Source organism: Onychostoma macrolepis, chromosome 07, assembly GCF_012432095.1.
Source record: "Onychostoma macrolepis isolate SWU-2019 chromosome 07, ASM1243209v1, whole genome shotgun sequence".
In the NCBI taxonomy this organism is placed as follows: domain Eukaryota; kingdom Metazoa; phylum Chordata; class Actinopteri; order Cypriniformes; family Cyprinidae; genus Onychostoma; species Onychostoma macrolepis.
Window position 1 is genome coordinate 4,962,023 of NC_081161.1, and position 144,179 is coordinate 5,106,201.

At 37.0% G+C, this 144,179-nt stretch overlaps 1 protein-coding gene across 11 annotated transcripts; it reads left to right on the forward strand.

The window, feature by feature from the left end:
• Positions 1-59,579: 59,579 nt before the first annotated feature.
• Positions 59,580-101,781, forward strand: ppargc1a (peroxisome proliferator-activated receptor gamma, coactivator 1 alpha). 11 transcript variants are annotated; one of them, XM_058781087.1, is made up of 13 exons: positions 59,580-59,766; positions 62,558-62,737; positions 81,242-81,436; positions 82,364-82,522; positions 83,172-84,336; positions 85,143-85,188; positions 85,369-85,442; positions 88,351-89,389; positions 90,500-90,592; positions 91,739-91,859; positions 94,996-95,117; positions 96,590-96,741; positions 100,083-101,781. In XM_058781087.1, the coding sequence occupies exons 1-13, from the start codon at positions 59,719-59,721 to the stop codon at positions 100,184-100,186; spliced, it is 3,498 nt and encodes a 1,165-aa protein (XP_058637070.1). In that variant the 5' UTR covers positions 59,580-59,718; the 3' UTR covers positions 100,187-101,781. The 11 variants fall into 11 exon arrangements, with proteins under 11 accessions (XP_058637070.1, XP_058637074.1, XP_058637073.1 ...); XM_058781091.1 differs by having other exon boundaries at positions 81,245-81,436; positions 82,364-82,486; XM_058781090.1 differs by having other exon boundaries at positions 59,581-59,766; positions 82,364-82,486; positions 100,083-101,780.
• Positions 101,782-144,179: the final 42,398 nt, after the last annotated feature.

Sequence of the window (144,179 nt, forward strand, 5' to 3'; positions counted from 1 at the left end):
TTTTTTTTTTGGTAAATGATTTGGTAACACTTCATAATACATTATTCGCCATTAACTATTAAATGTGTTTTTTCCCTCAATAAACTCTATAAAAGTTGTTGTAGTAGTAATATTTAGGTATTGGTAGGGTTATGGGATCTAGAATATGGTCATGCAGTATAAGGCATTGAAATGTGCTTTATAAGTACTAATAAACATACAATATGCTAGTAATATGTATGCTAATAAGTAACTAGTTAATAGTGAATGTTTCCTTAATCTAAAGTGTTGCCATTCATTTTAATTCTACTTCCTTGCATTCAAATTTGAACTGTTATTCTGCATCCTTTTTGCTCAGTAAACCGAAATTTTAAATGCATTCTCAATTCTATGATGAATGGCACATGACTCTGGAATTCAGAGACCAGAATATCATAGAGATGTAGGTGAGGGCTCTGCTGACAAAAGTCAACAAACTCCTAGCAATCATTCAAAACACTCTAGCAACTACATAGCAGCATGCTAAAAACATCTTGAAAAACCTCAGAGACATGCTGGCAAACACTCAAGACATTTTAGCATGTTAAAAATCTAGTTGCACTGTACTATAATACGCAGATATTTCATCAGTGCATACAATACAGTACATCATGTTCTTCCTCTGTGTATTGTGCACATGCTTTGATTCAACTTGACTCATCTAAACTCTCAGAAATAAAGGTACAAAAGCTGTCACTGGGGTGGTACCTTTTCAAAAGGTACACTTTTGTACCTATTAGGTTCAAATATGTACACTTTAAGTAGCAATATGTACATTTAAGGTACCAAAATGGACCCTTTAGGTACAAACATGTACCTTTTGAAAAGGTACCGCCCCAGTGACTGCTTTTGTACCTTTATTTCTGAGAGTGTAGTAGGACAGAGTCAGTTCGGGTAAGATAAAAGCATAGAATTACAAAGTCACAGTTATTGCTTCAAATGTTTATCTTTTTCTGTCTCTTTCACTCTGTCCTGCATTCTGTCTGACGTGCACGCTCACGTAATTGTACAGTTTGTACGCTTTTACTTTGAAAACTGCTAATAATCATTAAGCAAACATTCAGAATTGTGGGCCACAAGAGTTGAGGTCAAGTCAGGTGACTGTATCGATTCACTCATTTATGCCAAAGGCATAACTACATACTCTCTTTTACACGCACATGCATTTCCATACGCACGCTTACTCAAATAATCACAAAGTTAATCAGTAAGCAAATATTTAGGATCCTTTGAACTTGTCCGAATGGAACCGGGGACCTTCTTACTCTCTCTCTGTCTGTCCATCTCAGTTTCTCCTGTATTTATCCTTTCTATACACGTGCTGACATGCTGTGAAGTCTGAGCTAAAGTTATATGCCAAGTACTCGTCTTGTCAATGAAGGTTATCGGGATCCCTCACACTGGCTCTTTAAGTGAGCCAAAGTTCAGCTGAAGGACAAAAACTTTGACTTGCAGTGGCAGTCATGTGGCAAGGCAGCCTCCTCGCGCAGCTCCGCTTTGGGCCCCTTATCTGATTCCACTCTGCCAAAGCTGCTGTTGACAGCACAGTGCCGGTTTGAAGAACAGCACGTCCATTCTTTGTGACGCCCCCTAATCAGAGAGCCAGAGAGAGAGACACTGCGGAGCTTTATTTTATAATATCCTTCATGTATTTGCAAAGTAAAGACCTTCCTCTGCTGCTTTCCGATGAGAATATCAAGCGCTGCTTGAGAAGGCCTGTGGGCCGCCTTCACAACCTCAGAGTAAAACAAAAACCCAATCAAAATAGCTAGCTGGAGGGCAACAGAGGAAAAAACAAGCCCACCACAACATCACAAACAATTCACACTAGAGACAAATGGAGAGAGTGCAAGAAAGGGACAGGGATACACAAACCAAATCAAACACAGCACACATCAAAAGGATGGAGAAAGATTCACATTCATACTAATCATGAATAATAATCTGACTGTGCATTGACAAAGGTTTTGATTTCGTCAGTGATAGCACAAGATTTTATAAAAATAGAATTGTAACGATAATAATAAAACATACTCTTGATATATATATGGTGAAAATAAATGTTTTAACAATGCACTAAGAAGAAAAAAATATATATAGTGAAAAGGGCAGCCGATTACATTTATACAAATCACAATTCAACTGTACATAGATGAAGGTTTTGATTTCATCAATTACAGTGAAGATATTTTATAAAACAATATATTGTTGATATATATATATATATATTATGAAATAATTTAAATAATGCGCTAACAATGTCTTTATAAGACAAAAATTATAAAAACATTATTCATTTTAAATTAAGTTGAAGTTTTGCAATTCTGTTGTATGTTTTTGTTATTTGTATTATTTTTAATGTCTAATTTAAATGTCTTTTTATCTATATGTTTTTAAATGTCTATATAGTTTTTTTTTTTTTAATCAAGATTTTAGATTTTATTTATTTTAAATGTGGCCTTATCAACTAGTTGAAATAAAATGTTTAATATTTAATATTTATTATGTATACTTTTATTTCAGTTATTTTTTTATTTTTTTTATTTCAAGTAATGTAAATGTTTTTTATGGTTTTAGTTTAGTTAATGATAATAGGTTGATTATCAACAAAAAAATATATTTCTGATTACTAAAATTATATGCCACTTCAGTCAGAGTAAAACTGACTAAAATGAAAGAATATTTCAGATGAAATATTGTCTAATTTTAAAGTTGTGATGTAATGGAAGTAATAACTCCTCCATATTGTGACATTCCTTAGAGTGAAATGGATTATCGTGAACACTTGGTTTAATTCACTGGATAGAGCAAAGTCTGAATGCAATTGTAATAAAGGGGTGGGATTTATGCAGATGAAATTACATCACCAGACAGAAGTTTGCAATTTCACTGGAAGACCAAGTTATGACATTTTGATTCAAAATTGCAACATCAATCAATCAAAAAGTAAAAATGAAACATAATATATGCATGGATGAATCATTCACAATAACATCAATAACATTTCCGTTCCATGCCAACTTCAAATGACAAAAACTCACTAAAACAAAACAAATTAACGCTGACACAAATGTAATAAGACAAATACTCCAAATCACCCTCGCAAAGACTCAAAAATACACACCCTCAAACTCAATTACTCAGATACTTAACTAATCACACAAACACACTCGCTTCAGTACACACTCCGACGGCTGATGGTCCTGAAACAGACATAATGTTCCTCGAAACATTTACCCCCCTCGGCTTCCTTTTCGCTATTTAAAACAAAAATGCCCGGCTCCGTGCTGGTGCCACGGCAGGCAGATTACGCACACAAAGGTTTGAATTGTTAATCTGGCAACCCGTGTTAGCGAGTGGTGGGGGAAATATCGCACGAGCTCCGCAATAGAGCTTATGTTCTCTCAATGGGGAGTCAGCAGTCTCCAACTGCGTCCTCTGACTCACCAATGCCAGTGCAGGGCCAATAACGCTGCAGTCTTTATTGTACCTAGAGCACATTACGCCACGACATGCTCCCTCTGCGCATCTTCTGAGAGTCGCAGTGGAAAAATGTATGTGGGGGACGGGGATTTGCGTAGTTGTTGCTGAGGGGAGAGAGGTTATGCGTTATGTAATTATCTACAGGGCCACACGTTTAGCTGTGTGCAGGTAAGAAAAAAGGAAATGCAGGATAAGAACGTGAAGATCTCATCTTAGGCTGATAAAAATGATCGGAAAGGAAAGAATCTGACTCGCTGCCATGTTTTTTCCTTCTGGCTCAATGTGTTAATGATCCACAAGCTTCACTCATTGCTACAAGCAATCCACCCCATAATTTTTTCATCCAAGTACGCTGACAGTTTTGTGTTTATTTTGCTTTTTTTGTTTCAATAACTCAGTGTGATTGCCTTGTGGGGCCACTAAACACACATTTGGGCTCACCGCAGGGGGAGACTGCAACAGTGAGGCCTCTTAGCGGGGCTTTGGCATCTTAAATCATGCCAATCATAATGCAATAAAACCACAGTCAGTCATGGCAATAGCCAAAGGGTGGCATAACATACTGGCCAGGTACCAGTCTTGTTTAAGCACTGAGCAAAAGGGTTTTTAAGGCCCCGTGAAATCAGGTGACAAGCACAGTGTTGATGTGTTTTAGGCTGCTGCTACTACTGCTGCTAAATTTTGGTTACACTTTAGTTTAGGGTCCAATTCTCACTATTAACTAACTATTGTTAACTATGAGTTTTGTCTCAGTAAACTCCTAATTACTGCTTGTTAATAGTTAGTAAGGTAGTTGTGAAGTTTAGGTATATGGGAAAGTATCTAAAATCTAAGATCTAAAATCTAAAATACAGTCATGCAGAATAAGACATTAATATGTGCTTTATAAGTACTAATAAACAGTGTCAAGAATTAAAAGGCATTTACCAGTAATACAAATGTCCATTAAACATGCATGTGAATTACAATTAATTGAATATGTATTAAAATGTAAATTTCTATTAAAATACAATTAGATTAACTTCAGAGTGCATCTTTATATGTAATGTCATAAATCTGTTGTATTCTTATTTACTTCTAATTATTTAAGGTTAACTAAAACATACTTTAATGTAATTTCTAATTAAACTTAAATATGTATTTAAATATAATTACACATTTGTACTAAGGACATTTAGTACATTTAAAATAAATGAATTTTAAATGTAATATTGAATAACATACAGCAAATTTATAATCAAGAAGTATGTTTATCAACAAATTGAAATAAGTGCACTTGTTTAAAACATTCTATGGTTATTAAAACATAATGATTAAATATACTTTAAGAAAATGTTTAATTAGACATTACAAAGTGCACTTAAGCGTGTTAAAGCTGCAGTCCGTAAGTTTTGCCTCTTTGTCTCCATCTCTGTTTGAAAACCTGGAATTGCAGCTGCTTGCGGAATTATCTTTCGTGCGTGGGGTTGTGAGTTGGCACGGCTTCAGTGTGGATGAATTTAATGGTTTGAGGTGAATGTGTGGCAGTCAGTCACTGCACTGGTGTGGATGTTTACTGTACTTCGCAATCACAGATTCTAGCCTACGTCTTGGAAATATGACCCAAATGATAATTTTCACCGTATATTGCCATCTGAACAAGCAAATAACAAGTCTGCCATGTTTGTTCTGACCAACCGAGGAAAAAAACATTACCATAAATCTCGCTACCAATGGTGATTAAAGGAACACTCCACTTTTTTTGGAAATAGGCTCATTCTCCAACTCCCCCAGAGTTAATAAATTGAGTTTTACCGTTTTTGAATCCATTCAGCCGATCTCCGGGTCTGGCGATAGCACTTTTAGCATAGCTTAGCATAGATCATTGAATCCGATTAGACCAGTAGCATCACGTTCAAAAATGACCAAAGAGTTTCGATATTTGTCCTATTTAAAACTTGACTCTTCTGTAGTTATATCGTGTAGTAAGACCGGCGGAAAATGAAAAGTTGCGATTTTCTAGGCTGATATGATTAGGAACTATACTCTCATTCCGGCGTAATAATCAAGGAACTTTGCTGCCGTGCCGTGGCGCAGCAGAGCAGTGATATTACGCAGCGCCTGAAAGCAGTCCCCAGCCAGGTAACCAGTTATAATATAGCTGGGGACTACTTTCAGGCGCCGCGCAATATCACCGCGCCTGCCGCGGCTATGGCACGGCAGCAAAGTTCCTTGATTATTACGCCGAATGAGAGTATAGTTCCCAGCCAAATTGGCCTAGAATATCGCAACTTTTCATTTTCCGCCGGTCTTACTACACGATATAACTACAGAAGAGTCAAGTTTTAAATAGGACAAATATCGAAACTCTTTGGTCATTTTTGAACGCGATGCTACTGGTCTAATCGGATTCAATGATCTATGCTAAGCTATGCTAAAAGTGCTATCGCCAGACCCAGAGATCGGCTGAATGGATTCCAAAACGGTAAAACTCAACTTATTAACTCTGGGGGAGTTGGAGAATGAGCCTATTTCCAAAAAAAGTGGAGTGTTCCTTTAAACAACATGATCTCACAGAATTCCATGTAATGACCACGGACTTAATTAACCCCCAAATCTGTGGTGGCATCACAGAATCGCCAAAAATTCCATGATGGGCTCACAGAAGTGATACCAATGTAAGTCAGTGACAGGCATCAGCCGTGCTCCACGCACGGATCCACTGGTACAACACTTTAAATAGGAAACCCTTAGCATCAATATGCCGACGCGATACTGGTAAATTTATTGTCATCATTATTGTTCAGAACTGGGTAGGTTTAGGGTAGGGGTGGGGTCAGGTACTCCAGTGAAAGTATAAATTTATATACAAAATATAACTCCATCGGAGTCAGTGAACCAGTGAATTCGTGCATGGACCATGGCTGATGCCTTCTGTGAGCCCATCACGGAATTTTTGGCGATTCCGTGATGCCACCACAGATTCGGGGTTAATTAAGTCCGTGGTCATTACACGGAATTCTGTGAGATCAGGTTGTGATTAAATCACCACTAACTGTGTAAATTATTATTATTGTTATACTTTATTCTCAAATTATTATTGTTAACAACATCAGCATTGCGTATAGTTTGTATTAGCGTGTAGATTTCAATTTCTGTACAGTCTAATATCTAATTGTCATGCCATTCGAATTTCATATTAATAAATTATTTTAACCCAAAAATACGAATACCTACCCGTACCACTCAAATTAGAAAACATTATTATAAGCTATCCGTTGTGAATCGGGCTAAAGTAAGGTGATAGTTTTGAACACTGGCTGGTTATGTAATTGCTCAAATATTGATTTTGGATAATTTTTAACCAAAAAAAGTTACGGACTGCAGCTTTAAGAAACAGTCATGAAAAAGTCTCTTTAAGTACGCTTAAGTAGCCTCTTATTTCATTATATGATCTACAAGTACAGTTTGTTTGTTTGTTTTTCCCCAAATAATTTGAATTACACTACAAGAGCACATTCAATGCAAGTAAGCATACTTCTTTTTCACCAAGAGGTTCTGAAACATTGCAGTTAAACAGATAAAATTGGTCATTTAATTAAGTGGTTTGTTTTCTACAATACGTGGTGTGAATATGCATGCAGAAACCAGGGTATGTAAAGTTGTGTAAAACTGCATCACTCAATAATGTGGAATTGATTCAAGTCCGTAAGGAGAAATTGATGCTGACATGACGTTCAGACATTTAACAAACCTAAATGAATTCAGCTCTATGTTGGCTACATAACTTAATTTGCCTAAACATTGATGTAATCCATTGGGATTTCCCTCCTTCTTGTGTCTCTTTACATAATTTGAGTATTTGCATGAAGTCCCGCTAGCTGCTGCGCCGTGGGCCGCATTCGGTGACGGACTCGTGTCAGTCACATCAGCATGCACAGCTGCACCAAGATGCAAATCACAGCAATCTCATTTAAATAAAGACCCAACCATCTGGGGGCACACACAGGACGGGGTGTACAGACAAAGTTGGGGGTTTTCTCATGAATCGCATGAATCACATGCAGATTTACACATAATGGTGTGATGGGATTAGTCAATCAGTCTAATGATCTATATTGATCCTCAGCTCTCTCTTGAGTTGTTTTGGTCACCTTCATATGTCTGTGTTAGTGAAGGTAGGTCATATAAATGTCAAAAATCCTGTTGCACTTGTCATTAACATGGCTTTTCATGTTAATTTGTGATGATGCACTGCAAGTTTGGCTCACATTGTCCAGTTCCATAAAGGACTGAAAGTGAACATACATTTTGTCCTCTGTATGAACATCCTTCATTGAACCTTGGTCCACAGGAAAATATAATTTATATTGACTGTAATTGTCCCAGCGGTGGTGTCCACTTCATCGGGACGGGGGTGGGCAGAAAGCCTGATGAAGTCGTTCGTGTCTGTTAATCAATAAGCCAGCAGGGCTCCCCGGGGTCAAACGCTGACCATAAATGCATAACCTCCAATGATGGAGGCTGAAGATGGGGGATAGACTACTGTCCCCATGTTTCTGTCTTATTAGATCGTGTAGAATATGTAAACCCAGCTGGCATATAACCAACCTTCAACGTTGAAATATGGTTGAAATAAGGTCAGTTCTTGTTTCAACTTTGAAACAATGTTGATAACATGTTTAATGTTGAACGGTTAAAGCTATGATGAACAAACTGAGCTGACAAACTGAGTAGAGACCCAGTTACAGTAACTCAGGCTTAACTAAGGCAATAAAAAAATAATAATACCGTAATAACAATATATATATATATATATATATATATATGAGCAATGTAAACTTACTCCAAGTAAACTAAAATAGCAACTGATTATTATTGCCTTGAAAATAAAGCTACATGCAGCTTATATAGTCTTAATGCGTCTTGGCCAAAATGGCAACATAATAGAAACCCCTATACATTTAAACTAAAAAAAATAGAATATTGATCACTAAAAGATCTCCTCCCATATTCATTTTTGTGCAAAAACACACATACACACACAAAAAACTTTTAGCTAGTACATATAAAAACATGCTGGGAAAATCAGATTTCCCTTTCTTTGTGTGTGTTAATTGTGTCCAGCTTACTCAAATGAGTAAAGATTGTATTTCTTGAAAATGATCACAATAATGAATTATTGTAACTATATCGGTAACACTTTATTTTAAGGTCTCTTAACTAGTTGCTAATTAGCATGCATATTACTAGAATATTAGCCATTTATTAGTAGTAATTAAGCACATATTAATACCTTATTCTACATCCCTAATCCTACCCAATACCTAAACTTAACAACTACCTTACTAACTATTAATAAGCAGCAAATTAGGAATTTATTGAGGGAAAAGTCGTAGTTAATAGTTAATAAGTGTTCCCTATTCTAAAGTGTTATCACTATATCTTAATATAATTTGTATGTCTTGTATAATTTATTAGACAAATATTAAATTATTTTTGTGTAAAAGAACTTAATAGATGTACATTTTTTACAAAGTTAATTGTTGGATTTTTATGCATTTATGTGTATACAAAAAAAAAAAACAACACTTAAATGATATTCAGAGATTTTATTAAGGGAGTATAGTAATTTAGGGTAACACTTTATTTTGATGGTCCCTTTTGAACATTCTGTTGACAGTAAGTAATGTTGCAACTACATGTCAACAAATTCTCATAAGAGTATTAGTAGACTGTCTGCTTCATATCTACTAACTCCTTATTGTGTTGGTCTCCAAACAGATATTCTACTGACTATAAGTAACTTTGCAAGAATGTGTCAACTTAATCTAACCCTAACCCTACCAGTCAACTAATACACTACTAACACTCTAATGAGAGTCAGTAGAAATGTAGGTGCAACTTTACTTATAGTCAATAGAATGTGTTAAAGGGACCATCAAAATAAAGTGAAACCTAATTTAGTATTGTGATATTTGTATACAGGATTCATTTTATTCATTTTATGGAGTCACGAATCAGTCTAAACAGTCATACCAAAATATCTGCTTTTTTAGTTGATATGTTGATATGTTGGTTAGTTGATAAGTTGATATGGTGATAAATCATTGTATTTTGTCAGTGAAATCCCCTTTTTTCTTGTAGCAAAAACATCGGTTTCACTTTATTTTGATGGTCCCTTTAACACATTCTATTGACTATAAGTAATGTTGCACCTGCATTTCTACTGACTCTCATTAGATTGTTAGTAGTGTATTAGTTGACTGGTAGGGTTAGGGTTAGATTAAGTTGACACGTTCTTGCAAAGTTACTTATAGTCAGTAGAATATCTGTTTGGAGACCAACACAATAAGGAGTTAGTAGATATGAAGCAGACAGTTTACTAATACTCTTATGAGAATTTGTTGACATGTAGTTGCAACAATACTTAGTGTCAACAGAATGTTCAAAAGGGACCATCAAAATAAAGTGTTACCAAAACATCACTGTATCTTTAAGACTGTGTGAGGTTTGCTGTCAGCTCCAATACAGTTAGCGCTGCCCAATCCTTCAATGACAGCTTCTTTCCAAAGACTGAATTACATTGTGAAAGTTTCACCAAACGATCTGAAATCTGCTACCCGTACCACTAAAGTCCTTGAAGAAAATAAACATCAGTGACTCGTGAACAGCACAGTGTTTGGCAGACTTCCCCAACATCTTATTGTTAGCTATATATCTACTGGGATAAAACTATTTTCTTTTTCTGTTGTTAAGAATTCTAGTATAATACTGTTTCCGGTCACACTTTATATTAGGTGGCCTTAACTACTATGTACTTACATCAACAAATAAGTACAATGTACTTATTGTGTTCATATTGTATTGCAAAACACAATTGCTGCTATTGAGGTGGTATACGGGTAAGGTTAGGGACAGGTTTGGTGGTATGGGTAAGTTTAAGGGTGGGTTAAGGTGTAAGGGATGGATCAACAGTGTAATTATAAATGTAATTACATATATGTATTTTTAAAAATATAAGTACAATGTAAAAACATGTATGTACACAATAAGTGCATTGTACCAAATGCTTAATTTAAATGTAAGTACATAGTAGTTAAGGCCACCTAATATAAAGTGGCACCCTGTTTCCTCTTGATCAAGATGTGGCCATGATGCTGGATAGCCAGCCTTGTCTAATTGCTTATCCATATGTAACATATGTTTTCCATATGTAATGTTTGCATGTATAAAACATACTTTTTTTGCAATCTTGTTGCTGAAAAGGATATACTGGCAGCATTTAAATAGTATTTTGTTTTCAGAGTGATCATCTTCTTGTGAACAATGTTGCATATGATGATTGAAAATAACAGTAATGTAATCTAGATTACTTGTTTTAGGTCAAGTATTCTGACTACTTTTGGATTACTTTTAGATTCCTTTTGCTGCAACTTTAAATGGGATTATTGAGAGAGAGAGAGAGAGAGAGAGAGATTGATTTACATATTCAATTAGTTGTTGTCAACATCATCAAATGCAATAAAGATTACATTACTCCAGGGTTTAAAAAAAATGGGTGAATTAAAGAACTGCAGGGGTTTATGAGTTGATAAAAAGATAATAATTAATTAAATCATAAAATGTAAAGTTAAAATGAATAAATTATTTTAAAATAAAGGGATAATAAAACACTTGAATACCCAAATTTTAAATATTTGATTTGTTTACCTGCATGCCAATATGACCATTAACTAACATCAGAGAAAATGTAAATGTGTTGTAAAATTATTGAAATATTAACTTTAAATCTCAGGGGGACTTGTAATCCATAAAACATAACTTCAGTCTGATTATGAACATTTTAAAATGTAATATAATCTAATTGCAAATACCATTTTTGGAATCTGATTATGTAATCCAGATTACATGCAATCAGTTACTACACAAGACTGAAATATAAGTGATTTTTAAGTAGGCCTATCATGGTTGTGCTAAAATAGTGGCTGCTTTGCGAAAAAAAGTGCAGTGTCTCAAATACCTCAACTACATTAAAACATAACACTCCCTAAGAAGGCAAAACTAAAAGAGGTTTGATATTAATAACTTTGCCTTTAGTCCACAAAGAAAGCCAGGACAGTCATTAGATGTGGAAAGAGACAAAGGGTGAAGTAACATTTTCCAAAAGTTGCTAATGTTAGCAAGAACCTAGTACATCCAGACACTATTGACTCACACACCTTAATGGTAACACGTCTAGACGTTTCCAGGCGCAGAAATGCCTCAGAGTCTCATTAATTAATTAAACACACTGTGGCATCTGTTAAGATTACATCAGCATATTTCTACAGTCCTGGGATGGTTCGATGTGAAAAGTCATGTATGCTTTATATATTCAGCTTCTGCCAAACTGATATGTCCTGATTCTCTGCCTGCAAACTCTTGTCCCAGATATCAAACCTTTCTACAAATTCCTCACTCTTCCAAGCATAAAAAAGACCTAGAACAAATTGTCTTTATATGGTTATTTTTTAGAGACCAGCATTCAAAACTTCAAAGTTAAACCCCTGTGAAAAAGAAGTACACTTTAGCATACTTTTAAAAGAAGTAATTTTTACGGAAATAATACACTTTAAAAAACTATAGTTAAGTGTGACCTGAATGTAATGCTTTCTGACACTTAACTGCATGTTATTTACAACTGAATGAAAATGTATTATAGTTAAATGTTTTTTGACCTACTTAAGTAGGACTTAAGTGCATCTGTATATGTATATGTGCAAACTGCACTTCATAAAACATTCATACTGTCTTTAAGTACACTTAAGTGGCCTTTTATCAGCTTTTTTTTTCATCTGCAAGTTTAGATGTTTTGTAAATATTCACTGTAAAAAAAAAAATGTGATCAGTAAATCATGGCAGCTTCTCTTATTAACTCACCAAAATAAGATAAGCAATTTCAACTTTTTTGTAAGTTAAATGAGATTCATCTCAGTTTTTTAAGTCATTTTTAAATTGATTATTCTTCAAAATTTAACGAAGTAAGTGAAGTTTTTAAGCTGAAAAAGGTATAATTTTTTTTAGAATGTACATTAAAGATTTAAAGTACATTCAATGCAATTAATCGCACTTTGTTTTCACAAGAAGTCCAACTTTTCCCATAAAGTTCATTTCTAACATAATGAAAATGGTGTTCTTCTTCAGTTGCCCTGTATGTTGTTTGTACCCCCCAAAATTTCCTTTGGTTCGTCACATCTTGGTGCTCAATCAAAGATTATCTCCTCAGCCCATAAAGAGCTTTGTCACTTCTAGATGTCTAATTCTGATTGAGAACCCTCCCTCCTCCTTTCCTGCCACCCTTTTCTCCAAACTAATCCATAGCCTATAGTTTAGCCTTTCATAGGAAAGATTACAGAGAAATAGCTATTAAGGCTTTGGTGCTATCAATTCTGATATCGCAAAGCCACTTAAGGGCCCAGCAGACTCGGTTAGGATTCTGGACCTGACTCTGCTGTGCAAGGAGTGAGGAAGGAGAGGAGGGAGGGAGGCAGTCAAGAGAAAGAGAGAGTTATCTTGTTTAGATAGATTTGGTCAATGTGCCCCTCTGTGGACCACTTTCTGGTCTCCTTTATTGAGACCTCCCAAGAATACGTTCATCAGAATAGCTGTAGATTTGATACAGGCGTCTGCCCCAAATGTTCTGAACAGTGTAAATTGTTTGTCTTAATCCTTTTTTACGAGATTACAGTAAATGAGCTATTGACAGGCTTTCTGAGAACTCGTGCAGGTGATTTTGTAAAAATTCTAAAGTTCTAAAGCTATGTTTATAATGATAACAATATGAGCTCCCACTTCATTTTAACTGTGAATTTACAGTTGAAGACTTCAAAACACATTTCATTAAATTAACTGCTACAGGAATACTGTATTTTTGTAGGCCAAAACCCAGAAACGAGTCAACATTTTAGCACTTCTGGTTTCATCCTGAAGTCAGTGGGGTTTTGAATAGTATTCTCAATGTCAGAAATAAGGCTTTGGTGAACACACACTGTAAAAAATAAGTGTATTTTTAACTGTAAAATTTTGTAAAAACGCTACTGAAAAAAACTGTTAATATGTTAACAGTGAGTTCCTGTACTATATACAGGGGAAAACTGTAAAAGATCTAACCAGACATTTCATGTAATTTTACAGTAAAATGCTGTTAATTGTACAGTTTTTAGAAGTAAAAATAACAAATCAATGTATAATTTACAGTCAAAAACTGTAAACTGATATTCCCAGAATTCCCTGCGTGACACTCCACATTTGAAAAGTATTTTGTTTAAATAATCATGTTTTTTAATAGTTTTTGTTATCAGTTATGTACATTTGGGCTTTATGTTACATCTTCTGTTGTTTAATGAAAGTTTATTGTATTATTTAAGTATCATGTGTGTTACCATGATGGTGTTTTGTGTTTGCATGAATGACCCTGTGCACCTTCTATATATTAGTATATACTTCTGCTTGTGGCAAAGCTACCTGATTCTTCATGTGGCTTTCTCTTTTACCACCTCTTTTTATTATGGTGGTTGTCAGTATGTTAAAGGTACAAAACAAATTTTAATAGCAGTGTGTGTTGTTTAATTTAGTGGTTTACATTCAAATTTCCCTGTTTGTAAATTACAGTTTTATACAGTAAATCTTACAGTTTTGTTCTGTAAATGTGTTTACAGTTTTTTTTTCTGTATTTTTTACAAATTATGTAAAATTATTTTGTAAAATCTACGGATTTTTTTTTACAGTGCAAGCTCAATATGTTTTCACATTTTATTCTATGATATAAAATCCATCAGTAATAACTCCTTGTAATTTTTATTTGTGTTGTGTTTATAATCAACTCTTCTAACTCACACTTTCAGGGAAAATGAAAGACTGAAATAGTATTCTGTTGTTCAATGGTGAAAATTGCAGTCATGTGATCATGGTGTAATTTGTTTGCAGCCTGTGTTTAGCTTTTTATTTATGCGATTGTATTTAAGCTTCAAAATTAGCAAAAGTTGTGTTCATTTATGAAGATTATCAGGAACAAATCATGTAAGAATAATCAACTTGTTGGTCACAGAGCTTAATTAATGCAATAATCCAAAATTAATGGAAAATTGGTTTTCATTGAGTGTGATTAATTTTAGGGTTGGATTACAAAAATACATCACCACTGTAGCATTAACACAAATGTTCATAACATTAAAAACATTAAAATAAAATGCAATTCCACTTAGAACGTTCAAGTGCTTTTACTATGCATGTGAAGTTTGTCTTAGATGAAGCACTAATTTGTGTTGCTAGATTTTGTTGGTCATTATGGAAATTATCAGGTTGCGTCTGTGTTCTTTAATTTTGTCCATTGTCAGTAGATCATCTGCAGAACTTTGCATGTGCAACACTGTTCAGCACATTCTGCCAACACTTACACATAAAACAAGAACGACAAATGGACCAAACACTTTGAAACAACGCTATTATTGTTTCCATTCGCTTGATTTGCCCCATTCTCCAGGCTCCCTTTATTGACGACACTTTAGTTATCACCCTTAAACTGAGCAAGTCCTGGAGGACACGGCGGGAAGCCTGAATCCAAACAGCCAGAATAATCAGCGAAATAGAAGGCTATCTATGGCCACTTTACTTTTGTTAAGATTCCAGATGAGAGCGGAAAGTAGTACATGAGCACATGAGCCGAAGTGCTTCGTTGCTTACACTAACGTAATGGAAGCAAGGCTTAGGTTGTCAGGTCGCGCAGTGGGCAGCCACAGCAGAGCTATGCGCCGCTCGGCCTCGTGACCGCTTGCAGTTCTTCCTTGGATGTGTTCCCAATGACACCCTATACCCTCCATTGGGCGCCACATGTGACATCACCAATTGAGTGGGTTAAATGTGTGCTAGAGGTCAGGCTAAGAGGGAACACGCTGTTTGGATGCATTGAAAGCCAAAGGCCAGAGAAAGTAGTTCAAATAGTGTGACTTGTGGAATCAACCTTTGCTTTATTGTCTGAAAGAGTCAATGGAACATCCATTGGCGCTGTGCACTGACATTGGCACGACTTACCCAATTAAAGATGGTCATTAAGCTTACACTGCAATGACAGCAACTGTGGGTAACATACATTTATGAGTCTTGGCATAACCTCATTCGGTCTTTATGCTCGCTTTACGAGGCTGCCTTTCAAAGAGTTGGAAACGTGTGGCATATTAATTTATTTTTAAAACTCGTTTGATTAGGATTGCCAAGACTTTGACACTGTGTCCTAAACAGACATGATAAAAAGTTATAAAAGCAATCTCTTCAATATTAAACCTTTTTGTTGATACCAGTCACGTCCACAATGAACGACAGGATATTTTGATTGTTGCTTGGTTACAATTTGCATTATGCTGGGTAGCCCCGACCACAGATAAATCTCATTGGTCCATAATTGCACTTATACGAAAATGTACTGTATTTTAAATTTATATTAAATGCAATTAGCTGAACATTAGTGTACATTTTTGAACCACGTATGTAGGACATAAGTATATTCCTGTGTAATTTTATGATTACATTTATTGTCTTTGAAATGTGGTTAAAGTACTGCTGAATGTACTGACAATAATTTATAGTAAACTAAAATATACTGTAATGTCATATCTATTGAAATAGATATGTCAAATATTTAAATACATTTATAATTGCACATATACATTTATAATGATGAAGTTACAATTTAGGTTACACTTTATTTTAAGATGTCCTTGTTACAGTGTAATTATCCTGTGCATAAGTACTGAGTAATATTAATTTACTATATGTACTTACTATAGGCTACGGTTAGGGTTAGGACTGAGGTTTGGCTAAGGGTTACTTGCATGTTATTATGCATTGTTCATTGTTATTCTAATAGCAAGTACATGTAACATGTGTGCAACATGGACACCTTAAAATAATGTGTTACCGCAATTTACTACATTTAAAAATACACTACAGATAAAATCATAATCAAGTACTTTAAATGTGCTTTAGCATGTTAGTCAACACATCAAAAGTGCATTTTTAAAACATTTTTGTCATGAAAATGTACTCTCTTTAAGTACACTTAAGTGGCCTTTTATAATTTGAAGTATACAACAGGACCACATTGAGTACAATAAAGCACAAGGGTCTCCATTGCAGTATATTAAATGTCAAATGTTTTCTGTCTTTGTGTAGCATCATGCAGCATATTCACAGACAAATTTGCTCTGACATCTTTATGTGTTGTGCCTGGTTAGGATGTGCGTAAAATCTTTTAATCCATAAAGGAACAAACATGTTCTTTCACTCACTCTTCTAACACTGACACTCTTTTGCTCATTTTGGTCATGTCAGTTCAGTCGTACAGTCTTTTCCTCACTGGAGGAAACTCAATACAAAACCAGTGAATGGAAAATAGCAGTGCTCAGATGAAAAGTACACCATACTCTCATTATAGTGTGTGAGTTTGATAGCATTGAAGGAGGAAACAGCAACAATGTGATATAAAAACATTGCAGTACTTGCATATGAAAACTAAATGCGATTAAATGGTTAAGATTTTGAGATTTCTACAGTATGTACTTGTTGAGTGTGTTTATTTCCCATTTACTATCTATAAGATATTTGTGGAACACAGTTTTCAGATGTTGAAGTTAATGTACACGTGACTGTACACCTTCCAGTCATTTGGTTAATGGTCCCTCCTCCTCTCCCCCTCCCGTCCTTTATAGCCACCGGTCTGTTGCTGTGTGCCACCTTTAAACCCCTGCTCACTTTGGAGGCAAAAAGCATTTTTAGGCAAGCCTCCAGCTGGCCTGCAATCTCCCTCTCTCTCTCTCTCTCTCTCTCTCTCTCTGGCTAGAGATGGACAGAAGGTATGGTGCCATGATAAGGACAGCTGGCCCCAGCATCTCTATGAGCCTGTGTGTGAAAGCACAGATACCTTTCAAAGCGTGTTATCCTCTCTTAAGGAAAGTGATAATGACAAAGACAAAACCAGAGAGGGGGATGGAATTGTTTACTGCTTCGGCTGTCAGATATTGTCAGGTTTTCCCGAACTGAACTCATATTGTAGTGCACATGTGGAATTTTCTGAGTATTCTGTAAAACTTAAAAGGAACATAAAGGGATAGTTCACCAAAAAAAAAAAAGAATATTCTGTCATCATTTACTCACCCTTATGATGTCCAAAACTTGCATGAATTTCTTTCAGCTGTAGAACACAAAAGAAGATATTTTAAAGAATGTTGGTAACCAAATAGTTGATGGTAGCCGTTGGCTTCTGTAGTATGGAGAAAATAAAAATAAATATTCTATGGAAGTCAGTGGCTACCGTCAACTGTTTGGTATCAAAATATCTTCTTTTGTACTCAAAAGAAGAAATAAACTTGTACAGGTTTGGAACAAATGGAATTGTCTTTGTCATAATTGTCAATTTTGAATGAACTATCCCTTTAAACAAATACCAGTGTTACTAAATTGTATTTAAATATTGCTGACGTCCACGACATTTGCATATAATGGATGGTTTTAAATAGTCATGAGTCTAAGTACAGATACTTAAAACTGGTGCTGTCTGCATTCTCCATACGTGGTTTTATTGTGTACAACAGTGCATTTGAAACGACTTTCCTTTCTGATGATGTCATCGAGGCCCTTTATTGTTTAGCTCCTCCCCCTCAACCAGCTGGCTCCATTTCATTCTGAGAACCAATCAGTTCAGGTCTTGGCTTACATTCCTCTTTCATTCTTATGGACACATCACATAGTTGAAGTAAAATGGGTTGCAAATTACATTTTATTTTGACTTCTTCATGCTTTGTTGGCACAGGTCAGATTTAGATATCTTAACAATACTTTGCCCAACCTATGAGTGAACAGTTGTCCTCAATGGCCACTGGACAACCTCCCACTCCCTAAACGTATTTGTCATTCTGACACAACAATTATAGCAGAAGGACACGTCCACTTCGGCAACCTTCTTGACTAGAATAGATCGGTATAATTAATTTGCTCAGGATTGTTATAAGGTGGCACAAATCCACGGATTGAACTGATAAGAAGAGGTGGCGTCGCTGATGCTGTTATCAGTGAAACCATTATCCTCTTCAATTAAGATGAAGATGTAAATCCCTAAAGAGGAACTGCTTGTCAAAAAGAGACAGGGGATTTGTCTGAAACTCAGTACAAATTATGTTATACTTGTAGAATGCTTATAGTAAAAGTGTGGCTACCATTGTAAAGACTGTGTATCAGATTAAATATATAGAGACAGCATGTTTAAGAAGCAAACTTAAAGGGATAGCTTAGCCAAAATTAAAATCCAGTCGCACTTTATTTTACAATATGTGCACTTACCTGTACTTACAGTGGACTTACTTAAGAAAGTACCAGACAATGAAGGGTAACTACATGGGCCCCACTGACTTTCATTTTATGGACAAAACACATTAAAACAAAACAGCCCTGAAAAAGGAAGTGTGCTTAATTGTATTACATGTACACTTAGTGTACTTCAAATCTTATCTTCAAATCTTATCATTTTGAACATACCAAATTGCAACTTCATCATTACAATTGTTTGATAATAAATACATTTAAATGCACAGTTTACCGCTTTCAATAGAAATGCCATTAAATATCTATTTTTGCTCTTAACTATATTCTGTTTCCATAATAAGTAATCTTTTTAAAAGTATGCTAACGTGTACTAATTTCTCACAAGGGAAAACAAAAACACTGAAATTTTTCAAAACATCTCCTTTTGTATTTCACAGAAGAAAGTAAGTCACGCAGGTTTGGAACGATATGAATATGAGTAAATGATGACAGAATTTAAACATATCATCTACATCAAAATATTGACTTGAGAATGTTATGAAACATATATTGAGAAGGATGTGACTGATTGGCTGGGTTGAGATCAGCCCCTGTTATCATGTTAAATGACGCTGTCCCTCCACAGCATTTAACTGTTACTTTACATAAAGTTGTCGATATCATCGAGACTCATTCGATTACATGGACAGTGATGGGGGTGTTACTAGACTTTGATGCGTGCCGATTTAAACAGAGCCCTCATCTCTCTGGACCTTGCTGTCAGCATGTCAACAACACACCAAATTAGTGTTTATTGAATCATTGTTCTATATTGGAAATGATAATTGCGAGAGCTGGTGGCTTCGACACATTACGCAAGTGCTGGTTCATGACTTTTCGAGAAAAACGGGCTGCCTTATTAAAGCTGGCTGCCCCAGCTCCTAATCTATTTCTAGGATTTCCGAAGTTTCAGCAAACTGGGGATTAGAGTTTTTTTTTTTCCTTCACAGATTTAGCCTCTGTCCAGCGCTCTCCTCACTCCCAGATGGAGCCGAGTTGTTTGCGTCTGCGCTTTTGGCGGTAGCGCCTGTGTTTTGTCTGTATGTCTGAGGTGCTTTTGAGGTTTGTGAGGTCTTGCTTGTAAACTGTTTGAAGCACAATACTCCCCTGTGATAGATGTATACATAAACGCAGTCAAAACATATTAGCACATTTACCAAACAAAAGTGTCGTTGCACAGAATTTGTGTGCCTGATGCAGTAAAAACAAGAATCAACTTTGAAGCATCAGCATTTGTCTTCCAGTAATGGAGAGCAATGCAGTCGTGCACCCATACGTGAGGTGCTGGTGTGATATCTGTGCTCTCTCTGTAATGGCACCTGTCCTGTCTTGCACGTCATACAGGCTTTTTGCCTATTGCGGCCATCCAAATTCCCAAGGCAGCCGCATCTCCTAAAAGCTTTATTCTGTCCAGTTCAAATTTCCTTTGTCTTCAGATTTAAGAGTTAGATGTTGCACTCAGAAGTGAATTTTGAGTGCAACCTCCAAATTGAATAGGTAATAATGACAATATGCATATATTTTGTCATTTATTTATGCGATCATTGAAATAAATAAGAGTATGTCTAAAACTATATATTATAAAACATGTGATAAAGTGTCTATATTCTCATCCAGAATTGCAGATCATTTTGTTCCCCTCCATCTGGTTAATCACAGAGTATATATAGATAGATTATATAATATATAATATAATATTAACTATGTAGATAGAATATAGTCAAGATTTCGATGCTGAATAATAATTGGAAATGTATAAAAAAGTAAATATATTGTTTAACCTTAATTATTAACTTTTATTAATTATTAATTAGCTATTTATTTATTTTTTTTGTATTAGTTAGTACAAAAATAATATAATTTGAAATAAGATGTGTGCGGAACTAAATGTGATGTTTTCATACACTTGACTGTATATATATATATATATATATATATATATATACACACTTGACTGACTTTTTTTTTTTTTTCGATTTTTTTTTTCAGCCGCATTCAGTACAATTAAACACACTTCTTTTTCACAAGGCGCATAATGTTACCAAAGGCAATGTGAAATCCTTGCAATTATTAGTTGAGTATGAGTGGATTTGGGGGCGGCTTATATTCAAAGTGGCCTTGAAACACTATCCCGCACTGCTAAATGTTAGTGAGGAAAAATCAACATGGCAGCGAACACATGAACCGTGTCTTTATGACACAACAGCTGAAGAGATCAGAGCAAAACACAGGGGTCATGGAATCTGCCAGAGGTCAAGAGCCCCTGACCCTTCAACATCTCAGTAGTGTGTGTGTGTGTGTGTGTGTGTGTGTGTGCGCACGCACGTGTGTGTGTGTGTAAGAGAGAGAGAGAGTGGGGCTTCCTTCAAAATATTTTACACTGAGAGTAATTAGTAATTCACACTGCCTCGTTTAGAACCAAGGCAATTGGAATATCAAGCCAAAGAAGATTTACTATGTTAATGTCAATACTTGTGTTGTAAACATCTAAAAATATCCCATGAATGCCTACTCTCCATACTTCAGTTTTGAACTTGAACCTGTAAAGCCTAACATATGAAGTAATAAGCCTGTAAAATCTATTCATTTTAAATGCTACAGACAGTTTATTGAACCTTTTATGCAAATTATTTAAAAAGTGTGTTTTGTTTGTTGAGTATCATATTTGATACATCAGGCATTTATGGCAAATATAGTACAATATAGTGGGAATATAAAGCTAAAAAATAACAAAACAGCTCAACTTTTTTCAGAGCCGCAAAGAAAAAATACACAATTTGGTGCAGATGCTGATATTTATATGAACAAAACACTGATATTCTGATAGATTGTAATGCAATCCATACCCCCCAATCATTTTATGTAAATATATTTTGAAATGTATATTAGCAAATGATATATATATATATATATATATATATATATATATAGGCCTACATATTATGCCGTTCAGGAAATTATGGTATTTATAACATGATGATTGAATATATGGAATGAACGTTGAATATATGGAATGGAATTTGAATATATGGAATGAAATTTGAATATATGGAATGAAATTTTAATATATGGAATGAAACTTGAATATATGGAATGAAACTTGAATATATTGAATGAAAGTTTGAATATATGGAATGAAAGTCTGAATATATAGAATTACATTTACAATGTATGGAATTTAAATGCAAATTTGACAGTATTTAATGAATAATAATATACTATAGCTAGTTATATCATTGTTATCAGAACAATAGTTTTCTGAATTGAATGACTTTAAAAAATATAATTTCCTCAAATTTTCCAATACTTTGTTGAACTAAAAAAATTGGCAACAGCTGATCATATTCCAAACAAACAATACAAACAGTTTGGAGTGTACATCCCATCATCTTGATATCCCATCATCTCAGACATTTCACACAGTGTTAATTATGACAGCATTTTGATTTAGTTTTAGTCTTTTGTCTAAAATGTCATATAGTTTTAGTCATATTTTAATCATTTGAATTGTTTTAGTTTTAGTCTAGTTTTAGTCGACTAAAAATACAGTAGATTTATTAGACTAAAATCGACTGAGTTTGGTTAAACTGTAATGCATTAATTAAACATTTACTGTAAGTATCACACAACTGTTACTTGAATACATGACTAAACTGACAGTTTGACAATTGTGTGTGTTTTTTGACAATTCAAGTGCAAAAAGACAAAATAGAGCTCAATTCTGTGCTCATCAGGGCCTAACGCATACTTTTATGACTCTAGTTAACTATAATAATCCTGATAGTAAAATCTATTTATTGAATAATATGTCAGATAATGTCCTTAGTCTTTCATTCCTGTGACTGGAATCCCCGAAACAAGACCGAAATACACCGAAATTCTTATTTGCAGGCTGTTCTTTCAAGTTCATGAGGGAGATAAAATATGCATTCTTACAACAGTCTAAAACACATTACCATATAAACATTGTAAAGTAAACATTGTTTAATCAGCATTAGTTCATAAGCAGTTGCCTGTCATAAATGTGTGCTATTCATTTATTGCAAAACCGCTCTGAATCAGTTTGAAGCTCTGTTGTTCGAGCTTGTAGAACATGCAACAGCGCAGAGTTTTCCTGCGGTTAGATCAGAACGTTACAATTCATATGTGCACATCTATCACACAGGACGACAGTTCTGACTGGGAATTTTCGTCTCATTTTTATTTGTCGACAAAAATAGCATCGATGTAGATTACTACAGAACTACACAAGTGCAAGTGTTCCTTTTTTTTTTTTTTTTTTTACCTGTAAGATACCATTCACTTGTTTCAAAATACATACTCTTTAATGTCAATCATCCACCTAATTAAAGTTTCGTCCTATATATTCAAACTTTCATTCCATATATTCAAACGTTTAATCTATATATTCAGACTTTCATTCCATATATTCAGACTTTCATTCCATATATTCAAACTTTCATTCAATATATTCAAGTTTAATTCCATACATTCAAACTTTCATTCAATATATTCAAGTTTCATTCAATTCCATATACTCAAATTTTCCTGAATGGCATGCCATAATATTTTATATATATATATAGTGCACATATATAATATTCAGTATATATATATATATATATATATATATATAATATACAGTATATATATATATATATATATATATATATATATAGCATATATCATAGCACTTCCATCTTGTTGCTCTTTTGTTGGTTTTGATTGCTATCAGGGATTCCACGCAGTCACCTCAGTCACCACAGTCACTACAACACTCACCAGATCACAATCACCTGATTACTGATCACTCGCACCTGCAGTCATCAATCAGCACTCCTTCAAATACACGCTCTACTCAGTATCTCATCGTCCGGTCTACTGTTCACCTACCTGAACTATACTTACCTGCCTGTACTTAACTTCAGATCCTCCAGCGCTCCTGCGATCCCGTTCTCCTCTGTTCCAGTACGATCCTGATCAACCTGCAAAAGACCCAGCATCAGTCATCACAGATAAGAACCCAAGAACTGTCATTTGGGTTTCTGCTCACCTCCTCTCAGTATCGGCTCACTCCTCCAACAAACCTGTCATTCAACAAACCTGTCAATAAACAAACATGTTCACTTACCTTTTGTCTCAGGCCTATGTTGTGACGGAAGACCAGACCAACAACATTAACCTCCATGGATCCCTGACACCAAACACCCGCTGACGTCCTGGAGGAACTGGTCAATACCCTCCGGACTTCACTCACACCAGTCACCGCTCCTCCTGCTGCCTCTGTATGTCCCATGGCCTTGCCTGCTTCCTACGTGGGTGATGCAGCTGAGTGTGGCGACGTCCTGTTACAAGCGGCTCTATTCATTGAAATGCAACCCCAGAAGTTCACCACTGAATGCTCCAAGGTAGCCTTTCTCATTTCTTTATTAACCGGCAAAGCTCTGTTGTGGGCCCGAGCCATATGGAACGCCAGTAGTACCATAATCAACTTGTATGATGCTTTCACTAATCACTTGCGACAGGTTGCCTCCACTACCGATCACTCGCTGGAGCGAGTTTTGTCAACAGAACTGTCTAGCCATGGTGCCCAAGCCGTGCACCTCCTCCATTCCAGCCCAAATTGCACCCACCCTTGTTGAGAGCCCCGAGCCGGCGAAGAAACTCACCATCCCATCTGACTATGCGGCGTTCCAGGATGTCTTTAAGCAGGCAGCCACTCGTTTTCCCCCTCACAGGCCATGAGATTGTGCCATCAATCTGCTGCCTGGGACCAAGCTACCTAAGGGTAGAGTATACCCTCTGTCCATCCCGGAACGCAAGGCTATGGAGGATTACATCCAGGAGGCTCTGCGTCAAGAATTCATCCAACCTTCAACCTCACCTGCAGCTTCTTCGTAGGCAAAAAGGATGGGGGCTTGAGGCCTTGCATCGACTACCGTGCACTAAACTCCCAAATAGTGAAGCTGCCGTACCCACTTTCCCTGGTTCCAGCCACCCTTGAGGTACTCCGTGGAGCTTGCATTTTCTCAAAGTTGGACCTGCGGAGCGCATATAACCTCATTAGTATCCTGGAGGGTGACGAGTGGAAGATGGCCTTCATCACACCATCAGGCCACTATGAGTACAAGGTTATGCTCTATGGGCTGTCTAACTCACTGTCAATATTCCAGAGCCTCATGAATGAGGTGTTCCGGGAGCTCCTCCATTGTTTCGTTATTGTGTACATCACGTGAAGCAGGTCCTCCAACGGCTCATACAACATCACCTTTACCTCAAACTGGAGAAATGTGAATTCCATCGCTCCACAGTGTAGTTCCTTGGGTAGGTCATCAGCAAAGATGGAATCTAGATGGACCAGGGGAAAGTAAAGGCCATACGGGAATGGCCACTTCCACAAACGGTAAAGGATCTGCAACGATTCCTCGGATTTGCCAACTTCTATCGTCATTTCATCAAGAACTACAGCATGCTCAATGCTCCGCTCACCTCCTTCCTGCAAGGTAAGCCCAAGTCCCTGTCCTGGAACTCCATCGCCCACGAAGCCATCGAAAAGCTCAAGGAAGCATTCAGCACGGCCCCCATCCTGTGTCATCCTGACCTGCATATGCCTTTCATAGTGAAAGTAGACACTTCAACCACCGGACTCAGGACCATGGTGTCCGAGCAGTTTGGCGAGCCTTTTAGCCTCCACCCCTTGCACATTTTTTTCCAAAACCTGTCCCCAGCGGAGGTAAACTATGACATTGGCAACCGAGAGCTGTTAGCCATCAAATTGACCTATCAGTAAGCCCCTCCCCTCGAACGCAGACTAGCCAATGGCAGTCGAGTATCAGTTGCACGGGGAATGGAACTCGGACATCTTTAGGTTTCAGCGTCATAGAGAAACATTGAAAGATCCGAAGCTCGTGTCGGGTTTATGGGATTTATGCTTCAAAAATGGAAAAACGATTGTCATTTATTAAGTTACAATTTTCATCTGCTTAAGTAGAACGCTAATGTTATATTGTGCTTTAGCAAGGTGTCTCTTGCTAAAACTAGCTAACGTTAAAGTTAGTGAGTCCATGCTAACGTACAACCTAAATAGCGGACTGTTCTCGCGTCTTGTACAGTGTAGGTCAAAAACACATAAACGAAGATCTACATTTCAGTGCCTCTCCATGTTAAATGTACATTAATTTAATTGTACCCTGCGATACATAAACAGTGTTGATCCTGCATGATGTCATCAGTGATCGTGATGAGCGACCGTAATATGAGACTTCTCCCGCTTTCATTGTTATCTGTAAACCCTCCTTCGAGTTACCCACCGTATTTATTTTTAAATATTTGATAAATCCTTCCATGTAATGTTTAGTTCCCATTTGGTGGCCTTCTGTGTGCAAAATTGTGAAAACATTGTGGGACAACAGTAACTAAGGGGGGCGGGGCTTACCGATAGGTCTATTAGCTCTCGAGGAGTGGCGGCACAGGCTGGAGGGAGCACAGCATCCTTTCGTTGTCGTCACAGACCATAATAACCTTCAGTATCTAAGGGATGTGAAGAGACTTAACCCCCATCAAGCCCACTGGGCTTTGTTTTTCACACGGTTCAATTTCACCATCACCTACCGTCCCGGAAACCGCAATTGTATGGCGGACACCTTACCACGCTTATACTTTCCGGAGTCACCCTCAGAACCGGAACCCATTCTCCCTCCAGCCCTTATTGTTAGTCCCATCCAGTGGGACCTTTCCGAGAACATCTGTGTCGCCACTCTCACCGAACCGGCTCCGCTAAGAGGCCCAGAAGGGAAAACCTATGTCCCCACATCACAACGTGAACCCCTTCCGGGCTCAGTGTATGATATTCCGGGCTCTGGACACCCAGGCAGCAGACGGACCCTCTCGCTTCAAGTTCGGTACTGGTGGCACAGTATGACCCAGGATGTCATCCGGTATGTCCGCAGCTGCTCAGTCTGTGCCACGTCGAAGACGCCCCGTCACCTCCCTGTAGGCAAACTCTTGCTGCTGGCCGTCCCACGTTGGCCCTGGTCCCATATAGGAATTGCTTTTGTGACGGATCTCCCTAACTCCGACGGCAACACCTGTGTCTTGGTGGCAGTGGATCGCTTCTCAAAGGCGTGCAAGTTCAGTCCCCTCAAGGGACTCCCCACGGCCTTAGAAACATCCGAATGCCTATTTCACCATATTTTCAGGAACTTTGGTCTTCCAGAGGAGATCGTCTCGGACCGGGGCCCCCATTTTATCTCCCACATGTGGAAGGCCTTGTTCAGGCTTATGGAAGTCACGTTGAGCTTGTCCTCCGGCTACCATCCTCAGACAAATGGCCAGACTGAGCATAAGATCCAGGAGCTTGGATATTACCTCCGGTCACACTGCCATAACGACCAGCACAGCTGGAGCCGCTTCCTCCCCTGGGCCGAGTACGCCCAGAACTCTCTCCGCCAAGACACCACCGGCCTGACTCCCTTCCAAAGCGTACTCAGTTTCCAAACCCTGCTCTTCCTGTGGATGGGAGAGCCCTCAGAGGTTCCAGCTGTGGACTACTGGTTCCGAGCAAGTGAGAGAATGTGGGACTCCACTCACATCCATCTCCAGTGCGCTGTGCAGAGGCACAAGACCTTCGCAGATGTCCGTTGCTCCAACACCCCAACATACCAGCCAGGGGATAAAGTGTGGCTGTCCATCCAGGATCTGCGCCTCCGCCAGCCTTGCAGAAAGCTGAGTCCCCGCTACATTGGTCCGTTCCCCATACAGAGGCAGATCAACAAGGTCACCTATCAGCTACAACTTCCACCAAGGTACCACATTCACCCTTTCTTCCATGTTTCCCTCCGTAAACCATTCTCTCCCTCTGCACCAGGACCCGCCGAGCCAGAGACACCACCTCCTCCTCCAGAAATCCTAGACCAACCATCTGTCTACCAGGTCCAGGACATTCTGGATTTGAGGTGAATCAGAGGCCAGCTCAAATATCTCGTAGATTGGGAGGGATACGGACTTGAAGAGAGATCCTGGGTGGCCTGGGATGACGTACTCGATTCCACACTGTTGACTGAATTCCATCGTCTCCATCCTGATCGTTCCGCACCCAGAAGCCGTGGTCGCCCCCGTCGCCGCTTGAGGGTGTCAGGAGCTGCCCCTGGAGGAGGGGGTGATGTCAGGGATTCCACACAGTCACCGGCCACAACACTCACCAGATCACAGTCACCTGATTACTGATCACCCGCACCTGCAGTCATCAATCTGCACTCCTTCAAATACACGCTCCACTCAGTATCTCATTGTCCGGTCTACCGTTCACCTACCTGAACTAGCCTGACTCTCTCTATACTTGCCTGCCTGTACTTGCCTTCAGATCCTCTAGTGCTCCTGCGATCCCGTTCTCCTCTGTTTCTAGCACGATCCCGATCAACCTGCAAAAGACCCAGCATCAGTCATCACAGATAAGAACCCAAGAACTGTCATTTGTGTTTCTGCTCACCTCCTCTCAGTATTGGCTCACTCCTCTTGCTTCTATTATCCTCATTTGTAAGTTGCTTTGGATAAAAGCGTCTGCTAAATGACTAAATGTAAGTGTATGTATGAGTATATGTAATATGCCATATGGGAAATTAATGAGATTTATTGCTTGCATAAAATGCATCTAAATATCAGTTGTCATTCTATATCTCTCAATATTTTAGTAAGACAATATTTAAACTCTTAGTACATGACCAAAAAAAACTTGTTTCAAAACGTAATGCAATACAACAATAATTGATAGATGAACTAAAAAACATTCTTTAAAAGCCTCTGATCATATGATCAGCCCCCAAAAAAAGTCCAGTATTTATCTTGAAATATTACAGATTTCACAGCAAAAAGTCAAGTGAATCACAAGCTGAAGGTGGATGTTTTTGCAATGATACTAAAAGGCCTTTTACTTGCTAAAAAAAGTATGAACTATCAATCACACAACAGAAGGCATGAAGTAGATTATATATAATATATTTATTACAAAGTGTTGATCATTTAGAGTCTTTAGAAATCCGTGTTTCAAGTGTGATGCAGTAGGTTCTATAGGGTTAAGCATAGCTGTTCTGCAGAGCAAATGTGCTCAGTGTGTCTGGGTGATTTCAGCTGTTGGCGTCCTGCAGTGCTGTCAACACACTGAAGGTGCTCAAAACACTGTTAATACGGAGTCTTGAGGATAAAACCTCTCCACTGCGGCCCATTGTCACACAGCGTCCAGCGTCTGTGACACTTTTGGCAGCGTGGCTCTAAAAAAGGCTGAAGGAACTGGAAGAGGAACGGGCTTTTGACTGCTGCTGTGGCACTGGAACGGAGTGGATGTGAAATTATATCTGGGGCTTTGTCAAAGCTTATCGCGGGGAAGCTGGGGGCATTTTGGGGCACTTTGGAGAAGCGTGACGAGAGGGACAAATTGGTCACATGTATGTTGATAGTCTTACATGGCTCTGAGGATCCTGTGCTTAATCTTTTTAACTGCACAAGGTAACAAATAAAAAAAGTATGCTTTCTTTATTTTGGCTACCTTAATATCCACAAAGCATGATTCAGAGACTACAAGCATATCCGATATCAAAGCCAACTCCAAATATATACTGATGCACCTGGCAATGAAAGGGATTCTGACGTTTCACACAGAAAGTAAATGTTCTGTCCAGCCTTTATATTAGTTATGTAGCTCATAGTACAACACAGATGTTTTTGATTAAACTACTCTAAATGTATGTGCCATCATCTTCCATTCAGTGAATTAAAAGATTTAGATAAGCTGTAGTGATTAAGAGTGGAGGACGGGTCTGCTGGCAAATCCCTTCCAACAGTTCCTCAATATTTGTTTGCATTTTGTAATCTATGACAGTAAAACCAAAATATTAATGCCAAGATATCTGCTACTGGCATTCTGGCATGCTATCAATGCACTGAATGAATGACAAATATTTGAGCCATGTTAGAAGATAGTATTCCAACAGGGTTATTAAAACTGAAGCTAAAATTAAAACCAATAAAACATGTTTGTTACTTCAAATAAAAGAACAATAAACTGATATAATATATATATATATAAAACGTTATTTATGTATGTATTTTATTTATTTATTTTCTATACTTTTATAATTAAGGGGATGTTTTTTCTTGAAATTCACAAGAGTTACTATATTCACAAAGGACGGAATTAAATGGAATTAAATTCAGTTGCAATGAAATTAAATAAAATGCATTTTAAGACACAGACAAGGCAAATAAAAATGAAATGTTTTCAGGAAAATTAACCAGCGCACAAATATTGCAGACAATTATCACAATTAAAATACAATTTATTGTGCAGCCCAATGAGTTTCCATAATGTATACTTTTATTTTGCTGTTTATCACTGTGAAGCTGGCACAATCTGAATTGTATAAAGTGTTATAGAAATAAAGGTGACTTGACTATATTTTTTGAAAATGTCATTGTTTTTAAGTTTTATACGCTTATCACAAAGTTTGTGCTCATGACGCGAGCTGCTGAAAAGAAACAGTGAGATGTGTTGCATCCATCTAGCATGTTTGCATAAGAAAAACTGCTGACACAAGAAGACGCCATGTGTGAATGACCCCTAAGTAAATCAAAAGAAGTGATTTTGTTATCAAGTTTGAAGGCATATGCACATTCTAATCCATTCCTTCTTCAGTGGCACCTTGTGATTATCTGACTCTGTGTGACATTTTTTGTGTGTATTGACTCTAGTCTCACCATTGTGTTCACTTATTGCCACTTTATCAATGAAAGGATAGTCCATTCACATGCCAGTCAAGAGCAGCCACACTGGATTACTAAACAGATTGCTGACCTTCCTCCTCCATATAAAGCAGCGTTCTGCGCAGGGACACACTTCCTCCTCTGCTGTCCTTTCTTTTACAAGTGCTCTCTGAGGGTCGACTTGTAGCAGATTTGGCTAATTAACTGCCCTTGTGTTGAGCAGTGATAGCTAGTGGGGATCCGTAGATGCTTTGACAATCAATACAGCCTTGTCCTTTCCTTTCCAGTTAGCATTTGGAAGGCCATTTTTACAAAAAGAGACTCGCAGTACTAACCAGGGGTTAAAGGGATAGTTCACCAAAAAAATGAAAATTCTGATTCACACCTGGTTGACTTAACACACAAAAAAAATTATTTTGAAAAAAATTTTTTTTTTTTTTTTTCGTCCACACAACAAAAATCACTTCAATCCAATGTTGTCTTTGACTACACTATAGGAAAAAATGCGTTGATAAACAGAAAATGTGCTGGTCATTATATGTTAAGGTTACAGACATTTCCAAGTACTTTATTGAAAACAAAGCATGATTGTTACACACACAATATTGCCAAAGTAACAGTGCACATATAGTATATACATAAATATTCTGTGATAAGTAAGGCATAATGTATATGTCACAGTCATGGACTTTTGTTTGTGTTTTCTTTCCCCATGTGCTCTGTGTGACCTAGATTCTGCCATTGTCTGATTGTGTCATTATGTTCAGGTGTGTCTCGTCAATTAACCTCCATATAAGTTGCATTCAGTTCAGTGTTTCTTTGTCTGGTCTTACATCTGTATTACCCCAGTGCGTGTCTGCGTGTCTGCGTGTCTGCGTGTCTGCGTGTCTGCGTGTCTGCGTGTCTGCGTGTCTGCGTGTCTGCGTGTCTGCGTGTCTGCGTGTCTGCGTGTCTGCGTGTCTGCGTGTCTGCGTGTCTGCGTGTCTGCGTGTCTGCGTGTCTGCCTTGGATTACCCATATGTGGATTATTAAATACTGTTTATTGTTATCTTCGTCGTATTAGTGCTTCTCTCCCGCACCACACCGTGACAGAAGACCGGACCGAATAAGAAAAGAAGTGTAGCATTTTTTCCTCGGTTTGTTTTCAGTTTTTACTAGTTTTTTGTTTGTTTAATGTCATGGACGACCCTGCAGTCCTCGTCCTCCTGCTGGAGCAGGGGGGCCGCTCTCTCGAGGACCACACCGAAGACTTCGTCTTTCTTGCCAACCTGACACACTACCCGGACAGCTGCCTCTGCTCGTTCTATCAAGCTGGACTGAACACCTCCACACGAGCGTAGTTGTCCAGGGACGGTCCTCGGGAGAGCCTCGCCGCTTTCATCGAGTGGGTACTGGTGTCCTGCAAGTCACATCTGACCGTTAACATCGCGGACGATGACACCAGCCCCACTCGGGACCCAGAGCCCAGTCACCTACCACCCCGCAGCGCGGAGCTGCCCAAGCCCACCGCAGATGGCGAGCCAGAACCTGCCGCGGTCGTTGAGCCATCGCCATCAGGAGCGACAGAGCTGACAATTGCCCCGGAGCCTGAGCCCAAAAGGTCTGACCAGGTGCGAGAGCCGGCAGCACAAGCAATGGTGGATACAGCTGTGGAGATTGCGGGGGCAATGGGAAGGCCCGCCAACGGCGCCACCGCTGGGGGTGAGTACAAACTGGACCTGGGAAACTTACTAGACTTTCACTCAGAGATACTCGTCCTTCAGCCATCACCTGAACTGTGGGCCTGAGAAAATATCCCACCCAACTTCCCTCTCCCACTGCCTCTCATTGATCTGCTCCCTTCCTCAACGCCCTTTCCGCTGGATCATGTCAGCCCCTCTGCTCACCCTCAGCTCACCATCGGTGGCACAGGTTCGCCGCTGGTCTGCCCATCTCCAGCTCCATTGGCATTGAGTCTGGAGGATCCCTCGTCTCCGCCTTCAGCCTCCGAGGCCCAGACTCCGCCTCGGTCTTGCGACCCAGCGGCTCCACCTTGGCTTCCAGCTCCCTCGTCTCCACCGGAGCCCATCAGTCCACTAACTCCACCGGGCTCCCTCGTCCCTCCGGCTCCGCCTTGGTCAGTCGTTGACCATCCGCCGCCTCGGGACTCCACTCCTCTGGCTTTGCCTCGTCACTCCATCCCTCCGGCTTTGTCAGGCTCCTCCTTCCCTCCAGCTTCACCTCAGTCCTCTGTCACTCCGGCTCCGCCGCGGCCTTCCGGATCGCCGCCTACACCTCAGTCGCCGAAGCCACCGGCTCCACCTCGGCCCTCCAGATCCTCAGCGTCAGCCTGGCTCTTCGGCTCTCTGTCGCCGCCGCGGGCTCTACCACCACCTGCTCCGCCGCCGTTGGTCAGCCCCATGGAGTTGGCGGCCATTCCTCCTCCATGGCTCCTCCCTCCGTCGGCTCCTCCTTGGGCCGCCATCATGGCTGTGGCCTGGGTCCCACCTGGCTCCTCCTGCTCCAAGTCCCTCCTGTCTCCGTCCTGGCTCCTCCCTCCATCTGATCCGCCCTGGCTCCTTCCTCCGTCACCACCCTGGACACGGTGGATCGTCCTCCTCCCGGTCATCCGGCCACCTCCTGAACCACCTCCTGCCTGTCTGTACCTACCCTTCGACATCCCTCCGTCTCCTTCCCTTTCTACGGCGTGGGGTCGTGCCTTCCGGGAGGGGGGCAAACTGTCACAGTCATGGACTTTTGTTTGTGTTTTCTTTCCCCATGTGCTCTGTGTGACCTAGATTCTGCCACTGTCTGATTGTGTCATTATGTTCAGGTGTGTTTCGTCAATTAACCTCCATATAAGTTGCATTCAGTTCAGTGTTTCTTTGTCCGGTCTTACGTCTGTATTACCCCAGTGTGTGTGTGTGTGTGCTTCTTCCTTGCCTTGGATTACCCATATGTGGATTATTAAATACTGTTTATTGTTATCTTCGTCGTATTAGTGCTTCTCTCCCGCACCACACCGTGACAGAATATCAAGCTGGTTGTTATCGTAAAATTATTCTGCGATAACAACTGGCTGGAAATACACTGTCTTGCTTATTTCACGGCTACTTGCCACTTAAGTAAATAATCTGCCACAAAATATTGTTCCACAAAAAACAGCTCCTAACAAACGGCTTTAAGCCTAGACAAAGTTCAGACAAGATGGACATTTAAAGGCATTATGTACAGTTGTATCGCTAAATACACAGCTTTTCACCACAGAAATAAAGATGAGGACATAAAATGCTATTTGAGACGAAAGCACTTTAAAATTGTACCTGTTTTTATCTTAAATCTATTGCAGTGTACAAAACTATAATTCTGGCAACAAGACGATCACTTCAGCAAAATTACTGAAGGCCTACTATTAATAAAGAAAGTCCCCTGGTTTCATTTTACAGTAATTACAATCGATAACTGAGGTCCAAGATGATAGTAGTTGCATTTGAAAGAAACCAGAAAGAGAGTGGAGGTGTAATATAAGTAGTGTTGTGGGTAATGCATCAAAAGTAACAAGAGTCATGTACAACCCAAATTCCGGAAATGTTGGGACGTTTTTTAAATGTGAATAAAATGAAAACTAAAAGATTTTCAAATCACATGAGCCAATATTCTGTTCACAATAGAACATAGAGAGCATAACAAATGTTTAAACTGAGAAATTATACACTTTTATCCACTAAATGAGCTCATTTCAAATTTGATGCCTGCTACAGGTCTTAAAAAAGTTTGGCACGGGGCAACAAAGGGCTGAAAAAGCAAGACATTTTGAAAAGATTAAGATGGGAGAACATCTAGCAACTAATTAAGTTAATTGACATCAGGTCGGTAACATGATTAGCTATAAAAGGGATGTCTTAGAGAGGCAGAGTCTCTCAGAAGTAAACATGGGCAGAGGCTCTCCAATCTGTGAAAGAGTGCATAAAAAGATTGTAGAATACTTTAAAAACAACGTTCCTCAACGTCAATTTGCACAGGCTTTGCAAATCTCATCATCTACAGTGCATACCATCATCAAAAGATTTAGAGAAACTGGATAAATCTTTGTGCGTAAGGGACAAGGCCAAAGACCTTTGTTGGATGCCCGTGGTCTTCGGGCCCTCAGACGACACTGCATCACTCACTGGCATGATTCTGTCATTGACATTACTAAATGGGCCCAAGAATACTTCCAGAAACCACTGTCGGTAAACACAATCCGCCGTGCCATCTGCAGATGCCAACTAAAGCTCTATCATGCAAAAAGGAAGCCATATGTGAACATGGTCCAGAAGCACCGTCATGTCCTGTTGGCTAAGGCTCATTTAAAATGTACTTTTTCAAAGTAGAAAAGTGTTCTATGGTCAGACGAGTCCAAATTTGACATTCTTGTTGGAAATCACGGACGCCGTGTCCTCCGGGCTAAAGTGGAGGGAGACCTTCCAGCGTGTTATCAGCGTTCAATTCAAAAGTCAGCATCTCTGATGGTATGGGGTTGTATGTTTTGCATGTTTTGGAAGGCACTATGAATTCTGAAAGGTATATAAAGGTTTTAGAGCAACATATGCTCCAAGGCCTTGTGTATTTCAGCAGGACAATGCAAAACCACATACTGCAGCTATTACAACAACATGGCTTCGTAGTAGAAGAATCCGTGTGCTGAATTGGCCTGCCTGCAGTCCTGCAGTACTGCAGATAAGTAACACCAGTTATTTTGTGTTCCCATTTATTGACTGATAGCTCTCCTGTCTGCACGTTGAGAGACATCGTGAATAAGTGCAGAGGCGTTGTGTTCTCTGTGTGAAGATAATGTTACTGTGGTTCTGGACTAAATGTGAACATGCATTTACTCATCTCACCTGCACAAAAACAGATTCAGTATTCCTTATAATGAATAAAAACAAGCAAGCCCAGTCCAGAATTAAAAAGTAGCGCAAGAGTTACATAAAAGTAGAGTAACACATTTTGTTCCATAAAAAGTAACCAAGTAACGTAATTAGTTACTTTATTAGGGAGTAACACAATATTGAAATGCATTACTTTTAAAAGTAACTTTTCCCAACACTGGATATGATAGAAGTTAAAGAAACGAATACCCAGATGATCAGTGTGTTATTTGGTGCTGCTAATGATGACGGTTGATATAGTGGAATAACCCACCTTGGAATGTTGCAACTGACCAATCAGAATCAAGTATTCCAGAGAGAAATGTAATAAAAAAAGGCAACAACAACACTAAAAGACAACTCAGTGCAACACATATTTCAAGATACGGGTAAAATTGTCAGAAATCATTACAGAAAATTCCTTCGAATTAACTATTTTTATAGAATTTTCTTAGAGTGTATGTTGAATTTCATTGTATTGACAAAACAAAATATCTTCTTCTGTGGAGAATGAGTAATTGATGATTTTCATGTTTGGGTGAACTATCCCGTAAAGTCTCTTGCTTAATGTAATAGCAGAAAGTCTCCATTACTTTGGTCACACCTACTGTACCTGAGACTGAACACACTTGTTCGCCTGATGAACTCTGAGAGGTCAATCACATGCCGCAGGCTTAAATACAAAGAAAAAGACGTGATTCAAACTACTTACTAGAATTTCTCAAGATTTCAAGCAAAAGCTACTGAAATGGACTACACTTCCCAGAACTATGTTTATGCAAAGCTATTTTGATTCTTGGTAGTGGTGCTTAGAAACTATGCAGAGCGAATTCCTGATTGAAAAGTTAATGTGTTACTTTGTTTGATATGTGTGTGTTTGATTGAAATGTGAAGTTACTAAAAATACTATATATGGTTTTCACTATATTTAACAGGCTAGTTTAGAAAAGAATTGTCATGGTTTCATCACCGTCGTAAAAAGGAATTGACAACAAAAGCTAATGATTAACTGCAAGTTAAGTCTTAATGATCCAATAAAATGCTTTGATGAGTAATTAAGAGTGCGGTGTTAAAGTGTTAAAATATAAGAGGCAGAAACTTTGTTCTTGCGATCCACACAGAAGTTGGCGTCTCAACACGGTGTTACTTTTCTCACCAATTATTCAGCCTTTATCATTAGCGAGGGCTTGTTTGAAAGTCAGGAACCAGAGCATTAGAGGTCATTATTAGGAGCGTCTGGGCTGGTGTGTGGTCATGACACCCTCCACGAGGTACAGAAGACGAAGTGTCATCCGTCCCAAGTGTCAAACAGTAGCTAATGGGGATGATCTGAGGGTGGCCTCAGGCAAATGGGGCTCTGAGAACCAGATCTTTCCCACTTTTCCTTCTCATAGCCAACACGCTTCTTCAAATGGCCAATGTCGCATTGCTACAACACAGCAAACATAAATCTGAAGCCAAAGACAACCGTTGGAGAATTGCATTAGGTATATAACTATCCCATGCCATAGAAGAATCATTTCTGTTTTCTCAAAGAACCTTTCAGTGAACAGTTTAATTAACATATTAGATGATTTTAAGAATCTTAAGAATTTATTTCCACTATAAAGATTTTTATATATATATTTTTTTTTTTGGCAATGAAAAGATTCCATGGATGTTGAAGACTTTTCATGGAACCATAAATGCCAATGAAGAACCTTTATTTTAAGAATGTAGTATTATGAACTAGTGAATGAACTAGTTAGCTATTTAGCACATAGTCCACTCTTTATCTTTTTACAAGATACCAGTTCTGTTTTAGCCCTCATTTCCATTTCTGTGTTCAAATGACTTCAGATTTTTAGGAATCAATTATCACAATCATTCATTTCACATTCTTTCCGCCTTCTGACAATGCAATGATTGTGAGTTGGCATGGTGTTGTGCATAAACAATTTAATCTGCTGTTACAATGGCAGTGTTTTCCTTGTTTAAAATGGTATGCATACTTGTATTGAATGTGCCCTTATAGTATACTTAAAATCTTAAAAGTATATGTATATATATATATATATATATATATATATATATATATATATATAAACTGTACTTGCAGACTTTCATGGCTATGTTCCTTAAAACATTTAAGTATGCTTAAAAGGTGTGCTTTGTAAGTTTTACTTTGAAGTACGTTTTACATCATTTTGTTTTAATAATATTTTGTTGTGTTTTAAAGAAGTGCACTTATCTTGATGCATTAACTAACATACTAAAGCACATGCAAAGTACTTAATTATAATATTAACTGCCATGTGTTATTCAATATTACATTTAAAGTTAATATATGTTAAAGTTGCAACTTGATCATTGCAAATGTGTAATTTCAAATATATTTAAATACGAAGCTTCAACAGAAATTACATTAATATATATTTTTTGTTTAACATAAATGCTTGTCAGTACATTCAGCAGTACTTCAACCACATTTCAAAGACAATAGAAGTATGAAATTACATATGTCCTACTTAAGTGGATCAAGAAAAGCAGTCTAAAGTTCAGCTAACTGCACTTAATATCAATTAAATCTATAATATATTTTGCAGATAAAATGTAGTCAAGTGTCCAAAGACATTACATTCAGTCCACAATTAAGTATATTCTTTTAAAGTATATTATTTCTGTAATAAGTACTCTTTTTAAAGGTATGCTAATGTATACTTCTTTTTCACAAGGTTTGGCACAGTGCATTGTAGGCAAGGAGCCATAAGTCACATCGAATGCAAAGCCGGGATTCGTTAATCTTTGTATATTAACAAATTTCCTCTTGCACTTGTAAAACCGCTCATGTGCAGGCTTCACATGACGGCTCCAAATAAGTTATTCAGACAAACCTCTAAACCAGTGAGCTCTCTATGTGCAAACCCAGCTCTCAGAAATATATGAAGGATGTTCCAAGTGCAATGCTATCGAATCCAAATCTGATAGCGCGGCATAGGCCAGAGTTTCAGGTCAGCGCTCAGGCTAAACTGTACAAACAAACGGCTCTCGCCTGCACTGGATCATTACTCATGTAAAATATGTGCATGTGACATTTCCTTCCTTGATGGGGGAGGGGAAGCCATGCATATATGGTGTATGCGGGCCATCAGTTGCATTACGTGTAAAAGGGCTTTCACTTCAAGCATATTAAATCTGTTGTGTATATAAAACGTGTTGTATGAAAGACTGTGAGTTATGTGGACATGATGCCTACAAAGCTCTGAATCATGATGTCCATGTGAATGTTTTTATTGCATTTGACTGGAAGTGCAACATACAACATCAGACGTTTGCTGCTCATGTGGAATATTTCAGCCTGTTTGTGTGTCAGAAAAGACAGGAAGCGAAAGGGACATTGCATAAACTGTTTTGACATAAACTCATATCACTGTTTTCCACAATCTTTCTTCTCTTGGACGTTGCCAAGACAGACTGAAGCTCGCCTTACAGATACAAGTTCAAGGAAGCCATATTGTGACATTAACAATTAGTGTTGCTGCTTAAGGCTAATAAAAGAAGTCCCACTACACCTTGAAATGTCAAGTTTCTAGATTAATTTGTGTGAAAGTGACACACTATGAGTCACTGTGAGAACAAAAAAAGCCTCAACTGTTTTTGTAAAATAAGCATGTTAAACGCCGCATTTGCTGGAGTAACTTAATCTTGGTGGCATGAAATGGTGTTTTGGGGATAGGAAGTAAGGCAATTTGCATGTCAGAATGATGCGTTTAATAGGGACTGTAAATGAGGTTACTTGATATTGGACAAGTCCGCAAATCTGGTTTCCTAGCAATCTTGCATGAAAAAGCATGCACGACTTAAAATAGCCAGTGGAGAGCCAATCATAATACTTTATTTTGAGAATGTAATTTTCTCAAGCCTCGCCAGTAATTAACCTCGCTACAAAAAAGGTATTGGAAGCACCACACTCGCAATTCCAGCGACAGCACAGTAAAGGAGCGGCCATATGATAGGGAGGAATGAGAGGGAGAGAAAGCGAGTGAAAAGGGCTCTGGATTCGGCTTTATCTGTGAATGTCGGCTCTTTTTTGCTCCGATTTTTATTTAAAACTTCTTTCTTTGGCTTCTGCTGAATTGGGGGTTTTGTTCAGCGTTAATTCACTTCCAGCTCATTCTAAGCCTTCTCCGAGCTGCTGGGATCGCTTATAATGACGGCGGTCAAACACCTCGGCAGATAATTGACTGCAAGTGGTCTGACTTGTTTTGCGAAGGCCTAACAATGGAGACAAAGACTATTGAGGGGTAAAAGAGAGAAGATCTGAATCTTGAAGCTCATTGCACAGGCAAAGTGAGAAGAATGTGTCCACCTGTGCCAAATTGCCTCCTTTTGCTCAGTGCCAGACTAGAGATCTGTTCCAAAACCCAGTGAGCTGCTCACTGCCTAACAAAGGAAGCATCCTAACTGGCACGAAACTTAGAAGTGACTGATTTGGAACGCTCTCACCAAACGCTCTAAGAAGAAAACTTGACTGAGAAAATTTTGGTTGACTTTAACAGGAGCATGTCACCTAATACTGCAATAAGCATTAACTTAAATATTAAATATTGCACAAAATAATTTATAAAATACTGTAAAATTATTTTATAATCCAATCATCCTATATTTCTAAGCTGAGCTTGTTGAATTGTTAATAATTGAATTATTAATACTGCCTTCATAGGTTGTCAGAAATTTCCTACTTTCCATTTCTGAAATTTTAATTATGAGTTTGTTGTATTCAAGTGCTTTGTTGTCGGAGGGAACAGAGTTCACCCTTACCTATTTATTTTTGGGGGAAATCTTGTTATAGTCAAAAAGCACTGAAGATATTTAGATGATGTCCAATGGATTGTAACAACCATACAGTATAAATATTACTCACACTACTGTATATAGCCACCATGCAATCTAGAATTTTGGTCAAATAAATGCTGTTTTTGCTGTGTAAAATACATACAGCATGCATCAAAATGTTATATATACACATAATGTTTTAAGTTTATGGCCTGCCCAACTTTCCTAGTCATAAATTTAACCTGAGTGGCCGTTTATGTCCAATTTCCGAAACGCGTATTTATGATAAATCCAATAGCAAATGAAGGCAGCATAAGAAAAAAAAACAAAAACAAAAAAAAAAACATCAAGGTGAGAACATGTCTATGATGCATTATAATATTGTCTATGATGGCAACTCTAGAGGTTTTAGAAAACAGCTATTAATTTTTTTTTTTATCTTCTATTACACAAAAAGAGGTATACGTCAAGTTGGAGTAAACTTATAGTTCAAGTATATTTTCCACGTATACTTTATGTGGAAAGCATCCTAACATCAATCTACTAGTAGTAGTATACTTTTAAGTATACTATTTTGATACTTCTTTGGGCTGAATTGGCTTAAATGTATAAAACTATAGTTTTCTTTAAGAGAACTTCACATTATACTTCTAGTTCACTCACATCACGGAAGAATTGTCAATAAAAACAGCCCATGTTTATCTGTTTCTGTGTGGGTTGATGACACTGTGTACAAAAAAGATCAGGTTCATTTCTATGTACTATTTACTCCAAGATATTACAGCTCAAAGCTGACTTGTTGCTATAAACATGAACATGTAAGTATATAAGATAGTATTGTTACGGACAAAGTTTGTAGTCTTTATTTTAATGGTATTGGTATTTCTTTTTTTCAATTTACTGTTGGTTGAATGTGACTCGTGAGCTGTTTGGCCATTAATAAATGGTTAAATTGATGTTTTGCCTCGCGTGTCCTTTCTATGTTACTTAACCCCTTCCTCAACGAGCATTTCATAAATGGGGTTCGTAACAGTATATAAAACATATCCTGTAGTAACATAATAATAAGTAAACATATCCAAAAAGAAGCCATTTTTAAAGTATTTAATATGTCATACTTGTACAAGTATAGGTCAAATATACTTAGGCTTTTCTGTATAAATGTCAGTTTAAACCAAGTACACTTAAGTATAATTTTAGTATCTCTGAAAAGTACATAAAAAGTAGACTGAAAGTGTACATATTATTTTTAGAATATGTATATTTCGAATGTTTTCACCCAACAAAAGAAAAGCCAAATACAAAACTAGCAGCCTCTCTGGTTAATAGTTGCAAATCATAACAGTCTGTCTTTCTAAGAAGGCTTGGCATATCCATACTGCATAAGTGTATTCAACTTTACTTTAATAAATAATCAAGTGAACAGCAATGCTACTGAATGTTATGACAGTAAGCTTACATTTGAATGAGATAACATGTTCCTGGAATCCTAGTCCCACTTATTTCTTTCTGAACAGACTCATATGCCATAAAAGTGATATGTAAACCGCTGCTCAAATTTTCCCAGAATCAGCATCCTCAGAGTTTGGAGATATAAACGGGTTCAGATGCAGTGCTGTGAGAGTTAGACAGTGACCTGATGGCGGACTGATCTCACATTGGGCAGCCAGCCACTACCTGGAATCTAATGTTGTACTCTTTATACAGCAAGGGTTATTTTTAATGGCCAGCATGCCTCACGGTCTCCTGATGTGGCATCACCGAGTGTTGGCTCATTGGCAGTCACACCGCTGCCATTTAAACCGAGGGCATTCGGTGGTCAAACTGTACTAACCTTCCATACTAAGGGTTACTAGAGTAAAACTAAAATCATAGGGGGAAAAAAGCATTGTTGTTACTTAAAATTAAATAGATGTTAACTGAAATTTAAAAAAATAACAACAACAACAATAATAATAATAATAATAATAACACTTTTATTTCAGACAATTAACATGCAATTCACATGTTCATCTTCTGATTAACTTGAGGTACTACAATAATTATATATATATATATATATATATATATATATATCAGGTAATTGCCTAGGAAACATCTCATTTTGAATTTTTGTTATAAATAATTCAGCATATTTAAAATAGTTTAGTGTATATTTGCTGTACATTTATGCAACAACAAAAAAAAAAAACCTTTAACCATATTTCAAAAACAATTTAAGTAATAATTATGTAAATACACATAAAGTACATGAGTAACCTTTTATTTATTTCCAATTAGCATGCAGTTAAGTGTCCACAAATTTAAAATTCAGTTTGTACTTTAGTATATTATTTTCAATTACATAAATTCAATAATAAGCACAAAATATATGCTTAAGTGTATTTGATTATTATTTATATTTATTTCAAATTGTATTTTCTGCATACATTAAACATTTCAGTCTATGGATGTAATGTAAGGGTGGAATTGGTCCCAGTGAAGTAATTTCATGAGGTTAACTTGTTTCTGCTTTTATAAATAATAAAAAATAAACAACTTAACTAGTCACACTTGTGTTCGTGCATATAGACTCAGCACTGAACAACAACAGTCACGTTACTCTGTAATGTTTAATTGCAAAGAACATCCAGTGCGACAACAGTTTTGACATCACACAAACCGTGTCCTCTTTTCTGTGACTGTATTTAGGCAGTTTTGCTATTTCTGGTTGGGGGAAGAGTACAGTGGCTGCATATGACTCATAAGCCAATGAGCAAACTCTTTTTCCCCCCCAGTCACTAAACTGTGAAACGATGAATCATACTAATTTCTGAGGCAGGCGGAGGATATTAGCGTATTATCGTGGTATCACACTGGCGTGCTGTTTTTACAGTCATTTTCAATGGGGAACGCAAACATAATTAGCAAGTGAAGGCTTCGAGAAGATCGGCAAGGCGAAGAATCGTAGCAGCTTGTCGCCGGGTGAATTTGAATTATTCCTTTTTCCTCTATGACAAAAGACAACATCCCACACCCTCCCTTTCTTTTGGCTCGTAAAAGGGAAGTTGCTTCCCTAAAAACTTCCATTTACATTGACCTATTTATGGCACGGTGTGAGAGAAGGACAATGGTTGGCTGGTATATCTGACAGTTTTCAAGGCTGTGTGCCGTCAGGTTGCCTTAGTTGAAAGGCAACATTCCATCCTTTGCCCTTTTGCTGAGCCCACCTGTTAGAGTCATAAGTGGGTGTCAGGAGAGGCTGTGTTCAGATCGGCCCCGGCGTTTAGCGCACTAGTAGAATGTCACAATGAGCCCACAAGCAGTTGTTGTGTTATGGCCATTGCGAGTCATATTGAATAATAGTGTTGGCAGGATGAATATGTAATAATGACAGCCTAGAGGTTTTAACGGGATGAGGGCCTGAAAGAGGTAATTAAGGTATCAACCAGGGAAAAGGAGAAAGACATTTAAGAGTCTGAGGAGGGAGTGAAGCTGAATGATTGGAGCACATTTGCAAGCAGAAGAGTAATTTTAGTTGATATATTTGCTTTTTTTTTTTTTTTTTTATAAAAAAAATTATTATTATTATTTGGAATAGTCAGTGTGAATTTAATATTGCTGAATTTTTAATAATAATTTTCATTTGCTTTGATTGTTATATTTTCTATTTTTGCTTTCATGTTTGTTAAAGTTGTATTAACTTTTTTGTGTGTTTTGTCAATTTCTCAACCCATACCGAAAGCGATTTTTCAGAATGATATCTGCCGATATCGATAGTTTGATTTTCCTAAGGGAAAAAAAAAAAATCTTTCCTAACTAATGCTTAGGAGCCCTCTCAATCGGTACATTATTATATTTTTAGAGGTTAAAATAAACAACAAAACTATTATACTCAATTGCTATTATTACTATATTTGTTATATTTATATTTATAACTGCTATATTTTCAAATATAATAGTCAGACTCAAATAAAAACTGAATTGTTTAATTAAAAGTGAATTTGCTCTTATTCAGTGTTTTTGTTATAGTTAACTAACCAACTGTGAACACTGGATAACTTTCCTGAGGTAAATGCAATGTTGTACTTTATCTTTCAACATACCTTCTGATGTTCATTCATGTTTTTTCATTAAAGTGGAAGAAAACACTGCAGCTAGAACCAAGGTGCTACAGCGATATGTTACCTTATATTTAAAAGTGTCAACGTGCCATTTATTGTTTCAATTTTGTGATGGAATGGACAGGATTTGAAAGATGATACTTTGTTTCTTATCAGAAGTAACAAAGCACAAAGCTCTTTGCGATTATTGGATGTGAGGCACGCTACAAATGATGTTTGGTGTAGAGGGATCTGGCAACCCTGTCTTGAACTACGGTTGATTTATTGTGTTATTGTTACTTTTAACTTCAACAGCCCTAAATTCACCATGAAATTTCTTCACACTCAGTATGGGTGGGATATAATTGGCTGTTTTTGAACATTGCACAATGACCGATAATGAAAATAATTGCTTTTATCAGCTGATACCGATTATTGGCTGATATATTGGCGCATCCCTAAAAGGTAATTCATTAATATTATATAATTTGCCAGTACAGTTTTTTTTTTTTTTTTTGTATACTTTAAAGATCTGAAGAACACTATAACTGCACATTCAATACACTTGTTTTTCACAAGGGAATACAAAAATAAATAGCAACAATGTGCAAGTAAGCTGAAATTATCTTTGCTAAACTTCTTGCCTTTTCTACACGATTATCCGGCTGATAGGTTGGAAGGCAAGCATGACGCATGGCAATGATGTTTGGTTTGTCGATTATTTCCTTGTCCTGGCTGTTTGAATAAGCTCAGATATGGAACAGAGAGTTCAGTTTTGAGCCCAGTCCAATTGTATTATCAATGCTTCGCACAGAAATGGAAGATGGAAAAGTGTCGTTTCTGAAGGCGCAAGAGCTGAACTTTATGCTGGCGATATCTAATGACAGGCTAAATTAACTTTCGGGCATCCAAAATATTAAACTGACAATCTATTCTGTCACTATCTCACATTAGCCACTCCTTTTAATTGCCAATCACTTTATACGCACAACACCGTGTCCAGCCCAGAAGGGCTTAATGTGGCTGTTTTCATTGCCTGAGTTTATAGACACTGTACAAGGCAAAGATCACTAAATAGAACAGTCACTCAAGGCCCTGGTATTTTTATAATGGGGTTTGAAGCTGCCAGGTTACTCTCATATAGGTTAAGGTTCTGTTCGCCACAGGTTTTTAGAGACTGGCACAGAATGAGATGCCAGCTGGCTCCCACGTGATGCCAAGTATACTGGCATGCCCAGTAAAGCTCTGCTGGCCATGCAATGCCTCTTCATATGCACCGCAACGTTTCAATGGAAATAATCTGTCCATCTCGCTTTGCAACATGTCACCGTACAAGCGTGCTATTCCTTCATTTTCCTAAGGACAACACTTCACATAGTCATTATGATATAGATGACATGATGGCCCTTATGGACATTCATTGCATGTGTTTTGTAGTCAAACTGGTACAGATTGAGTGCTCGTGATTTTCCGCTTTCTTTGGCTGGAAATGGCTGCTGTTTGATGAACAGAAAATAAATTTCCTCCATGAATTTTTCAAAAGTAGCTTTTCAAATATAGATGCAAAGTACAGACATATTTTATAGGGGAAAAGTGCCCTTAATTGTATTCAAGTGTACATGCAGATAATATAATATTAATTTAATAAAAGGCCACTTAAGTGTATACTTAAAGAGTGTACACATTGATGAATATGTTTCTTATCACTTTAAAAAATTTGTAATTGCAACTATTAATTCTGTGACTTTTTTTCAAGTTCTCTTTTTCAAGAGTTTATATATTGCAATTCTGAATTTGTTCTCATAATTCTGAGGGGAAAAAAGTCAGAACTGGGAGACATAAAGTCAGAATTTTAATTTAAAATAAGAAAAGTAGGAATTGTGAGAAGTAAAAATGACTGAAATTACCTTTTTTTTTCTTCTTTTTTTCTTCTTCCATAAAACAGCATTGCAGCATATATCTCACAATTTTGAGGAAACAGTCAGAATTGTGAGATAAAAAAGTCATAATTGCGAGAAAAAAGTTGCAGTTATGCTTTTTATTTATTTATTTTGTATTCTGTGGCAGAAACAAGAAACAGCATTGTGAGATGGAAAACTTAAAATTCTGAGAAAAATATATATATTTGCAGCATGTAAATTCATAATTATCAGAATTCTGACATTTCTTCTAAGAATCGCAAGTTTATATCTCACAGTTCTGAATTTATACCTCACATTTAATATAAGAAATATGAAATAGTGAGACTCGCAATTTTGACTTTTATTCTGAAAAAAAATTCTGAATTGAGATATAAATTGCGAGATATAAATGCTGCAAATACCTTTTATCCCGTGGCAGAAACAGACTGCCATAGCTACTACATATAAAGTTAATATAGTTAAGATATACTGAAAAATCAGCTGACGGTCAGCAGTTGAAGTCAAAAAGACCCAACGCGTCCACTGGCTCAGAATATGTATGGACCCTGCTGACGTCCAAATGAATTTGGCAGCATTAGCATAAAAGAGTTTAGTAAAGAAAGTGGCCCCATGATGGCTGAAATCTGCATATTGCTCTTATATTCACCTTTTTTTGTCTTGTCACCATCCTCTGAATCAGAACCACTGTATAGTCTAGAGATATTTTTGCTGGCTTTGCATTTACTATTCATTTCAAAATGACTGTATCCTGAATAGGAGATTAACTTTAGATTCAGTCTTCAACATGACAGGCGTTCAAATCTTTCCACTATTATTTGATAGTATTTCTTGAATAGGGATGACTTCCTATCAACTCTCTCTCACTTTATCTTTATTTATTTAATTGTAACCAGTTAAAGCACTTTAAAAGTGTACATTTTCTGCTTGAACTTTTCACGAGAAATGAGGTTATTTGATCCTTCGACTTCAAACGGAGTGTACGTGTGAGTGCTACATCCACTGAATTATAACACTATCCTGTGTAGCTCGGAAGAAAAAAATTCCATAAATATCTTGTATTATGAATTATTTAAGGACTCATTGATGATGTCCTGTGAGGGTGGATGGGGAGCTTGATTTTTTTTTTTTGTTGCTAACTAATATCTATATGCTTATGTGGTGTAATAAAAATCCAATTACATAAAATACCTGTGTCATTAACCTAACAGTGTTCATATAGGAGTCAGCGGGAATTAATAAACAAACGCAGTAGTGGCTTCCACATGTGGGCTTATTAAAAATGTGCCATCATTATTTTTGCAGCACACCACTTTTCAATGCAATACATAGGGGGCCTTTTGTGGGAGGAAAATGGTATATAAGTTTGTCATTGGAATATAGTTTTTAACTGAGCCCACATACAATTCAGTTGATATTGTTGACTCTTTTGATTATGCCTTTAGATATTAATGTGTGAAATAAGCTCAGCCCAGTTTTACATATTTAAATCCATTCCATGTATTATTAAGCTTCTGTCTGGACTTGCTTATGACATATAATTGACAGCCTTTTCTTCTAACCAACACATCTCCATCACTATCATACATGAAGCTGGAAATTGGGATTTTCCACTTTCTTTGCCTGGAAATGATAGTAGCTGCTATTTGATGAACAGAAAACAACTGTGAACTGTGAGAGAAAAAAAATAAAAATAAAAATCCTGAGGCTATTTTTGAAGAAGAGTTCAAAAGCAGCTTTTCCAATACAGACGGAGAGCATACATCCCTTGTGAAATAGAAGTGTGCTTAAAAGTGTACTTGTATAGTATACTTCAAATCTTAAACTATATATTATTTGTATATGTACTTGCAGTAAATATAATATTAATGAAATAAAAGCCCACTTAACTGTGTCTTAAGAAACATCGTCATGAAAGTGTACTCTCTTTAACACACTGAAGAGAACTTTTAAAGTGCACTTTGTAATATTCTGAATAATTTACCATTTTAAACTGTACTTGACAATAAACTTAAAATAAAAGGCCACTTAAAAAAAGTGCACTTTGTAATAATGTAAATAAAAAATATAAAAATAAAAACTTTTACTTTACAGTACATTTTAAGTCATCATTGTTTAATATGCTTGACTTAAAGTGTTATTGTAGTGTTATTTGATATAACTTTGTTAATATATTTTAAATGTACTGAATTGCAATATAATGTGCAATTACAAACAGATTTAAATACATGACATGCAAGTTTCTGTAGAAATGATATTGAAGTAGTTTACCATAAATGCTTGTCAGTACATTTGCAAGTACACTTTATCCATATTATCCTTCAAAGACAATTGACATAATTATGAAATTATATATAAAGATACACTTAAGTCCTACTTAAGTGAGTAAAAAAAAAAATCAAATTGCATTTAATATAATTTGAAACTATAGAACAGTTTCATTTAATGTCAACTTATATTACGTGTCTGAGAACCTTACATTCAGTTTTCCCTTTAGTATACTGCTTTACTTGATTTACATAATAAATACTCTTTTTTTAAAGTATGCTAAAGTGTACTTCCTTTTCACCAGGGATCCACTGAACTTGCAAGACCTTTTACAGACCCGATGGTATCAAGTGATTCACAGACAGTCGGTGAGAGGGAAAACTTTGGACTCAGGCGGGGGTGAGACGAGGGGATCACGAGAGTTTGTGATGCCATTGAAGAGGAACATGGCATGACAGATTCTCCCAAAGATATGACGCGTCTAGCTGCTAAAAATAGCCAGGAAAAATGCCCTCGCGTAAGGTATTTATTTTTCCACGCTGTCAAGGAATGACGACACTGTTTCCATATGCACAGACAAGAAGATATAATGTCCCTCGGGTGGATTCACACGCTTCTTTTCACTTCACCTTTAAATTAGGGTTCCTCGCCTGGAATCAGGTGGAATTCGTTTATCGTTCCAGTTTAACATACTAATGCAAAATAAATATGCAGAAATAGAAAGGACAAGTGAAATGGGATGTTTTGCGTCGCAATGCTTCCAGTAAATATCAAGAAGCCCTGACCTAGTTTGTCCCTCACCAGCACATATGCATACACACTTTTTTTCTAGGTCTCTCTCGCACTGACTCACGCACTGCTATCTCTTTCCCCCTCACACGCATAAACCCAACCACTGATGGGCTCTGACTAAAGAATTTTTCCTTCTTTTCCCTTCCCCCTCGTCTCTGTCGTCTTCTGCCGTCTCAGACTGTCTTAACACTCTGCAAGGTTAAGAAAGCGGCCCTGAAACCAAGTATTCTTTCACTCTTAATCCCCAAACTCCCTGCTTTCCGTCCTTCTCTTGACTGATGTGATGAAAAAACAACCAGCCTATCTCTGCCAGCCATTTTCCGCACCATCACAGCTACGTGGCCTGTGCCCCAGCACGTCCCCGGACCTCCGCTGTGATGGGGAACCCGGTGCAAATTACCCCGTCGCTATCATAGGTTATCAGCACCTCACAACGATGACCCCCTTCCCGAAAAATCAGCCCGGAGCCTCCAGAGTTCTGTTGTCCAGGCTTTGCTGATTTGGCTTCAGTGAAGTAGGAACACTTTTTACTTTCTTCCCTCATACTGTCTGAGTATTTCTCAGATCTGTTTGATCCAGGGCTCACCTTTTGACTCCCTCGAGAGAATAGGACAGGATCTGGTAGTTCAGACTTAAAACATAGTCCTAGTAATGCTATATTACTTGGATGGTAGGGTGATATATATTATATAGCATGTCTCAACGGCTTGGTTGCTTGTAGCATTGCAAATGGTGAACTATATTATCAATCAGCTCTATTTTCGTAAATACAACTATAAGGCTTGAAAATAAATAGATATTTTACATTTTAGATATTTACATATAACATTTGTATTGTTTTTTTAACTTGTTTATTTTACTGTAAAGATGCATACTGTGAAAAGCGCTACATTGTTTAAAAAGATGTTTCAAATTTGTAAATAAAACAAAGAATATTAGAGTTTATATATATATATATATATATATATATATATATATATATATATGTGTGTGTGTGTGTGTGTGTGTGTGTGTGTGTGTGTGTGTGTTAAACAATGCTCTTCGTACAATCATTTGAATGCACCTTGAAATTTTTGAGGAGACATACTCATGAATCCATAATTGCATAAAATATTTTAACAAAACTACTGCACTGCTTATTAATATTTGAAAAATGTTGTCTGTCTGCAAAATCAACATAACCAACTTGAAGGGACAGAGAGAAAAGAAAATGTGAGATTAACAGGAAACAATATATATATATATATATATATATATATATATATATATATATATATATATATATATAATATTTAAGAATGTTTGTGAATGGTATTCACAAAACTGTTTTTACAGTTATGTTATTGACTGAGATGCTTTAAATTAAATTAAATTAAATTAAATAAATAAGTAACACAAAGCTGTCACATAAGCTGTAAGCATGATTTTTCAAAGTTGTCAACAAAACAAAGATACAAAATAATTTACATTTTTATACTTACAAATCCACGTTTAATTAATTGTGTAACTTGCTGTTTCTTTGTAATTGCTTGTGAAACGTACCAGCAATTTCTGAGCGCAAATTTCAGTGTATTTCATGTACAATAAAATGTGACTAAAAAATGTCCAGGGCTGTGTAGCTGGTGCCCTATGGTCGGTTTTTCCTGATTAACACCATGTTCACAGTCTGATTGAACTGCTTGTGGCTCTACTCTTATATGCTAATTCACTGTCGCACCCCTTGCCCTCAACTGGAGGCCATCTGAGGTTTGCTCTAATGAACTATTGTTTTAAGAGTTGTATGAGCCACGAGGCACGAGGGGACATGGCTAAATAAGTGGGTAAATAACTAAGCTGGCAATTAAGAATACCCAACGAGTTACTGCAAGGAAAAGTGTCATTTAGTACGCAAATTAGAGCATAAGTAAGTGACCAGGAGCGTAAGTGAATTAGAATGGAAATAGATGAAGAGATAAATGAATAAAAATGTTATGTAAATGGGTTTGTATGTAAATGGATGCACAAGTGTGGAGGGGGGAGTAAATAAATAGCTTAGTATGTAAATAAATGAATAAATGTACAACTTAAAGGAATGGGACAGAGCCGGGGAGCGAGCGAGTGAATGAGTAATGAGCGAGTGAATGAGTTATAAGATGAACTACTTCTTGCATTTCAAAGGAGTGAGAGCTTACCGATTAGTTCTACACCCATCAGCTTTGAACTGCATCATTTCACATTTTTGGAAGAATGCAAAACACGCTGCTATGATACTATATGGTAGCTGAAGTGTTTCAAGAGGTTTTTAGCAGTTAATTAATTGTCCTGAAAACATTTTGATCTGGTACATGTTTGCACTTTAAAAGTAACACTTTCTAATAAGCTTTTATATAAGTGTTATATATAACATATTACCGGTACTCATTGGTAATGTTAGTTAATGAATTGACGTTAACAAATTGCATTTATGTTATCAAATCTGACCTTCTCTTAAAGCATTGTTTTCTGTGTTCGCTAGTCATTGTAACTGTTTTTGCATATCTCTGCTGAACGTATATCATCTTTCCTCGTGTCCAGATGATGTGCCAATTACTTTCTAATTACATGCGTCATCTGGCTGATAAATCCTGTTTACCGTACTGACAAGCCTCCCGGTGGTCGCAGCAGTCTCTGGAGAGAGGGATAAAGTGATGGACCTCCACAAAGAGGACGGCGAGAATTGGAGATCAAGCAGGGGCTGTTTCTGAATATAGCTCTTACCAAGCCAATGACTGCATCTGAATGATTACTAACAGAGTTTGATATTGTGTTAAGGGCTGGGTAAACAATATTCACAGTTCACTGGCATGCAGCTTTATCTGAAAAGCCTAAATATGGATCATAGATGCCTTCTTTTTGATCTCTTTAATCAAAATAGGCCATTAACGTCATGCACTATTCAAAATATAACCAGTTCTTACATTTCAGTATTTATCCTCTCTTTAGCAAGCTGGTTTTGGTAAAAGACGGCATAGGGTGGGCCTGCACATACTATAGCTTTTTCACATTTCTCTATTTCAGTACACTCTTAAAAATAAATGTTCCAAAAGCGATGCCATAGAAAGAGCATTTTGGAATCCAAAAAGAACCTTTCAATGAAAAGTTCTTAGAAGAACCTTTTTTTTCACACTTTTAAAAAAGGTTTTTTGTTGGCATCTGTGGTTCCATGAAGATCCTTGAACATCCATGGAACCTTTCTATTACACAAAAGGCTCTTCAGTCTTAAAAATCTGTGTTGGGGGTAACGCATTTATGTAATGCGAGTTACGTAATCAGAGGTAACTAGTAAAATAATGCATTACGTTTAAATTTACAAAAAAATATCTGAATTACTTTTTCAAATAAATAAATACAAGTAAATTAACACAAGCTTATTAATTTCACTTTTGGTGTGAAAGGGCCCTTACAGTTACCAAAAATTTTACTTCTGTTTGTTTTTTTTTTTTTTTTGGTTATTAAAAAGCAAACAAGCAAGCCCAACCCAGGTGACGATTATTTTTATTTCATTTTTTTTTTTTTTTTTTGCAAAAGTAACATAATGCATTACTTTCACAATATTGTTGTGAAAAAAATATATATATATATTCTTAGTGTGCAGTAGATTTTAATAATTAGAAGAACCGTCAATTCCAATAAAGAACCTTTATTTTTAAGACTGAAGAGCCTTTGTGGAATGATAAGGTTCTATGGATGTTAAAAGTTCTTCAATGAACCTTAAATGCCAACACAGAATGTTTGTTAAAGAGTGTAAAATTGATCAATAAAATCCCACATTAAGACTAAAATCCTTAAATCGCCTCTGAAGAAGACTGTTAAAATAATGCCTTGCTGTTCAGAGCATTGTTTCATATGGTTAGACATGTGATAGATCTTTTTCTGTCCAGAATCAGTATATAGCCAATCCGATCCTAAAGAAGCCTCGCTACTTTCAGACACTTTGAGGCAGATTACACATTTGGGTATCAAATGTCAGTTATTGGATCACAGAAGTGCTATATTAAGAACATTTCCCGCGTTTATCCATTCATTTAAGCTCCCTTCGTTTTGTCAGCTCAAAAAATTCACTGAAAACCACTACCATTGAATCACCCAACCATCTCTACCTTAATTACACAGGAATTGTAGAGCTGGCACTTTACTGCATGACTGCTTTTGAGGCCACTCTTTCCTCCACTACTTTAATGTACCAAACTATCCTCCATAGACTTCATGTGTCACAACATTAGTGGCTTGCCTAAGAGATATTCGTTAACCAAGGCATGGGAACTGCTGTGTAGAACGAAACTGAAGTCAAAGAAACTCCATCTCACCATGAAAATGGTTCTTGTGGTTAACCACTTGGGGAAAGATTTAACATTAACCACAGGCTCATGTAGTAATTCATACATGCATTCTACAACCTAGAATGGTTAGTGTTTTAACGACATTACTTGAAAGCTCTTGAAAGCTTGAAAACAATTGCTCATCTAATTAAACTCACTAATGATATATCTTCACAGGAATATAATGTATCTGAATATGAGCAAATATGTAATTAAAATCAATTTTAATACATGACATACAATATCGACCTTAAAATTACATTTTAAGTTACTATAAATGCAGCTGTACTTATTTCAAAGAAAATAGAATTAGGAAATTACATATAAAGATAAGTTTGACTTAAGTGGGCCAAAAAAAACTCTACGATTCAGTTAATTGGATTTATACATTTTTATTTAATTGCAATCAACATTCCATTAAATGTCCAAAAAAAAAAAATCGTATTCAGTTTCCCCTAAGTATATATATCTCTTTTTTCCCATAATAAGCACTATTTTTAAAATTATGCTAAACTGTGTTTTTTTTTTTTAGAAAGCAGGTTTGCAGGATTTCTAATCAGTTAGACTCAACAAGTGGACCAAATGGTTCATGACACTGGTGCAGAACCAGTTTTTCCAGCCCAGAACGGTCTTTTCTGTGATGGACACAGACAGAACAGTTTGAGAATCAGCAACCGTGCAAGTTAATTTCAATACAAAAGCAGCATCGAAATTTTTGTTCAGAATCTTCCTTAACTCAATCAATCCACGGTTTGGCTGTGATGCCTCCCGTTCCCAGACATCTTCCTATCCATCTCTCTCTCTCTCGTGGCCATCTATGAATTCATGTCATTTTCCGTCTCCATGATCTATCTATGCATATTAAGAAGCACTAAATCTGCATGTCTATACTCGCAGCCCAGGTACGCTACAGTAATTTGGGGGAAGGGGTGGCATATAGGAGAAATTCCCTCTGTAAGGGGAAAAAAAAGATGATGATACATTCGTTTTTATGATGCCGTAAGGGCTTTCGCCTGTATGCAAGCCAACAACTCACATGTAATTTTTCCTCTCTCCTCACGTGTTCTAAGAGCAATTAGGCCGGTCACGAGCAGCGCGCCGCATTTCGATAACATTTCTAAAACGTTCTACCTGTGCGCCTCCCCTCCCCCATTTTTCACCATTTCATGGTACGATTTTAACATGGAGTTTCTTGCAGGCACACCACTCAAATAGTGACCTAATTCTTCCCAAGCATGCCGACGCTGCTGAGAGAGCAAAGAGAGGCAAACTCATCTTCTCTCACAAAGGGAGTTGGAGTTCTAATCATACCAGGACTACATAAGAACGCCCGCTAATGCGTTTCAACTCCTCCGTTTTAATGCCGATAACAAGTATGACCGTTTTGATGTTGTGGCTTCAATCAGTTTAATTCCACTCATTCGAGAACAGTCCTTCGCATTCTGTCACGAGAAAGTCATAAAAATATCTCGCCCGCATGCGAACGCATGTCATTCGGAGCTTGTAAACACATCCCTGCTAGTGCTCGTCTTCTTGCCAGACTCATGTTTTTCTCTATGCATCTTTCATGACTGCATAGTGATTCTAACGTGCCGTAATAACAGCCTCAGATGGGGGAGCTTTTTCCACATATGCTGCTCTGACAAGCAACCGGAGCCAGTTTTTTTCCTGCTTGACCGTGGTATTTTTGTCCACGGGAGGCTTCGGTGCGTCAAGCTTTCTCTTCGAAAAAATATCACAGGGCTTTCCCACTGAGCCCATACTTCTCTCTTGAGTTATGTCCTTGGTGTGGATATGCTGTTGTGTCCCGTCATTGTTATTTCCAATTTCATAGCCGAGTCCTGGCTAGCACGCCCCAGCCTCGCTATGCCATTTACTGCAATAATACACACCGGGCCCTCCAAGGTAGCAATCGGCCACACTCCAAACCTCCTGTGAAATGGTTGAATTCGTCAATAGAAAGCCTTTTGTTCTGATAGACTAGACTGAATAGCTTTCTTTGATTCCTCTCTCAAGATGACTTCCTTTCAGAGGAACTGTCTTCCATTTGCTGCTATTATTTTGGGTTTTATTGTATCCGTGGTACGTTGTGCGGTGAGGTGATGCATCTTAAGTGTTAAGTGTATTTCAGAGGCCCTCGTATTATCTCTCAGGTTGCTTTCATCTGCTTTTCTTATTTTGCAGAGGAGATCTAATGATAAGAACTATAAAAAGCTGGAGTGAACTTGTCATGTGTTCATTTGTTGCTTCGAGATATACTTGCCTACCAGATATGCACTGTGTTTCATCTAGCTGTGTCTACTAGCAAATATGAACACTAAGGTATATTATAATTCAAAAGTATCATCATAAAACAAAATAATCTTATATATGAAGAAAATAGTTGGATACACGCACTTGTTTTGTTCCACCATGTTTAAATCGAATTTGAAACACTGGGGAAGTATATATCCACAAAATAGCTTTGCAAATATAAGCACAGATGCCTTCAAACTGCAAGGTAAGCTCCCAGGGCTTTGCCCCAAATCTGCCTCCGAGTCCACGTTAATAAATGTTTTACAGAGCTGGTGTGTCTAAGCCGTATCCAACATAGCTGTAATGTACATTCCAATACAGTATGTCAAAAGAATAATAAAATAGTGATTTAAAGTGTGCTCTGAAATAAAACTTTTAATCTGACGTTATTACAAAGTGCACTTTTTAAAAAGCCAAGTGAAAGTGCAAAATCAATTTTTCTCTTTTGAAGTACCGTACACTTAAATGGCCTTTTATTTCATTGATCTGTAAGTTTTTTTTTTAGTATTTTTTTTTTTTTTTAATATACTTTTAAAATTGAAAGTGCACTACAAATGCACATTTTTGTATATAAGATTCCAGAATACATTCGGTTTGAGCTGAATGTGTCTGTTTGACATTTGTTCATTGACAGTTTGGCTGTTCATTTACGTTCAAAACGTTCTGTTCATTTACATATTTCATGCCACCATGAACTACAGACTTGTGACAGGTTGTACACTAGTTCTATCTGGAATTGAATATCTCCTCCTCTCGGAAACATTCAGCTGCCAGCACAAGGAATAAAAACGAAAACAAATCAAAATCCATTTAACAGGAAATCACAACAGAGCCATATTTTTAGCTCGCAATTTCTTAATTGCCATAAAGAGAACAATCAGATAAGGCTTGCAGCTTGTCTGTGTGAGTAAGAGAGAGAGAGAGAGAGAGAGAGAGCAGAAAGCAAAGGGACAGAGAGGGAGTCACGTGCCTTTACTACCATACAATGAGCAACCAACTATTTTCATCCCTCCAGCTCCAGCCTTGATTACAATATGGCATCAGTGTGTCATCTGTGTGTTGCATTAGTATTGGGTTTACGCTACCATGTACGAACCTTCTGAGATAAGAGTGGTCGCCAGTGGATAGAACACATGCCTTCATTACACTGACATGGGATCAGCTTCCTGAAATACGCACACTCACAAAACATACAAAATACAGCCTAATTTTTGCACTAGGGTTCCGTTCATTACAAACCAGTAATGCAAACCATTATTTGTTCATACCTCAACAACCACATGCAGTGGTGGCCAAAATTGTTAGAACACTTGGCATATTTAAGTTTCAGTTGTTTTTCTTGAATTGTCCATTACAATGCGCATAAAACAAACTATTGCCAGAACTACCTGCGACGGAAGGAATCTGCTGGAGCACTGAAAATGTTGGACTGGCCCCTCAAAGTCTGGACCTCAAACCAATCGAGCAAATTTGGGGCGAGTTGGAAAATAAACTGGACAGATCTTTTGTACATTAAAAGGAAATCCTTTGGCTTGAGATGCAGAAGGCATGGTAGAACATTAGTGTTGAAGTTCTCAGGAAATATATTGACGCTATGCCAGAGAGATGTGTAATTGTTACAAAAAGTGGGCATACCAAATATTAAAGTTAAAAGTGGATAAAAACAGTAGGCTACGACTCACTTCATCTGATATAGCTCAGAGCAGCCATCTGCATGTTTCATGAACATAATGAAATGAAATCATGTTTTGGAGGCATAAAACAAAAAAAGGTCAATATTTTCAGATCTGTCAGGTGTTCTAACAATTTTGCCCACCACTGTAACTCTTTTCCTCAATGTTTTGGTCATGAAAACTGAAGAAGCAGCTGATAAACAGTGGGCTTTCAGCTCGCAAAAGTGGGCGGTCATCATTGGTCGAGCTGCGTTTTGTTTTGACTGTCTACAAACCGCGTGTTTTGGTTTTCTCTAGGCTATATCTATGTTGCCTATACATGAACTGTTGACACTGTACACCTCGTCACCTGCTTCTCCCCGGCGTTTGAGGGAGGAAGAAAATCCGTCGTGAGCGCATTGCACACTATCTTTCAGCCGTTATGACTCTCCAGAGCAGCCAAGCCGATGATGTTGCTCCGTTTGCGATGCCTCGATGTATGGAAGCATTGCTTGAGAGTATAAATCGTGCGCAAGGGAGAGGGGTGGGGGTGCTAAATGTGACACGACATCCAATGAGCTCGAGATGAAGAAGCCAGTCCCCACTCAGTCAGCCGGCGTATATATACACGCCATGAAACAGTATTTGAGCTCACAGCAGCCCCCTCGCATGCACGCTCCTGACTGGGAGCATTCGAGTAAAGAAAACGCCTCAGGCTATATAGATTCAACGCATTCTGTGAACCACCACAGCCCTCACAACTTATCGACCGTGTTCTCATATAACCAACCCATTTATCCTGTCTTTATTTACATTATTTTCCGTCCGCATTGCTCGGAGATGAACGATACCGCCGCAGATTTGCTTAATAAAGAGGCCTAGAGCATCTGTTTACTTCGGTGAACGAAAGTAATTAGGATTAAAAGCTTTTCTTAAGCGCACCAATATAATTACATTTGATATGGCGAATGAGAAAGCTGTTCGCAAGAAAAATAAATAAAATAATAATAATAGCATATCTGATGGATGCACTGATGGGTAAAAAGTCCCGTCAGAGTCGTAAATTATCTCTCTGACTGCACTGACCCCTGTTAGTATGGTATCTAAACAGACATTATTTATGTTTGTTTGTTTGTTTGTTTTTTCTACAGATGAGCTAACTAGTTTACATTGTGTAAGTTCATTCCGAATAGTAACAATCCAGGTTATTTCCACGATTCCTAAATAAAATAGCCTACTAAACAAACCAATAAACAAGGCGGGGACTAAATTCATTGAGCACTTTCATTATTAATCGGTTTTAATTGGCATACTTATTTTCACAGGTTTGAACTAGATGAGACAGCAAACCCAGCTGAAGTTTCACGTTTTAGTCCAGTTCTTTGTTTATTTCGAGTCTGACATAACGAAAGAAATCATTCCCGTTGTCAGTAGCCTCTCCAAATGATTCACAATGTTTTGAAACTACAACAACCGGTGTTATTCGGGAATCGAACTGCGCTGGGCGCGCGTTCAATATTTGATTCACTAAAAAGAACCGGCTCACAAGAGTCATTCGATCGGGAATCGAACTGCATTGGTCACTGTATGTAGCGCTGTATATTCAGTAGCGGTGCTGTGGCGTAGCAGATCATTTTAACACGGAATCTCGTCCCTGTCGGTGGAAGAATGCACGTTCAATGCAACCAAAAGTCATGAGACCCATTCGGTTCCGGTAATATTTATAAAAACAGCACGGGTTCTTGGTTCCCAACCCTAGCCGCTACTAGAGGCATGTTGAGAGGAGCGAGTGGTTTTATAGTTGGGGAAGATTTACTATGCGCGTGCCAAACTCCGCCTTCCTTACAGCACGTCATTGGCGAGTAACAGCTAAGGGGAGTCACTCCCCTGCCTACTTTTAATAGCTTTGTCATGTGATGGAAAGCAGTTGTAAGACAGGTGCCCTCGGTTCATTGTCAGTGAGGGGCGCGAGGGAACGAGTGGATTTTCTCTTTTGCCCGTGATTTCTTTTTTATTTTTTCGTACCGTCATTCAGTGGCTGGATGGCGTGGGACAGGTGTAATCAGGATTCGGTGTGGAGAGAACTAGAGGTGAGAACTGATGTGCAACTTATTTTTCCAGGGCTGAAGCACATTTTTTTTTTTTTTTTTTTTTGAGGAGACGGATCGCAGGAAACGTCCAAGACTGGCTTCGCTCGTAGTTCCCGTTATGTGAAGTCGACCGATCCTGTAAGATGCGCGGAAGACACGGAAGCTCTGAATGCACGGGAATACACCGGGTTGTGATAAAGTCTAATTTGTTGGCAGAAATTGTATGTGCAGTGATTTATCTGGTGATAGCGTGCGGCTTTTCTCAAGCTGTGTCGGAGTTGAACAGTGACAGTCTACTTAGGATGTCTTGTCGTGGGAAATTGCGTTGACATGCCCGTGGATGGAGTGCGCTCGCTCGCTGTAACGCAGGTGATGATGAGACAGGTATCTGCTTCAGTGAGAGCCTAGTGCCACTGCCGATGTGCTGGAATTACTAATATGTTCTCGCGTCAGGTATTGTACATTGAAACTTTCCTATTAGAGCACAGAGACAGTCTCGGAGAAGGCTATTTGCATGCATGCGGAGCGCTTGCTGGATTTATTATTGGACAATGTACGTGCTGTAAAGCAAAGAAAAGCTGCTGAACCTCGTTTACTTTATATTTATCAAGACCTCACCGCAAGGTTAAGCGTTGCTCCAATGCAATACACCAATAACGACTGCATAGCTGTGCATGACGTTTATCTTTATTGCGAAATCATTGCAATTCGGGACATTTTAGGTTTGTTTAAACGCGTTTGAAATGTTCGCTTGGCGAAATGTAAGATATGGAAAATAACGTCGCACTTTTATTATTATCATAGCCTGCACTATCTATCTATCTATATCATCTAGTCGCGTCGTGGTTCATTGCAGTTTTGACCATTTCAGATATTCATAAAGCAGTGTTTCCAGCATGCTTAGCTGAAACTTTTACTCACTATATAGAAATATATCGCTGTATAGGCACCTGTCTATGTTGCAAGGTATGCACGTTGTGTTATTGTTATATTCATTTTCAAAGGTTAGTTTAGCGTCTCAGTCGGAGCATAAATCCATCTAAACACAATCAGCAAATTGCTGCTCGGTTCCAATTCTAATCATATCATTTCCAGGTGCCCACAAGTAGCTATGTTCTCTCTCTCTATCTCTCTCTCTCTCTGCGTGTGCTCGTGATTTTGAGAGGAAAAGGGAGAAGGCTTTCAACAACATGCCGAGGCAGAAGCATTTTATGCATGTGATTTTATGATTTGCTCACCATTGGATGTAACCGCTTTGCCGCCGTCTATAAATCTGTGACAGCGGAACGACAGGATTTGTGTCATAAATAGATCTAAACTAAATCAGACACCGGTGATCAAGTTTGACGTGCGAGATTCTTCGGCACAAACTGTGTCGTGCTGCCATCGAGCGAAGTCTCGCTTTTTTATTTTGATTACTTGTTGTGACATTTATGTCAGTAGTAGGCTACCGAGAAAAGAGCAGCGTAATAGGATTTGGGATCGGTATCGGTGGTAACGCGCGCTGACGGTAACATTTCGTACAATATTTGTACAAAATAAACATTTTACTGTTCTATGTATCGCTTTTTCACAAAATGCATCACTCTACAGCACCCTCCGCCGTTTGTCAAAACTCTATACACCTGTGCGCACAGTCTCTCCGCGAGCTGCTGTTGGTTTTGCTTCCACTTCGCCTCTATTTTACTCACAGTATACTCAGTGATATGAAGTACAGTATCTGACCAACCAGAGGGCGTGGCTGTGGCGCTCTTCCCCACGACGGCCCGCCCCTCCCCTCCTTCAGCCAATCACAGAATTGTTTGTTTTCTCGTTGGTTATGTTGTTGTGGTTTCCAAAATGCAGCTAATACTATGTGCACAGCTGAAGAATATGCAATTTTGTTAGATTTAAGTTCACTTCATTTGGTTGTTAGTATGTTTAATTTCTAACAATGCATCCTAAATGAATACTAAATTTAGCAGTGAAAGGAGTAGCTTTTGCATGCTAGGCACACAGATCTCAATTATGTAGTAAAGTTACACTCCCTATAAACAAATAGAGGAAGAGTTATTGGTTACATCAGTCACACACTGTGCAAATGGACAGGTGCAGAGATTTGAGATATGTTGCATTCTGTGGAACAATTTGTCAAAGTTTTGCCTATAAAGACAGCTGAATTGATAGAATTAAATGTGGAAAGTGTTTAATTTCTATAGTTGTTTTATGGAAATATAATGCTTTGACCTGACAAAGCATAATTTCCCAAGTTTTACTTATGATTAGATTTTTTAAAAATGAAAAGCAATGGGGGGGGGGACTTTGTTTAAAAAAAAAAAAAAAAAAAAAGCAGTGGAAAATAAATAGATTTGAGATGTTTGCCTTATTCTGCCTTTTTTTCAGTAAATCAGTGGCTTTTTTAATCTTACATTTGATTTTCTTTGTCATTATTAGAGTGGGCAGGCCTTTTGTTTGCATTAAATAAATGGGTTTGCAAGCTTTTTCCATTAACGTTTATATAGAGAGTGCTGTCCATATACAAGGTGTTGTGAAACCTGACCAACATTAAATTGTTAACGGTTGATCCCACTGTTAACAGTTGATATTGTTTGTGTTTGAGATCACATACAGTAGATGATGCAAAGTAAATGGTAACAAATGGTAAAACATGCTGAATTCCATTTGATCAGTTCTACTATCAAAACTAAATTGAATAGTTATGATGCCATTTATGGCATTTCTTCACAAACACTGAATGAAGATGTCTAACATCTTGGCAAATATGTGCTCAACCATCTCCTCTCTCTTTCAGTGTGCTGCCTTGGTTGGTGAAGACCAGCCCCTTTGCCCTGACCTGCCTGAGCTTGACCTCTCTGAGCTGGATGTCAGTGACCTTGATGCAGATAGTTTTCTGGGAGGACTCAAGTGGTACAGCGACCAATCAGAAATCATTTCCAGTCAGTATGGCAATGAAGCATCGAACCTGTTTGAGGTAAAGAAGGTCATGCAATGTTTTCTTATCTGATTGTGCATGCTTGTATATTGTAAAATTTTATTGCACAAATATGGAATTCATGAAATTGAATATGAAATTTTATTGCATGAATATGGAATTCTTCACAAGCTGGAATAGTCAGTCAGTGCAATTTATTAGTTAATAACAGAGCTTTACTCTTTGGGAATGAGCATTTATCCATGCTGTCTGATAATTATGGTGAGGTATTATGATAAGCACCCAACCTTTGTCCAATACTTAAGGTCAGTGTTTGTACCTTTTTTTTACAATCTTGGGCTGGAATTTATGGCTGTTTGTTTGCACTTTCTTCCCGATGTTCCCAAGTAATGGTCAGTAATAATACAGAGCAACAGTGTCTGCTCACTTTTTCAGCAGCCTTGGTTCCGGAAGTATTTTTCCCCTTCGTTTTTTCCAAAGGGATTTAAAAAAAAAAAGTATTAAAGAGTTATCAACATTAAACCAAACGACCAGTGAATCACAACATTACAAACGTCGTACTTGGAAATCAGACAAACACTTTATGTGCACTTTATGGCTTTAATGAGGAAAAAAAAAAAAAATACAATCCCATAAATCATTGCGAATGACAATAAAAAACAACTAAAAAAAATTAAGAAATACAAAACTATTAAACAATATTTTACATTTATTGAAAATGATACATATTTTGCATACACAAATTGAAGTAGTTTGAGAGCATAAGTAAACTGACTCTATATCATTCACTGGTGCAGTTTTCTGATTGGTGGAGATTTCTCTGCAGAAACATGAGTATTTTTTTTTTAACTTGGAATTTTGCTGTTAAACACTATCAGTTTAAAAATAAGTTGAAATAATGCTGACTGAGGCTTCAACAGAAGCATATGTCATCGATCAGAAGCCTCGTAACTCACAGTAGGTCTTTCTTTAATGGCTTTTAATCATCGTTTAATATCAATTCCACAATGGAGAAAATTTAATGGCATTTTTACTTCTACACTCGCAGAAATAAAGGTACAAAAGCTGTCACTGGGGCGGTACCTTTTCAAAAGGTACATGTTTGTACCTAAAAGGTCAATTTTGGTACCTTAAAGATACATATTAGTACTTAAAGTGTACATATTTGAACTTAATAGGTACAAAAGTGCACCTTTTGAAAAGGTACCGCCCCAGTGACAGCTTTTGTACCTTTATTTCTGAGAGTGTACACTCTGGTGGTAATGGTACCGTTTCCCAGTGGACAACTCAGTCAAATCTGATTCATTGAACTCTATTGAACTCACCAGTGCTGTTCTAGTTAATTATACAACTAGTCTGCATCCTCACCTTGATCTAGTGGGTCCACTTTTAACCAGCTTGTTCCTGCCCGGGGTTGTCATGTTGAAAAAGGGAAGAGGTAAAACTTTAAACCTGTTGCACTCGCACTTCTTCGTCACTGACAGAGAAAGCAAAGTCCAGAGGAAAAGAAATGAGGCGGCTGAAACTAAGCAGCCCTGGCCCTGGCTAGTTCATTACGTCTTATCTGGGCAGATAGAGAAGAGAAATGATAATGCCACATTTCTCTGAGTGCTGGCAAATATAGTGCAGGGTCTGTCGCATGATTTGGGGGTTTGTGTCATGGTGTGATAGGGAATTCTTGAAGGACTGTCTGAAACACTTACCTAGCCCGTGTGGTGGGAGAATGATTTTATAGGGCCCGCAATTACGAGTGGCAAAAATAACACTTTGTGTGGGTGAATGTTAATTAACATGGCAATTATTTACATGCATTACTGCTCATGTGATGGAAGCGTATTTGAAATTCTTATAGATATAGAATATTTCAGACTGTTTTTGTAGACCCCGATTTAAAATTTGAGTTTAAGCACAATGTGCGAAAGAAGCTGATCCTAGTTCAGTGAAATGGGACATGAGGTGTCAATAGTGATGAATGTGTGTATTGTATGCATTTCCAATACTGGCCTATGTGGGTCAGTGCAGTGCCCAAGAGCAGAGTGAAGACAGGTTAATGAATGGCCAGCTCTTGTGTAAAGCTAGTTGGCAGGACTTTTTCTTCCTCCCGTTGCACTCATTCAAACCCCTGGCAATGTTTTCTTAACCTGTCTGACTGCAGTATAGTTAATGGGTGGCCTGGCGAGTCCTGTGATGTCACACAACAAGCAGGCCACACACGGACGCAGAGACTCAACCCGCCTGCTATTTAGGGTCTGGCCATTTTAATAGCTTTTTTTTTTAACAGTTTTGCCTTAGATATTTTTAATTTCATTTTTTGATTTGTATTTATACATCATAAAAAGCAGTAAAAACCCGTATTTAACCATTTAAAGCCTGCTCTTACATTATATATATATATATATATATATATATATATATATTTAAATGTAAAGTTTATTGAATCATTAGACAAAATATAAAAAAATAATAATTTGCATCTTTTGTTGAGTATCATGTTTGATACATTGCTTTTATTGCTCATATTGTATGATATAGTGAGAATATGAAATTCATACTCAAGGATGAAAAACACCTCCATTTTATTCAGATACCCAAACTGATCAAAACATATGCAATTTGGTGGATATTCTGACGTTTATATGGTCAAAAAGCAAAATGAAATTCTGATAGCTTGTTAGGCTAAATCAAAGAGATCTCTATAACAGTAAAACAGACTACTTACATAAAATGCATATAAATAATAATTTGTAATAATATGTCTTAGTGAGATATTTAATGCTTAGTTTTATATTCAAATGTCTGTAGTTCCAAAACATATAATGCAATGCAATAAAATGATGACTGAGAGATGTATAAACAAATAAACGTTCTATTATGTAAGGGTAATCAAGTAAATCAAAGTGTTGATATTAAAATATTACTGACAGTATGAAAATGATCACTATGTTTACTCAATAAAAATCATTAATGATTTCACAGCACGTGAGCTACAACCTGAAGATAGACTTTTTAGAATTATACTTTACAAAGTTGCTAAAAACTGTATGAACTATCAATCAGACAACAGAAGGCATGTAACAGATTGCGTACAGAAGGGTTTCAGCAAAGTTTTGATCATACTGATAATTTAGAGGCCTTAGAAATTTACATATGACATATGAAACAGGCTTAACATGCAAAAAAAAAAAACAGAAAATTACAGCTACAAAAGCATCATCAAATAGGCTTAGATATATTCGGATATGCACAGCAGACATGCGGCTTTAACACACGTGACATGAAATAATGAATCATAATCGTGAAAAAAGCTTCATGTCTTACGCTTTCCTGACATTTTGTACATGATGTTCCATTATTGCAGGGCCGTGTGGGGCAAGCCGGCAGGCAGATGAGAGTGAGCGATAGCGTCGGGCAGGGAAACGCAGCCTAGAGATTTCGTGTGACGTGACGGCTTATGCCTTTCAGTGGCAGTTCAGCCCTAGTTATCAAGCCCATCTCAGGGGCTAAAATGGATCTCTGGAGGTGGGGGCCGACAGGCAGCTTGCTCTGCCCCAGGGAGAGGGCCTGACAGCGCGGTCAGCCTGTCACCGGCAGCCCCTCTCTTGGGAACAGGGCCGTGGGGAGGTTAGAAGCACTCAGACATGTAAAACCATGTTTTGAGTCAAATAGATTTGCTCTTTTAGGCACTGGTTGAAAGTGTAGGGCTGTTACATTTGTATTGAGCTGCTTGTATTCCCTAAATGTAACATTTACTTCTCATGCATAGTGATAAATGTTAAGCAGCGCACAAGTTTTGTCTTTTTTTTTCCACAAAATTCAAAAGCAAAATCAAGTGAGATAGCACTTTATAGGATATTTACAGACTATTAAAAAGACAATCCCTGGGAGATGCTTTAGTATCAGGCTGCTGTGACAAATATTGTAGCTATTGTGCTTGCATATAAAGTACTATGGTGATACAGTGATGGTAGCGGATCATTATTTTAAGAGAGAGAGAAACAGAGTTTGCACTCTAGGAGGGAAAAAACACCTCAATTTTATTCAGAGGCCCAAACTGAGCAAAAATATATAATTTAGTGAAGATGTTGACATTTATATGGCGGAAAAGTGATGAATAGCTTGTGAATCAATGAGATTTTTTATAACAGTATAGCAGACTACTTACATTAAATGCATATAAATATCAGTTGTCACTCTGTCTCCTAATAATGTCTTGGTAAGATGATATTTAAATGCCTATAGTTTTGTGGTCAAAGCTCTGTAGTTTCAAAAAATATAGTCTGCAATGTAATTCAATGATGATTGACAGATGTACAAATAAACATTCCTATGCATTAGTTTTATTTAACTCTGGCTCATTGGGAAAAATATGCCTGTAGCACCATATATGCAAAATGATATTATGTTGCTTGTTTTGTGACACTCGTCTTTGACTCGTAGAAGCAAGCTTGTGTTTCAGGGTGCAATGCAGTGCAAGGCTGTACCAGGTGAGCAACCAAGCAAGTTTACTATGTCAGAAATGCAAAATTCAAAATGCATTAGTTTACATATCATGCACTATGTTGAAAGTGTTTTGAGGTCATAACATAATAGTGTGCAAGGAATTGCATAAAAATAAGTCTTTTTAACCTATAATCTGCCACGTAATCATTATTTGTGTAAAAAAAGAATAAAAGTTGTTGGTGTTTTACTGCCACTAGTGTTCATTTCTGAAGGAAACTGATAGGTGCATTTTTGGAGTTTCACATGCATTTCCAATGAGCCTATGCTGTTCCCATTACTGATAATACATAGAATAAAAAAATATATATTATTTCTATTAATTCATACAACACACTTCAAAGTATGCCATGGTCTAAAGCATTGCAGTTTTGTGCAGTGCAGAATAGTGAATGAGCAAAAATAGCAAAATTGAAGAGAAAACCAAGAATTTGCACTTAGGCATTAAGTTGGCTTGATTAGCAAGTAAAATGGTGTTGTTATATAAAGACAGTCTGTAAAAAATGTGTAGTTGTTTGCAGAAGAACTGATCAAGTCTTAGTAATTCGTTCACTGTAATTCTGCCCAAAACTCCAGCAATCCTGTGACTAAAACATGTTATAGGGCTTGTTTTAAGCAGAGGTCTAGTCCTAGATGTAATCCTGGTCGCTCTCTCATTTGATAAACAGGTAAACAGGTGACTTGAGTGTATCATGCTGTCTTTTTGGATGGCATTTAGCTCTGAATCCAGGCTAGAGTTCTCGCTGTTCTCTCCATTGCATGGACGATGTGTGGAATGGAACACTCCCGGACTCCAAGTGATTGCCGCAGCCTTTTATTTTAAGGGTACTTGACACCTAGTCAAAATAACTCCCTGTTAAAAACTGTACTGTATTAGGTCATCCAAGGCTGTTCGGTCGGGTCGTGTGATGTTTATATCCAAACACGAAACTATGCTGCCAGTGAGTGTTTGGAATTACAACTTGTTCGTGGGGTGAAAGCACTGGCTGTGCTTTGTAAGGTGAGTGCAGTTACCGATGACCGGTCAAAACTTTGACCAGACTCTGACCTAGCTATTGGAGATGAGCCAAAGTGTGTATTTGTAGGTGTGTTTGTTTGGAGGCTCGGATGTCTAAGTGTGAAAGCGAGATTAAGTGCGGAAATAAATCAGACGCACACCCAAGTACACACATTCACACTTACACATAAACACATCCATATAAACAGGCCCTATTTGTTTTTGGCTCGCTTGCTAGTAATTTGTAAATCTACAAACAGAAACCCAGATCAAATCGTCCAAATCTACTGTAGGTCTACGTCTCTCAGAAGACAGAAAAACGCTCATAAGCACATCTACGCCGAGACACACGCACATGGTGTTAACGGTGACTGCTGATGGCTTCGCATTTTTAATTTGCAAATTTATGCTGACATTTGAAAACACACCATCAGTTTAGCTGCACAAGTTCAGCTGGGCCAAGCATATTATCATTTTGTGCTGTATAATGTGATTTCCTCAAGTGAACACTTACACGCACTTGCACACGCACACAAACGCACACACACACACACACACACACACACACACACGCTCGACATTTTGACTTATCTCCTGGTCGTGCCTCTCGAAGCGCAAACGGTTTGAATGTTGTCATGTGTCAAAAGCATCACTAAAGCTGCTGCTGTCATTTTTTGGCAAGTGTTATTTATCACTATTATAGTATTCATTAATAATTTGAATTAGCTTTTATTTGGATATTTTTAGTTTTCATTTTTCACTTATTATATAAGTACATGACTACACTTATTATATATTCTTTTAAACTTTAAATTATTTTTTATTTCCATTTTAGTAGTTTTAGAACTTAGATCTGTGTATTTAAATTAGCTGTCAAGACAACATTTCTAGTTTTAGGGTTTTTTTTTTTTTTGCCCACTGTAGGTGAATAATTAGTAGAATAACAAAGTGCATTAAACATTAAATGAGACTTTGTGCTACAAACCAGTATTTATGATTAATATAAAATAACATAATGACCAGTTTCTATAATTTATAATGAGTTAATTATATTTTTAAATCTAATATTATTATATTATTTCAGTTTTACTTTCAATTACCAAAAATTAACTTTTTTTTTTAGTTACAACTTAGTTTAAATACTTAGTATTACACTGTAAAAAGTAATAAGTTGACTTAACTTAAAAAAATTGAGAAAACCCATTGCCTTAAATTTTTTAAGTAAATGATCATTTAAAAAATAAGTTAAGTGAATTGTCAAGTTCACTTAACTTTTTTTTTATTTTTTATTTTTTATTATTTACTTAATAATTTTAAGGCAACAGGTTTCCTCAATTGTTGAAAGTTAAGTCAACTTATCACTTTTTACAGTGTAGTATTTGTTGAGATTACAAACACTGGTTTTGTAATTTTTTTTATGGTTTTCATGGTATTTAGTCACCTAAAATCTAAATTATTTAGATTAGATTAGATTAGAGTCTCTTGTTTTGCGGTGAATCTAAATGGTGTAGTGCATTTCCTTTGTTATATATCTCATTTAGCATTATTTGAAGGTACAATCATTATAAATATTTTATTTTATTATTTTATTTCAGTTTTTTTTTTAAGTTACTAAAAACTGCAGTTTCTTTCAGTATTAATATTTCAATTTAATTTCGACTCTATTTCAGTTACCAAAAAAAAAAAAAAAAAAAATGATGAAGTAGTTTTAGAATTAGTTAAGAATAACAACATCCATTAATGTTTTTTTGGTTACACTTTATTTAAAGCTTTTATGTATAATGCATTATAAAGGGTTGTTAAAGGGTATAATGCATTATAATTATTTATAATGTGCATTGTAATACATTATATCTTGCCTTAAATAATATAAAATGCATAGTGTAACAATTAATTGATAAATGTATGCGTTTACAATTATTCATGAGATTGTACAATGCATTATAAGGTGCATTACAAGGCATAATTAATGCATTAAATCTACTTTTATAATGCATTATACAGAAAGGCTCTAAGTAAAGTGTTACCTGTTTTTCTTAATAATTGGTGTATTATGTTTACTCGCCTGACAGCTAAATGTAGTTATTCTGTTGCTTCAGAGTGAACCTGAATGCTTTAATAAATTTGCATGGTTATATCTCTCATTTTGCTTTAGCTGGAGATGTTATCATTATTAATATTTTAATTTAATGTCAGCTTTTTTTTTTTTTTTTTTTGTAGTTTAAGTATTGGCTAAGAATAACAACACTGGTTTTGTCATTTTTGTATGATGTTTAGTCACCTGACAACTAAATTCATTAGCTGTTCTGCTGCTTCAGAGTGAATTTCCTTGGTTGTATCTCTCATGTTGCATGAGCTGCAGGTATATTTAGCTGTATGTCATGGCTCCATCCTGCTCCCAGAGGATCTCCTTCCTGCAGAGTTTAGATCCAACCTCCTCCAACACACCTGCCTGGAGGGTTACAGTAATCCTGACGACCTTGATTAGCTGGTTATGGTGTGTTTAATTAGGGTTGGAGCTGAGCGCTGCAGGATGTTGGCCCTCCAGGAACAGGACTGGACACCTAGGTAGTAAATAGGTGGTATTTTGAGTAGTGGCATTGGTGCCAGGCTTGTTTCGTCACACATTTGAAGTATGTTTCTCATATATAACGCATCAAAAAGAGTTGGGCAATTTCGCAGCCGTACCAGGGTGAACTCTTAGTTGCAATAGTCTGGAAATGTGACAGAGCCCTGTCATCAATAAGGAGCCTCTGAAGTTTTGGCGGTGAAGCTTGTCAAACAACCGTAGAGAGAGTCTGAAATCCAGCGGGCATAAGCAAATATATTCACTTTGCAACGAAGGGAGGGGAAAAAAGCAGGAGTGTGAGGAGGAGGGAAAGAAGAGGAAGGGTAACATCACTTGCAGCTGGAAAATAGTCCCCGCAGGGCATGTTTGGAGAAGCACAAGTTAACATAAAGCTTGTTGCTCGGCTTGCTTGCGTTCTCTTGAATTTTACTTATTTCTCAGGCTCTGGTTTCCTGTCCTGTATTCATTTCAATGCTTCTGTCATCTTTCTCTGTCCACAAAGCCATTTTTTTTTTTTTTTTTTCATGCTTGCTTTCCTATCCCTTGCTGTCTAAAGTGGTAGTTGCATGTGAGATCTTTCTTCGGGGCCTGTAGCCTCAGCTGATCTTGATTCTTAGCCACCTGATGCTCATCACAGAACCAATTTAACACCCCACACACCCCTGCGGGGGAGAGAGAATGGGGGGAATTTGTTACCAAGGGAATTCAAAGTCTGTGTGTGCAAGCGAAAAACAAGGAAAGAGTTTTTTGTTTTTTTCTTTCTTAAATTACACTGTTATTGTGCCTGTTATTGGTATTTATTGACATAACATACCTTGTTTGTTAATATTAGTATTGCATGCATTAAATTTCAGCAACCCAAAATATTTGACCAGTTTTGGAGGGACAAAATTATTGTCCGAAACAGTGAAGTTTGGTAAATGCTTCTCCGATGGCACATTTTTACTATGTCAGCCTCTGTTTCATGCATAATTTTATGTCAATCATTCTGTCAGTTTTGAATTTATCTCTGGAAGGCCATTCATTGTTCGTAGCTCATTAGTCAACTAGAACAAAATACATACATTTGCTTAATTGAATATTAGTTTTCAGTTTCAATTTTTGGGCTAAATGAAAACCTTAATTCAGTGTTTCTGTGAAGAAAATAAATAAACATTTCAGTACATCACTAAATATTATCATAAATATCATTAGTGGCCTTTTATTTAAACACCAAAAGCAAATTATGTAGACGAAACACTTCCAAGGCATTCACGTGGAAAGATAAAAAGCCTTTAATGTGCTGGGCTTAAATCATTACAAATAGTTAAAAGTAGATCTATGTGTTTCGGCCCAAAGCCTTCTTCAGGACACACAGCAATTGCTCAAACAGGTGTTCTTAAACTAGTTTTAATTACTGAATCATCCAAGACAGCTGGTTAATATGTATTTATACATATAACAATGCAAATATCAAATTATACATCATCAGTAGTACAAATTACAAAAATGGCAAAAAATCAGTTTCTTCATTAACTCCTGGGGACTTATGCTGCCTTCAAGTGCTATCGGAAATTTCCTATTTCCCACTTATGAAGTCGTGATTATGAGCTTGTCGTATTCAAGTGCTTTAATGTTGGAAAGAATAAAATGTAGCATCCCATTGGTTGACAATCATATAAACATTCACCGCGCTATACATGCAGTTCGCTGACAATTCTGGAATTTCGGTCAAATACATGCTTATTTCACTGCTTATAAAACACACAATATGCTTTGCATGATCGTTCATATCTAGCCTATAAATACACTACTTTAGCGACAAGACAAAGGGATGTAGTTGTAGTGAGAACAGCATTGACAGCAGCAATGGTTGTTCCCTCCACCATGTTTAAAGTTTATGACCCGCCCAACTCTGGTATCAAAATTATTTCCGAATTTCCCAGTAGTAAATACGACTTGAGAGGCCGTTCACGTCCAATTTCCGATTAGGAAACTCGTATTTCCGATAGCACGTGAAGGCAGCATTAGTCTCCCGGAGCATATGGATCCAAAAAGTCTCTCTTTGTAGAAGCTGTTTCTGTCTATTTCCACCTCTTATTGAACAAGGGATAGATTCAATTCCAATCACTTTAAGAGAACTCTCAGTGACATGGCCCACCTCATTATAATGCCTTGCCATAGGACACGCCATAAGGGGTGGAAATAGACAGAAACCGCTTCTACAAAGAGAGACTTTTTGGATCCATGTGCTCCGGGCGACTAAGTCCCCAGGAGTTAATGAAGAAATTTATTTTTTTACCATTTTTGTAATTTGTACTACTGATGATGTATAATTTGATATTTGCACTGTTATATGTATAAAAGTTTTTTTTTTTTTTGTTTGTTTTTTGGACTAAGATACTAGTCTTAGCCACACCTACATATTAACCAGCTGTCTTGGATGATTCAGTAATTAACACTAGTTTAAGAACACCTGTTTGAGCAATTGATGTGTGTCCTGAAACGCGTAGATCTACTTTTAACTAGTTGTAATGATTTAAGGCCAGCACATTAAAGGTTTTTTATCTTACCACGTGAGTGCCTTGGAAGTATTTCATCTGCATAATTTGATCTTTACCTCCACCATACCCAATGAGCACCAGTGGCTTTATAAAGACACCCATGTAGCACTGCTTCTGTTTCCTGACCAAAAGCAAAATTTCAGCAATTATATTTGGGTAACTAACCCTTCACCGGGAACTTGATTAAGAGGCGATCTGACCGATCATAACGCCAAATCTGCCCTTTTGTCCGACAAACAAACCAGACAGGAGAGGAGAGAACGTCGGTGGACTTGAACTTGAAAAATGTGGGTGGGGGGTCTTTGCGAGGGTTAACTGAGTAATTTAACTCAGTATATTGTTCAGGGTGTCTTGTTTACAGGTGATAAACCAGCTGTAGTGAAGTTTTTCAGCAACAAACAACCTCGCCATATTTTAGCTGATTAAGTTTTGTGTACATAAGTGTGTACATACTACTAACATGTTTACGTCTTGTAGCTTATCTGTGTTATCCACGAAATAGATGCTGACAGTCAAAGTCTTAAAATCTAGCTAACTTAATGATGTCCGCCCCTTTAAAACTATTTTGGCAAAACCTAAAATCACATTTTTGGCAGTTTTGTGCAAATATTTTTGGTTCCCGAAATTTCTCTGCATCACTAGCTAAAATGTGTTTCCTGTGATCGTTTGTAATCACAGGATTAACGACTGCATATATCACTTACTGCATCTCATATATGTTGCAAATGTATGTTGATAACGTGCAAAAAACACAGACAATTCAGCACACATTTCCTCTCTGAATATATCTCGCCACAGACTTGCTCAGTTATTTTAGTCGAGTATGAAATTAACCTTGTTTTAGCGCAATGCTTGATTGACAGCCGAGTAGGCAGCCTTTTACTGTTGTCTGCAGCATATGAGGACAAATTAGCATTTACACTACAAACACAATGTGGTCACGTGCATTTCTCGATGCCATGATATTCTCTGAAGTACCATGTAAATATCTTGGTACATGAAGTACCAAAAAGTATTATCTGATTCTGCACTGTAGCCACAATAATTCCGGCTGTCATCTTTATGTTGTAGATAATTCTTTACCAAGACTTTATATCTTGCTTACAAATCTTATCTAATTCCTTCAAGCCACCTGTATGAATTACCTTAAGCTTTGATCTTAACACATCTCCCATTTTGTGTGTGTGTGTGTGTGTGTGTGTGTGTGTGTGTGTGTGTGCGTGTGTGTTTGTGTGGCATGCTGGTACTGTTCAAATGGCTGTAACAAGGTTTAGCTTCCTTTGCTCTGGGACACACTGTGTTCTGCCAGTTCAGTGTCAGCTGACAGCCGCTACCCAGAATTGAAGCACCACAGGTGGTGTCACACATGAGACCGTTTTTCCATGTCTGAGGGCAAGTTACAAATGGGGTTTTCCTTGGACATAGTGGACATCCCCTTAAATCATGTTTTATGAGCCTGGCTTAGACGGCTTGTGCTGGAAGTCACACTGATCTGGTGCCAAATTTCATCTGGGTCATAATAAATATCCTACATGGACAGTACAACCAGTACAACTCGAGGATTTAATGATTGCTTACATCATGCTTATATGTTCATGCTTTGAACACAAGCTTCGCATTATTGACTGCATGGATGTGTTCAAGCATCCAAACGCACACATGCACACAGTCGGTACAGTAATATTCACGTTTTGTAACGTGTCACCAGTTGTAAGTGCGGGATAACCATTGTGGGCTATTTTTAGTCTGGGACGTTAATCTCTTCTAAGAGCCTTTCAGGGCCTGTCTCTTTCTAACCTGGCCGGAAACGCTAAGCCAATAAGCCCCAGGCGTCTGGCTCAACTCTAGGCCGGGAGAGAAAGTGAGTCCCGGTACAGGCGATTCCTGGATTATTTAATACTTCAGCATGGCAGGGAGGGGGAGTTTGGATCTCTGAATTCCAGGAACGCTGGTTCTTTTAGGGCTTATGCACTGCAGGGTACAGAGTGTTTCGGATGTAGCTTAGTGGCGTCACGCTGCACAATTTTACGGAGGGGGTAAATTAACAAACAAAATGCTAAATTTTTGCAGTGGTGAATGAGCCGATTGGTTGCATTGCAGGAGATAAAATTGATACATGCTCAGACTTGCATGAGCATTTTTAATAGCTCTGTCTGCCAGGTAAAATGAAACGATGTAACATATATTCCCAAAGTTTTGATTGAGGATCAGTTTTCCAGTTGCAGACAGTCTCATTCCTCCTTCCATCTGTAGTTCATCCCACAACATTTCCATGATATTTATCATAAATAAAAAAGTGTGAACATATGTTGAGTGTGATATCCTTGTCACTCTTTGTGTTTCAGTGGTAAAAAGATGTTGTTAAGTGCTGTAAAAATGCGTTTTTTTATATCAGTTTCTGCCTTTAAGTGAAGAGGTGCGTTGCAAATGCAAATTTAGTTTTAGTTTGGGTTGGCATTTTAATTTTTAGCCCAGGCCAAGCCAGACCTTGTAAAGGTTTAGGCCTACATGCATGCATAAACACAGTGCCTCCATAAGTGTGAGCATTAATCCTTATCATTTATTCATTTCTAATTATATGCATTACAGTAATTTGCAATTACTTTACAACACCAGCAATATTTTTTTTTTCTTTTTGATTACATAATCATGACAATATAAACACGTAACATCCAGGCAAGCCCCTTTTGCAGCTGTGATGCCTGACTAATGGATTAAACTTGATCCAGATTTCTTTCTTTCTTTTTTTTTTTTTTTGTAGATTATTGGGTCATCACACCTTATACCTTTACTGATTAATTAAGCTTATACTGAATGTGTGCGTGTGTAGAGACTCTGAAATTGCTATTGAATTTCACAAGTAACACTTTGAATAAAACCTGAAATTAGCTTGAAAGCTTGAAGTAGCAAGTCTAAAACAGTGTATTCTTGCAAAACATACTTCAAAGATATAATTTGATTTATAACCAACAGAACCAACAGAGAAGTTTAGAAATTATGCATGAATACCTCTAGCATTTTTTCTAGGTTCTGGATCTTATATATGCATGCATAGTTTGTGTTGCAAAGTCATCAAAAATAAATAAATAAAAAATAGATACAGCTGACATTGTTTAAAATACAACATCTAGCATGTTTCCAGACTTTACATGCATATATACCAACAGACTGGAAAAGGAGAAGAAAAAAGCTGAATGGGCATTTGAAACATAATGGGAATAATCGTCTCACAAAGTCAAGGTCTGGTAGATCTTCCCTCACCTACAGGAGATGGAAGTCAAGGTAAAAGATAATGCATTTAGTTAGTAATCAGCAAATAGCTTTTATCCATTGGGGTGAGAGCGTTGCAGTGGGGTCTGATAAGATCATTTGCTTTCAGGTGTTTTGCTGGCTACTGTACTCAGCATTGAGTGTAAATTGAATAGCATGACCTTTTGCAGTTGAATCAAATTGACTGCATTTCCACACACATTTGGTGGTTTCAATTACCATACATTTTTTTTCTTATATTGGAGTCTGTAACCTCACTCGTTCCTCATGGATACTTATACGAGAGCAGGTGTTCGTGATAAAACACACACGCATGTAGTCATGCAGTATGTAAGCGCTTTTTTGCCCTCTGCTTTTATACAAACGTATGCCGCCAATTGACCCTTGTGCAGTTATCACATGCTTTATTATAGAAAGAGTACTGTAGTTTTGTCTTTCTCCTTTGTTGTCGCTCCTCGGCATGTTTGGTGCAGTGCCGGTGATGATGTGCCCCGCTGCTGATATCAGGGTGACAAATGACGGGCCGCCCCGCCGGTGTGCTGCTCATAAGCCTGCCAGCCGCCGAAAGGTCAGAGGGGGATCCGGAGGATAACAAAGCACTTTTAACAAGAGAAAAGGGTGACTTTACATGCTTAAATACCGGCTTTATATGGCCACATTTTCTTGTTTCCACATGTATGGCAGTTCCTGCTGCATTGGAACGAAACAGGACTCGGTTTCCTTTCATCCTACCCTTCCTGCTTACTTGTATTTTCTAGCGCATCATAGCACGATCACCATCCTGTATATGTTTATTCTCACAAAAGATTGCCTACCTCTGCAGATTTGCCACCTCAGACTTAAGTAAAGTTCTGTTTCAGAAAGGAATAACGATGTGTGTTTTTCTTTTCTCTGCTGCATTAAAATATTTAGACTCCAGCTCTTTAGGAATCCGAGCACCCTAGTGTCAGCATTATTGGGCGAGTTTCTAAAATAAGCAGTGCATCAATATGTCTGAGCACCGAAAACTAAGTTTATTCTAATTGCATTAGAAACAGAGCTGTGGGCCATCTGTTGCGCCACAGCTAAAAAACAGCATGCAAACTTCATCAGTGCATCCGTTTAGATCATGTCAGTTTGTTGCTAGCCTTTTATTTTTTACTTTCAACTCTTTCATTTTGCGCAAGAGAGCAATATTTCTAGGTAAAAATTGTTTGTTTGCAGCTCTGTTTGTGGGCACTTGCAACCACACATTAATTTAGCAATATTATATTTTAATTTCCCTCTTCACTATGCATTATTCTGATTGTTTGCATGCTAAAATAACTTGTTGCTGATGAGTTTGATTGCTACCTGTTCGAGCTTCTGGCCAGGGGGGTGGTAATGTTGGTTTGGGTTATGAAAAGTTAATCTTTGCCATACTTCGTCTCTCTGTGATCATTGCCTCTGGAGCAGGCATGCCTCGGTGCCCAGCCTGCAGGATCATTTGCAGGGGAAATGAGGTTTGAAATAGTGCTGGTGATTCGACTGGCAGAATCCTATTTTTGAGTATGACATATGACGACTGTGCCATGTACATATACTATGACACGATCTGGTTAGGCTTATTCAGGGAGGCTTACATTGGAATGCTTTTGATAATGTGAGGGATAATATCATGTGCGACTTATAATATGTTTGAGGTCTTTTATTGTTTTTATTGGAGTTCTGGATGTTGACATGTATTCTCTCTCTTCCCACCCACAATTCTATGACCAGGCACAGATTGCATAGTGCAGGATATCACTTGGATTTGTTAGCTATGGAATTAGATACTAATGAGACAATAACGAGAAGCCACCTAAAAAGAGAAATAAAGACACCTATTGTTCTCTTTTTCCGTAAGGCCTATAAACCTTCAAGTTTTTAAAATCTTATCTTATCAAAACTTATCAGACGAAGCTTTGTCCAGCTAACATGCAACCAACTTGCTTTTTAATGTTAAAATTGACAGTTTTTCTTAATTCCAATTGTAATAATTCCAATTCCATATAATTCCAATACTGCTATCCAAATTGATTTCAAATTCAGAAGTTGAATTGAAATTTAAAAGACATTCTCAGTTCAATTCTGAACGGTGTACAAACTTTGTTTGGGTCACAGCCAGAAAAGATAAAATTACAGACAAATATTGAAAAATGTAAATCTATTTTAGAGCTGTGAACGATAGACTCTATTTTGGTTTCAGAGAGAACAAAAAGAGAAATAAAAATACATCAATCTTCACTTTAACCTTTTTCCACACATTCTAGGTCATTTAATGTCTTCGTTGTGATGGTGCAAGCCTTTGGTTGTAAAACGCACTCTGAGTAATTGACTTTCTAGGTTTTATTACCTGCAGAGTTTCCCCCCTCCGTCACGGTGGAGATGCAAGGCTGCAAACACGATCAAAATACGAACCTCACATTTTACTTTTTTTTTTTTTACATTCTTTCGTTACCTTTGGGGTATTCGCTCAGATCCTCAAATGATATCGGACCAATTTTTTTCCAGCCGTGAAGTTGGAGTAAAAGAAAAGGACCGTGCTACCTGTTATCAGTGGAATAAGTTATATCTCAGGAATACAATGGCTTAGGTGGAACTCAATAAAAGAGTTAAAGCAAGGACAATTTCAAAGACAGCCTGTCTGATAACAAAAGAGCGTACCTGATAATGAATGACTGGTGAGCGCTGGCATGCCTCTGAAGTACCGGGGGAGGGAGGGGAGCTAGATGGAGTGTGACTGCCGAGCGCTTGCCAGTGTGTTTTATGGCTAATTGAAGCATTTGTGGTAAAACAGCCATGAATGGCACCCTTTAGAATTAGAGCAGGTTAATATATTGTGATCCCACAATTAGCCCACGATTGTTAAGATCTGTTTAATTCGGTGGGGTCCATTAAGCGGAATGGGAAAGGTCCTATCTATTTTTCTTCCCTTCTTACTCAGACCATTTCTCTTTAGAGGCAATCGATGGCTGCGGACATGGCTCCAGAGGTTGCCTGGAAAATCCGGCCACTCTGGCACAGGGTTGGATGTACTTTGCTAGTGTTGGTTACACTCTGAATTATGTGTCTGAATGGAGGACAAAGGTTATTGGCCTGTTTCATAGAATACCTAGAGATAACCGATGTTGTAAGAGGAGTGCGGTTTTTGGCAGAACTTTTGATTGCTGCATAAACCCTGGAGTACCTTCTGTCATGCTAGATAAAGTCTGACCAAGAGTTCACACTTTAGTTTTACTAACTGCTAGTCCTTATTTGGGTGCATGCTGACACTGTGAAAGCTGTTTCCGAAAGGAAAATCCGCAAAAGAATAAAAGCTTTCCTCTGTAAATCAAACGATGAGCATCTATGGGAAGTCATCCTTAATAACCAGGATTATAATTAGCTTGAAGGAAATGCTTATTGTTATTGCCCTCCGTTTTAGTAGCTGCCTTGGTTCTTATGAAGTTGCAGAAGACAGAAAAGGCATAGCTCATTGAAAGGACATTATTAGCCAACCATTAAACAGCAGGCTAAGTCACAGCCCGTGATTTCTTTCTAGCCGCTTTACGTCACAACTCAGGTGCCCCTGCTAATCTTTTATCTGTTATCAATTCAAGCTCAGATTTAGGAAATATGTCCCAAGGAGGGCATTATGAACTCATTTTCCTCCCTGTCAGTGGCTAATCAAACGTTAGCACTATCAGTACCGAAATCTCTTAAATGGAGTGAGATAAGTAAAATGGCCTTGTTTTGATGTCTCAAAAGCAGCTCCCGTGAGCATACGAACACGCTGGTGTGTAATCGTGGGAAACTATTAATAGAAAAGGGATCAAACGGGGTGATCGCTGCACATGGGACCGGAGGCTAAGCAACGCAACACTTCTATCTAAAGAGGACAGTCCCCCTGCAGCCACCACCACCATGCCCGAATGCTATCAGCAAGCGATACTAATCCTGTGGTGTGCATAAAAGGATTTGTTCTTGTTGGCCTGCATACGCCACGTCCCCCAGCAATTTTGGTGTTTATCTTCTGCAATTGCTAAGTCCCGTGGGTTTTGGTGCTGGAACTTCCAGTGCCTGTGACTTTTCCACAGCCACCGCTCCATGGATACTGCCCCTCCTGCGTTACCATCTGCGGAAGATACAGAGACAGGAACATCAAAGAGTTTAGCATTTAGCATTTGATTCTGTAATCACTCTTCATATGCTCAAAAAATTGCATCTATTTCAAGTCACAATAAGGCTCCTTATCTATGGATTGCCAGCTTGAATTTGGTTGATGAGCCATTTGAGACATGTGAGTTAGGGATTGGAGGAACTTAACTTCCCTCTTATTGTTTCTTACCTCTTTCTCGCTACTTCCCTGGGTAGTTGTTGTGTGTCAGCTCAGTTAATGGGTTTCTTAGGGGAGATATTATTTTGGTCCAGTAAGCTGCATGTTTAATGTATGACTGACAGTGCTGACTCATGTGGCTTAGGCAATTTGTAGTTGAAAGAGATTTTGTAGTAAAAAAAAAAAAAAAAAAAATTGGATGCAGCAAAAAAATTTCCATCCTCTATTAGCGATTATGGAGTGCTGCTCCACCCAGCCTGAAAACAGACTAAATCTGCCACTACTCCAAACTAAAATGTCCTATTTTCTTCCACTGTTCTTTCTCTTTTCCTTTTCTTTTTGCCCCCTCAAGAAGATAGATGAGGAAAATGAGGCCAACTTGCTGGCAGTGCTCACAGAAACCCTGGACAGTATCCCTGTGGACGAAGACGGGTTGCCTTCGTTCGAGGCCCTGGCAGATGGGGACGTGACCAATGCCAGTGATCAGAGCTGTCCTTCCACCCCAGACGGCTCACCACGCACCCCAGAGCCAGAGGAGCCTTCCTTGGTAAGAGACCCTCCTGTGCCCAATCCTATTTCGCCATGAAGCAGGACCCTCTCATTCTGTTTCCTTCCCTCGCTCTTTCTCAGTCCCGCTGTGTTTCACTGTGCTCCCTCTGTCTGGTCTTCACTAGCACCAGATAAGGAAATGCTGCAGGCCTGTCACCAAAAATGGGTACAGACTCGCCAGACAGCAGTCTCCAATTGATGTCTGCACAGAGAACATAGCCACAGTGCTGTTGAAACAGCAAATCAAAGTAGATCAGTGTTCCTGAGGTGTTAATTGCTTTGTTCATTACTGCAAAAAGGGAAATGCACAACACTGTCAAGCCGAAGCAATGAAAAATATGGCAAAATAATTTAATTTAATCAAGTGACTGTTTTAATCTGCATTTTCTCAATAATATAAACAGCAAAAGTTCATCATTAGTTACAATCTGAGCACCCCAGAAAAATCATTGCACCTGCTCTGCTTGACATGCTGCCACAGCATTACTCTGATATATCTGATTCATAGCCTGCAAAATTAAATAATTAAAGTTTAATGTTGCAGCTCACATATTCAGTCATATATTGCATAAATGTTTTTCAAAACACGCACATGATTCTGCTTTCATCAATAAATGAGTTTGTCAACTTTGAAGATGTTTAGAGAGAGGATTATTTGAAAACAATACATGCAAAAATTACCTTACAAGATACCATATACAGAAACAACAGAGTGTGTTAATATTGCCAAGGTCATGGGTTTGATTCCCAGGAAATGCATGAACTGATAAGCTGTATACCTTGGATACAAAATAAGTCTCTCTGAATAAAGCATCTGCCAAATGCATAAATGCAATGTAAATGCAAAAGTATTGTAATATCTTTGCATTTTGTTTTAAATCCATAGCTGTAATCCCCATGATCTGTTTCTCTGCTCTGTTTGTAGCTGAAGAAGCTCCTCCTGGCACCTGCTAACTCCCAGCTCAGCTATAATCAATACCCAGGTGGCAAGGCACAGAACCATGCAGCCAGCAACCAACGGATCAGACCAACACCTGCTGTTGCCAAGGTAGCTGCTCGCTGCACTTCTTGCATCAAAGGCCTGGTGTGTGAGCTCATCTGCTAGTTCCATGTAATTTTTCCTTTCTGTGAAATTATACAAATAGTCTGCTCCCTCCAGGGAGCTAAAGCTTGATTGAGTTGTGTGTGTGATGGAGGTGTCTAATCTGAAGTTACGTTACCCTTGATGACGTTCAGGACTTCTGAATGGCACCATCTTATTTCCATGAAAAAGAAAACACTGAGATGTCTTGATAGAATTAGCGTTGTTGGTCTCATTGTCACAAAAACAATGATTTATTACCACAGGCCCAGTCATGTTGTAAACTAGAAGAAAAATGAGTAGTTATTTGAGGTGAACATCATGCATAATTCTCTTCCCTCCACACAAACACACTCACGCACATGCACAAGCTCTCTTTGAGGAGTTAATTTTCCATAATGACTTTGACTCCTCTGTTTCTGGAGCTCTGCACATGGCAGTGTCCCAGAGGACACCGCTGTCTCCTCCTGCTGCCTGCGTGCAGATCTTCCTGGAGCCATCCCAAGACCACGTAATTAAGATGATGGGCAAAGTACACTCACGTTGCCTTTTGGGAGACTAAACCACCTCTGCGCTAACCCCCCATTCTAATCTCCCTATGTTACATCCCATGCTCATTCTGCCCTCTCTCTCTCTGATTTCTGTTCTTTAGACAGAAAACCCCTGGAACAGCAAACCACGAGGGTCCTGTCCCAACCGGTCCGTGAGACACCCTTGCACTGAGCTGCTCAAGTACCTCACCTCTAGCGACGAGGCCTTCCAGACCAAAGCCAGGGAAGCCAAGAACACCTGGACAGGTTGCAACAAGGACAGGGGAGGGGCTTGCACGTCCTCCTGCTCATCTTCTTCCTCTCCATCATCCTCGTCCACCTCCTCTTTCTCCTCCCTGTCGTCCTGCTCCTCTTCCACCGCCTCCAAAAAGAAGACGTCCTCTGCCTCCCCATCATCACAGCAGCAGCAGCAGCAGCAGCAGCTGGCAGTGCAGGCCCAGCGAGGTGAGAGCCAGGCAGCCGGCACGTGTAGTGTGGCTGGTGAGGGGGCGGGGAAGTGGCGGCGGTGTACTCAAGGGGGGCACTCCGCCCCCGTTGCGCTGTCCCATGGAGGCGGCTGTGGCCATGCCTGCTCCGGCGAAGAGGGGAGGCCGCCAGGCCTGCAGCCAAGTGTTGACCCAGGCAGCTTGGCCGCTGCCCGCTTTATTAGGTACATGCACTCTTACTCTCTCCCGCCTAGAGAGACGGGTCATGCAGGCAGCTGTGGTCATTGCCTTGAGGCGGGTGGCTTGGCTGAGGCTGGCCGTGCTAATAGGCACATCACGGTGACCATTAGGAAAAGGAGGCAAGAGCTAGAGCACCCCATGCTCAGTCAGCTGCTCACCTCCAGGCCCAGGCCAGCCCGTTACCGGGCTCACCTGCAGTTGCCCCAGAATAAAAGGCGAGACCTACCAGACACGGCTTCTAGAGTCCAAGAGAGCCACGGACACTTAGAGCGAGCTAGTCGTGAGCGCAATAGAGAGGCACCTATCTTACACAAGCAGGCATTTAGTGTGGCCGACCAGAGCAATCTTGAGTGTTCGGCAGAGCTTAAATTAGACCTAGAGAGCTGGTTGAGCATGCCAGAACAGGTGACAGGAGACAGCTTGCATGATCTGGTGGGCCAAGCCGGGGAGGATATTTTTTATGATGTCATAGGCAGCCCCATGTCATTCTCACAGGGCCTGCCAAGCACATTGTTCCCAGACTCTTTAGTTCCAGAGCCCTCCGACTCACAAAAACAGGCACTCCGCAGGCACCTCGATGACCAAGTCCCACCAATGTTAGGTAATCATTGCTGCATCCCTGCCCTCTCTCCTTTGCCTCTCCTCCTTTAACCGCTTCCCAGTTTGACCACACTAACCACAGCGCTAACCCAAACCTAACATTTACTTGGAAGCAAAAACTGATGCGGCTCCAAAGCGTAAAACTCTGAATTGGCGCAAACCTTTGTCTGTAGATTAATTTTAAATGAAAGACGGGGAACGCCTGCAACACTTTGAACTATCACGTCGCCCAATTTCAAACTCAGATCTGTGCTGAAAAGCTTATTTCTCAGGCTGCCGTAATATAGCTGTCTAACTAAGAGATACTCCCTAGCTGCAGCTGGAGATGGTCGCAGCCTCAGGCAACTGCACACGCTTCCTTGACTCTTCTTTCTTCCTCTGCTTTGGTTTCAATTGCATGCAAAACATCTTGTTAGAGTTAATTTTGGTACCAGTATGAAACATTTGTGCTATTCTTTTTCATGTCATAGTCTGTTTTTTTTTTTTGGTTTACATTTTCTACTCATTCTGACTGTTTGAATGTGGTGGCTGGGAAACTGAACACATTCCATCACTCCATCCTGCCTCACAAAGTATGCAGTCAGATAAAGACAAAAACTATGGGGTCAAGTTAGTCCAACTATTGGTTTTTCCCAAAATTTCTGTCTGGCTGGAGAGTCATCTGGCCTTTCAGCGCAGGGTTGGATTTGCAACATCATTGCTGTCACTGATTACGTCTAAGATATTAGTTGTAGATGTGGACCTGAAATATCTTGGGTACAGTGTGAACTAGTAAATTAATTACCCATGCTCCTTTGTGTTCTGCAGCCAAACCAACCATCTTGCCACTTCCTTTGACCCCAGAGTCTCCAAAGTAAGTGAGAGAGTTTTTACACAACTTTTGTAGAGCAGACAAAATCTGAACTAAAAAAAAAAAAAACAACAACAATGATGAGGCATTTTTTTTTTATTTCATTTCCATTTGTAAGCTCACACAAACACTTTCAACACTCCATCCCTGTTCTCAAGTTATTTTCTCTCTTTTGTGTTACAGTGACCACAAGGGATCTCCGTTTGAGAACAAAACCACTGAACGCACATTGAATGTGGAGATCTGTGGAACCCCAGGTAAACAAACAGATTTTTTGCTCTTAACCAAGAAATGAAAATGAAACTTGTACCTAAAACAGACAGATGAATTGTGCAAAAGCTCCCCCTTTCCTCCGTTTGTCTGGTTGTTAATCTGAAATATCTTGCTGGGTGTCTTTTTATCATTCACTAGTAAAGATAACATTTCTTTGGCAAAGGTAAAAGTCTCCTACAAGCCTACTTTGATAGTTTAATTAAAGTGAAAGGTTCAAGGTGAACTGATGGAACATGGTCAGAATTTTACACAGTCCTTCATTGATTACTTTTTTCATTCTTTGGCTGATTTATTGGAAAGTTTCACTCTTCCCCTTTGAAGAGTTAATATTCTCTCTTTCTCATTTAGACTCTAATGCTTTTTGACTGGGCGGCTCACTGCTTCAATACATCAGAGATAAATTGTTGTGGCATTATTATTGTTTTAATTGGCTTTGCCATGCAATTTGGTTTTGCCGATATTATCTGGATCCTTGTTTTTCAGACTGTCTGGCAATTTGATTAGAGACATTAAGGTAATTTCCTATGTTAATTCTGCTATTTATGAGAAGGGCCTATTTGTGAAATTGAGCCAAAGCATTTTTATGTAATTTAAAGGGAATATATATATATATATATATATATATATATATATATATATATAATTTTAAAAATTTTTAACACATTGGTGTTGACCCAGAGTAATTAAACCCAGACGAAGTGTATGTCAGCTGGAGCTGAAACACAGCTCTTCAGCAGTTCTCCCCTTTCTCACTTTCTTTCTCTCAGCATAAATCATGCAGGTAATTATTTCTGTATCCCCTGTGCAGAGATTAATCATTCCAGGTCAATAAAAACAAAATGGCTGCCCTTTCCCTCTCACAATGTGTCTTGGTGAATGGGCCATTTGGTATTCACTTACTACAAGGTAATAGCCATCAATATACAGATTTGACCTAGCCCGAGGGTACAGTGTAACTCTGTGTTTGGTGTTTTTGCTCAAATGTGGATTATGTCATAGCAGTTAAGTGAAGCTACACGTTTTGAGGAATTTTATGACTTCTACGAGCTATTCGGGTTCTTGATTCCCTATATTAAAGATTTAGGAGTCATGTGAGGTCACCTTTACTGCCTCTTATGCAAGGCTAAAGGGTTCATTTATCTTTGTATTTAATGCATGAGTTTGTGCCTACTAACCTGAAGCAAAATCCAGCACTGTTTAATGCAAAACTCAGGAAAGCTACACATTTTTTTTTTAGCCGAGTCCCTCTTTTCAGATTTGGGATTCAATGCTGAAGGGAAGTGCTTTGTTGAAGCTCTTTGAGCATTAGTTTACATTGTCCTATAATGTGTCTGCTGTCCTATAGACTATCTTAAACCCTTCTTACTCGTATGTCTTTACTGACGATCATACCAGATTAACTGATTACAAGTCACTGTAAAGCCAGATAGGACTCTGAAGTCATAAAATAAATTTCCGTTGGGGTTTGTGCCATCATGACAGCAGTGCGAGAAGCCATTTTCACGGTGCTGTTGAATTAGAAAATGCCCAGGCGTTTCACTGCAGAGCAAAACACCTTGACACCTGTGGAATAGCCAGCGCTGTGAAAGTGCCAGATTTAATACCGTTCCCTAATCCCCATCCCTCTAATAGATTAACTTGAGCGGGGGTTCCTTTAATTATGGTATCATATGACACCCAGGTCATTCTGTGTTACGCTCCTTGCATGGCGTTTTAAGATTACCACGGGGATCAGTTCTGTAAGCTTTAAGTAATAATTCGTTCAGAGGTCCCTGCGTAATTCACACCCTGCCAGAAACAGACGAGAGAACCCACCGGTATATGATTAGTGTTTGTATCTGTGTGCATTCATCATGGCTGCCTTTGACTGAACAGCACATATTTATGTAATGATATGTAATGTAATTTATGTAATGTAATGTAAAGGCGATAATGGTCCTTGGTTTATGACCCTGCGTGCATTGTATGCCCAGATGGTGTTTGATTGGTGCGGCAGAAGTTCCTTTGGCAGTGCATGCTTTCTTTTCATAGCTCATTGCATTGGCATAATGATAAATTTAGTCATGGCCACTGTTGTTTTGTATGCCGAATCAGGCTTGTGCCCGCTGCAGTACTGTATCCATTTAATTTAGTGATTGACGTAGACAGATTAAGAAAGAAAACAAGAGAAACAGTAAGGGGGATGTTCTTTCAGCTAACTGAAATATCAGTTTCAGGATATTATCGTAAAAGGAAGTGGTCCTGAAAAAATATTCCAAAAATGACTGTAGTTTGAAAAGAAAATAATTTATCGACAGGTTACTGTCGTAATGTGTGATTGGATCAGGAAAACAGAAATCTGAGAGATGTCAAAATAGAAAGAGAGAGGGAGAAGTAGAGGAAAATAAAGAGGAACTACCTCCGGTTGTTTGTGCAAGTGCATTAACCATGCCATAAAGCAGCACATCTCAAGACTTCCCATATAAATGCCATCTGTTGGCACATAAATCTGTCAAGATGGCTGGGGGTTCATGAGGAGAAAAGGTGGCAAAGATGAAGACAATGATAACAGCTCCCGCATCACTGTGCTTTCATCGCAGTCCCAGGAGTACGGCATTCATGCATCTGTCGAAAGCTCCAGTATTATTATAAGATCTGACTGTTTACTTTCTAATGAATTAGGATTGGAGGAAGTTTAATTTAGTAGCTCTGTCTGTATCATGGTGCTATCTGAGGTCACATAAATCTGTCAAGGTTGCAATGAAATGCGGATAAGGATTAGGTCTAAATGAAAGGGAATATTTTAATTAGGCTCAAGAGCGTGCTTGTTCAATCACTTAGAGACAGACCCAGCACTGTTAAGGAACGAGAGGGATCTCGTTTGGTAAATCTGTTGTCTCTTCTTCCCTCCAGGTCTGACACCACCTACCACGCCTCCTCACAAAGCCAGTCAAGAGAACCCTTTCAAAGTATCACTCAAAAACAAGCTGTCTTCATGCTCTCCCTCGGCCCTGACAAGCAAAAGGCCCAGGCTGAGCAATGGGGTCTCTTGCCCTCAGCCAACCAGCGGATCTATTCGGAAGGGCCCAGAGCAAACTGAGCTCTATGCCCAGTTGAGCAAGGCCTCCTCCACAATGCCCCTAGGGGGCTTGGAGGAGCGTCGGGGCAAGCGGCCCATGCCCCGCGTCTTTGGCGATCACGACTATTGCCAGTCTACAAGCACAAAACGAGACAGCACCACCATAGCTGCAGCGGTAACTGGGCCAATGGAGGGCCGGCATGTGGAATGTAAAGACTCGAACATGCCGACCTCCTCTACTCCTACATCATTGTTGTCTTCCGCCTCCCCTTCGTCTTCCTCCCTGGCCAGGCAGCTTCAGGGCCTTTCCTCCAAAGCTCAGGAGGCTTGTCCGGACACGGATGCTCACGGACAGGACCGCGACTCCACTTTGGGCTCCAAAATGTCAGCGGACGGCAGTTCTGCTGGCAGGAAACTACTTAGGGACCAGGAGATCCGCGAAGAGCTCAATAAGCACTTTGGAAAGCCTCAACAAGCCTTCTATAGCGGGGTAGTGGGAGAGCAGAGGGGCATCCGGCCTCTCGAGGACAGTGACTCTGGGGATGAGTACCCCGGTCTTCTCAATGACTACATACACCCGGGTCTGCCTGACTTTGAGGACCTGGAGGTAGGCCGGGAGCGCCTGCTTTACTTGGGGGAAGGTTCTCCACTCGAGCTGCTCCTCGAAGGGTCGCCCTCCAGCTCCCCTTCCAGCAGTTCATTCTCATGGAGCTCCGTCTCGCCTCCTTCCACTCAGCTCTCCCCACAGCACCTCCGCTGGCCACGCACCATCTCCCGCTCCCGCTCCCGTTCCTCATCTCACCACAGACGCAGATCCCTCTCCAGGTCTCCGTACTCCCGCCCCGAGTCTCCCGACAGCCGTTCTCCCTCTTGGTAAGTTCCGGCGTGAGCCTTCTGCCTGTCTCAGAAACACATTTACCTAGCAATATTTTTGGACACCAATCCACGTGTCTCAGCAGGAGGGGCTGTAAAAAAGGTAAACATCTTTCTGTGGCTGTCATTGCGATGAAGCGCAAGTCTGGGTCTCACAGCATGGCCACTGAAGTCGTTACGGCTGATTTTGCACAACCAGAGAAAAATTACATACAATAGACAGTAAGCGTTGGCTTTGAGAGACACAAGATAAAATGAGCTTGGAAGATAAACAGTATCTTAGGTGGTAAATTGCTCATCTACACACTTGCTGTTACACCAAATGAGCCATTCCAAACCTGAGTTCAGACATTCGCTTGCCATTATAGCGGTACTTTTTATAAATTGCAGAAACACCTTCAGAGGCATTTTGGAGTGTCATTTAGAAGTTTTTCATCTCTTATCATTCGCAAACAGCACGTATGACAAATAGAGTCCAGCAGAGTCATTTCTTGGGCAAACAAGCTTGTGTCACTTGAGAAACTTGAGAGACTTATGGAAGTCTCACATTGTTTCCTCAATGGACCTTTATTCTTTTAGCTTGAATTTTAGATTAATTTCTCTCCAGCACTCTTTGATGGGGCTCTGTTGTTTTTAGTAGCAGCTGTTGTTTTGCTCGACAACGTTGCCCGCTCCATCCCCGCGAGATGAAAGAAACGCCCAGTGAGTGAAGTCCTGGACATTTTAAAGTGGGTTGCATACAGACAGCATGCCAGAAAGACAATATTTACAGTGCCTCCTTTTGAGATACATAGCAATTGTACTGATGAAGGAGACTATAAAACCGAAATACAGAAGATTTCTCCAATTTATACTCCCATTTGATATCAAGTGACATTGTCATTGTACAAACATATAACTATATGTCTGATTTTAGTCTCATCAGCATTGTTTTCCCCCTTTTTTATTCTATTTTTATCCTTCATTTATCTTGTTTAGCTTATGCCTGTTGTTTGAAGTTTACATACATTTCAATTGCCTGTGATCCTTTAGAAGTAAAGACAATGTTCAGTGTTCAGGCTTGGTTTTGTATTTTTCTAAGAATTATGTCGTCCTTCTGCTTGTATGCAGGTCTCCTCACAATTTGGACGATAGCACTTTTATTCCCAGGATTTATAGAAGCCCTCAGTCCCAGGCTCATTCTATTTTTGGTCGGAGACCCAGGTAAGTGCTTGCGCATAGCAAATACTTTTCCATTTGTTACTCTTTAATATACTGTGCATGTCTTATGTGACATTTGCGCTAGAAAAATTCATATATGCTGATATTATAGACCTGTTCATGAGAGAGACTTAAATAAGTACTGCAAGATAATGCACTGTGTCTGCAATACTTTCAGAGTCTGTCCTTATGCAAAGGAAGCAAGTCACTTGCTGACTCTGTCTAATTGATATGATGAGTTATGATGATACATCATTTCAAGGCCTTAACTTTTCAAACTTTTACAATAAAGCTTTCGTTGGCAAGAGCAGCTTGCATTAGGGACCCACTACCTCCCAGCTACACCTTTTCCCTGATGGTGCTTTAGTCCGCTCATATTGTGCTTTTACACCATGTTGCCTCTGTTGCAAATGGCTGTAGAAAAAGTTGCACTTTTTGGACGTAAAGTTCAAACTAAGCAAAAAGTAATGGCATGTGAAGTTGTGCTGACAGACACAGCTGCCAAATTTCTGCCATATTCCCTTAAGAGTCCCGCCATTGGGAGCTGTAACCTTTTGCGATGTAATGAGACATCTTATTAATGTGTTTGTTTGTCTTCCACGCTAAGAAGAATGGAAAGCAGTCTGCTCTGAGCAAGCTGATTCCCAAGGCCACTTGAGCAAAACAGCAAACAATACATCTATGTACTCAGAGAGAAAAGTTTTATTGCTCAGTGGTTGCTCTTTCACAGCTCAGAAGACATAATGGAGTTCTCAATTATGTTTCAATTACGTTTCTTCTACAGTTCCTTTGGAAAAAAATTAAACCGAAGACCTAAAAACTATTTTTTGGAACTCGTAGCTGAGATTATTTAGTTCTTGAAAGATTTGACAAGAGTTCCCACTGAATCCTTTTTATTTGCAGAATTTCTGTCTGTGACATTTTTTAGATGTTTTCTGAAACTCTATAGGAGACACTTGATATTACTGGGGACTTTTTCCTCAGAAAAAGTATCTGAGAAGCAGGAGACCTAAACAAGTATCTCCATCTGCTCTCTAATCTCATTTTGGAGAAACAATTCAGATACTAAAGATAATCAGTTAATATAGTTGTGTGTTTAGAACTTGATATGATTTCTGTTTTTCTTTTTTTCTTTTTTTTCAACTGCAGGTATGACAGCTATGAGGAATACCAGCATGAGCGTCTGAAGCGGGAAGAGTACCGACGTGACTATGAGAAACGGGAATGTGAGAGGGCTGAACAGAGGGAGAGACAACGGCAAAAAGCACTGGTAAGTGCACCCACCTAAGTACTTAATTTAGTTATTAAATGTTTCTTCAACTATGTACACACTTATATCCCTGGGGTTGTTTTTTTTTATCTTTTTTTATTATTATTAAAACTTACAGGCTTCAACTATGAATAAACCTATTTGAGTTTCTATTTTAAAGAATGTTGGTAACCAAAAAGTTGCTGGTAATCATTGACTGTTTGGCTACCAGCATTCTTCAAAATATCTTAAATTGTGTTCAACAGAAGATTTATACACTTGAGGGTGAGTAAATGATGACATAATTTTAATTTTGGGGTGAACTATCCCTTTAAGGAATCTAGAATATTGTCTTGCAGAATAAGGCATTAAGTACTAATAAATGTTCATTTAAAAACATTGATAAGATTTATTTATTTTTAAATTAAAACATGGTATTCTGAACAGCAGTAAAATAATAACTAATAAAAAAGTATTTTGTGCATTTTCAAGATGTAATTTTGGCAAATTATCAAAAAAATAAATAAAAAATAAAAACTCTTATTTTCATCCCAGAATGATATTAATCATAAAAGGAAATGAGACTGGGTTGAAAATGTTTCAGACAAAATGACAGAACTATTTATTTATTTATTATTTTTTCATTATTCTTTCAGAAGTCTGTCCGCTGCTGAACATTATTAGTAGACAATTTAAGCAAACTAGTAAGAGTGTGTTTTAAAGCTGTTGATTTTCTAAAAGTCCACAGGGCCAAACATGCCCATAGTTGAAGAAAACCCTATTACGCTTGGAGGTGTTTTTCAGTTGTGGTCTCTCTCCTGCTGGCAGGAATCGTAGATTAGCACAGACGTTATCCTTCTCTCAGGCTTTCTCTGCCTCCATCACTGTGTTTGCCTACAGAAAGCTCAAAGCACACAGCCATCCAGTGCTCTTTCTCTCTCTCTCGCTCAAAAAGTGAACTCATGCAAAGACGGTGCTCTGAATCATTCAGGCTACACGCGTTTCCTCTTTATCTCCCAGTTGTGTATTTTTAACATCTCCGTGGCGTTTCTGAACGGTGCCGGATTCTATTAATCACACCATGGGCTAAATGCTTTTGACCAGACAAGGGAAAAGTTGAAATAAGATCCCCCCCCGAAATCAAAGGTATGTTAATACTTGGACTCAAAAAGAGCAGTTTAATTTCGAACACTTACATATTTGAAATGCAGTTCTCTGAGATGGAATATCAGTTTTGTTCTTTCTCGCTGTGCCTGACCAGACTGTGAAATGAGACGGCTTTCCAACTCAGTTCACTGATAAATGCACACGTCAAATAATGCACGCATGACTCGGCCCCAGCGTACGTTTTTTCTCCCTTTTTTCTCTTTTCTCCGTGTTCTGCGGCAGCGAGACAATTACTAGCAGCGGCGGCTGAGCTGTCAGAAGAGGTTTTGGGGGGGCAAAGGATGTGAGAGCTTCATATGAAGCGCTAGTCTCAGGGTGTCATCTTTAAAACCTCACCGCATTTATCAGCTGTCAGCAACAAAACCAGCAATTCAGCAAACACTTTTGTCTCCTATTGTACATGATGGAAGCGTGAGGGGAGCTCCAGACGAAATGCAAAAAGGAAACAGCCCTCCCAGGTGTTTTGGCTAATTTGTAGGTTTTTGTTTTTGTTGTTGTTGTGACACGGTGACATCATGTACACGGGTGAATTATGACTCTGTTGAGGGCCAATAGATTTGTATCATAATTTTATGTATGACTTACAAGAGACCTCTGGTTATTGTTGAGGATCATAAGTATATTTTGTCACACATAATGGCAGGTACATGAGCATATGAATAAATGATGCCACGTAATAAGGCCTGAGGCTTGTGTTTTGTCTCAAGATTAGCAAACTGAATTAAATACCTCCATTTTATGAATTCAGCCTGGTGGGGTCTTTACGTTTTCTCAATCTATGTGTTCTCTCTTGTGCTTCGTTGAATAATGGAACAAAGTGATACTAGCCTGTGGCTAAAATTGATGATAAACGCACACCTGTGACTGCATATCAATTGATTTCTGTTTTAATGTTTGGTGTAAACACCCTACATGTGAACACTATTATTTGGTAAAAAGAACTGATTATTATTTTTATTATAAATAAATGCAGCATCATTTTATTTTAAGGACAAATTGTCACTAAGTAGTTTTGGAATCCTTTGTAATGTGCTATAGTTCATCCTATCAATTTTAAGTGATTCTGATTGTATGATTTGTCATCTCTCAAAAATGTTCACTGCATTTTTCATATATGAGATTATTAGATAATTTTTTTTCTATATTTTAAATAATTAAAAATATTTATTTGTATTTAAAATAAAATAATTAGATTTAATTTTGTTCACCGGAAGATAATAAAAACCATGATATATAAAATATGGAACACATTATCAACCTTTGTTATTTTTTACTATTTATATTGATTGATTGATTGATTGATTGATTGATTCTGCTTGGCAACGATGGTGTTTGGTTGAAAAGGTACCCTTTAAACCATTTCACAATGAAAACATAAATATCAAGATTTATATTGAATATATGTCAAAAGATATCGGGATGATTTTTTTAGCTGTATCGCCCAGATCTAGTTGTAAACACAGCAGACAGTAAAAGATTGATGAAAGTCATCAACCTGCAAGTATAACAAATTCTGCACATACTGTCTAAGAAATTTGGACTCTGTTTCTCTATCCAAAACACGTCTGCGGCATTTATAAAGCTCAAAACAACTCTAGTCATTTTTAGCTGATAAAAATTTGCTATAAAATCAACAGAGACCAAAGTTATATTGTATCATAGCTCTATGATATGATTCCCTCGTCCAGTTTGCACAATCCCATGGATAGTCCACATTTAAGAGAGAGTCTGACTCTTTCAGTTTAGCTTCTTCTTGTCCACACACACACACACACACACAAAAAAAAAAAAAAAAACAGAGTCAAAAAGATAAAGGAGAGTCCTCCAGCCATTTCCTCCAGACTGTTCTTGGCTTTCCCACAGTGGTGGATGTTAATTACAGTCATGGGGTGAGGTTGAGAGAAGTCAAGGAGAGAGGGAAGTGGGAAAAAAGAACAGCAGAAGCACTATGTTAGACTAATCTCTTCTCTCTCGTTCCCTTTATGACCAGGAGGAGAGGCGAGTGGTGTATGTGGGACGTCTTCGTGCCAACAGCACACGCACAGAGCTTAAACGCCGCTTTGAAGTCTTCGGCGAGATTGAGGAGTGCACAGTCAACTTGAGACATGACGGGTAAGAACATGGGCCTGCATCTGTGTGTTTTTCTGGATTGTGTGTGTGTCAAATGGTTAGAGGGAGTCAATATTTTCCTTCAGCATAAAAGGAATCGTCTGAATCTAGTTAATGATGTACTTGTGGCCATTGGACGGTGATTAGTAAAGCAGAGTTCACTGCTTCTCATTGCACTTGTAAGTGCATGTTGGAATACAAATAGAATGATGCTATAACACAAAGCGAGAAGTCACATATTTAGGGCCACATTTACTAACAGCTTGTGCCAGTGCAAACTCTTTCTTGGTATTGAAAAACTACTGTCAGGATTTACTAAAGATGCACACTGAAACATTAGTGATAGAAAGGCGTGGATGCAGTTATTTTTGCAGCTAACCTTATTGCATATTAACCCATTTTGCGCCTCTGTTGTTATTAGATTATCATCAGCTCTCGTTTGCGACCTTACGCTAATCTGCGCTGCCCTTGGTAGATTGTGTTGGTCATTATGGAAATTAACTGACAGCATCTGTGTTCATTAACTCTCTGGTGCTGTTTGGTTGTTTTTGACTGAAAAAATTTACATTTTGGTTTTATAATTTTTTATTTCATCAGAATGGTACGAAACTTGGTAAAGGTTTTCGCACTTGCTATAAGAAAAAAAAAAAAAAAAAAATAACACATGGACATGATTAGAAAGAATTAAATTGTCCTGAAAAAAGTCACACTTGTGCTCTTTGTGGTCAAAAATGACGACTTTGGAAATTAATGGGAAGCAATTTTCATCTAGTGGAAATATTTGATACTGCGCCCAAACTAAATTTTACTGAAATCTTTTTTTTTTTTAAATATCAACCTCAAATTCGGAACATAACTTGTTTAGATTTATGGGTTTTATTTTCGCACATTTTTAGAGTAAAACGTGTCTTGCATGTTTTATGCATTTTTCATAATAATAAACTTAAACCTCTATAACTTTTAAGTTTCGCTTTGTTTTTTTTTTTTATTGTTTTTTGTTTTGTTTTTCACTTCAGCAATAATCTGCTGACAAGTTTCTTCTTTAAAAAGAGACTAAACTCCAAATAATGCAAGATTTATGACAGTTTAAGTTGGAAGGTGATACATGGATCATAACTATTCTAGAAATATAATTAAATATACAAAATGTAAGAAAGAAAGAAAGAAACTAAAATATAGTGCATTAATTTCATTGAGAAAAAAAAAAGAAAAGAAAAGAAACAAAATGTAATTTTTGACCACCGCGTGAGAAGAGAGTTAATTTGCAGATTGTCAGTAGATCAGTAGATCACCCAGAAAACTTTCCACTCCCATCAGTGCTTTTATGGGACTGCAATATAACACTAATTTGTCCTGTTTAGTAAATCTGGCCCTTACTGATTCCAATTTTGCATTTATATATAGCAGCTCATAGAATCACACATTGTTCCTATACTCTCTTCGAATGACACTTCATTTTCTATTTGTCAACCCAGGGATAACTTTGGCTTCATCACCTACCGCTACACTTGTGATGCACTCGCTGCCCTTGAGAATGGACACACCTTGCGCAGGTCGAATGAGCCTCACTTTGAGCTCTGCCTTGGTGGACAAAAGCAGTACAGTAAATCGAATTATACAGACTTAGGTAAGTACACAGGCCGTCTGCATTTCTACACAACTGACTAGAGACACAACAGATAAAAACCAACACCTTAATACAGAATGAAAAACTGCTAGGATAGTAGATCAAGTTATGATGCATTGTGGGAATTCTCTATATAGTACTTCTGCTTTACCCATGTACGTGCATTGGTGCTCTGGATGGTTTATGTGAGTTGTGAAAACAGTAAGGATGGATAGGAGAGCAAGGTCACGTTCCTCTTCTAAAACGGGCTTCCTTCTGCTGGGATGTTGAATAGCATCAAGACCTCGCCATGACACTGAGGAGTGAGCAGCCTGCAGAAAGAGAAATGAGAGGAATGAGCTCTGTCAGCTGTGACTGATTCTTAAACAGATTCATCTCCATCCGCCCCAGTCAAGTCCATATTCTGTCCTATTCTAAGCCATGCCACTTGATCAGCAGTTTTGGACCAACATAGATATTCTTGGAATTTTCTTGTACACATTTTTTTACACATCTATCTATCTAAAACTGAAATAAAAAAGATGAATAGAAATAGAAAAAAAACATCATAAATCAACAAAAGCATGTAACAAAATTACAAAAATGTATTTATTTTCCTGTGTTGTCTCCAGTGTTGTTATTGTTAAATAGAGCTAAAACTATTTTATTGCCTGTAATACAGCAGAAATAAAATCAAATATATATTTTAGACTGTTTTGGTTAATCGCAACACTGAAATAAAATAAAATATAAATATACATAAAAAAATATATATATATATATATAAAAATGAAATAAAAATTAAGATCAATAGAGAAAAAAAATAAAATCTAATAAAAGCAACAAAAACACATAACAAAATGACTAAAATTAAAATGAAAACTGACTATTAAAAAAAGCTAATTCAAAATATTAATAAATATTAGTATAGTACAAAATACTACTAAAATAACACTGGTCGTCTCTGTCCCATCCTGATGCATTTCTATCTTTCACGTTCATCCCATCACCCTCTTCCCCAAAGGCTTTTAGACACCCATGCTTTTGTTTCATATGCACCAAGCCCTCTGTCCAGGATTACCAAGGTGACAATCTAGATCAGATTGATGTATCTTTGAGTGACAAATTCCTCTGTAAAATGTTATGGGGCTTTTTTTTTTCTACCCATGATGCCTGTGATAGGATTGTGGCAGTAATAGGCAATCATCATCTCCACCCAAAGGGGAAAAGTGTCTTTTGGGGGAAGGCACGAATTGAATCCTGAGGGCAGCACCTTTACATGTTGGCAAAGGAGGGATGCAGAAAAATGGGGATTATTATAGCTGGAAAAATGGGATTCTGGGAAACGGCATGCACTTCAATATTTAGTCAATGCTCCGCTTCTGCAAAATGTGAGGTCAGGAACGTGTAATGCTCGGGATGCTGGGATGATCCGTCTCAGTGGCGTTGATGGTGCTGCAGGTCAATGGAAAGGAACAAGAGCACTTTCGCTCAAATAATGAGGACATTAGCATCTATTTCAAAGGCTCAGACTAAGGCCAAAGGTATTCAGATTGTGGACATAATATGCTCTCCAAAGGTGAGCGCAGAAGCTTTGGTTAAGGGCCATATAGTAGAGTCATTGTATTTGGGAATCTAGCCCCGCCTCGGGGCAGATGGATGGCTTGACCTTCATTTTCTTGAGGCCTTTGGCTAGACGCTGGGGTTTTTTTTACGGAGAGTATAGGCTGAAGCGCAGCGACAGGTTCAGATGAAGAGGGTATGGCGGGAAAAAGAGGCAAGTGACTAGAATAATGTGGCCTCAGAACCTTCCTCTCAATCTTCTGCCTTTCTCTTCCTCTTCCTCCTTGTTTTCCGAGACACCGTCCATTAGTTCTAAGTAGAGCGCAGGGGCATTTTTCATCTTTCAAGGTGCACGGCATGACACCGTTCTCCCCTTAGCCATAGTATTAGATCACAACTGGCATCTCCTGCATGCCACGGTCATTCCCATTTCTCACACGCTCCGACTGCGCCACTGTGCATGTGGGGCACCATTTGTGAAGCTGTCTACCACTAGAGATAAGACAGCCGTATTTGTTATCCTGGATGCGAATCAAACTGTATGTGTAATGGTCGTTGGGTTCTCATCTTTGGGAAGTTGCTCCTGACTGTTTAATTATTAAACTAGGTGGTTCAAGACAGTTGAGAAGTATATTACAGCAGAGGTTGAGACAGAGGCCTAGAAGACTGTTTTGTTGGGTTTTAAAGGATGACCTCTGAATTTTAGAGTGTAATATATAATACTGTATAATACTGACCCACAGTGACAAAATCTTCTTTAAACTTCAAAATCATTTAAAAATCTGGTTTACAACATATGTGTGAGGTTTTTAGAGATGTGCTCTTTGTTTTAATGTTGGTTTCATATGGTTTTGGACAATGTTTTAGAGCATTTTCTAGAGATCATGATATAAAAAATGTATATCTAAAAATCATGATATTTAAATATTATGAGATACTAAGATAAAATTATGAAATAAAATGTTGAAAATTACATTTCAATTATGAGATAAAAAGTCAAGATTATGACGGTAAAAAATCGTAATTGACATGAGTCAAAATTTACAAACAAGAAAATGATGAGATAATGTCTAAATGTACAAAATATCATAATTATGAGATAAGTCAAGATTATGAAATACAAACTCATAATTATGAGCTAAAAAAGTTGAAATTATGACAGTCTAAATTATGAGAGAAAAGTGAGATAAAAATGCATAATTTACATCAAAAGTTAAAATTTGCAAAAAGAAAATGCAAAAATTGCATTATGAGATAAATCAAGATCATGAAATTCTAAAAAATAATGATGACATTAAAAAGTTAAAGTCTAAATCATGAGATTTCATATTTCATTTATTTCTGACATAAAATGTGTAAATTATGAGAATTTTAAATTATGCAGAATTGACAGAAGTCGAAATTGACAAGCAAATTATGAAATAAAAAGTCGAAATTGACAAAATGTCAATTATGAGATCAGTCAAGATATGACATACTGAAAGATAAAAAAGTTGAAATTGACATTCATTCAATGAAATAAAAAGTCAAAGATGAAAAAATGTAAAAATGATTAAAAAGATTTATGAAAGGCAAAATTATGAGATAATGCATAACAGTGACATTAAGAGTCGTCATTATGACACGACTTTTTATCTCATAATTGATTTACCAAAGCATGTTTTTTATGCATGTGGCAGAAATGGGCTTCCATACGAAGCAGCTCTTGCAAAGCGAGTAACACACAGTAGCACCTTTTAAAATGAGGCCAGCGTCGCTGATTTCCACAGATGTTCAAATGTGCCATTTTCTTCCACTAGATTCCCATTCTGACGACTTTGATCCAGCCTCCACTAAAAGCAAGTACGACTCCATGGATTTTGACAGCTTGTTGCGAGAGGCCCAGTATAGCCTGAGAAGGTAATGAGCTGCACCGCTGCACCGGCTGGCTGCAAAGAGAGGGATTCGCAATACCTCACTGTTGTTTCTGTTTTTTTGAATACAAGACTACAAGAAGTTTTACACTTTATCTAAGTGGAAAGAGTATATGTGGATGAAAAAGCTCTACGTATATGAAGGGATATATATGTATACATGCAAGCAAAGTTTACATGAACCTAGCTGCTGCAACGCTGGGGAGAGACTTTACCTGTGGGAATAGCCAGTGAAGTAGCGGACACTACTTTAGTGGACTACACAGATCCATGTGCCGCGTGAGGCTCTGGAAGAGACTCGAATCTTCGTCAGAGTTCGCTCCACACACCGCATCACCCTCGGCACTTTTGAGAGGTGAAGAGTGCAGCTCATTCAGTCTGTTTTTATTGTTTGGAGTTTATTTTTGTGGGCTTTTTCTGTTCCTTTTTTAATCTGGTGTTTGGACGTGGTGTTACACTGTTGAGAAGGGTTTGGGGAAAATCTCTCGGATGTTCAAGGTAACATTGTCTACATTTACAGAGGGGGGAAATATGTAGTCGCCTATTTACAAAACGAATATTTTTATTTGATGTGCATATCAGCGTTCTTTGTTTGTTACAGCTATGCACTGTAAAATGCAGCCTTTTTAAGAGGAAATTTTCTTAATCGAGAATGTTGATCTGTAGTCATTACGATGATGTATAACCTACATGGCGTTTAGATGACGTGATTTGATTGTAAAAATATGTATGGAGATTTATCGCTCTTTTTTTGGGGGAGCATGCAACAGTTTTTGTCTCAGTTTTTCTTTTTGTTTTTTCTTCTTTTGTTTTTTATTTCATTTTAAAACTCCAGTTTCATCCGATTTTGAAGTTTAATAACTCAGTGTTTTCCGTATATACATGCAGCGTGTAAGATAAGAGTTTATGTTCACTATTGTGTAAAAAAAAAAAAAAGAAAAAGAAAAAAAAACAAAGAAAAAAGATAAGCCCCGAGATATTTTTTTATCCTTTACGTCTTGAAGGAATCGAGAGCTTTTGTTTAATTTCTCTGTGCACACGAATCATTGTTATTGTTCCTGTTTGATAATACACTTTCACAAAGAGATGATTACTCTTCTAACACAGAATTACTCATGCTTATTTATGTATTTATCTCAGTATTCTAATCAAAATATTTATGGCAGCCATCTCACGTGATGCGCCTTACAAATTTTGCTATTTATATTATTTGTTATTCAACAATCACTGGAAAGGATGTAAATTTAAAGGTTCTAAGAAATATCGTTTTTATATATGCCTTCAGAGATAGAACAAAAACATATTGTATGATCACATTTTAGGCTCATGATGAACTTTGCTGCTCCAAACTCATTTGTTTTTCTAGCTCTGAAACACTTTCATCCCCCTTTTTCATCTCTTTTTTTATTACATGAAGCAATAAAATGATTTTGCAGGTATTTTGTTGTACCACAGAAAATCTGTGTCTTTGCTCCACACTTTTGATTATGTGAATGCCAAACTAAAGTTTACAATTTTTCTTTCCTGAATTTTTAAAAAGAAGAAAAAAAAAAAAAAGATGTATTTGATGTAAAAATAATATATATATATATATATATATATATATATATATGTATATATATATATATATATATATATATATATATATATATGATGATGCTAATCTTGTCATTACTCACACTAACTCAAAATAATGAAAAGTAATAATGAATATGAAAATGTGAATTAAAAAAAAATAAATAAAAAAGCAATAAATTATTTTTGAAAGCTGTATTTTAGCTCATGTTGTTGTATGGTTTTAGACATGACAAATTACCCAGACTCTGTTCATTCCAGTGCCTCGACACAGATGGTAAGACCACCGCTGGAAAGAGGAATAGGTTGTGAATGCAGCTTATGTGCGTGTGTGTGTGTGTGTGTGTGTGTGTGTGAGAGAGAGAGAGAGAGAGTGTGAGAGAAGTAAGAATTTAATACAAGCAATGATTTAAAGGGTTAAAAAGCCAAAAATTGCATCTGTGAGATCGAGTCTCTTTAAAAAGCGAGAGCTATTTTTGTCTTTGCTGTGGTTTGAAGGTACCTCAGAGGAACTGTAAATAATTAAAATCGCCCAAACACAACAGGCTCTTGTCACTGACACTCAAAGTAACCTTTCTTTGTCAATTAAGGACAGGTTTTATTGTTGTACTGATCTGTTTTTGAATGAGAAACCCACACTGAAAGAATGACAGTGTTTCTGCACTTAAAAGAGGCATCGAAAGAGCATTATTTTCTGCACAGAGCTTGGGTATGACGTCATGTCGCGTTCGATATGTGTGGCTTTAATCATTGCAACGTATCTGTTGCAAATCTGCTTTGTAAATTGCTGTAGCAATATGTTACAACACCTGATGGGGTGTATCTTTTGGAGTGGCAGACTTTTTACCATAGTAAAAACTACTGAAGGATTTGCCACGGGTTTGGACGATTTATTTGATTTTATTTTATTTTTTGGTGTTTCCATGAAGACGCAGATCTATCTAAATGAGGCTGTGTGTGGTTTTGTGTGTGGATTTGATAGAGTGTGTGTGTGTACTGGGGGTCAAGGGGACTGTGTTTGGCTGTTATCTTCTATTTGTCTCCTATCCATGTTGCCTTCTGCTGAGTCCTAACCAATGCCTTTGTAGTTGTACGTATTGTACAATCTTTGTTGTGAATTTTCTTTTTTATGTGTAGTTTTCATCAGCCTCACCATGCCAATAAAGGGATTTGTGTCTAATTTATTCTTTCCCTCCATTTTCTTGTGCATCTAAACCGTATACAATTTGAAGTAGTCGCTCGGTTGAGTGTTTCAGCTACAGTATGATTTTACCGAATGGTTATGCTCAACAAGGCTGCATTTATGTGCTCAAAAATACAGTAAAATTGTGAAATATTATCACAATTTAAAATAACTAGTTTCTGTTGTAATATATTTTCAAATTATAATTTATTCCTATGATTCAAAGCTGAATTTTCAGCATCATTACTCCAGTCTTCAGTGTCACACGATCCTTCAGAAATCATTCTAATATGCTGATTTGCTGCTCAAGAAACATTTCTTATTATTGTTAATGTTGAAAACAGTTGTGCTGCTTCATATTTATGCAGCAACCATGATATACTACTGTTCAAATGTTTGTGGTTTAGAAGGATTTTTAATAGAAATTCATGCTTTTATTCAGTTAATATGCATTAAATTGATCAAAAGTGACAGTAAAAACATGTATAATGTTCCAAAAGATGTTTTCATTAAATATTAAGCAGCAAAAAACTGTTTTAACATTAAAAATAGTAATAATAACTGAGCACCAATAATAATTGAGCAGCAAATCAGCGTATTACAATGATTTCTGAAGGATCATGTGACACTTAAGACTGGAGTAATGATGCTGAAGATCCAGCTTTGAACACAGAAATTATTCATTTTACAAAATATATTCAAATAGAAAACAGCTGTTTTAACATATTTAACAGTTTCTACCATATTTGTGATCAAATAAATACAGCCTTGGTGAGCAGAAGAGACTTCTTTAAACATTGACAAATCAGAACGTTTCCAAACTTTTGACCAGTACTGCATTGTGACGTTAAAGCGCATGTGAACATCATGCGAGCCTGCTGTTTTGTGCGTATCATCACAGCACACTGTTTTGGATGACTCACTTGCTATTTTTGGAGGATGCTCCGCACGAACCTGGAAAATGAGTGATGATAATCCCGTGGAGCTTGTTTCTTAATTCCCATAAACTCTTCTGACGGCTTTTGCAAGCGCATTCGTGTCTGTAAAGGGGCCGAGAGAGTTCGATGGCACATCTGTCCAGCTGAAATGTAATACTGTATCATTATTATTCAGCCTGTGAAATGGTAGAGGAGGTGAATAACCTCTTCTCTTCTGTGAGAGATGTGGCAAGAGTGGACATTAAATTTTAAAAGAAGAGGATCCAATTGTGAATTTTATTTATTTATTTATCTTTTTCATTAATGCTCGGGTTTAGCCTCGGAGAAAAGAGGCACTTCTTTCATTTTGCCGTCACAATCGTGCAGGCAGGCAGGTCTCTCGGCGTCTGCCCTTTTCCACACAATGAAGCTGAGCTTCACTTCACCTCTGTCGTTTTGTGTGATACAGGTACTTACTCTGGCAATCCGTCCTTATCTTTCATTTCACACAGCCATTGCTGAAAATGCCCACGTCTGCAGTTTTGAGTGTCTATTTCTACCTGCTATCCTAAAATATATGACTGTACTTGAAATATGGTGTATTTATACACTAACAGTTAAATGTCTGAATTGCAGTCACGGACCAATTCAAATTCAGTTGAAACTGAAATTGCACAAATGTCTTATGTTGCAGTAAGAAAAATATGTAATGATAGTATTTTAGCAACTTATATATATACAACTATATACACATTCTAATGATTTGTTGTTCAATAAACATTGATTACTTATGTGGATTCTTTGATGACTAAAAAATCTGTTTTATTTTAATATTATTTATGTTTTTATAGTTTATTTTTTATTAATATTTTGTTTTCTTATTTTTATAAGTTTTAAATAAATGTATATATACTTTTGTCATTTTATTATTTTTTATTTCTATACATTTTATAATAAATTGCTTTATATATTTCATCTTTATTTTTTATTTATGTTTTAGTTTTAGTCATTTTAATATTCAGCTTATTTTATTTCAGTTAGTTCCCAAGGCAAGTTTCTGAAAAAAAAGGGAAAAAAAGAAAAGAAAAAAAAGACTGTATGAAAAATACATGAATATTTTAACAACGTGTATATATACAACTAGAGTTACATGATTCTTCAGCAGTCAATCTAATGATTTGCCGTTTAAAACATATTATTATGATCAATGTTGGATTTTGTGGATTCTTTGATGGCTAGAAAGTCAGTTATATTTTTGTATTATTTATTTTGAATTTAATTTTTTTCAGGTTCTAAGTTTTAGTAATGTTATTTTATATTTTATATATTTAATATTTTATACTATTTTTCTTATACTGTGTATATATATATACAATATACAATATCCAGCAACTTCGCACAGCCATTGAAGAGGAGTGGACCAACATTCCACAGGCCACAATCAACAACCTGATCAACTCTATACGAAGGAGATGTGTTGCACTGCGTGAGGCAAATGGTGGTCACACCAGATACTGACTGGTTTTCGGACCCCCCCAATACAGTAAAACTGCACATTTTAGAGTGGCCTTTTATTGTGGCCAGCCTAAGGCACACCTGTGCAATAATCATGATGTCTAATCAGCATCTTGATATGCCACACCTGTGAGCTGGATGGAGTATCTCAGCAAAGGAGAGCGCTCACTAACACAGATTTAGACAGATTTGTGAACAATATTTGAGAGAAATAGGCCTTTTGTGTACATAGAAATAGTCTTAGATCTTTGAGTTCAGCTCATGAAAAATGGGGGCAAAAACAAAAGTGTTGTGTTTATAATTTTGTTCAGTGTATATGTAACGGAGCCAACGAGATGTGAGGCGTACGGAGCCATGTGCAAGCTTTTATTTAGAAACAGTCAAACACAGGCAGGGTCAAACATCAGCAAACAGGTATGGCACAGGCAAGACACAAGAGCAATCCTAATCGGGCTTGAGTCAGATGACAGCAAACGTAATCCAGAGGGCTTGACACAAGGGGTAATCCGTAAACGTGAGCATAAATCCAGGTGAGGAGCAAACAGAAAGCAAAGGGTCAATCCAAGATACGTAGCAAGAATCAGGAACCAGGAAAACAGGCAAGGCAAGACTATGAAAACTAGAGCAGGCTCCGTAAAGTCTATCAGCTATCACAGTGATAAATGCTAAACAGTACTCGGCGATCTGACTGAGGAAGTCCATGGCTTAAGTAAGGCGTGTGATGGGAATCAGCTGTGTGATCAGTGCAATCAGCTGTGTGTCAGTGCAATGGATGATGGGAATTGCAGTCCAGGGTGACGTGCAACAGTTAGTGTAGTGCAAGAGTCAATGTGGTGAGCGAGTGACCTCTGGTGGTGAGTGAACGGAAGTTCATAGACCGGATTCGTGACTAATATATATATATATATATATATATATATATATATATTAGTTTTAGTAATTTTAGTACTTCAAATTATTTTATTTTAGTTAGTTCCCAAGGTATGTTTTCCAGCTATTTTTTATTTTATTTTTTATTCCAATTGTTGAAAATTATTTTAATAATTTTGATGCCATTTAACAATAACAACCTGGTAGAAATGTTCAAAGAACAACAGTTATTTTAAATTATTATTATTATCATCATTGTTGTTGTTGTTATTTAATTATATATTTAAAAAAAAAAGAGTTTATTGTCACTTTTGATCAATTTAATAAAAAAAAATATAATTTCTTCAAAAATATATCTTACTGACCCCGACATTTCTGAGTTCTCTTGAAAATGCATATTCTACTTTCATCTGCACTGAAAACAAATAACATGAGCTGAATTCACCGTGAGATTTATTAGGATGGAGTTCAGAAGCTGTTATTGGTGATGAAATAACATCAAAGGAACAGTGAGCTGATACTCAGGATCAGTGAGCTCACCAGTGTGGTATTTTGAGGCGTCATCGACACCGATCCCAGCCTCATGCTCCATCTTCTTCTCTCTGGTTATTTTTAGAGAGCTTTATGAGTGCCACACAATTCCATTGTCTGGAGGTCTATCAGATTGACTTTCTCATGTAAGACAACAGCTGCAAGTCCCCAGACATTCAGCCAATCACCACCTGTAGAAATGAGTATATGAGGAACATGTCGGATGTTTACTCAATATTAACTTTGAAAACTTTTAAATATCACTGAGGATAGCAAATATGATGTTATTCGGTCTAATGCATAAGATATAAACCACAGTAAGGTGGGCAAGGGACCAGATTAATGTCAACATTTTTATAAGGGTTTGATATGGAGCGGAAAAACATTAAAGTTGTTTACTATGTTTGAAGTTAAAGTTAAAGCTGGCAAAGTTTTAAAGTAATAAAGAGTGGTTGTGTCAATAGATAGCAAACCTGTGAGATTGACATTTGCTGCTTTCAAGATTAAAGGTTAGTGTATAGAACTTCCACCTTATTTGCATAATTCATTTAGTTAACTGGGCGCTCAACACAGACAGTGCAATTCATTTGTAAAGAAATGTTTTTTGACAGTGTTAACTAAAAAATTACAAAAAATTCTTATAAATCTTAATAATTATTTTCATTGATGTAAATGAAGCTGAAATAAAATAAATTATAAAAACTGGATAAAAAAACTTAGAAATTGAAATAAAAATATGAAAAAGAATAATGAAAAAATACATAAAATAGGTAAGATGAAGTACTAAAATTATTACAAATAAATTTGTTGAAAAAACACACTGAATTTAGAAATGAAATAAAAATGAGAAATAAGTAAAATAGGTAAGTTACAGTACTAAAATTAATAAAACCCACACTGAAATAAATTCAAGATAAAAACAAATATTAAAAATATAATAAATGACAAACATACAGTATATACTATGAAAGTACTAAGATGACAAACTAAAATAAAAAAGAAAAGAAATATTACAAAATTAAAATTACAAAAGCTTGACTAGAACGTAAACTGAAATTAAAACTGAAAATATAAATGCCAAAAGTCTTATTCAAAATAGTGAAAAATATAGCAGTATATGATATATTATATTATATAATTAAAAATAAAAATAAAGCTAAATAGAAATATTAAAATAAAATAATGAAAATTAGAAAACCTTGACTAAAACATTAAAAATACTATAATACAGTATTTATATGTATATACTAATACAGTATATACACTATGATAGTACTAAAATTAATAAAACTGAAATAAAGCTAAAGAAAAATGTAAAGAAAATGACAAAGCTTCACTAAAAATAAACTAAAATGAAAATAAAAACTGAAGATATAAATATAAAGGCTAATTCAAAATATTTTAAAATATTATAATAGTATACAGTATAATGGTACTAAAATGGCATATATATAGGTAAGCACAGGTAAGCATACCTGCAAGGCATCTCTGCCTGACACACCTCCGCCAGTGCCGTTTAAGCTGGCTGCAGGGTCGTCAGCCGGGAGCCACCCATCGTCGATGTTTCGCTCCTTTAATCCCGGAACATAGGGTAGGTTATGGGTTAGTAGAATAAGTTTCTCATAGTCAGTACGTTGTATGTTGTGGACCCATCAAAATAAAGTGTTAGAAGATATTAAGCAGACATTCTACTAATACTCTAATGACTGCTAGTTGACATGTAGTTGCAAAGATACTTACTGTTAGTATGTCTAAAGTGGACTAACGAAATAAAGTGTTACCATATATATATATATATATATATATATATATATACTGCTTGAAAGTTTGTGAACCCTTTAGGATTTTCTATATTCCTGCATAAATATGACCCTAAACATCATCAGAATTTCATAGAAGTCCTGAAAATAGACAAAGAGAACCGAATCAAACAAGTGAAAGAAAAATATTTTCTTTGTCATTTATTTATTGAGAAAAATTATCCAGTGTTACATATCTGCGTGTTGCAAAAGTATGTGAATCTTTGCTTTCAGTATCTGGTGTGACCCCCCTTTTGCTGCAGTAACTGAAGGTGAAGTTTCTTGTAAAAGTTGATCAGTCCTGCACAATAACATGTAGGAGTTTTAGCCCATTCCTTTGTGCAGAACCACTTAAACTCTGTGATGTTGGTGAGTTTCCTCCTGCTTGCTTAGGTCCTTCCACAACATTTTAATTGGATTAAGGTCTTTACTTTGACTCAGCCGCTCCGAAACATTAACTTTGTTCTTTTTTAACCATTCTTTGGTAGAATGACTCGTGTACTTGGGGTTGTTGTCTTGCTGCATGACCCACGTTCTCTTGAGACTCTGTTCTTAAACAGATGTCCTGATGTTTTCCTTTAGAATTTGCTGCTATAATTCAGAATTCATTGTTCCATCAATGATGACAGGCTGTCCTGGCCAAGATGCAGCAAAACAGGCCCAAGCCATCATACTACCACCACCATGTTTCACAGATGGGATAAGATTCTTGAGCTGGAATGAAGTGTGTTCTTTTCTCCAAACATAATAGCTTCTCATTTAAACCAATAAGTTCTATTTTGGTTTCATCCATCCATTAAACCTTTCTCCAATAGTCCTCTGGCTTTGTCCACATGATCTTTAGCAAGCAATTTTCTTTGTAACTCTGTCATGCACACCATGGTTGTTCAGTGTTCTCCTGATGGTGGGCTCATGAACATTAACATTAGCCAATGTCAGAAAGGCCTTTAGTTGCTTAGAAGTTACCCTGGGAGCATTTGCAACCTCGCAGACTATTACACGTTCTGCTTTGGGGTGATCTTTGTTGGTCGACCACTTCTCTGGAAGGTAACAATGGTCTTGAATTTCCTCCATTTGTACACAATCTGTCTGACTGTGGATCTGTGGAGTCCAAACTCTTTAGAGATGGTTTTGTAACCTTTTCTAGCCTGATGAGCAACATCAACTCTTTTTCTGAGCTCCTCAGTAATCTCCTTTGTTCGTGACATGATTCACTTCCACAAACATGATCAGACTTTGATAGATCCCTGTTCTTTAAATAAAACAGGTCACGTACTGACATTTGATAGTCATTGCACTGACTGAAAACACCTCTGCACAGATGGACTCTAATTTCACCTTTAAATTAACTGCTAATCCAAGAGATTCACATACTTTTGCAACACAGATATGTAACACTGGATCATTTTTCTCAATAAATACATTTTTCTCTCACTTATTTGATTCAGGTCCCTTTGTCTACTTTCAGGACTTGTATGAAAATCTGATGATGTTTTGGAAAATTCTAAAGGGTTCACAAACTTTCAAGCAGCACTGTGTGTATATATATATATATATATATATATATATATATATAGCCTATATAAAAGTAGGCCTATATAAGTAATCCTAAAATAATGCTGCTTTTGCCATGTTTAGTTTAAGTCAACATCAAATATTTTACTAAGTGTGTTAAATAAGCCGATAAAGCGATATGCAAAACCAAACAATTAGTCAAGTAATGAGCAAAAAGCTGAGTGTGAGATTTCCGGCTCTTTCTGCCAGCTGCTCAACAACAGCCATCCTCCATCTCCATCCACACGCTGCCATCTTCCGCTTTAAAGAGTAATGAGCGACAGAAGGGACGTATTCCTCTTCTCCCAAACTATCAACTTTGGGGACCAAACGTAAACTTTGCTTGATAATTAATGACAGCAGACAAATGGCGGCTGATTGAGCAACTTGCCTTTATTGTCAATCAGCATCTGTTCCGCAGCGCCGACGCAACACAGCGCTAATTACCTCGAGTGCGCTTAAGATGCCTTTATTAATAAAAAGTGAAAATAAAAGGGTTTTAGGGACGCTGTGGACTGTGGCGAGGTTTGCAGGCTCTTCTGAGGGAGGTCCCATCATGCCCTGAGGCAAACTCAGGCCTTTCAGATTGCTGCGGCACGCGAGTCTCCGGGACATCAGCAGAAAGTCACGGACCGAGGGGAGCGGCGCTGACAGAGCGGGTTAGCACGGCGAGAGGTGGATGGGATGTTCTTCTGTCAGTGCTTTACCTTGGGGGGCAATGGGGGACGGATGGATGGATGGATGGGGCGAGGGAGAACGACGGGAACGATGGGACGGGAAGGAGAGATCGACACCATGGTGAGGGAGAAAGAGAAGGAACTCAGAACAGAGCTGTCTAGTGCTACACGATAAGTGCTTCTCATTACAAGTATGTAAAGACGGACAATAATGGAAAACGTAGGGCGGCACGATTTGGAGAAAAATTATGATTGTGATTTTAAAAAGAAAATCCAGGTTTGCTGTGCTTTGCCCAAAATGATGTCATGATATACAGTATCATTATGACATTTCTATTGTAATATTTCACTGTAAAATAAAACAGTAAATTAAAATAACATAGCCTACTACTACTACTACTACTAATAATAAGAAGAAATTAATATGTAAGAAAAATAATATATTATTAGTAATAATAATTGTATTTGACATTACAACAATTAGAGCACAATAAGTCAAATAATAATAATGACAATACTTTGCAACTGTTTATTTAACATAACAACAGTGAAAATACAATACTAAAACTTATGGTTTTTATTTCTACATTTTCAAACATTAAACCATCAACAACACCAAGTAAACCATCAATAATAATAATAATAATACTTTATTATAATAAAACTGTAAAATTACAATGCTAATATTTATGGCTGTCGTATTGTCATGTTTCATTTAAAAATAAAAAGTATTTAAGAAAAAAATTCTAATAATTTTGTTTGACATTACGACAGTAAAATTACAATACTAATATTTATGGCTGTCTTTACTTCTTCATTTTCAAACATTAATCCATCAGCAATACCAGGTAAAATTCTCTGTAAATCTCAAAACATCAAATAAATAATCTCACATTATTATTATTATTATTATTATTATTATTACTTCTTTTATTTTGATGGAAAGCTGCAGGAAGCCATTAAAGTTTCTTTTTAGCTGATAAGCACTTCTCATTACATGTATGGGAATGGTTGGCACATGTTACACAAATCCATGTTAAATCCATTTCCTGTGAATCGAGCTGCTGAAAACAAAGTCAGATTATGAGCTGCTCACGTGAAAAAGAACACAGTGCTGCGCTTCACTCTGAAACACACAATGCACATATTTACTTGTAAAATAAATAAATCATAGCCCTTGCAATTTGATAATCGCAATTAGCCATTTGACGATTCTGGTTTTATTTTGATTAATCGTGCAGCCCTAGGACAACGTAACATTTTATGCTAGTGCCAGATCCACTCCTGTTGAATAAAACATGCAAATGTAATGATGTGCAATTATTTTCCATATCATCAGTAATTTGGTTTAATTTGGTAATTATCAACCGTCATCAATACTCATTAATGTAATAGCCGAGAGTCGTGTTGCTTGAAATGACAGGCCAAATGACTTCAAAGTTTGCTTCAAACCGAGAGGATCCATCCATCCAGTAACAGAACAACATGGTGCAGATCTTTAAAAAAATGTGAATATTTCCAGCCTGTCATAACTTGAACAGTTTGACATGAATAATTCTTTGACATGGTTATGTCCTTAGCTTTCTGTCAATATGATTTGACATGCAAGGACGAGAGAAAATATCACACTGACTGCCTGGACATGAGGTTTCAGCTGCTTCACTGAACGCTTTTTAACACATCTCATCAATAAGGTGTCATTTCATAGTTGTTTTTAGAAAGATATCTGTAACATCCAAAAAAAAAAAAAAAAGCCTTATTCTACATGATGCTAAATGTTTAGCATGGCAAAACAGCAGCCAGAAAGCCATAGATACAAACCGCTGTGAATGCATAGACAGTGAGACCGTAATTGCTTGTTAAAAATATTGGTGACCTTAATCCACATGCTAATGGCATAATTAAAGTGGTGTTTCATGGACTTCGTAATCTTCTGTGACAAGGCTTAAAATTCAATTAACCCCATTTTAACACTTTTGTTTCAACTGTGTTTAGAAAGCTAATTTGCTTCAGATTTGACTCCACTAAACGTAATTAAGATTTGAAAATAATTTGGTCTCTAAGAACACAAGCATAGGATGTTTATGTCTTTAGCACACTGATTTGCTTTATTTTCTGATATACAGGATGGCAAAATGTATATGTTGCAGGATGTCTTGGCACTAAATCCAAAATTGAATACTCCAAATTATCAAAATGAATCGTTAATTACTCAAAATTATACATAAACAAAGGAAATTCATTAAGTGCTGGTGCAATTTAACACTATACTGTTTAGTTACCAATCTACGTGAACTTCCAAAATCTTTCTTTTTCGAGATTTTACTTGCAAAAAATAAATTTGACAGTGTTTTACAGTAAAATGACATACAATGCAATGTTAAACAATTTACAGTTTTTTCCTGTATATGGTAAAGTAAATGCTGCATTTTTACAGTTTTACAAACATTTTTCTGCAGGTTTTTATTATTATTATTATTATTATTTCTATAGTTCAGTACAATTATTCTAGATAATAATTTAAGAACATACTTTGATACCACTTTTTAGAGTATTGCATATGTTACATGTATACTTACCATAGTAATAACAGTTATGAACATATGATTCATTTTTTTATGATCACTTTTTTATAATAATAATAAGTAGTAGTAGTAGTAGTAGTAGTAGTAGTAATTTAACAGTAAAACAGTATTACAATTTAAAATGTTAAATAATATTTAAATAAAAAATAATATTATTAATATACATATATATATATACATAATGATGGGACAACTATGGGACAATGTAGGGCTGTACGTTGTGGGGAAAATACCTAAATGTGATATTCCAACAAAAATTGTGATCTCAATTAAAAAAAAAAAAAAAAGGAAAAATCCAGGTTTGCATTGTTTGTTTGTAGGGATGACAAATTTGGCCAAATTCTTTTGATTACAAAACAAATATTGCTTAATTATTATTAGAGTAACCCTAGACTAAACCCTAACCCTATAGTAAGTATATGCTGTTAATTAATATTTCTCAGTACTTAAATGTACGATCACACAAATGTACAAGGACACCGTACACTAAAGTGTAACCCGTACTTTTATATCTCATCTTACATCTGTCAAGTGTACGCCGTATCATCTCACACTTTCTTTAGTTTTTCCAAACTGTCCTGCTGCAGTTTTAAAATGATCCTGGCGTCGTTCTTGTCTTCCTCTATTACCGCCGCTGTGACATATTGAGCAAAGACGTTTTCCATGTTCTTGCGGAGAAGGTCGTGGGCCAGCCCAAATCTAGTCCCCTGAAAGCGAGCCAAGATTTCCATCGGTGTCATTCAAATTAGCATCAGACTTGAATGCGGTTGGCGAGCAGATCAGACAGTGTGAAGGACGAAGGCGCAGCAGGCACAGGCCTTGCCGTTTCTACGCTATCAGGGAAATTAATTGTCCTCAAACCACTTTTATCACACCCTCAGGTCCGTGGCTCGATTCAATAAAGAGTTTTATTAATGCTACAGCTTGGGACTTGCTATTGACATGTCGGATCGATAGTGTGGACTGCAAAAGTGAGTGTGCTACTAATCAGTATTGATAGACAAGAATACAGGAGTGTCTTTTTGAGGCTTTCCTGAGCAGTTCGTCTGTAGATGTGATTACATTACAGGATATTATATTACCATTATACTGCGCATCAATTGTGGCCAAAAAGAGCCAAAATTGTTTATCATACGATACCTGTCAAAACTCTTGAATCATTAAGAATTAAGTTTTTAAGTCTATTATGCTCACCAAGGCTGCATTTATTTATCTACAATAAATACAGTAAAAATAAAAATTGAAGTATTCTTAAAATTTAAATAAACTGTTTTCTGTATGAAGTTTATTCAGCAGCCATTACTCCAGTCTTCAGTGTCACATGATCCATAGATAGATAGATTAAATATCTTTGAAAATTTCATTTTAAAATATATTCAAATAGAAATTATTAATTTGTAATATTTCACAATATTAACATTTTTACTGTATTTTTGGTGGAATAATTGCTGCCTTGCTAAGACTTATTTTACCATATTCCATACTTTTGACCAGTAATGTACATGAACAAATAAATATCCTTAAAATCAAATTTTGAAATGTCTAAGCTTTGCTCTAGAGGGCAGAGTCCTTAAGTAATGTGTAAGATACTTGTATATTAAAGTTGTGTTAATAAGTGTTATTTAATATCAAATCCGCTGCATTATATGTTCTTGTCCATCACACTTGTATATCCAGCAGTCTATAAGAACAGACTGTATGTTCCTGCCTAGAAGGCAGAACAAAAGGCAGCTCATATTGGACGGGTCTATTTTTACCAAGGCCACGAGTGCAGTGGGTAGAGCAGGTGAGGTGAGGTGGGACCAAGTTTTTGGGGCCCGTACGGGAGAGTGAAACAGCCCACGTTAATCATCCAGACAGCAGAGACATTAACTGTGCATGAAGCCGAGTCTCTGGACATCACACCAGAGAACACACTCGCCGTCCGGGGGAGAGCAGGCCAGCAACTCTGGGATTCACACACCGCTGCTGTTACACTGAGTGCTATCGGAAGATGCCGCTTGCAACTTTCTTGGCCACTTTCGCCCTTTGTGCTTTGAAAAAAAAAAAAAAAACCTTGTCATATTGTATTAAAAGTGAAAGTTACACAAAAGCCTCCACTTCTGACCTCTGAAGATAAATAGACGTCTTCTCTTTCATAAAAATAAACTATTATCAATATAGATAGATAGATAGATAGATAGATAGATAGATAGATAGATAGATAGATAGATAGATAGATAGATAGATAGATAGATAGATAGATAGATAGATAGATAGATAGATAGATAGATAGATAGATAGATAGAATATCTATATTATTTTATTAATTTCTATATTATTTTCTAGTAGAAATCTCTGAATAATTAGAAATAAATAAATAAAAATAAATAAATAAAAGCTAAAAGCATATATAGCATTATATAACACAATACACAAATAATAATAATAATTATTATTATTATTATTATTATATTAATGACATGAGATGTTTTGAGATAGTTTTATTTTTATTTTTATTTTGTATTATTACATAATGTTATGTATTAATACAAAAATAAAACCATCTCAAAACATCTCGTCATTAATATAATTAAGCAAATATATTAATACATTTTCTAAATTATTTTAAAATTATTTTATTATCTTTTATCAATTATTATAAATAAAAATAACAAAATTATAAAGAAATAATAATAAATATTTTAATAATCTCTAGATCTCAAAACAGCAAAACAAAAATATATATCCTATACATTTTAATTTTATTTATCATTTATTTTCTAACATGGTTTTTACCAATATGACTAATAAATCCTAGAAGCTGTGTTCATGGCATTAACAGCATGCTTCTCCATTGTTCTGCTGGCCAGTCTTCATACCTGTTCACAGCTGGGTCAGTCTCTATTATTATTTCAAGAGTGGCTGATTCTCCATGACCTACTTGGAGAGCTGAAGGAGCCTCTGTGTGCACGCATGCATCGAGTACTGTCACTTTCTGAGCATTACAAATCAGCCGCGCTGGCGAGCCAACATACCACAATGACTACATATGACAATGTGAATTAGCATTACAGTTCTTGAGCGCACGGATAATAATCATTTGTATTCATTAAGCATGATAAAGACAGTTAAAGGTTTTAAAGGCGTTTCTCTGCTTTAACGCTGATGGCGGGTGCAGCTGTCAGACTAATGGCAAGTTTATAATAAGCAAATGTTTCCTGATTGATGGCTGGCGAGTCACTGCTCTGCTCACGCAGACACATTACAGACCTTTCTGTTTGAAAGCTACGAAGTCTCAAATGTCAACACACGAATGCAGATGAAGATCTCTACACACGGATGAGCTGGAGTGAGACGATTAAAAGCGTTCAGACAAAAATCAAAAATCAGTTACTCACCCTCATGGTGCTCTAAACCAGTATGACTCTCATATCAGTCGTATCGTGGTATTTTAGTATTATTTTTTACTATTATTGTATTGATTTTAAATTAGCTTTAATTTTATATTTCAGGGTTTTTAAGTTTGTCATTTCATTATGTGTATTTTGTCATTTTTATTACTTCCAATTTTAGTACTTCCACTTCCATTTTTTTATTTACACTTTTATATAATATCAGTTTTTAATCAATAAAATTTATATTTTCTGTTTTAATCAATAAAACTGTTTTTTTAACAATTTTAGTTTTTTATCATTATTTATATCCATTATTATATTATTACTATTTATAATTAGCTTTTAGTTTTATATTTACAGTTTAAGTTTTACCAATTTAATTATGTTATTTCATATATTTTGATTTTGCTTTAATTTATGCTTTTGGTTTTAGTAATATTTAGTTCTTCAACTTATTAATTTTAGAATATTTATATTTTATTTCAGTCAAACAGTCAATATAAATAATATACTATTCATTAATATTATATTGGTAAATAAATTTATATTAAATATATATATATATATATATATATACAGTTGTGCTCATAAGTTTACATAGCCTACCCCTTGCAGATAATGCAAATGTGTTAATAATTTTAACCAAATAAGAGAGCTCATGAAAACTGCATGTTATTTTTTATTTAATACTGTCCTGAATAAGCTATTTCACATAACAGATGTTTATATATATACGCCACAAGAAAAAAAAACAATAACTGAATTTCATAAAAATGACCCCGTTCAAAAGTTTACATACCCTTGAATCTTAATACTATGTGTCGTTTCCTGTATGATCCACGACTGTTTTTCTGTTTGGTGATAGTTGTTCATGAGTCTTGCGTTGGTCCTGAGCAGTTCAACTGCCTGCTGTTCTTCAGAAAAATCCCCCAGCTCCTGCACATTCTTCAGTTTTCCAGCATATTCTGCATATTTTATGTTTTCCAAAAGTGACTGTATGGTTTTAAGATCCATATTTTCACAATGAGGACAACTGAGGGACTCATATGCAACTATTACAGAAGGGTCAAACGTTTAGTGATGCTCCAGAAGGAAAAACCATACATTAAAAGCCGGGGGGTGAAAACTTTTTAACAGAATTGAAATGTGTACATTTTTCTTATTTTGCCTAAATATCATTGTTTTATTTTTTCATTTAGTACTGCCCTTCAGAGTTCTGAATATATATATATATATATATATATATATATATATATATATATATATATATATATATATTTGTCTGTCTGTTTGTTGTTGTTGTTGTTATTGTTGTTGTTTGTTAGCAAACTAGCAAACTAGGCAAAACCATGTTCTGTCATAGTAATCAATGTAGTAATCAACACTGCTTTGATTAACACAAAACCCAAAAGGTGTGTGTAGAGATATTTGTATTAATTGAGCTAAAATGACTGATCTGAGTTCACTGATTCTCCTCAGCTCTCAGTCAACAGGACATTTACAGCTCCAGTCTTTCAGCATCAATACATGTATCCCATCAATCCTTTCTGCATCTTCAGGTCTTATTTATTAGCCTGCCGTTCTCTATTCTTACACGACTGTGAATTAGAGGTGTGATCTCGATGCCACATTCGTCTTGTGCCTTAAATAATGGGCTTTCAGCAATCATCTTCAGCAGAGAGCCCAAATCCTGTAATAGTTTCCTCCTGCGTCCGCATGAGCTTTGGAGAAATTCATGCGCTGAACTTTTCACACAGCGGAAAATGAATAATTCTCAGCAATACTTTCCTTCTCCGAGGCTATGAAATATTAGAATGTGGAGAGGCTTTTAAGATAACAGAGCTGTCTTAGACATTACCTTTAGAGGATTTTGGGTGAATGTGCGTTGCACACATGTGCGCATGACTAAGATTTACAAGAACAATAGCGCCAAATTTGTATACGGTTGTCAAATTCTCATTTCGCAGCACTTCAACATCACACGAGCTCCAGCACATGACAGAATCAAAGCAGAATCTGTTCTGCTCGAAAGCCTATTTGCAAATAAAACATGAGTTATGAATACTAAACCGTCCCCATTTTTCTCAAAGCTGGCGTTAGACAAGAAATAAAGTCGGGGCGGGAGAGAGCAAAAGAGAGCCGGAGAAGCACACAGCGGTGACAAAGAACAGAAATACAGGTAGTTTGCAGCTTTTATAGATCCTAATAAGCCCCTCAAGGCGCTACAACATTACAACCTTCCGCTTTACAACCCAACGCAAAGGCTCCAGAGGGGATTTGAGCCGCAGAATATTTCCTGTCACGTTAATATTTGCCTGTATATTTGATGCTGAGTTGTTCTTCCAGATTCTTCCCCCTGATCATTTGCGTGATAAAACGAGGGAACATTCCTCTCACGGAGAGAATCATATCTGACTGGCATCCTAATGAGGGGCTGGAGACGCTGACAGTGTACATCCTCTGCGCTGATGTCTAAATCACATCATGTCAGGAGTGTCACAGTCGTGTCCTCCTCACGCTGGGAAGGAAGGAAGGAAGGAAGGAAGGGCTCCTTGTGCATCATCCTCGGCCTCAAATCTATCATCTTAATCACTGTCTAATCTGAGGAAACTGCGTAACTGAAGCCATTCCACCAGCAAAGGTCAGATTCCACACTCTAAAAACAAATGTTTTGGCTCAACAAAAACAGTTTGCATCAGTCTTTTTGAATTTAGAGGAACATAAAGGAATATTTCACCCAAAAACAAAAATTGCTGAATTTTTACCCTCCCTCAGATGCCATCCAAGATGTAGGTGAGCAGATTTGGAGAAATGTAGCATTGCATCACTTGCTCACCAATGGATCCTCTGCAGTGAATGGGTGCCGTCAGAATGAGAGTCTAAACAGCTGATAAAAACATCACAATAATCCACAAACAATCCACACCACTCCAGTCCATCAATTAGAATCTTGAGAAGACAAAAGCTGTGTGTTTGTAAGAAATAAATCCAGTCCATAATCCATAATAACGCTTCCTCCGGTGAAAAAAGTTAATCTCTTGTTGTCATCCCACAACAAAATCCACCCACATATTTGTTTAGATCTGCTTTGGACTGTTTTCACTATAGTAAATAGTATTTGATCTGTGCAAATTTCTCTCCTGATTTAGACGAGATGACTTTTACACTGAAGGAAGAGATATTATGGATAGAAGACTCATAATTTAGAAGGAAGCAATGGTTTGAAGTTAAAACGCCTTAATGATGGATTTGTTTCTTACAAACACACATATTGTCTCTTCTAAATATGTTAATTGATGGACTGGAGTGGTGTGGATTACTCGTGGATTATTGTGATGTTTTTATCAGCTGTTTGGACTCTCATTCTGACGGCACCCATTCACTGCAGAGGATCCATTGGTGAGTAAGTGATGTAATGCTACATTTCTCCAAATCTGAGGAAGAAACAAACTCATCTATCATCTATAATCAACTTGAATGACCTGTAGGAGAGTACATTTTTAGCAGATTTTTATTTTTGAGTGAACTATTCATTTAATAATTTATAGCATATGCACAAATTTTTAAATTGATTACTTAAAATGCTGATTTTTATTGAGCATTTTATTAAAGTTTCATTCATTAGTTCAAATAATTTTTTTTCTTCAAATGTGACACTCTGAATGTATTTTCTTGGATTGAAAATCCAAGAAAATCCATATACGTATGGATTACAAAATGTGTCATATTTGTAAATTTGTAATATTTTAAAAATGCTTTTCAAAATCAAGAAACGTTAAAAAAAGAAAAATCAATAAACAGAAATGTAATTTTACAATCAACATTTTTATGTTGATAAAAAGAGCAGAACTCATTACAATAATGTTTCCATCTTAAAATGTTTAATTAATTAATTTATTTATTTTACTTTACTTCAATCATGCATTTATTTCGGTTGTGGTAATAGGTTCCCCAGATTTTCTTTTTAGTGTATCAATGTCTTCAAGGGATTTTGAGTCAGAAGAGTTTTTGGCCCATTTGGAGTCCACCATGAACTTTGTCAGGTGAGGTTGCAAACTTTCACCAAAGTTATATTTGTGGTTATATTTGAACAAATGAAGAGTTCAACCTCTCTGCAAATACAATTTCTCTGTCTTACCTGACAGCAAACTTTGATACGGCCTCCTCCCAAGCCGCCTGTGACCCGAAGCGATCCTTTGGTCCAGGTGAACCCGAGTGAACTCGCAGTGTCTTAACTTTTTATTTGTGTTTCTGCTCACAGTGTGCGGTGTCAAGGGTTCAGCTAAATGCATGTTGGGAGAGAGCAGGGCCATGTTTCTGAACAGATCCAGTCAAGTGTAACCATTGATTTGATGCTCATTGTTGTGGCTGAAGCTGCCCTTTAAGCTGATAAGAGGCATGTTGTTTGATGCTGTGGGAGGAAGTGGCTTCATACGCTGTTAGTCGTGCTGCTTTCTTCCAATAGGATGAGTGAGTTTTTGGCTCCTTTCTTTAATCAAAGATAATCCTAATTTCCCAATGTCATTTCATTAATTTTCCTAAATATGACCATGCCCTAGTGAAAAATAGATAAACTAAAAGGTATTTGAAGTGCATTTATTTCATGCTAAGTATACTACAAAACATTTACATATTTACTGTATGTACTGTATGTAAAATATCCTGCAATTGTACTTTTGGGATATTAAACTGGTATACAAACTGGTATAATTTTGTACTTAATGCACTTTAATTGTGCAGAAGTAGTGCTGAAGTCCAACTAAAGATATACTGAAGTATATTTGATTGTGCTAAAGTGGAACCATTGCAAGTATACTTCAGGTACACTTTAAATATCTTGCATTTAAAGACTGATATTATTCAAAGATCATACAATCCTCATCAATAGTGACATTAAAACACATTTTAGGCTTAGTCTCAAGTGATATGTCAGTAAATATGTTAATAGATTTGAACTATACTTAGTATGAAGAAAAAAATGATATATATATAATTTTATATAACTTTTTTTACTAGGGTGTGCAATGGATTTTTTTTTTTTTTTAATGCAAACAAAATAATTCACAATTAACATACAAACGTCTCAATTCTACACAGGGTTGTTATTGTTAACTAAAACTAAAACCATTAAAAATAATAATATAATATAAATTATTAATAAATTGATGAATGAAAAATGCAACATTTCTCATTGTTTAATTTAACTAAATCATTTTAAATCATACTTTAAAAATCCATTCTAAAAATGATTATATTTCAACTATGATAATCTAAAGAAGATTGAAATAAACTTGATTTATTAATTTTTCAAACATTATGACTGTGTTCACTATACCTTCATTTATTTTTGCTGATGAATAGATGTTATTGTTATTCCCTTGTCCTAATCCCAGACTTGTAATATTAAAATATTAAAAGTCCATCCTAAAAATCTTAATTATATTTAAACTATAATAATATAAATATGTGTGAAATATGTTTTGTTTGTTTTTTTTTTTAAAAATGACTGTTTTCACCATACTTTTGTGAATATATTTTGTTTTTCCCTTCTAAACCCACACTTCTAATCTTAAACTATGAAAATATTAATTATTATAGTTAAACTATTAAAATCAGTACAGAAGAAAATAGCTTAAGAGTAAACAAACAAATAAGTAAATGTTATGACAAAAATTAGGACTATTCCACTCATTGTTTCTGTCAAGTTAACAATTTTGCGACTAATAAAGTTTTGTCTAAAGTTAGTGTACTTGATTACCAAGGAGATAACAGTGTTGTCTCAAGAGAATGTATGAGAAATGATAAAGAGAAATCAATCACAATAAATGTTTATGTGCAATTTTCCATCACCATCATTTCACCGCAGAATATTATTAAACACAATACATTTGAAATGTTGTGGAAATGATTTCAGAGAAAATGAAGAAAAGAAAATGACATTGTTAATGGGAATATTAAATTAAATTAATTGTCCATAGTTGAAGAAACACAAAATCTTTGCATAAATCCTGCGCAAATATAATGTTTGATAACCCCAGTAAGATTGTGTGTTAAATCTCTGCTCAAAAACTCATAAAATTATTCTGAAGAGATGCCTCACCTCACCTGTGCAGTTTTAGTGGAATTATTTTCAGTTTTATGTGGCAAATGAGAGGCCATCCATGTATGAAGAGAGAATTTACTTTTGATTAAAGGATTATCATTTTCTCCATCTCTAATAACGCAGCACACATTGTTCTTCAAAGTAGTTCTGTCGTCATATCCAGCCAAAACAGCACGTCTCTTGCTGACAGCATTAATATGTGTTCAGGTGCATACCAACAAAAGCACATAATCAGCAGTCTGAGCATCAGTGATTTAGGCAGAGATTGCAGTAAACACACACAGCACTCCGATTTCAATGGCTTGTGTTCGCTATTTGCCACGCAGTCATGATGAATTTGAGAAATGTATCCATTTTAATGCATATTAATGTGAGAGCACTAATTCCCCATATCTAATTAAAGAGCACCCACAGATGAACTCATATTCAGAAATCATTTTCTCAATTACCCATACGCAGACATTGAAAGAACCGGGTCTGACGGTTAACAGGACAGATGCACAGCGCCAGTGGGTTTTGGGAGATTTAGTTTGTTTGTTTGTTTGGTTAGAAGTTGTCATGCAATTAAGCGTTACGAAAACCATTCTTACACATCAGATATTCATCCAATCATCCTAAAAATGAACTCTTTTGGCTGGAGAAAATGCACATTTAATGTATGATCTAGTCGTAAAGTGCAATAACTGTGGAAGTGCAATATGTCAAGCATACATTTTAATAAGCATTTGGGCTTTGTTATAAAATACTTCAATTCCTTTTAAGCTTTGTGTTGTGGTGGGGTCAAGTTGACCCCAGTTCATTTTTCAACTGAAACACTGGTTAAACTACTTACTACTTCTTGAAATGTTATCAGTATTTCTCATTTAGGGTCATGAATGTGGATGCAAAGTATAGATGTGTTTTTGAAAGGCTGTACAAAACTTTGAAAAACAGAAAAGAGTCAGGGAAAAAAAAACAAACAAAAAAAAAAAACAGAAAAACTTTATTGGAGCTTGTCAAACATTAATCTTGAAAATACATGACAACTTATAAAATGTTTATTTGAAAAATGAAGACTCGTCTTCTGGTTGAGTTTGACAGTCGTAAAGTGTTTGGTCGTTAGTTTTTGTATCTCAATTATTAGACTGCTGCAGCACTGAAAAGTAGTGTGAAAAAATGATTTTACCCTTGCAAGGTTTGAGAGCCAGACAAAAAAGGGCAGGGAATAAATAGCACTAAGTACAAATAATGTAAAATGGCATTTATACTTGTAGTTATGCTGCTAATGTGCAAATAGTCCCTACAAGTATAAATAGTATCTTACATTGTTTGTAGTGTAAGTAGTATTGATTTCTAGTAATATTTCCAATAATACAACAGAAAGAAGGAGATTTTGTTGTTGTTGTTTGTTTGTTTGTTTGTTTGTTTGTTTGTTTATTTATTTTAGCTAGAGGTTTTCTGCTTTTACATAAATCTTGGGTGTTTTTCAATTTTAACCCTATTTCGATTTAAAGTTATTGTACACAGTTTTTGAACACAGACTTTGGTAAAACGACTAATTTCTTCATGCAATTTTGTAAATATTTCTCATTTAGGGACATGAATGTGCACACAAAGTTTTGACAAATTGATATATTTTGAAATGGCTGCACAGTTTTGTTATTCTGTTATATGAAAGTCTACTAGAAATTGGAAGCTCGATCTCTGAATCATCCAAGGGAAATTCACAGTTTCTTCATTTAGTTGAGTTTCACATTCAAATAATCTTTTATTTTTGGTTAGTTTACTAGAGTGATGCAGCAATGAAAATAAGTGTAAGAAACCTTTTTTGCAATGCTTTGAGAACCAAACATTTAAAAAGGCAGAGACTATTTACACTAAGTACAAACAGAAGTAAATAATACTTACACTAAGTACAAATACTGTTAGATATTACTTGTAGTTAGGTGTGCAATTAATTACAAGTAGTCATGACAAACGAAAGAAAGAAAGAAAGCAATAAAGATCTTCTGTTTTTATATGAATCTTTAGTGTTTCTCATGGGGTTGATTTTTGAAAAAATGCATGGAAACTAATGGGGTCAACTAAAGTTATACCCAGTTTTTCAACACAACAAGAAGAAAGAAGGATATTTCAAGTCTTTCATGAAAGGTAGAGGATTATATGTTTCACTTGGACACACACACACACACACACACACACAGATTCACAAACAAACACATGCATAGGCACTGCATGTACAGATACACACACACTTCTGTTTTAGGGCTTCCTGGAATACACACGACCATAAAATCAATGGGTCTAAAAATATTTAGGCCTTCTGGATCAATGAGAAAGATCATTCTCATGCCTTCATGTATCGTGTAGAAAAAAATAGCCTTTTGATTTTATTGAGTATGGAGCGGTTTTCAGCTCTGTGCTGCTGCGGAGGGGATGCTGCATGTGGCCTTAGACACTTTGATGTAGCCTTCTGTTTCCATTTCATAACAGCTAAGTATAGGCACAAAGAGGATTGTAGTGAGCAAAGTCTTACAGAGCCTTTAAGAACATAGATTCGGTAGTGACGTATAAGAAAATTTTACAAGCGCATCAACGATGGGTTTTCTTGTTTTGGAGACATTTAGTGCATGTATCTATGTCCCTTATTTAGCAGAGAGTGAAGGTCCAACTCACTATTTATTTCTCAAATGTGAAAAACGTAGCAACATCTTGTTTTCTGTTCAATATACGTCTACATTGTTATGTTTAATTAAAGTCATAATTATTAAAAAAATCATTCATCAAATCAGTGCCAGCTGACATCTGTGGTGATAAAATGTTTTGAATGCCCATTTTCAACCAACCAAATGCAGTAGTTGACTGGATTTTTGAGATTCTCTCTGACTTTTAATCCATATATTAATCTTGCAATGTATTAAACAGAAAAAAAACACAGCTTATAGAGCAACTTGTTGTGATTCAATCTGAAATCGATGGGTGTCCACTATTCCAAATTAGAGCTGTTTGTATTGTGGCTTCTGAAATCTTTCTTGAAGTCCAGTGAGTTTTACAGTGGTGGCTGTTGAGCCACTTGATGTTTTGACCTCTCCTCACCTCTCTCGGGTGTCTATTACTGCTTAACACAGCAATTCGGCATCAAAGGCCACATATCTGAGGAGGGGGATTGGAAAAAAGAGGGAATGTATTTGGGATTAGCGAACTCGGAGTTAACAGTTACGAAACTGACAGCCAAGGTGTGTTATAGACCTGTGCAGTGGATGTTTGTGCCTGCTTGAAGATACTGAGTAATGCTAATTACATGTAACTACATGTACTTACTATATGGTTATAATTAGGATTAAATTTTGGTTTAGGGTTAAGTTGATGTATTTATGCATAATGTATTACAGTAGTACGTACATATAACATGTAACAAGGACACTGTAAAATAAAGTGGGTAACACTTTAGAATAGGGCACACTTACTAACTATTAACTACGACTTTTCCCTCAATAAATTCCTAATTTGCTGCTTATTAATAGTTAGTAAGGTAGTTGTTAAATTTAGGTATTGGGTAGGATTAGGGATGTAGAATAAGGTCATGTAGAATAAGGCATTAATAAGTGCTTAATTACTACTAATAAATGGCTAATATTCTAGTAATATGCATGCTAATTAGCCACTAGTTAAGAGACCTTAAAATAAAGTGTTACCATAAAGTGTTACAAATCTTAAAAGCATATTTGGTAACACATTAGTTTACAGTATCCTTGTTACATATTACATTTAATTATAGTAATCAGATTAAATTATACATAATTCTATGCAACCAACCCTAAAGACAGCAGTGAAAGTTGATTGAAAGTTAATTTATTTCACTGTATCAAACTAATTACAAATATGGTTAAGTAACAACATTACAATTTTAGTTTCAGTTTATCATAAATGCTTGTCAGTAAATTTGGCAGTATTTTAACCATATTTCAAAAACAATAAAAGTAATTATGAAATTATGAGACTAAATTTAAAGATATTACGTTATTAGGTATTATGTCCCTCTTAAGTGTTAATTTTGTAAAATAAATAAATAAATACATTCATACATACATAAACTGCCCAAAATGTTTGCAAGTGAAGTTTAGTCAACAAAGGATACCGAAGAGATAAAAAATGTGCATTATGGTGATTACTGAATAGTTTACAATAAAATATACTATTGATGTAAATACGGTGTATTGGGGGAAAAAACTATCAATTCTCACTATTAACAAATCATTAGCTACAACTTTTGCCTCAACAGACTCCGAGTCTATTAAGTTTAGGTATTGGGTAGGATTAGAGATGTAAAATATGGTCATGCAGAGTATGTGCTTAATAGGTACTAATAAACAGCCAATATGTTATTAATAGGCATGCTAATAAGCAACTAGTTATTAGTTAGAATTGGTCCCTATACTATAGTGTTAACAAAAAACACTTCAAGACAGCAACGCAGTCACAATGTATTTTGAACAAGGAAAAATCTGAAAAGAATACGGTAGTGTCAAATGAGCCAATTCATAGTCAATAAGATAAAAAGGAGAAATTTTAAGCTGCTCTTTTCCATACATCGGCAGCTCAAAATGTGCAGCTTCTAGAAATGTAGTTTTTTGCTTCACAGATGAAAGAATGTTATACAGGTTTAGAACGGCATGAGGCTGAGTAAGTGATGCCAAAACGTTTATTTTTGGGTGACCTAGCCCTTTAACACTCAAACCCCCTGCTTCTAAAGACTTCTGGTGTCAGCAATAATTTCAGCACGATAACACCGATAACCCAGCAGCTGAGCGAGATAAGCGGTGAAGGAACAGACAGGAGAGAGCAGCAGCAGATGAAAAAAAAAAAAGAAAGGGAGAAAGAAAATAGAGAGAAACAGACAGAGGGCAACAGGAGGCCTTGGCCTCCGCTGATCCTCCTGAAATGATAAACAGACAATTAACTGGTCAATTCTACCTGTGTGTGTGTGTGTGTGTGTGTGTGTGTGTGCGGCAAGGACCAATGAGCCATACGCCCTGCCCGAGGACAGTCGTTCCCATCACACACACACACACAAACACACACACACTCGGCCATCCGCCTCCAGGGGCCCATTCTATAGTCACCGCGCGACTGCTTCTTGGCACCCTCCATTATTTAGAAGGCCCTCAAACGAGGCAGCTCATTGGCAGTCCACTTACATGAAAAGGTGAGGAGCCACACCACACCTGCTTGACTCCCTTTGAGCAAACGTGTGTGTGCGGATGCAGTGGAACAGGGGCTTGAACGCTTAAATAGATTGTTTGGTGCCCCTCAAATGTTTTCTATTGCTATTCTCGGATGGGTTCAAGTGCATCAAGCGTCCTTTGGCACTTGCGTTTAGGTGAACGCAAGCAGTGACGCTAAACGGCAAGGACGTGCTGAGGATAAAGATAGGACAACTAGAACGCTTACAGTATGGCAGTATGTAAACAGTTCGATATTAAAACACTTTCTCCCATCCAGTGTGATGTACAGAAACAACGATAGCACTTTTGAAAAATAAGTACATTTTTGCAATACTTATTACAGAAATAATATGCTTTTAAAGAATATACTTAACTAAATGTGAACTGAATGTAATGTTTATGGACACTGGAATGCTTGTTAATTGCAATTAAATGAAAATGTATTATTTTAGCTTAACTTGTTTGTTTTTAAGTTTTAGCTTAAAAGAGGTGGGGTAAGTGATTTCTGGAAGCCAATGTTGATATTTCAAATCACTAAAACAAACATGCCCCTATATGGAAGCAGAATAATGACAATAGTTTTTGAAACATAAAGCATGCTGAATTCCACAAATCGAAGAAAAAAAAAGATGCATTGCAATTAACAGTGCTTGCATTTTAATGCCTTGTATTTCCAGGGCTTGCATTTTTAGGTCCTGAAATTTAACATAGTTGTTTATTTAAGCTGTGATTATTTCAGTTCAAAATATTTCACACACGTTTTCATAATTAAAAATTCAATAATTCATGTTCACCTTCCAGAATTCACTTCCAAAATATTCAATTTGTGAATTACTATTTTTTTTTTCTTAAAAAATATTTGTGTAGTGTACATACTTAGGGAAATTATTGTCTAAGGCGAGTTTTTGGTAATATATATTTAGTCAGTTTGAGTAAATTATTATTTTACTGTAAACATTAATTTGAATAAATTATTGGAATTTAATAATTAAATTTAAATAATTTAATAAATTATTACTTCGTTTTGTACTGTGAGGTAAATTTGCAGACGGTCCCTAAAGCAGCCTAGGCGAATATCAAACCTAAAACTATAGCGCTTGGTTTTCTATGGGATAAAAAATGGTTTGGTGAAACTTGTTGGTTGTGGGCTCATATTCTGGGCTCATCTACTTAAATGTACATGATATACAGTAATATATTTTATAATTAGATGCTGAAGTTAATCATGTATTATCACTGAGGCAACAAGTGTTTTCTTTATGTTTAACTTGCGCAGTCCTTAATTTGGATTCATATCCTCATCTGTTTGCATCATCAGTAAGATCTGAGTTTGGTCTTTTAATAGGCTTGTTGGAGATGAGCAAAAGCTGCGCAGAACCGATCACCGCGAGATGCATGCCTGATTTTTGATGCCAATCTGATTTCTTGTGATTGTGTATTTAAATTATGCTTGAATATTCCCAAACACTATGACTGTGCAATCTCTGTGTGAGATATGTGATTGTTGTCATATTTCTGTAAAAATCTAAAATACATGTTTATATTAAAGTAGAAATGGATGATAAATATGCCTTTCATATTAAATAGCAAGCACTTTGGGTGTCTTGTTCATCATATTTATATTTATATAAAAGCAATAGAACTGAAATTATATCACATTTATTAGCAGCACAGCACATGAGTGAGAATAATGCGATATCCGCCTTTGATCTCGTTGGTATCTGTTCAACTTCAAGAAGGCAGAACTGTCCATCTTGACTGCGCTTATTTCACTCCTCCCCTCACTGCAGCTGCCTACATTTCAGGCGAGGCGCATCTCAAACAAGTCTAATAGCTGTTATTGTGTTAGTGCACTACTGAGCCGCGTAATGTGTTTTCTTTAACCGATTTCTGAGGGAAACAGCATGAAACCTTGCGCATTCGTTCATATTCTACATCTGCTTAACTGTCTATATAGTTTGCATAATCATCAATGAAGTGTATTCTGAGATATGAGGTCTTATATTACTGTATCAGTTCACTGAGGCTCGTTACGTGTCGTTGGAGAATCTTGGAGTGTGAGGTATGAGGGGAACCCCAGTATTACAGCACAGCCTCACACAAGCCATGGTACAAAGTTACAGAAACTAAACAACCTAAAGCAATATATGTCTTCCTCGGATGTAATGTTAGTTCTGTACTTGGCATTGGGAAAAAGAGCATTATAATCTCCTTTGTGGTAGAGAAAGCTGTTTGCATGTAGGCTACAGGAAACAGCGAAGATGTTGAATTAAATATACACACAATCAGCGTTTCCACATGTTTATACTGGCCCCGATAGTCAAAACTTCTACTTAGCGCTTGCTCCATTTCTGCAAATCAGTTTTTGCAAATGAATGACTTGATCCACATATGGCCTTCATCAACAGCTGCTTGCGCCACCTGCTGGTGAGCGGCTGACAGCAGCTGGAGATCATGCATCGGTGCTCTACTGCTATTCCTGCGGTTCCGGATGTGCAACATTTTCTGCAGAATTTTAACCACTGAATTTGTGGCAGCGAATTTGGAAAGTGAAATAAAGTGACCGAAATTTGCCTGTCGAATATTATACATTGTATTTTTAAACAGATTGAATATTTTGAAAGTGAATTCTGGAAGGTGAATATGAATTGTTGAATTTTTAATTATGAAAATGTGTGTGAAATATTTTGAATTGAAATATTCACAGCTTAAATAAACAACTATGTTAAATTTCAGGACCTAAAAATGCAAGCCCTGGAAATACAAGGCATTAAAATGCAAGCACTGTTAATTGCAATGCATCTTTTTTTCGATTTGTGGAATTCAGCATGCTTTATGTTTCAAAAACTATTGTCATTATTCTGCTTCCATACCCCTACCCCAAAAGGGTCTCACCCCTATTTTGATAGCTCCGCCCCACCCAGGCAAACGATTAGTTCTGTGAAACAAAGCAAAACCAATGTTACTCACCTAAAATACTATAGATCTTATTATAATCAGTGATGCTGTCTACACTGGATGCGGCGCGACATGACAAACCCCTGACAGTAAACTGCTGCCGCGTTCTATTTATGACGTATTGACACAAATTTCTAATGATTTTCAACGGTCGCTTTGTCACATCCAGTGTAGACAGACTTTAGCTGTTGCGACACGACACGACAACTGTCACGTCCGGTGTAGACAAGCCTTCTTTTGTTCCGCAGATGTTTTCCTCTTTTGTTTGTTATCCGCCATCTCTATCATTCTGGCGACGCTCGGCTCGACTAATGTCCGCCATGTGCACTGAGCGCTCTCTCCTGGCATCATGAGTAGACATGCCCCTTACTGCTGATTGGCTACAAGTTTGTTTTGGTACTCGGCCCCGACTCAGTTTTCTAAAGCGTTTTTGAAAAAAACACATACCCCACCTTTAACTTAGTGTTTTTTAAGTAGGAATTAAGTGCATTTTCATATGTAATTTCATAATTGCTTCTATTATCTTTGGCATATGGTTATGTGTTTAAGTATATTTGTAATTACACATTTGTAATGATGAATGTGCAATTGAGTTACTTTAAATGTAACAACAAAACAACACACTGCAGTTAAAATAATCATGTACTATAATATTTACTTCTAAATATGGTTAAAATGTACTGCAATCAAGCACTTATGGTAAATTAAAATATACTTTAATGTAATTTCTACTGAAACATGTATGTTATATATTTAAATATATTTTTAAGTATACACTTTATTTTAAGGTGACCTTGTTACAGTGTAATTATACATTTAAGCACTCAGTCATATTAATTAACTACATGTACTTACTATATGGTTAGGTTTAGGATTAGGGTTTGACTTAGGGTTACTTGCATGTAATTATGCATAATTTATTGTTATTATAAAAGTATTTATAATAATATTATACAGTACATGTAACATGTAACAAGGACACCTTAAAATAAAGTGTTACCATAATATAAAGTTACAATTATAATCAAGTATATTACATATGCTTTAGTATGTTAATAACACATCAAAATAAGTGTACTTCTTACAGTGGACTCAAGTCTCATCCTACATTTTTTCCTACATTCAAGAATCCGTTTCACTTACATTAGATATATGTCACAATAGTGAAGAAGAGATGACTGCAATTTCCATTTCATGCTGAAACGGGGAGAAGCTCAATGTCCAAGAAAATGTGTTATTTGCACACATGCCTGACCTGAATGAATCCATGGCATCAGTTGTTGGTTGAGAGCTCTAGTGCTGGTAGGGGTCCAGGATGACACCAGCTCTGCTGGGAACCTGTGCCGCTTCAGCAGCTGATAAGATGCTCTGCCTCATGCACATTCACAGGAGAGCGGAAGATTAGACCTGGGAATTAATGAGATCAGCCGTATTCCAGCAAGTTACCACTGTCCAATGACACAGAACATACATGAAATCCTTTAGAGAATATTTCACATTGTGTGTCCCTTTATAGCCTCAGTAATCTGGAATTGTGAAACCATATATATAAAGGGAATTCAAAATTTTTGTAATTGCAAATTACTTCCCCTAGTGGTACTACTTAAAAAAAATGCCAAACCCTGAATGTTCAACTGAGCTAAATAATGTATCAAATCATGTGGCTTTTTGAAGAAAGGTGCAAGGTTATTATATTTAACTTAAAAAAATTAATTAATTTTAAAAAAAATATCCTAATTTGAAATGAAACATTAACATTAAAACTTAAACTAATTTGATTTCAGCTAGTTGCCAAGACAACATTTCTCATTTGACAATAGAAAATAAATAAATAAATACATAGAAATTAGTTTAGAACACTTTTCACAAATAATTGGTAATGGTAACACATTGAAATTTAAAATTTTCATAAAAATGTACTCCAATATTCTTTGCTTTATTTAAAACTTATAAAACTACAAAAATGTTAACATTTTTATTGTTGAACAAGGTTATTATCATTAACTAAAATTGAAGAATAAAAACATTTTCCTTACTTGAAATAAAATAAACATTAACTTTCCCATTTTTGTTGAAATACTAAAATAAACTAAAAACTACATAGACATTAAAAATAATAATAAAAATGACAAAACACAACAAAATTACTAAAATGTTAACTAAATGTAAATGAAAACAGAAAATATAAAAATGTAATCCAATGCATCTTGAATCTAATTCAAGACATTAACAAAACTATATACTAAAATAACTCTGGAGAGGTGTGCTATTACTTCTCTACCACAGTGTCTACACCGGACACGACAGTTGTCACGCCGCACGGCAACAGCTAAAGTCTGTCTACACTGGACCGTTGAAAATCATTTGAAATTTGTGTCAATACATCATAAATAGAAGGCAGCAGCAGTTTTCTGTCGGGGATTTGTCGTGTCGCGCCGCATTCAGTGTAGACAGCATAATAGGTTCTATTGTATTTTGTTGCGTCGCAGCGGTGTAGACACGGTTTAAGCAATCAAGCGTTTTACCTCACGGATAAAACAGGTGAAAATTATTATTGAAAGAGTAACAAGAACCAGTCATTTCTAAAGAAAATATTAAAACCTAGTTCAACATATCTGGTGTATGTAAATTATGTACAACATGGAAACAAGTCACTAAAAGCCAATAGGAAATGTTGGTAACACTTTATTTTAGGGTCTCTTAATTAGTTGCTTATTAGTATGCATATTACTAGAATATTAGTCATTTATTAGTAGTAATTAAGCACATATTAATGCCTTATTCTACATGACCTTATTCTACATCCCTAATCCTACCCAATACCTAAACTTAACAACTACCTTACTAACTATTAATAAGCAGCAAATAAGGAATTTATTGAGGGAAAAGTCGTAGTTAATAGTAAATTAGTGTTCCCTATTCTAAAGTGTTACCGAAATGTTTTATTTATTTATTTATTTTTCAGAGCTACACTGTTAGACATTTCTGTAATTTCTACAGTTATTTACAGTATATCACCCAGCATAATACTGCAAATTCCCTTTACAGTAAATAACTGTAATACCCTTTGCATCATGGGAAATTTCTGTGACGTCAGACCCCACATACTAGACTTACTGTATTTTTCAAAATTGCTGTATACTACTGTATTTGCTTTAACGGCCTCTTTGGCGCCTTTCTGTTGAAGTTGTTTTATTTCCTCATTTCTTGCATTTGGATTGACACGATTTGCCTACAACGGCGCAACAGCTTGGGACTGACTACACTGGAGGTGTTACATGGCTTGTAATGATTGGAAAATCCATTTGTCATTTGTGTTAGAAACAGCGCGAGAGCTTGGAGTGCATCTGTATGTCAGAAATATACCGGGGCATCACTCTACTGTCCGCATCCACTGTAGATAGTGTATAAAATGGATTCAATATTGTCTTTTGTCGAGTCGCGCCGTGCCGCACCACTTGCGTCTGAGGAAGACACGGAAGCAGCGGGGCAGCGCCGCGAGTTTTGCCCGGGAATGAACCTGCGAGAGTGGAAGAGTTCCGGAGAACATCTGTGCTGAGTGTCGGTGCACCTTACGAGAGTATAAGACCAGCAAGCAAGGTAAAAATATATGTACGTTTGTCTGTGTGTTTGTGTCAAATTGTTGAACACCAGTTTAACCTAGTAAAATTTACCGGTCAATATGGTGGTTACAAATGTTACTATGATAAACTGCGCTATCTTTTCAAAGGATTTTTGTCAGTTTATTGAATTAAGTTACCGAATTAAAATTTTAACGAGCAAGGTGTATCTTATATTAACATTAAGGTTAACTAATGTGAAATTTTGTTCAGGTGTTAGTAGTTAATGTTGGCCAGTAGCCGATTGAGAAAATAAAAGCATATGTTAGCTAGGTTAAACAAGTTTTATGGCTATAGCTGCCTTTCTAGTTTTAGAATTAGTTTGTTATAGTTTTTAATGGAATTTAAGATTTACTGCATTTTTTGTATTTGTGTTTTAAAAGCAAATGCAATGAAGCATAAAGAAAGGCATGAGCAGGCCAGCCACCCTGAGACTGATAATTCATGGTAAGAGAACAACTATGGTTTTGAGAGATGTGTGTATTCTATATTGGGTTTACCTTTTAAAAGTGTGCAATTTCTACTTCCTGTTTTTCAGAGAAGACATTTCTGTCACTATGATGGTGAGCAAAGGTGGTGGGCACGTTTTGGAGCAGCACCTGGGTTTTGCAGATGGCTATGTATTCTTTGGCGGCTTGTCTTTTTTCCCCATTATGTTTCTGTTGCCTAAAGATTCTTTGTGAGGATAAATCCAGAGGATACAACAAAATGCACTTCAAAACATCCTAAGACAGAAGAAATTGTGAAGAGTATTTTTAAGTGTTGTACATGCAATGTTTTAAATAAAGAATTTGATATTTTGTAATTATTGTGTCTGTTTTAATTGAATGCCTGCAGTACCTATGTAAAAATAAAATGAATTCTATATAAAAATTATAAAATCGAATGAAATCTATATTAAAATGAATGAATTACGGTAGTATACTGATGACAGTGTTGCCAGTAAGTTACTGTAAAAACCCTTTGAAATGTCTAACAGTGTATCTTGGTCACTGTCAGTAAGAAAATGTTAATTTATCATCTCCAATTATTCAAGACATGCAGGCAAACATTTTCTCCTCTTCAGGATGAAAAGCAAGTTTAGATAACAGGATTGACGTGGTCCTGGTTTGTTTTTCATCAAATCTGACTAAATCCATTGTATATATAAGACAATTCAGACATGAAAAAGTATGTGTACAAAAGAGAGAAAGCTAGAGAGAGACGCTGAGAAAAGAGTCTTTCTAAAATAGTCTTTTCTTGCTGATAAAGAATCCTACAGGCTAACTAAACAGTGTGCTGGATTAGTGCACTCAATTGCTTCCTCCACTCTCCCCATCAAAATCACTCAGATTCGCTCATGTAAAACATGATTTCTAATTGCTATATTTAATATGTTAATGATTTAATTATTCTTTTAATTAATTTGTTACGACTAAATGACTGACTTAATTCAAGGGCTCTTGGCTTATCTGAGAGAGATGAACGAGTGAGTGGCAGTTGTTTGCTGATGAGCTGCGCACAACATTGGGTTTAGAAAGACAAACTAGAGTTGTATTTAGAAAGAAAAACTTGTGCGCTGGAAGAGAGTCAACAGAAGAGTCAGTGGAGCATGTAAAATGCCATTTAGTAAATCATTTAGTGCCTCAAACTACCAGGCCATTGTTAATAGTTTATCCTTAATCTGGCCTGCAGTTAAATGTTCAACTTTAATTTTATCCCATTGTCCTCTGTCAGGTGTGTGATGTGTGTAATTCACCTGTCACCTGGATTTTGATTGACAGGCGATCTGACCAATCATAATGCAGCATCTGCCATTTTGTCCGGCAAACAAACCAGACAGGAAAGTATAAATTAACATCGGTGGAATTGAACTTGAAAAACAGTGTATTGACATCTTCCCGCAGCTGAAACAAGATACCTTCTGATGTTCATTCATGTGTATTTCATGATATAACTAGTAAAGAGGAAGAGATGATCGGTTCACTTGCCGCTTATGCCGAGTTCACACTGCGCGATTTTAGCCCTGATTTTCACTCGCCGACAGGTTTTGTGAAATCACTGACAAATGCCCGAAATCGGAGGCAAAACGGTGCTTGTTCACATGAGTGACAATCACGCAGTGCGAATTATCAAAGACGTGATCTGAGAGAATCTCATATTTGGCATGCTAAATATCTGGACCTGTCTGTGATTCAAAATCCTGTTGTGTGAAATGAGTTCTGACTGAAAAATACATCAGCAATGACCTACAGCCAATGAGAGAGCAAGATACAGGGTAGCGGGATGTTCAGGGAGGAGTTATAGACCACAATATCACAATAACCATTTCCTCCTCCATAATCTTTTTTTTTCTTTTTCGCCTTTTCGCTGCATATCAGTGCACAGACCATTTGTATCGCAAACCTTATACGGGCTACCATTTTAATAACATTTCCAGTGTCGCACAACTCTGATCTCACCTGTGAGCTTGCGTTATTTCCTTATCACTTCTTGCATGCGTTTGGTTGTAAAACATAGTTTACAGACCAGACAGAGTTTTAGCGATTCTTCCTATTGTAAAGTCATGCAGTGTGTAACCTCCTGTCGCCAATCCATCGTGCAGTATGAACACAGCAGAAACTGAATGCTACCCCAGATAGTCGTGCAGTGTGAAATCAACAGTGATCCAATGACTTTGAAAATCATGCAGTGTGAACTACAGTGATCTGTCACAACACATTAAAGAGTCACAAAACGGTATTTATTTTTGGAATTTCTTTTAAAAATGACCAAATTTGAAAGCTGAGACTTTGTCTCATACCAGAAGTAACCTGCTCTTGTCTTGTCTGTCAGTGTTCTCTTTGCTCCGTGATGTATTTTTCATGGTGTAAGAAAATGATAGTGTGAGAGCGGCATGTCTTATCGGACATAGCAACAGTAACTAAGGGGTGCTGGTCTTTGCGAAGGGTCAATTTTAACCTAGGTATTGCCAAAAACTGGATTGCCCCCATTATATATATATATAAACATTCTAAACATTCATTTTGTATGTCCATGCGGCAAAACTAACTAAATTGTATCCCAGCAAACAAAAATTGTTAATGTTCCTGTTAAGTTACGGAAAACATTATTTCTAAATATTCTCTGAATGTTCAAAACATCTCATTTTTGAAATGAAATGTTTCATTGTATCATTTTGCAAACACTTTAGGGGGTCAACATTAACGTGTTAACGCATGCAATTAATCAAAAAAGCTTAACGTGTTAATATTTTTTTAACGCAAATTAATCGTTTGATAAGGTTTGACCCCAACTTCTTCCCGTCATTTCAGCGCGGAAGGTTATCTATCATTGTGTGATGAGGGGACAGTGAACCAGTGTTGCCAGGGTAGTGGCACAAGTGGGCTATTTTGAAAATACGGTGGCGAGAAAAAAATTACAGAGCTGTGGGTTGCGGTTTTTTGGGCTACTTTTATAATGTACCGCGGCATTATACATTTATATAGACAAATACAAATTTAAATAGATCCTTTTACTAATGTGTATTATACTTGGAATGTATACCTGATGACTTAAGAACGGAGAGGTGGTTATAACATCACAAACAACGTGAGTTTCAGCCAGAGAATACATGTTAAGGCTTTTACACAGCAGAAATAAACATGACAACAGACACTATAGATTATATAAGATAATAAACACATGATTACGATAGGATATTTGTATGTGATTTTCTTGAGTTGAATGTGTATATCTGAAATAGTAATTTGTGCAGCAATATAAAAGGCTATAAATAGCATATTTTAACAAAAGTAAACAACCAAATTCCACATGTGATCGTAAAAGGAAGTTATTACAAACACTCGATGGTGGTTTGAAGTGAGTTCTGAGTAAAAGTGTACTATTAATCTCATAAATTGTCTTACATAAATTGACATGATGCTAATATTAGCTCTAATGCACCTGTGGAAAAGGTCCAATTCTTCTTCATGATGCATTTTGTCATAATACTTCACGTAAGGTCGCAAGAAAATGTTTTGTTGTATTCATTTAGAAATACTTTTGATAATAGTTGGGTAAATGTATACTTGGATTGAAGTGATGTGGCTTGGTAAACGTTTTACTGCCAGTTTAAAGGCTCATAATGGCTGAATAAAAACAAAAGAATAATGATAAAAGAATAATAAGGATTATGTCTCATACCTGGCGGAGGTGTGAAAGGTTCTGTTTCCTTAAACTAGTTTGTCATGCATTTCTTTTTCAACACATTTACAGGTAAATCCTAGTATTTTAAATTTGCGATTAATTATGATTAATCACAGTCCATGACTGTGATTAACACGATTACATTTTTTAATCAATTGACAGCACTAGTTTTTATTAATATCATTACTTTTTATTTGCTTTGTTTTATTTTGTGAAACCTTGCTACATATATGGAATAACCATTTTTTAAAGGCAATAAGCCCTGTGAAGCCATGGTTTACAGTGAATTTATAACAGATCAGGGGGTTTTAGGCACTCCGCTCCGTGTCGTGTCTAACAATGCCCCTTAGCGATTATAAATTCACTGTAAACAACGGCTTCTTGGGGCTTATTGCTTTAGACCAGTGCTTCCCAAACCTGTCCTGGAGGACCCCTAGCCCTGCACATTTTGTATTTCTCCCTTATCAGACACACCCAATTCATGTCTTGCAGTCTCTACTAGCGAGCTGATGAGTTGAATCAGGTGTGTTAAATAAGGGAGACATACAAAATGTGCAGGGCTAGGGGTCCCTCCAGGACAGGTTTGGGAAACACTGCTTTAGACTAACATCCCAAAAAAATGTTTCATAAGCTTTTATTGTGCAACCGTTTTGAGAATGTTATCAAAGTCCAGATAACTTTGAATAAACATTCTATGGAAGAACATTTGTTCTTAACGTTGAGAGAACCTTGCCAGAACGTTCTGAGAACATTCCCTATTTGCTAGAATGCAGTTTAAATTCATAGATTTAAACCTCTCAAAAACACTATTCAGCTAGTCTAGATTGTATAATTTGAGTCTGAAAACCCTGCTTTAGATTACATTTCTCTGATTCTCTGATTTGTGTTTGAGTTTCTATATCTGCTTGTTTTATGTCTGTGAGCATAAAGTCTATTTAGTGAATATCTACATAGTCCTTTGATACCTTACATTGGATACAGCTCCAGTTTGCAGTCACGGCTGAAGTACAACATGACATGAGCTTGTCTCTCTACAGGCAAATCCTTTCAATAAAAATCTCCAAATGCACAAACATCTGTGAGCCTGCAGTGTCTCCTGTAGCCGATCGTCAAAGTGAGCACGTTTTGTCTTTAATTGCTACTGCTGTAATGTATTATGCAGATCATTTATTCAATTTGGAGTCAGTAGCCAGTGAAAAACACAATATTTGGACTTTAAAGGTCAATCATTAGTATTCCAAAGCATGTTTGTGCTGTTGATTCTTTAGCAATTGCCTCAACAAATAAAACAATTGATGAGCACATGTGTAGATTTTTTAAAAGGAGAGAAAAAACCCTATCCCAGATTGAAAGCACCTGTCTATTTTCAAGCATATCACCTAATTTAAATCATTTAAAAAATGCACGTGTCTCATTAATGATTCAGTTAAAATGACATATAAAATGCAAGTCGTCCCCCACAACTAACACAAGTGATGCAAATAGTACTTTTTTTCTTTTTCGAATTTTAAAGTGCAGGTTTGGATCAGTTAAAATTAATTCTGGTGTGATTGCTCTGTTAGAGCAGTTCATCTGAATAAGTGTGAATGCTACTATCCAAACCTTGGTGTGCACCAAACTGAGATCTCTTGAAAAAGTGTTTGACTGAAATATGATTGCAGTGTGGACCAAAAACATCTAAATAAACCAAAAAAGGACATGATGTTATAAGATGCAGCCCTAAAAAGGACAAAATGCTCAAGCTGATTCTTCTCGTCATAGGAACTATGTACAGTATGTTGCCCTTTACAGATTAGTACAGGAGTCAGAATCACCATCTCCTTACAGCAGATCTCCATGTGCAATGGAGGAATTCTTGCCCATGTTTTAACTCCTTTAAACATTTTATAAATTCTTCTTGACTTATCAGCTGGCAAAAAAAAAAAAAAAATACCATCATATGTACACAGTGTGTTCAGTCTGTTCACTTACAGTAATATTATCACTTGTAATCACTATCAAATGAGTTACCAAGTGAAAAATACATATACTAAAATGTATTTGAACTATTTACTTCATGCTAACTACACATTTACATATTTATGTACTTAATAAAAAATACCCTGCAATTGTACTTTTTCTATACTAAACTTGAATACTTAAAGTCTGCTAAATGTTATGCTTGATGCACATTAAAACACCTTTTGCTTAATATAAAGAAATGTACATTGTGCAATAAAGAAATACTCCAAACAAAGTTTAATGATAATTTTTATATTAGTAAGTCTCAAGCAATATGTCAGTAAATGTTAATAAATTTGAAATATACTTAGTATGAAATAAATGTATTTTAAATATATTACTTTTTTACTTGGGTTTCTTATTTGAGTTGAGTGTGATGATGAGTTTTTGCCTGATCTTTAATCATTTTACTGTGTAATTTAATATATTATTATTATTATTTATGTATTTACTTTTTACAGTGCATTTGCAAGTGGGAGTGTCTCTATATATGATTTGCCATGATTAAGACTTATCATATAGCTAAATATATATATAATTGTAAAATTTGAAAATTGTGTAGACTGTGTACAAATAAATCCTTTTTTTTTTTAAAAAAGATTTTATCAGCACAGCCCTCCTGTCAGGAATAACAATAAACGATATGATCTGTTGCAAATAGTATGCAATAAAAACATTTTCTTTGATAGCTTTGTGGCTTTCATTTAGTTGCAGGAGTGGAAGGGTAAAACATTAGTTTAAGAAACTTAAAGTAATAAGCAACTAGTTAATACAGAATGGTGATCCCTGTAGGGTATCAGAGTGAATCAGACAATTTAAGATTCGATCAGATTGGTGTTTAACAACCAAAAGAGTCAAATTCCACAAAGAGGCCCAAGATAACAAGACAACATCATAAATCTGTTCACGATACCCTGGCGCCACGAGTTTGAAGCAAGCCTAACCAACCAACTCTTCCACAGAACAGTTTGCAACATTAACACAAAAGAACACTTATTGATAATCCCAACTCAGGAAGGAGATTGTCAAATTTGGGGCAAGTAACCATGATTAATGGTCAAAGACACAGCACATCATGACCATCATATGAGGGAAATCATTAGTAGAGACTTCATTGGGTGGGTTCCCCCACCCAGGACAAGAAACAGACCTTTTAACCTCTTTGGTCTTCACAGAATACATTCTAACTTAACGGAATGGCACAGAAATAGCCTTTCCATGCATATGTAGATGCACCAAAATCATCTTAAAAGGACTTATGAGCAACTAATCTTTTCTATGCATGAATCCATATTATGTATGTAACCCACACATTTGACTATCATGTTCTAATCATTCATTGTGTATGTCTTTTTAATAACTATTGAATAGCTTAAGGGTTTATATTCATGTTTGGTATGTATGAGTGTGAAAATTCTTGCTTGAAATTTTCTTCCAATCAATTCTTTGTCAAATGTGTCATATTCTGGTTATAGAAATCATGTCCAAAATTATATTCTGCAAGAGCGGGAAAATTTGGACCATGTGACTGATAAGATAACATCGTGCATTTATGTATTGGGAGGAGAAACAGAGCAAAACCCCGAGCTAAGACAGTGTCTAATTGGTCAACACATCATTTTGGGATGTGTCCAAAAGCCCAGTTAAAAACTCAGGACACCATCAAACCATGCTTTTTGCCTTGTCGGCTTTTTGCCACTGCTTTTTATCCTTGCTTTTTGTCATCGCTTTTTTGCTTTGTGCTTTTAGCCGTGCTTTTAGCCATGCTTTTTGCCATCACTTTTTGCGTCCTTTGAGCGCCATTCCAGCGTGCTTCAGCCTGTACGCCCGCTGCTACCTAACCACGATGAGAAGAAAAACCATCTAGTCTGAGTACATCCTTTCTTTCTTTTACTTTAGTTTCTTTTCTTTTCCATTGAGAGTTTCGTGTTCTGAGTTAAGTTGCCGCCACGCCGTGTCTCCAAGTTTACCTTGAGTGTGACTGCCTCAAAATTTCAGCCAGCCCACAACTCCGCATCCTCAGCCAACACCCAACCATTGGCTTCCCAAGACGTCACTTCAATGACTACCGAACTTCCAGCCAATCAGCAACCTCGGGAAACCCCTTTCTAGGACTACAAGGAACCCCTGAACACGCAACGCAAGTACCTCCAGATTCTAGCTGAGCTGGTGCATTTAATATAAATGTTAGCCTCATTGAAAACTCAATGCGAGGGTTAAATAAGTGATTGATGGTTGTTCAGGTCTAGGCAATTGCTATAGGATATTGCTATAAACTCATCCTTTCCTCACTTTCTCTCTTTCTGCAACTTGTGTGAATGTGAATGCGTGTGATTGTGTGTTAGATTAGTTTACATGTCTTAGATTTATCCAATAAAGTCGTATTTATATTGAAAAGATAAGTATCTTGTGTTTTGTGCTTACAAGTTAATGTCTTAAACTGCTGATCTTGTTACTGTGCTATTTAATAGTGTTTTCACTATATTTTGGATTTTAACATCCAGTGCAGAGTTGGTGTTATGCGGCCTGTTCAGTGAACCGCTGGCCAACTCAGTAATCAGCCGCAAAACAGTGAATCTGTTCAAATTCCCTATTTAATCTTTTTTTTTTCCCTTTGAGCTAAATTGATCTGTTTCCCTTACATCCCTAATCTAAGTTTTACCAAGTGAAAGAAACTGAATGGAAATATATTTTACACAGTCTTTACATAAATGTATAATATATCCAGTGTGGACACCAACTATTTGCATTACACTTTTAAGGCAGATTTCTAGCTGGCGTATTGCAGCTTGTGTAAATACCTGCACAAAGATGGCATTTTAGCGCGATTACCTGTGTGATGGAGAGTCGAGGAGAGTAATAGGAGATTAATTATGGGACTTCAGCACGGCTGGATCAGCGAGCGTGCCGTAGCATCTGTTGCTGAGAAGAGGGTGGATTTGGTAGAGAGGTTTGCTCTCATCTGTCAGTTTGCCATTTCCAAGAGCTCGAGCGAGTGCGGAAACCGCAATGCTTTGTTGACGTTTCCTGGAATGAGACACAGAAACCAGAGGTCATGATTTGCCTAATGCTCCTAAATAGGAGTCCGGAAAAGCCAGATATATTAACCTAAAACCAAAACGGCAAACAAATATGACCCAAAGCGGCTTAGGTTTTGTCAAAGTGAGATTTAGCTGGAAGTGTCTCTGCAGTCTGAGCTTTCAAAGAACTGAATCACATAACAGAGGCAGAACAAACTGCTAGTCATTTCTGTTTACCATGAAAATATTTGCCGTTTCTCCAGATCTGATGCCTGAGGGATTGTGGTAAGCCAGCATGCAGCTTTCTTTAACCTACGAGCTCATGCA

Excerpts from the sequence above, each read along its gene's own strand:
- ppargc1a (XM_058781084.1), top strand. The coding sequence starts at position 62,501 with ATGAAGATGTCTAACATCTTGGCAAATATGTGCTCAACCATCTCCTCT. Across the intron at positions 81,437-82,363 it reads AGCCAGAGGAGCCTTCCTTG|CTGAAGAAGCTCCTCCTGGC; the intron begins GTAAGAGACCCT and ends CTCTGTTTGTAG. Across the intron at positions 85,189-85,368 it reads TTGACCCCAGAGTCTCCAAA|TGACCACAAGGGATCTCCGT; the intron begins GTAAGTGAGAGA and ends TTTGTGTTACAG.